General features: G+C 34.5%; 3 protein-coding genes, 1 long non-coding RNA gene, 1 other non-coding gene and 1 pseudogene across 10 annotated transcripts; 1 reads left to right on the top strand and 5 right to left on the bottom strand.

Moving 5' to 3' along the window:
• Positions 1–8340: 8340 nt before the first annotated feature.
• On the bottom strand, positions 8341–15076 carry LOC142873413 (uncharacterized). Its single transcript, XR_012921480.1, has 3 exons — positions 14960–15076; positions 12968–13236; positions 8341–10503 (listed from the first exon to the last, which is right to left on the bottom strand). It is a non-coding gene; the product is annotated as an uncharacterized LOC142873413 (long non-coding RNA).
• Positions 15077–36178: 21102 nt separating this feature from the next.
• On the bottom strand, positions 36179–43317 carry LOC105866289 (NKG2-A/NKG2-B type II integral membrane protein-like). Of its 3 annotated transcripts, none has more exons than XM_012755520.2 (7): positions 43111–43314; positions 41154–41384; positions 40677–40775; positions 40095–40148; positions 39422–39573; positions 37653–37753; positions 36179–36805 (listed from the first exon to the last, which is right to left on the bottom strand). In XM_012755520.2, exons 2-7 carry the CDS (start codon positions 41338–41340, stop codon positions 36694–36696), a joined length of 705 nt encoding a protein of 234 aa, XP_012610974.2. In that variant the 5' UTR covers positions 41341–41384; positions 43111–43314; the 3' UTR covers positions 36179–36693.
• Positions 43318–50367: 7050 nt separating this feature from the next.
• LOC142873497 (U5 spliceosomal RNA) lies at positions 50368–50484 on the bottom strand. Its single transcript, XR_012921519.1, has one exon. It is a non-coding gene; the product is annotated as a U5 spliceosomal RNA (small nuclear RNA).
• A 16337-nt stretch (positions 50485–66821) lies between these two features.
• On the bottom strand, positions 66822–76720 carry LOC105866288 (C-type lectin domain family 1 member B-like). 4 transcript variants are annotated; one of them, XM_076006840.1, is made up of 9 exons: positions 76252–76720; positions 76041–76109; positions 75536–75658; positions 73579–73677; positions 72276–72395; positions 71332–71403; positions 71015–71166; positions 69245–69351; positions 66822–67225 (listed from the first exon to the last, which is right to left on the bottom strand). In XM_076006840.1, exons 2-9 carry the CDS (start codon positions 76072–76074, stop codon positions 67081–67083), a joined length of 852 nt encoding a protein of 283 aa, XP_075862955.1. In that variant the 5' UTR covers positions 76075–76109; positions 76252–76720; the 3' UTR covers positions 66822–67080. The 4 variants fall into 4 exon arrangements, with proteins under 4 accessions (XP_075862955.1, XP_075862957.1, XP_075862954.1 ...); XM_076006842.1 differs by lacking the exon at positions 76252–76720 and having other exon boundaries at positions 75536–75577; positions 76041–76242; XM_076006839.1 differs by lacking the exon at positions 76252–76720 and having other exon boundaries at positions 76041–76241.
• An 11861-nt stretch (positions 76721–88581) lies between these two features.
• Positions 88582–100612, top strand: LOC105858382 (killer cell lectin-like receptor 2). Its single transcript, XM_076007852.1, has 7 exons — positions 88582–88815; positions 89895–89989; positions 90293–90379; positions 91257–91352; positions 98847–98960; positions 99586–99737; positions 100589–100612. The coding sequence occupies exons 2-7, from the start codon at positions 89920–89922 to the stop codon at positions 100610–100612; spliced, it is 543 nt and encodes a 180-aa protein (XP_075863967.1). The 5' UTR covers positions 88582–88815; positions 89895–89919.
• Positions 100613–102632: 2020 nt separating this feature from the next.
• Positions 102633–104138, bottom strand: LOC105867836 (calmodulin-1 pseudogene; annotated as a pseudogene).
• Between the last annotated feature and the right edge of the window lie 40041 nt (positions 104139–144179).

Raw genomic sequence — 144179 nt, 5'->3', positions numbered from 1 at the left:
ACACACAGAAAAGGGTCAGTCTCTCATCTCCTAATCATGCTGATACAGAACAATTCTTTCTGGAATATGAGTACTCAGAAAGGTACATTTTAAAATTTTAAAATTTTATCTCTATGTTAGTCTGTGTCAAATTATAATAGATTTTTGGGGGTACATAAATTAGAACATTGGGCAATAAATGTTCATAAATAAGGGTGTAGGAGGGTATACCCATTACTTCAACAATAAGTAGAAATACTCATTAAAATAACTATATACTCCTTTTGCCATTTTACTCAAATTACTACTACTATCATATAAGAGTTAAATAATTTTGTTATTCTAAAAAATATTTTGTTCAGTAATTTCTCAGATATGTATAGGGTGGATTTTTGCTTGATGTTTTGCTTTATGGGGGAATATGGAAAGAGACAGAAGAAATGGTTTCGAACTCCAGGAGCAGGGATCAACAGAGTAATAGGACAACTTAAATCCTCCACACAAGAGGAAAAAGAGACCTAGATCCCATCACCCAACCTGGCAATGAGAGGTACCTCAGATGAGCTCATTCCCCCTCTGTATCAAGAGGGAGTCCTGCTAGCAACTCCAGTAAGGCTGGCACCACTGGCAAGGGGGATCTATCAGGAGACCTGCTAACAGTAAGTAGCCAGAGAAAGTCCTTCTGTCCCCCACCAAGACACACCAGGGTAGTTGTAGGTGAGGGGACTAGCAAAGGAGTCCCATGGCTACAAGTGCTCCATCCAGGAAGCCTCTGTGTCCCTGAAGGCATGAGATTCACATCACCTATCCAGAGTCACCAGATAGAATGAGTTGTTGGACAAAAATTACATATTTCAACAATGTATGAATAAAATTATCTGTATATTTTGTATTAAAATAGCATATCTCAACTTAGAACTCTGATCTTCATGAATAAAAATATGTGAGCACACCATGTGTTCTTTCCTCACACCCCAACTGCACATCCTAGAACAGTTGTATTGAGGAGCTATTAAGTACTTTACCTTTGCACTGGCAAGATCTGTCATCCCCTTGGAGATCTTGAGCAGCATTTTGAAGGTTTAATTCCATATAGGTTATTTCCTATTTAGTTTCTGAAATGGATCTTTTAGTACCCTTAGGTTTCCTTTGCTCCTTCTTTGGGTTTTTGGCCAGATTCAGTTCAGAGTAGATTATTCTTCAGTTATCCATCTCTGCTGCTGTGTGATGTCAGGGACTGTGCTCTATGATAACTGTATTTAAGAAATTAATAAATAGTCAATATAATGACAGGATCATGAGTGCAGTCAAAATAGGTGAGGTAGAGAGTCAATTTTGATTCTCATTTTACACTGAACAATCTGAAGTTCATTTATTTATTAAAAAGCATTCAGGGTTATTAAATGATATTTTTTTAACAGCCGAAGGGTTCTGAGAAACCAATAAAAGTTAAAGAATATTTATGTTGGAAAATGTTACATGATACAATATACTTATGCATAAACTAAACAGTATTAGGAGACTACAAAAAAATTAAATTCTCATTTTACAGAAATATTAGAAATTAATTTCATTGCTAAAATGTAAAACCATAAAATAATAAATAAAATTGTAGACCATTTATGGAAGAACATTGTTGTTTCAAACTTCCAGAAATATACTATGTTTATTAAAGTAAATAAATTTCACTTTTGTGAGTTTTTGTAATAATTCAGATAATGTAATTTAATACTTCAGTCAATGGGCTCTGGAGTCAATGAGATGTAGAATTAATTCTGGCTTTGCAAATTCCAGTGAGTGACTTTTAAAAAGTTACTTAGATACATCGTTTGGGGAAAATATCTCTTTATGATATACACTTGTGCCGGGAGTTAGCTAATCTCCCAGCAAAAGAGGTTGCAGACAGGATCATTGCAAGAGATTTGGAAATAATAGAGACAGAGACAAAGTATAGTTTAAAGTGATGGGGGAGTCAGGGGTCCTCCAGCATTCCCATGAGTCAGGAGACACTAAGTGAAATTCCCATATCAGTATTTATTGTTACAGCAAACAGTTGTCCTTGGTCATAGAATTATGTGTACAGCTCATTCATTAAGGTTTCAAGGCTCCTCAAACATTTCAAAGGACCCATACCTAATTCTGTCTACAAGAGTAAACGGTTACAAAATTTTTCTAAGATAAAAATTTTAAGCCATAAAGTAAGACTAGACCTAGCTGAGCATACAAGTTAAAGATATAAATGTATAAAGCAGGAACACTGACTTTGTATACTAATCTAATCTATTTCTCTATATGCTGAGCCATGTGGACAGGAGTAAAGTAGGAATAGCCTTGAAGTTTAAGATAGTTCCAGCTGCAAGTTGTCTGCTGGGCTGACATTTTTGATCAGTTTCTTAGCCTTGGGCCCCATGCCGAGCCCTGTCTGCACAAGCTCCAGGCACTGGCTTGCAGGCCTCTAGACAGCGCTGCCTTGAAGACACCTCTGATTGGTGGAATGCCCCCTTGTTGCTAAACAGCTTCTGGTCTGTGAACTAACAAGCCCACGGATTCCTTCAAGGCAAAGCCCTGCAAAACTCCTGAAACCTTTCATGTCTCTTAATTCTATATTCCAACACACTTGAAATAACACCTCTTTTGTAAAATGTAGATAGAAAAAGTCTTTGTCTATCCATACAGTGGGTAATTAAAGTTCCTCAGAAAACAACAAAAAAAGTAGTTATTTTTTACCTAATAACTTAGTTTAGTAATATAGAGCAGGAATAACAACATAGAAAATATAATGCACGTAAAACTTCTAACTGGCACTTAATGTTCTTGATAAATATTAGCTATTTTAATTATTATTTTATTCACAATTGCCATGTTAGTGTTTCTGATTCATGTCAGTAAAACCATAGAAAGTAGGTGAGCATAGTGGCTCATTCCTTTAATCCCAGGCTGAGAGCATTGCTTGAGGCTAAGAGTTCAAGACCTGTCCCTACAAAAAATAGAAAAACTAGCCAGGAGTGATGGCTCATGTCTGTAGTCCCAGCTATTTAGGAGGCTGAGGCAGGAGGATTGCAGGAATTTAAGGTTACAGTGAGCTATGATTTTGCCACTGTACTCTTCAGCCTGTAACAACAGATTGAGACCCTGTCTCAAAAAGTAACAATAAAAAAGAATTTAAAAAAAAAAAAAGAAAGCATTGCAGAAGTCCCTTATATCAGGGTGTACATGATTTTTTGCAATATTTGGTAAATATTTAAAAAGTCTTTTGATTGTTTATAACTATGTTTAGCATTTTATGTATTACATCATTAAATATGAAATGTCCTATTTCAAATCAAAAGTGCAATTAACTCTCAAACAAGAAGCAGTGCAATTAATCAAAGTATGCATCTAAACTATCAACACAGTTTTGCCATCTTAATGGTAGCTTGTTTATGGCAGCAGCACAAAGCCTGGAGGTCCAGTGGCAATGAAAGCATGAAAGGCATTATCCACAGCTTGTGGAAGAATTGAATATTTTTCCTTACAAGAAGTGGTCCAGGCCGGGCGCGGTGGCTCACGCCTGTAATCCTAGCTCTTTGGGAGGCCGAGGCGGGCAGATTGCTAAAGGTCAGGAGTTCAAAACCAGCCTGAGCAAGAGCGAGACCCCGTCTCTACTATAAATAGAAAGAAATTAATTGGCCAACTGATATATATATAAAAAATTAGCCGGGCATGGTGGTGCATGCCTGTAGTCCCAGCTACTTGGGAGGCTGAGGCAGAAGGATCGCTGGAGCCCAGGAGTTTGAGGTTGCTGTGAGCTAGGCTGACGCCACGGCACTCACTCTAGCCTGGACAACAAAGCGAGACTCTGTCTCAAAAAAAAAAAAAAAAAAAAAAAAAAAAAGAAGTGGTCCAAAGCCTGGAAGAAGTGGCAATTTATCTCATCACACACCTCCAAAATATAGGAGAGTTTGTGTTCCTATTGTAAGAACAAAGTAGAATTCTAAAATGTATCCCTTAGTTTGTCCATCTTCAGTATCTCTGAGAAACTGCTTTCATATTCTATAGGATACAGAGGGAGAAGGATTTAATCACCCATGTAGGGAACTTTTATTCATCTCAATCACAAATATGCCACATAAGTCTTAAAAGTGTCTTAGATGTTTAAGACTCACTTTTCAACTAGGTTGCTAAATGGTAATGTTACATCTTTCATATTCTTAACATGTCACTTCTATTATAATGGAAAAAATTCTAAAGCTCATAGGGACATTATCAACAGATATTCACGGATATTTTTCATTAATTATTCTGAGAAATTACTACAGTTTCAATTTACTGTAGATGGCACAATTTATTGTAGATGGCACAAAATTCATCACAGCTAACCTTCTCTTCTTGATTTCTCTGCCTTAGTCCTTAAATTCCTGCATAGTTTTATAAAAACTATTTAATATTCCTATTTCCCATAACATAATAAATGTCTCTGAGAAAGACAAAATGTTAATCAATTTTTAAATAGACCAGCATGCCAGAGATTGAAATATTAATTAACTATTCATTATAGCATTCATTTATTCATTCTCCATCATGACTAATTGTATTTTAATAGAAATACTTGATTAAAAATACTTGATTAGAAATACTTTAAAAAATGATTAAAGCCTAAGTCAAATTAACTGGGGGAGTGAAGTAATTTGAAAATATTTCCCCTAAGCAAAAAATGGTGAGCACAAAAAAATAGATGTTTAACACAAAAGTTAAAGGACACATGAACATCAAAAGAAAAACTTTAAATCTTATTTGTATCAAATGGAAATCTTTTCATCATTTCTCACCTTGTATCATAAAAAGGTGGGGAATATTTGTTTTCTGTAACTGCAAGGATATTCACTTCCATGATACCCCCTGAAAGATTGAGTTCAGAAAAACCAAATCTTTAGCTTTCTAAAATCTAGAAAAATGAAATTTAAAGACTTCCAAGAGAATGGTTAATGGTGGTTAGCTATATATTTATTTGTGTTTATTTTATCATATTTTCATAAACTAAATTAATAATTAGAATGAGAAAACAAACACCACATATACTCTCTAATACATTGGAACTAACCAATGGGCACACAAGTACACAGAGGAAAGTTAAAAGTCATTGGAAATCAAAGAGAGGGGAGTGGTGAGGAAGGGAGGGGTGAGAAGGGGAGGGGCAGAAACCCACCTAATGTGTACAATGAACACTACTCAGTTGATGGGCACAGTAATAGCCCTGACTCAAGCCATGTATCAAAAAGACCTGCAGCCCCTTAATATCTTGAAATAAATAAATCAGCTTTTGGTTTATTGATTTTTTTCAAATTATGTTTCTGGTTTACTTTTTATGTCTTCTCTTATATTTATTATTTTCTTCCAACATTGTTTTATGTTTAATTTTTCATTCTTTATTATATTTTCTTCAGTAGAAACTTGATTAACAATATGAGACCTTTATTTTCTCTCAAAAGCATTTAGTGCTATAAATTTCTAAGTACTAGTTTAGCTGTGTCCCATAAATGTTGATATGTTTAATTTTATTTTCATTCAGTTCAAAATATTTTAATTATTATAAGTTAGGAAGCTTAATATTGTCACAAGATCTTTTAAGCTTTATTTATTTTTCATTAGTTTTTTGGAGGGGGACTTATTCAAATTGGATCATATCTGTGGATCTCTCTTCCAGTTCTTGACATGTCTTTTTGCCATCTTTACTGCTCAATTCGATCAGAAAATATTTCCTTTGTTATACATTGCAGCTATAGAATTGATGTCCTATTTTATAGTCTTTCTCTGCTGATATTCACTGTCTGCACAATCATTAGTGCATATCATTTTGAGCATATTTATTATAGCTGCATTAAATTCCTTGACTGTTAATTGCAAGATCTGGTTCACCTGGGGAACAATTTCTATTGTTTGCTGTGTAAAACTTGTTTCCCATTTTCTTATTTTTTACATATTTACTGATTTTTTTGGTTGAATACTAGATATTGCATATGACATGTTTTAGAAATTCTGTTTCAGTGATGTTCTCTGAAGAATGATTTTTCTTCTGAATTCAGTTCACATGACTGGACTCAAACTCCAGACTGTCCACTATGTTGGGCAGCCACTGAAATTCCACTCAGTTTTTTCAGCTTCTAGGTGTCCCCTGTCCAGTGGGGTTCCTTCTGTGCTTCTCTGCACATGTATAGTTATGTGCTGAGTGAAGGAGTTGAGTAGATTTTATTAATATATTTTGGGGTTCACCCCTTCCATGACTTCTTTCTGTTCCAAAATCCCTTCCTAAATTTCTGGGTTTTTTTCTTTCAAACCAAAATGCACTTACTTCTTAAACTGATAAACCTATAGATTTCTGCCACCCAAACTCTATGCATTAAGGAGAACTCTGAGACAAATTCTGAAAACTTGGAAATCTTCCAGTTTTAGTATGACTAAATATGAGTTTCCAATATGAGTTTTTCTTTGGTGTTTTAATTGATTTATCTCTTTTTATCAAAAGAGTGTGCATCAGTTGTAAGTTACTCCATTTATACTTTAAAGAGTAAGTTCTTTCAAAGAATCTTAATTGTCACAGATTTGGATTATGGTTTTATATTGACTATTTTATATTAAATAACTACTCCAACAGAATAGATAACATAAATTATGTTTTAAAATTACATAATAAACATAACCCTCATGTTGGTGATGAAAAGTGAATTTAATAAAGACGTTTGTTTATACGTAAAATTGATACTGAAAGCAACTAAAATATAGGATATTTCTAGGAAGGAGCTTGTAACTATGAAATCTATTATTTAGGTGAAAATTTTTATAATAGGTGAGTAAAAATGGGAAAATAAAAGAATTATTGCATCTCTTTCTACTTTACACAGTTTGGTTCTTAACCTGTAAATTTTTGGTCCTATAGTTTTTTGTTTGTTTTAGGATATTTAGATAAATCTTAAGTGTTCTCTTACATTTTTCTTGTGTTTCGTGGCTGTTTTTATAGGAGAATTTTTAACAGCTGAAACATTTTGCTTCCATTTTCTGTGTTCTTCCTTTCTGTGTATACATGGAAATGAAAGATGTTTTTTTGTAGACTGGGGTGATGGCTGGAGCACTTTGTTGAATTCCTGTCTCAAGAGCATCCTCTTCTGTCAAGCAAATGCAATGTAGCCTCTTAAACGGATGGATTTAGGAGAAAAGGAAGCTTGTGTGTGTGCATGTGTGTGCGTGTGCGTTTGTGTGTTTTACATGTCATTTTTGTCCAAGATTACCCAGACACCCTTTCTCTTACACGTACATACACTTGTTTTTCCCCCCTTTACTGAACAGGTTTCAAAAGTGCTTTTTCCTTGCTTTTTACCCTCTTCTCCCCAGAAGTGTTGTTTTTCCAAGACAGACTTGTAGAGTCCTGAACAAACTTTTAAGTCATTTTCCCCTACCCAGAAAATTGATCTTTTGGAACTCCTTTTTGGAATTCCCCAATTAATGTGGTGCTCCTTTTTTGGAGTTGCCAGTTTATCTGGCAACCCAAAAGCTCTATGAAAGATTAGTGATGGGATGTAGGAATAACTACACTAGAAATGGGCTATTATCTTTCTATTTACAAGAAGACCAGGAGGCAGGAAGGCTGCAGGCAGCTGCCTGTTAGAGCTGGAGGGGCTGCCTGGCTGGGCATCTGCCATGCGCTTGGGACATGCAGCTGCCAGCGGCTGCCTTCAGTCCCCCACTCGCAGCCTCCGGCCCTGCCCACCCCAGGCCCAGTCTCCCCGCCCCCACACACCCTGGGTTCCTGGCTTCACATTCACATTCCAATTAACAAGTAATTTGAAGTTTTAGTATCCTCCTATCCCTAGTTATGCTAAAGGCATAAATTTGTGTGGTTTTACTTTTTACATTTTATCATTAGAGAATGTAAAGCTATTTTAGGAGATTAGGGTTTAGGCAACTGCCATTATTTCTCCTTGTATCAATCTTGTATCAATGAGTACCTAGGCTTCAGCAGAATTCTCTCCTCTCCACCCATTTCTGAAGTTATGAAGGGAATAATTATCCCTGGTTTGATTTTCCTGATTCTTGACCTAGTTGTAGTGAAAGAACTACAGTAATAAAAAAGGCAGAATGTTATCAATATTTTTCATTTCTGCAACCTGTTTAACTTCAGTAAATTTTTAAAAATTTGTATATCAGAAATTACAGCCCTATAATTCTATCATGAAATTCATTGGTAGTGGGTAATTACATTGTCAAGAAGGCATTTTATAATAGCAAAGATAGAGAATTGCAGTTTTCCAAGAGAATGTGAAATTTTGACTTAATTGATTGCCAAAGCAAAAATAGAATGAAACATGAATCAACCAAAGACTTTCCCAAATCATTTATTTAAACATGCAGTCTTTTCTTTGATACTGCAATATACCCTTCACTGCTTTACTTTTTTCATTAACACTTATGATCATTGAGTACATATATAATTTACTCATTCGTTATCCATCTTCTTTCTACTCTAATGTCATTCATGTGGACAGTGATTAGTCTTTGTTTTTTCCTCTGCTGTATCCTCAGACCATAGACATATGCTTAGCATAAAAGAGATACTCAATAAATATTTGTTGAATTAATTCATGAAGAAGAGGTTTTTAAAACAATGTACATATATTTTTAATTGACTCAAAGAATATTTATTACATATATCTCAGATAAGAAGATTGTGAGAAAGAAAGAGATAAAGTACAATTAATACAGTTAGGACATTCCCAGTTTTAAATTGCATCTCTGTAATATTTCTTTTCCCCTATGTCTTTTTTAAGGAGTTTAACAGTTTCAGGTGTTTTGTTGAAATCTTTCCTCCATTTTGAGTTGATTTTGTGCATAGTTTATGATAAGGGTTCAATTTCTTCTTCTGTTTGTGGATTTTCAGTTTCTCAACACCATTTGTTGAAGAGACTGTCCTTTGCCCATTGTGCATTCTTGGCCCCTTTTGATCATCAGTTGATTATTTAGGTTTATTTTTGAGTTTTCTATTCTGTTCCATTGATTTATATGTCTGTTTTGATGCCAGTATTATACTATTTTAATGACTATAACTGTGTAATAATATTTTAAAATCAGGAAGTGGGATGCCTCCAGCTTTGTTCTTCTTTCTCAAGATTGTTTTGGCTATTAAGGGTTTTTGTGGTTCCATAGGAGTTTTAGGGTTTTTTTCAATTTGTATAAAAAATGTCATTGTGATTTTGATAGGAATTGCTTTGAATTTATAAATGAATTTGGGCATTGTACTAATTTGCAGTCCCACCAGCAGTGTAAGAGTATTCCAATCTCTCCACATCCACCATATCCACGCCAGCATTTGTTGTTTTAGGATTTTTGATAGAGGTCATTCTCACGGGAGTAAGGTGATATCTCATTGTGGTTTTCATTTGCATTTCCCTGATGATTAGAGATGTTGAGCATTTTTTCATATGTTTGTTAACCATTAGTTTATCTTCTTTTGAAAAGTTTTTGTTCATGTCCTTTGCCCACTTTTTGATAGGTTTGTGTAGTTTTTTCTTCCTGATTTTCCTAAGTTCTATATAGATTCTGCTTATTAGCCCTTTATCTGATGTGTAACATGCAAATATTTTCTCCCATTCTGTAAGTTGTCTGTTTGCTCTAATGATAGTTTCCTTGGCTGTACAGAAGCTTTTTAATTTCATCAGGTCCTATTTGTTTATTTTTGTTGCTGCTGTGATTGTTTTGAGGGTCTTCTTCATAAATTTTTTACCTAGGCCAATGTCTAAAAGAGTCTTCCCCACATTTTCTTCCAGAATTCTTAAAGTTTCACGCCTTAGGTTTAAATCTGTTATCCTACGTGAGTTGATTTTTGTGAGAGGTAAGAGGTGGGGATCCAGTTTCAATTTTCTGCATGTGGATATCCAGTTTTCCCTGCACCACTTATTGAATAGAGATTCTTTTCCCAAATGTATACTTTTGTCTGCTTTGTCAAAGATTAGATGAGAATACGAGGATGGTTTTATATCTGAGATCTCTGTCCTATTCCAAAGGTCTATATCTCTGTTCTTGCGCCAGTGCCATGCTATTTTGGTTACTATAACCTTATAGCAAAGCTTGAAGTCTGGAAGACTGATGCCTACCAATTTTTTCTTTTTGCTTGAGATTGCTTTGGCTACACGAGGTCTTCTCTGGTTCCAGACGAAGCGTAGAATTATTTTTTCTGTATCAGTAAAGAATGATGGTGGAATTTTGATAGAGATTGCATTAATTCTGGAGATCACTTGAGGTAGAATGGACATTTTAACAATATTGATTCTACCAATTCATGAGCATGGTAGAAATTTCCATCTGTATACATCATCTACAATTTCTTTTCTCAGTGATTCGTAGTTATCCCCATAAATATCTCTCACCTCCTTCATTAAGTATATTCCTAAATATTTAAAAATTTTTTGATGCTATTGTGAAAGGTGTTGCATCTTTGATTTGATTTTCAGCTTGACTGTTATTGGCGTATGTGAATGCCACCGATACTAGTCATACCTAAAAATTAAACAAGGTACATACAATATATAATTCAATTATTAAGCATGTGAAGTTAAGAGTATGTATCATTTTATGAATGAAGGAATTGAATCTCAGAGATGGCCAAAATCATATTGCTTATTTAATATGTTACCAACTTTGAGCAATTTATAGCACTTTTAGGATAAGAAGCACTTTCAAATACATATAAGTTGATTTGAATAATGCATAAATCAACTAAGGTACATATGGCATGTTTTATATCACTATTTGATTAAAAAAAAAGAAACTACAGTGCATACAGGTTGTGAATTACACTGTCTGTAAGTTAAAGAGTGGTAAAATTCACTTCTAACTCCACGTCCTAATGCTATTTCAGTACTCTAAGCTGGCTCAAATTGTGAGCATCTTTACTACAAGTAGTTAGTGAAATAAAGGGAAAATTTTTTTTATGTTTTTGAAGACTTCTTTTAAAATATAAGATTAACATAACTTGAAATAAACATAAAATGAACATAAGGTGAATCAGAGTAAATTGCTTTCCTATGCCTTATATGTTTGTATAAAATTCTAAGTATCTTAAAATTATAGGAACAAAATTGTGCATTTGTGTGGAAAGTACAAGTTGTGATGAGCCCTCTAATCACGAATGAACCCCATTATATAATTATGACTACACATCCACCACAGTGATGAATCTCCAGTCTTTAATTCACAAAGGATTCCTGAATAAAATAAAATTGGGCATTTGTGGTTTTTTTCTATTTTCTTTCCTTTTCCTTCAAAATAAAATATTTTGAATGGAAAAAAAAGTGAAATACAGAAAACTTTCTCCCAATGAATGTCTTTAAAAAAAGAAAGAATGGAAATAAAACCACATAAATCCAGGTATAATTCATTTTATAAATTTATCTTGGTTGTAAAATAATAACTAATTATTTTAACTGCCATAATAATATAATGAGTATTTTAATTCATGTGTATTAAGGCATTTAATAAAAACATTTTACATTACTGATACTGAATAACAACACACATAATTTTTATTTAATCTTTTATCATTTCTCAGCCTTTAGCTAAGATCAAGTATTTATAGTTGTTTAATTTGGTCATAATTGATTTCTTTGAGTGCTAAACTCAGATAAGACATCTGAATTTTCGCTGAATGTTTTTTCCTAATACATTCTCATTTAGCTTCTGACCATAACATCATTAGCATCAGCAGCAACAGCCACAAATTATCACCATCACCATCATCATTAACAAAAATCATCTTGCACGTGTTTATATAGTAACATCTTACAGTGTCTAGCAGAGCTCCCGGAAAAAGTAACTATTTAATAAGTATGCATAGTGCTTAGGTTTTAAAAATAAAATTTATTTCAGATTTTATTATGATAGTTGGAAGGCATGGATATAATTTGTTTCATCTTGCATGTAAAGCTGTGTATCAACCAAAGGTAAGTGCCCTCTACAAAATTAGAAAGCCCTTAACTTTGAAAATTCAAATCGAAACACAAGACTTCTATTCCCATATGTAAAGTTCATTTGGCTTGCTTAGAGACAGGCTTCTTCTTAACTTCTGAAAGTGTATTCTAATTACCTATCATCAGATACAATGATAAACAATATGTGCCCCTCAGAAGTGCTAAGCTTTCCCTGCCCTTAGTAATTCTATTCAAATGCTTAAGAAACAGTTAAAATTACTTTATGGTATAAATATTTTTAGAAACTTTCTTGAGGGTGGAATATAGTTCCTCATTTCTTGAATAACAGTTAAAAGCACACATGTACACACACCCACACCCACACACACACAGACACACACCTGTTCAGAGAAGGAAGATCATGATTCTTGTGAATAAAAGCCTTCAGTAAAACTAGAAAATGCAGACATGTCCTGAGTTCTTAATTTAGAACTGAAAGTACAGCTTCTCAGTTAATTTCAGTCTTTGAGAAATACCTGACAAATGTTATTCTAATCTCATCTTCCTGTGGAAATCATAACACAAACCACAGTACTTCTACCTTATCACTACACAAAAAATTTCACCATTTTGGTATAAGAGGAGGGATCACCCACTGCTGGATAAATGTCAGGTCCTAATAACATTTAAGACTTGAAAGCAATGAACTCAGTGATAAGAAGTAGCACAGAGTTTTGAAAAATAAATGATGGGCTGATATAATCTTTTACTCAATCAAAAGTGAAAAATTATTATAAAAAATGGTGGTAAGATCTGTGGGAGAATAAACAGAAGATAAAATTAAATAAACTTTTAATCACCTTGTGCAAATGCTGTTATAAGTTTGAGTGAAATCACATATGCTGCATCATGCAGGTTGGAATTGTAGAGATACATCTATCATACAAATGCATATGAGCATACACCTACATATAGCCTTTTAATTATAAAAATATGCAATGTATACAAAATAAATAACTCCATGATGAGCCATCATACACCTAGCTTATACTTACCAGCTTTTGGTAATCATTCATGTGTGATGTGTGTGGGTATCTCAGATCCCTCTGTGCTTTTCTCCTTTTTCCTTGTGGACATCACTCAGTATATTCCTCTCCTTTGTTCCTCCAAACAATTGCGCCAAATCTCATGCCAGAATAGCAACATGATCAACTAATGTCTTAACGTTTCAGCTACTTATGATTTCTATTGCATTGAAAAATAAGGAAACTGTCACTGTCAAAGGAGACTAAGGAGACATGACAACTAAATGTAATGTGGTGTCCTGGATGGGATAATGGGACATAAAAAGGACATTAGATAAAAATTCAGGACATCTAAATAAAGTATGTACTTTAATAATAATGTACCAATATCAATTCATTATTTGTGACAAAAATACCATGCTAATGTAAAATAGTAATAATAAGAAAAACTTGGTATAAGGTATATGTAATTCTTTGTACTATTTGTAATTTTCTGTAAATTTAAGACTATTTTAAAATAAAACACATATAAAAATATTATAGCTTCTTTAGCACATAAATAATAATAACAATAATAATAATACTCCTGGGGTCCATAGAAGTAAAACACAATATAGAGAGAAACAGCTAAAAAAGCAGTCACTCATATTAACTCTCATTGAATATGTTCTTCTAAAAACAAAACTTCCATCAATAAATTCACAATCATTCAATGTATTCAATAAAGGATATTTATTGGACAATAATTTTCAGCTAATAGAACAATTAGATGTTATAACTATGTATAATATATATGAGAGAAAATTAGCACAAACATGTTTAATGGAATTGATAACCCATTAGCAAGACTAAATCCCCCATCCCCAGCCACCAAAAAAGACGAATAGGAAAGGAGGAAAAAACATGAATTAGCATTAGAAGGAATAAAAAATGAGACACCAAGACAGATCCATGCACATCATGAAAATAATAATGAAGAAGATTTTATGATTGAGTTGGTAACAAATAATTTTGATAATGTGGATGAAATTAGCAAATTATCTGAAAAGTATAATTACTTTTGATATGTGCTAGTAGGAGATTAGATATTTCCTATTTGTGTTTTAGAAATACTGTATTCTCCAGGCATCAATGTTAAAAAGATTGGAGGCCAAAAAGTTAAAAGTCTTTTTGAATAAAGCAGTGGATAGCTGATTGTTATCTGAATTAGGGTGGTAACAAAGGGCTGCAGAGAAAACAAAGATGAAATAGAATTAATCCTCAAGCCAAAAAATTGTTATTTTAAAATGACTTATGAAAAAGAGAAAAGTTTGGTAAAACTGATTAAGAAAAACATAAAGTTACTAGAACTAAAAAATAAGACATAAATAGAGTGATTCAAATAATAAGAGATATTTTGATAATTTTGACAATAAATTAGAAAATATGTATTAAAAAAAGAAATTCATAGAAAAACCTAATTTACCAAATTTGATGTAAATATGTATAAAGCTAGAATAATTTTACTGAACAGTAGGTTATTAAAAACCTTCCCACGAGAATGACACAAAAGCCATATATATAATATATTATATATATAACTATATACAGGTTTACAGGAGAATAATAAAGTTTCAAGAAAGAGATCATTACGTTACATAAACTCTTCTAGATAGTAGAAGATGAAACAGAAACAGTTGTTACTTCTTTCATTGAAACTGGAATTACATTATGCCCAAATATTAAGATGAGAATGTGTTATGAAAACAAAAGTCAATTTCATTTATGAACATTGTTGCACAATCCTAAAATAGTACCAAATCAAATCAAGCAGCGTATAAAACTAATACACACGATCAAATTGTGTTTGCTGTAGGATTGCAGTAGCAATTTTCCTTTGGCAGAAAAATCTTTCAATGCAATGTGCTACAAACAAGAGTTAAGATAGAAAAATAGAAATAACATGATCAAATCAAGATGGCAAACACATTTGCTATAATTCAATACATTTTCATGATAAAAAATAATCCTTAGCATACATACTAGGACATATGCAAACATCATGCTGAACTTCATCATATTAGAAGTCTTTTTTAGAAAGTCATGAGGTGAAGTGGTCACTAGTCTGACTTCTTTTCAAGATCCTTCAGCACATTTAAGAACACCACAGGAAATTGCAGAGAACAGAACTAAAAAAAAAGTGCCAGTGATATGTTTATCTACATTAAACGTTAAAAAATACCAAATGAACACTTAGGGATAACTGTTAGTATAACTAAACGTAGCCTTAATTTGCAAAAACCATAATATTTCTAAAGGTCAAAAGTAAACACAAACAATTAACTTTTTAGCATACTATTAACAATCACAACATAAACATTATGTCACTTATGAGTAAATCTAGCAAAAATAGATAATGTCTATAGAGATCCTATTGTATAATTGTATAGAAAGAATTTTAAAAATCAGTAAATAAATTTTGACAGGACTATTGAATATCATAAAGGTGTCAATAAATCCTAAATATTTCAGAGTTTCAATTCAGTGCCAATTAATATTCCAGGTTTTGTTGTGGGGCTTACAAAGCAGAATTGTAAATGTTCATTAAATATCAAAAGCCGGGAGTAGGCAAATCACTACAGAGGTGAAGAAAATGGGAGGGCCTTGTTCTACCAGATATTAAGACCTATGTTAAAACTATGTTAATTAAGACAAAATGATGAAAGAACATAGATAAATTAAGAAGGGAAAAAACACAGACAAGAAAAAGCCGTAAGCATAGATGAGTATGAGGTGACATTGCAGATAAAGTAGGATCCTATTCAATAATTAATGCTGGGAATTTTTTTATTTCAATCTAAAATGTGAGATTGGATCTTTACCATTTATACATCACCTGCAGAAGAATTAGAAATTTAAATGTACACCTTGGTATACATAAAAATCAGTGAATAATTTGAAAGTTGATACCAATGAATGAGATTAGTTAAATATACATTTTATTTAGTCATTTATATAAATTATTGAGATAAGACATAAGTTAAAATAAGATAATGACTGCATTATAAAATTTTAAGGAAAAGTAAAGTATCAATTTCAAATCTGAACAATATATTAAGGAAGGAAAACAACTTTTGTATGGTGATATGGTAAAGTTGGACAAAAAAAATTATCGACACTTTTTTTAGTGAATACTATTTGCTAGGCACTTCAATAGGCCTTGCAAATATCAAAGTAAACAATCCAGATGAAATTTCTTGCCCTCATGGAGTGGACATTTTAGTTTAGGTGACAGAAAATGAATAAGTATAAAACAAGTTAAAAAATAAACAAGATAAATGAATCTAAAACGAGTTGAAGAAAAAAAATGTTATTTTCTGACATTCCTATCCTAGTATTCAACATTTTCCATTGACTATTGTATGTAGTCAATTTAGATCTATATAAAGGAAATATAAGCTGATATTTTCTTACAACCACATTTTTACAAATGTTCGGTTTAAGAAAGGAAATGAATAGATGTTTAAAAGTGGGCTTTTTATGGGGAAGCCTGAATCACACTTACTCTAAGAGTTATTTTTATATTTATAGCTTTAGATCTGAAATTATTTGTCTCTTAAACACAAAATTTAGAAAATGAGATAGGAATAGGGTAGAAACAGAATATTGAAATATCTTATCCATTTCATTTAGTTCAAACAGTAACTTGCAGCCTATGGAGGAGTCAGAAAGCATACCTACAAGAAAAGTTCTTTGAAATAAATACTATGACAGAGCTAAGCACCGGGAGATAAAGTGTCAAATATAAAGGTCCCTAAACAAAGTTGAGAGTGTGGAAGGGATTCTTAAAGAAGAAAACTCTAAGACGAGTCCTATCTAGTAAGTTAAAAAAAAAAATCACTTAAATAATATGTTCAAAGAAAGTCCAATTTCTTTCTCAATGCTGAGCATACTAGCTCTGCAAATGTCATGAAGGAACACTTATTGGGGATTTGCTGAGCAATCAGTAATAGTTTATGTCATGTGGAATTGCAAAACGACAGCATAGCTTTCAGGAAAAAATACTTTCTAATAATTGGAATAAAACCATCAAAATGAATTTATGCATAAATAACAATTTGACTACAAACGTGCATGTAAGGGCTTCATATGTACATATTTATCCTACCTCTTAAACCTATTGTTAGAAGAAAAGTTACAATATTTGGCAAACAGCCCATGTTCAAGTCATTTGAGAACCACCACCGCCACCACAAACTATTTTAGAAATTACTTTTGTTAGGTGAGAATAACCAGATAGACCTAATCAGCTGGCCTTCTTGGCCAGTAAGCTACAGGTCTGGGCGTGTATCCCTTCCTGAGCACCACAGGAAGAGGGTGTTCTGAGGCCACGGTGCAACTTTGCGGTGAGAAACTGTGCTCTTGGCAGGATGCTCATTTCAACCTGTGATGCTAAAACTGAATGTGGTCAGAGCTGTTTACTGGACAGTTGCTCTGAAATGAAAGCATAAATGTGTGGTTACAGCCAAGTGAAAATTCTGTGATCTTGACTTCTGTAAATGTGTTTGAATTGATAAAAGACATGTCCGAAAAGAATAAATACTAAAATTCCCATGGACAGTGAAATAAATAAAAGGGACTGGGAGAAACAGAGCTGAGTCTTTGGTGCATGGGCACATTGAAGCAGAAGTGAAATGATGACTTATATAAAAGTTCTACAAATATATTTGAAGAAATAGTTTTTCAGAACACATTATTCATTCAGCTAGGTATTATGTACTGGGCTAGGCACATCAAATATCAGCTAGTATATTGTAACTCTGTGAACACAAGGCAGAGATTTCATAAATCTTGAATGTATAATATACTGTCGGGGGGAAAGCCGGTCACCATATTGGCAACTAATTAATATTCTCTGACATAGTTTTCTCAGGTCAAGTCATTTTTTGGCTTCATCTCAGTTGAAACTTTCTATAATTCTAAAAATCAGCAATTCTATTGCAATGTCTTTTGTTCAGAAAGAAATATTTTCATCATATTAATTTAGTCCATGCTAGGACACTTCATTTCTTTGTTGTGTAATTGCAATCCCTATGGAATAGTAGAACAGAAGAGCTTTCCTCCACCCCATGGTATTATCTTTATAATTGTGAATAAACAGTCACAAATAAATACTAACTTTAAAAAATTGCTCTCAAGTAAATTACATGCATGACTTACAGATCAGATGACTTCATATTTTTATTAGCATCCTGGTTATTTTTCTCTGATTGCCTATTTGTTTGTCATTTAACCTTATATTTCCTGCTACAGTGGTAATGTCCATATTTGTGAATGAATAGATGCCTTTAACAACTTCTGCATCTTGCATTCAAATAGATTTTGTGTTTATTTCAGTGTTTCAAATATCAAAGAAGTCTAGAATTTTGAAGATGTCATAAATTTGTTTGTTACTTACCTCAAGTGTCTAAGGAAACAGATATAGGGATAAGATAATATTTTTCCAAATAAAAATAGCTCAGTTATAAATCTGTGTGGAACAAGGTTTTCTCAAATCACAGTATTTTTTTCTGTTATGCACCTAATAGCAGGTACTCAAATTTTAATTGGCTTATTTCTTTTTTCTTTATCATCAATAGAATAATTTGTGTACAGAGGAACAAAAATGCATGTAATTCAATCTCTACAACTCGTACATTATCCTCTTGAAGAATATGAGACTCACTATTAAAATCCTACAATGTTTCTTTTGTGGCTTTAGCCAAGAGGCCCTGGAGTCTTTTTATGATGCATTATCTTCTTTCTCCTTTATTTAACATAGAAGTAAAAGCTCCAAATCTCAACATAAATAAATAAATAGGAAATTACTGATATTTTCACAAAGACCATTCTCTATTTATTTATTGAGCTTGTATCTAGTAATGATCTCTATGTGACAAGCATATTGATTAGGCATGGATATACAAAGTTACATAAAGTATAAAGCACAATCTCTGTCATCTAGTTGTTTACTATCTATTTAATGCATAGACATAAGCACATAATTTTAAATCAATATGTAATTTTTAGTAGTAGACACAAACTGTGGATATTTTAGAAGATAGTACCATAGATGACAATTTCCCAATGGGTTGTTGATAGTTACTGTAAGAAAATGCTGTTAGGGAAGGTGTCCTGGACTGGAGAATTGTTTTTAATATGTTACATATCAATTTAAAATGGTGTTAAAACATACAAAGCATCAAAGACAGAAATATCAAAAACATAGAAGAGAGAGATAATAAGGAAAATAAATAGAGCTATATGCAGCCCAGTATTGTTGGTTCATTAAGTGGGATTATGAAGAGCTGGAGATGAGGATGAAGCCTGGAACAACCTGGAATCAGAAGACGGGGTGTGAGTGAGCTGAAAGACTTATAATCTAACTGATGCTTTTTGAGTAGTATCATGTAGTCAATGAAAAGTCTTTGAGGAATTTAAATGAGAGATTAACAAGGTCAGATTTCCATGTTTTGCATAGACAATTTAACCTACTCAGAGGACAATGGAATTGATATTAATGGAGATGAAATAAAAAACACAAATGGTCATGGACTATGTGTAGTAGAAGTAAATGATATTTATACCCAGAATTATGGTATTAGAAATGGTGAAGATGACATGGATTAGGGAGGTAAGCTGTTTTAGTTGATGACAGCAAAACTGAAAATAGTGGAAGATAAGAGTATGGGGAAGGAAAAGACAAGATGATGTATACATTTTTAGATTTTGCTGAATGAATTGATGATAGGACCCCTAACACAAAGGACACTAGAGTAACCACCTTAGGGAAGGGGGTGATGACCTAATAGGTAGACATAATGAGATAGGAGTCCTGTGAGTATTTTTAATCCATTTCTATTTTGAAAGACAAATGGGCCTATTGGCTATTTTTTTATTTCAAAGTATTATAGGGGTGCCAATATTTTTGCTTACATGGATCTCTTTTGTAATGTTTGAGTCAAGGTTAAAAGTTTTATAATTCAAAACACAAATTTATTTTCTAACTGTCTTTAATTATGGATAGATTGTTTAGAAGAATGCTCCATAGCTTATAGAATGTTCTCTTAGTAACAAATATCAAGAAGACAATGCACTAAAAAGAAATGAGCTATTAATAAAAAAATGTTTTTAAATGAAGTATTCTCAAAGTTAACATGAATAATCATTTTTACACCTAAATAGTTTTAAAGTGTTGGCTGCCTATTAATTAAAAATCAGAACACAAAATATTCCTCCATAATTGACATAGTTTTAGATTATTATAGTCATACATTTATAACTTTTAGAGAGATGACTCATTTTTCATCTCCAAAAAAGTGATATAGTCAAAAGAATGCAATCTTAAAGAATGATTTCAAAATGTGCACATTATTTCTGTATTTTATGTTTTGTAGACAAAACTACTTTCTTTTTACTTCATATATTGACTTATCTCATAGTCCCTATAATATTTCTTTTTTTTTTTTATTTCAGCATATTATGGGGATAAAAATGTTTAGGTTACATATATTGCCCTTGCCCCACCTGAGTCAGAACTTCAAGAGTGTCTATCCCCAGATGGTGTGCATTGCACTCATTATATATGGGTATGCCCATCCCCTCCCTCTCCCCTCCCATCTGTCCGACACTCAATGAATGTTATTACTATATGTGCAATTAAGTGTTGACCAGTTAAAACCAATTTGATAGTGATTACATGTGGTGCCTTTTTTTCCACTCTTGGGATACTTCACTTTCTAGAATGGATTCCAGCTCTATGCAGGAAAATACAAGAGGTGCTAGATCACCATTGTTTTCTGTGGCTGAGTGGAACTCCATGGTATACATAGACCACATTTTATTAATCCACTCATGTATTGATGGGCAATTGGGTTCTTTCCACATCTTTGCCATTGTGAATTGTGTTGCTATAAACATTCTAGTGTAGATGTCTTTTTTATAGTATTTTGTTCTTTGGGGTAGATGTCCAGTAAGAGGGTTGCTGGATCAAATGGTAGATCTACTTGTTATCGCTTTAAGGTATCTCCAATATGCTTTCCACAGAGGTTGTACTAGTTTGCAGTCCCACCAGCAGTGTATGAGTGCTCCTATCTCTCTGCATCCATGTCAGCATTTATTGTTTTGGGAATTTTTGATAAAGGCCATTCTCACAAGGGATAAGTGATATCTCATTGTGGTTTTCATTTGCATTTCCTTGATGATTAGAGATATTGAGCATTTTTTCATATGTTTGTTAACCATTAGTTTATCTTCTTTTGAAAAGTTTCTGTTCATGCCCTTTGCCCACTTTTTGATAGGTTTATGTGATTTTTTCTTGCTGATTTTCCTAAGTTCTATATAGATTCTGCTTATCAGCCCTTTATCTGATGTGTAACATGCAAATATTTTTTACCATTCTGTCAATTGTCTTTTTGCTCTCATGATAGTTTCCTTGGCTGTACAGAAGCCTTTTAATTTGATCAGGTCCCATTTATTTATTTTTATCTTTGCTATGATTGCCATTGGGGTCTTCTTCATAAATTCTTGGCCCGGGCCAATGTCTACAAGAATTTTTCAAACATTTTCTTCTAGAATTCTCATAGTTTCACACCTTAGGTTTAAGTCTGTTATTCACCATGAGTTGATTTTTGTGAGAAGTGAAAGGTGCATATTCTGTTTCAGTCTTCTACATGTGGCTACCCAGTTTTCCCAGCACAATTTATTGAATAAGGATTTTACCCCCTGTGTGTGTTTTTGTCTGCTTTGTCAAAGATTAGATGACTGTATGAGGTAGATTTTATATATGGGTTCTCAGTTCTGTTCCATTGGTCTATGTCTCTGTTCTTATGCCAATACCATGCTATCTTAATTACTATAGCCTTGTAGTATAGCTTAAAGTCTGGTAAATTGATGCCTCCCAATTTCTTCTTTTTACTTACGATTGCATTTGCTATATGGAATCTTCTCTGTTTCCATATGAAATGTAGAATTATTTTTTCTTATTCTGTGAAAAATGATGCTGGTATTTTAATAGGGATTGCATTGAATATGTAGATCACTTTGGGTAGCATAAACTTTTTAACAATGTGGATTTTGCCGATCCATGAGTATTGTATGGTTTTCAACCTGTTTATGTCCTTCCTCTGCTATTTCCTTCCTTAGTGTTTCATAGATCTTCCTGTAGAGGTCTTTTACAACCTTAGTTAAATATATTCGTAGGTACTTAATTTTCTTAGCTGCTCTTGTGAACAATATTGAGTCTTTGATTTGGTTCTCTGACTGTTGTTGGCTTGTAGGAATGCTACTGATTTCTGTACATTGATTTTGTAACTTGAGACTTTGCTGAATTTGTTTATCAATTTCAGTGGTCTCCTGGCAAAATCTTTGGGGTTTTCTAGATAAAACATCATATCGTCAGCACAGAGTGATATTTTGAAATCTTCTGCCCTCATTTGGATGCCCTTGATTTGCTTCTCTTGTCTGATTGCTCTGGCTAGGACTTCCAACACTATGTTGAATAGACGTGGTGATAGAGGACAACCTTGCTGGTTCCAGTTCTAAGTGGGAATACTTTCAATTTTTCCCCATTTGGTATCATGTTCACTATGGGTTTGTCATATATGGTTTTTATCATTTTCTGGTAAATTCCATCTATTCCTATTTTGTTAAGCATTCTTATCATAAAAGGATGTTGAATTTTGTCGAATACTTTTTCTATGTCTTGAAAGGATCACCTGGTCTTTGTTTTTGCTTCTATTTATGTGGTGAATTATATTTACAGATTTGTGTATGTTAAAATATCCCTGTATCTTTGGAATGAAGCCCACTTGGTTATGGATTATTTTTCTGATGAGTACCTGAATTTTGTTTGCTAGGATTTTGTTGAGAATTTTTACACCTATATTCATAAGGATATTGGCCTGTAGTTCTCTTTGTTGTGTGTTGCATACTTCCTGGTTTTGGTATCAGGATTATGTTGGTTTCATAAAATATATTTGGTAGGATTCCTTCCTTCTCAGTATTGTGGAATAATTTCTGCAGGATAGGCACCAGTTCTTCTTTGTACGTCTGGCAAAATTTGGGTGTGCAACCATCTGGTTAGGGACTTTTCTCTTTAAGAAAGCTTTTTATTGCGTTTCAATTTCAGTACTTGATATTGGTCTGCTAAGGAATTCTATTTCTTCCTGATTGAGCCTAGGGAGGCTATGTGTTTCTAAGAATTTGTCTATTTCCTCCATGTTTTCCAGTTTATGTGCATGGACATTTCCATAGTATTCATAGATGATATTTTGTATTTCTGTGGCATCAGTTGTAATTTCTCCTTTTTAATTCCTGATGGAGCATATTAGATTTCTTTACTTTTTGCTTCTCAATCTAGCCAGAGGCATGTCAATTTTGTTTATTTTTTCAAAGATCCAACTTTTTGTTTTATTAATTTTCCATATAGTTTTTTCTTATCAATTTCATTTAGTTCTGCTCTGATCTTTGTTGTTTCTTTTCTTTTGTTGGGTTTAAAGTTGGTTTGCTCATCGTTTTCCAGTTCTTTGAGATTCATTAGATTGTTTATTTGTGATCTTTCTGTCTTTCAGATGTAGGCATTTATGAATATAAATTTGCCTGTCAGGACTGCTTTAGCTGTGTCCCACAGATTTTGATGACTTGTGTCTCCTTTGTCATTTAATTCATAGAATCTTTTGATTTATATCTTGATTTCTTCCTTAATGAAATAATCCTTCAGCAGAAGATTGTTTAGTTTCCATGATTTGTGTAGAAATGAGTTTCTGTTGGAGTCAATTTCTAATTTTATTCCACTGTGGTCAGAAAAGATGCACGGTATAATTTCTACTTTCTTAAAAAAAATTTTTGAGACATGCTTTGTGGCCTAGGATATGGTCAGTTTTAGAGACTGTCCCATGATTTAATGAGAAAAATGTATATTCAGTACTTTTTGTGTAGCATGTTCTGTAAATGTCAGTCAGGCCCATTTGTTCTAGAATTCTAAATCCATTGTTTCTTTGTTTATTTTCTGTTTGGAGGATATGTCTTGTTCTGTCAGAGGGGTGTTGAAGTCTCCAGCTATTATGGTGTTGCTGTTTTTCATTTTGTTTAGATCAAGTAGGATTTGCTTTATCAATGTGGGTGCACCTGAGTTAGGTGCATAAATATTTAGAATTGTTATGTCTTCTTGTTGAATTGTACCCTTCACCATTATATTGTGACCCTCTTTGTCTTTCATTATTTGTGTTGATTTGAAGACTAAGTTATCTAAAATCAGAACTGCCATGCCAACTTTCTTTAGGCTTCCATTTGCTTGAAATATTATCTTCCATCCCTTCACCTTGAGTCTGAATGTGTCTTTGTGGGTTAGATGTGTTTCCTGAAGGCAACAGATACTTGCCTTGTGTATATTTATCCATTCGGGCAGCATATATCTCTTTAGTGGGCAGTTCAAGCCTTTAAAATTTATTGAGAGAATAATAAGTGGGGCAGATTTCTGTTCATCCTGTTGAGTTGAACTTTGTTGCTTTGTTTTGTCTCTTGAACCATTGTGGTATCTGGCCTTTGGCCTTTAACTTTTGGATGATTTTACATTTGTGAGCATTTATTGTGCTGATACGTGTGTAAAACTGTTTTGAGTACATCCTGGAGGGCAGATTTGTCTTGATGAATTCCCTCAGTCTTTGCTTATCTGAAAGGTCTGTATTTCTCCTTCATATATAAAAGTTAGTTTTACAGTGTATTAGATTCTAGGCTGGGCATTATTCTGTTTGACAAGAGTGAGAATGGGGTCCCAGTCTCTTCTTGCTTGTAAGGTCTCAGTTGAGAAGTCTGCCCTTATTCAGTTGGGTTTTCCTCTATAGGTTTCCTGCTTCTTTTGCCTTACAGCTTGTAGGAGGGCCTCTTTGGTGGTTATTTTGGTCAGACTGATGACTGTGTGTCGTAGTGTCTCCTTGTTTGCTATGAATCTCCCAGGAGTCCTTTGAGCTTCTTGCGCCTGGATATGTATATTTTTAGCAATACCTGGGACATTTTTTTATATTATATCTTCAAATACCTCATCCAACCCTTGTGCATTTTATTCTTCATCAGTGATGTGTATGATTCTATATGTATGATTCTCTATGTAGAGACCTATGTGTTAGGTCTCTACACATAATCCCACATTTCTTGTAAGCTTTGCTCTTTTCTCTTATTTCTCTGCTATATCTCTGTGACTGGCTTATTTAATTAAAAGGTATTATCTTCAATCCCTGAGCTTCTTTCTTCTGTTTGATCTACCCTGTCCTTGAGTTTTTCCACTGTTTTATAATTCCTTGAATCAATTCTTCATTTCCAGAAGTTCTTTCTTATTTTTCTTTAAAATTTCAATTTCTTTCATGAATTGTTCTTCCAAGTTCTAGATTTTGTGTGTGTGTGGTTTCTTTGTGTTGGTTATCCATTATTTTCTTGCATATCATTGAGTTTTCTTAAAATCCATGTTCAAAATTCTTCTTCTGTCATTTTACAGTTCTGACTTTGGTTGATGTCCATTGCTAGAGAGCTGATGTTCCCCTTTGGGAGCGTGCTTTCATTTTGATTCTTCATACTTCCAGAGTTCTTACACTGATTCCTTCTCATCTGGATCAGCTGTTACTTCTTACCTTTAGATTTTTGTTTGCATAATGACATACCTGTTTAGTCTCTGAGCCAGCAGGTGGTGTTTGTGGGTCAGATTTGACCACACACTTTATGATGAGTCATTAGATGCAGTAAAAGGGTATGCAGAATGACCTCCCTGTCAGTCAGTGGCACTTGATAGGAAGAGCAGGCTGCAGTCTTGTTCTCCAGAAAGGCACTCTAGTCCCTGTGGTGGTGGGTGAGACTCTGGAACTTCCAGGTGTGTCCTTATTTTCTACCTCAGTGGGAGTAGGTCAGGAAGTGAGTTTGGGCAGAGCTGGGTTGGGTGTGCCTGCCATCAAGCTCTACAAACAAATGCTGTTAGCATGGATCAAAGGTCTGTTCTCTGCTTCTGGACAAAGCTGCCAGAGAGGGACTGAAATGTCCCCACTCAGCCGAAAAGCCTTCATTTGGGTGTGGGACTGTCTGAGACCTGTAGTCTAGAGCAAGGCTTGCTCTTTTCCATCCTCCCCTATTCTGCAGTTTCTCCCATGCCTCTGCCATTAGGCAAAACCTCAATTCAGTGGATCTTCCCTGGCTGTGATGTGGGCCAGGAAGTTCCCTGCACAGGATTGCAGCCTGGTCTGGGAGCATGGCCTTCTCATAGGAGGTGAGTTGCCCCTCAAGCACACTGATCTTCCCCTGAAGGCACATACATCTCAGTAGGCTCTTTCACACATATCCCTTCTGTGGCCCAGAACAATGCTATCAAGACCTGGGTATATGGTATCTGGTCTGCAGGCCTGTCTCCTGGGCCCTGGAGATCAATCCCCAACCCTGCAAAAAAAAAAAAGAGTGCTAGTCTCAAGTCACCCATGGGGTGCCCAATGTGGATTGATGTTTCTCCACCTCAGGATTTGCACTGCTTTCATGGAGTCTAGGCAAGCTGTGCATGGGAGGGCTATTTGGTAGGGAGCTCATAGTCTGAGTACCCCTGAGTCCACTGTAGGGCCCCAAAAGGAAAAGTCCCATTCCCTGCAAAGGCCTCCAGGTGGTGGCTAAATTGTCTCTCTCAGCAACTGTTGTAGGGAAGAGGAAGGGGAGAATGGAGCAATATGGCACCTGCCCATTGGCTCGGGTCTGTGGACTGAGAGGTGCCCCAAGGGAGCTGGGAGATTGGTGCCCTGTCCACAAGAGGCCCACCTCTCACTGGCAACAGATGTCTCTGTGCTGGTGTTGGCAGGTCTCTCCAACTGCTCAGGAGTCCACCAGCAGTTCGAGATGCAAGGGAGGGGAAATTTAACGGCTCCACCTCCCATTCTCGCTGGTCTCCAAACCTTCCAGGGGCCCTTTCTCCTTCCAGTTCTCCTCCCCAACTTCTTCCCGTGGAGTCTCCTGAATTTCAGGCACCTTTCCTTTTGGTCCTCATCTGATCTATGTTTGTCTGGTTTTCTTTTTCTGTTTTTTGTTTTCATTTTCTCCTAAAATCTGTCTTTCTTGCAGAGACACTCTGGCTGGAAGCTTTTGTCATCTACCATCTTGTCCCATATCCCCAGAATCTCTTAAAAAGAAGCTAAACTGATAGCCAATCAACATGAAAAAATGTGCCAGGTCTCTAATTTCAGGGAAATGCAAATGAAAACCACAATGAGATATCACATACTCCAGTGAGAATGGCTTTTATGAAAAGTCCCCAAACAACAGATGCTGGTATGGATGTGGAGAGAAGGCAGTACTTACACGCTGTTGTTGGAATGCAAACTAGTACAACCTCTATGGAAAATAGTATAGAGATACCTCAAAGAACTAAAAGTATCCCACCATTTGATCTAGTAATGCTACTATTGGGTATTTACACAAAAGAAATACAAAACATTTTATCAAAAAGACATGTCAACTTGAATATTTATTTAAGCACAATTCACAATTGCAAAGATGCAGAATGAACCCAAGTGCTGATCAGTACATGAGTTGATTAGTAAAATGTAGTATATGTAGACTATGGACTACTACTCAGCCATAAAATAATGGCGAGCTAATACCTTTCGTAACAACCTAGATGGAACTAGAGACCATTCTTCTAAGTGAAGTATCACAAGAATGAAAAACAAACGGCACTTGTACCCACTATTAAATTGGAAGTAATAGATCAACAACCATGTGCACATTTAGTATAAAACTCAATGGAAACCAAGCAGGTAGGAGAGGGTGAGGGGACATGTAACTTCACATCTATTGGTCCAATGCACATTATCTTTGTTATGGGCACATATATAACTTTGACTCAAACTTCACCAAAGCAAATCATGTAATCAAAACCTTTATACCACCATAATATTCTGAAATTTTAAAGAAAGGTAATTTTCAATTAATATTAAATAATAATTATAGTATAATTATATCAAATTAGGTATTATTCACAAATAAAATGTCTAAGAACAATTATATTTTGAAAATTCTATTGAATAAAAATCCAATAATTTCTATTTAAACACAAGGAGTCATTATACTCAAAATAACAATTTACTGTCCTAACAAGATACTTCTTTAGTGAAAGAATTAAAAAAAGGTTGAGTAACCAGATGAAAACATGCACCATATAATAGGTAGGAAACTGGTAGAAAACTGCTATAGTTAATATGCTGTTGTAATATGAAGAAGAAACATTATTGAAAATGAAGAAGCATGTTCCATAGTAATGGATTTATTTACCAAACCATTAGTAATAAATTTTTAATAATTTGTGTGTGCCTGACAAGTTCAACATAGACTTGAAAGACTTAAACAAGTAAATCATCAAAATTGGGGATTAGAACACTTCTTTCTCACTGCCTATCACACAGTTATAGCAGTAAACCTATACAAAGATATAAATGAGACAATTAACCAATACACATATATATATACACACTTCACACACTCCCATATATGCTCTATACTAATACAGAATGTTGATATTTTAAGTTTACATGGATATTTTCCAAGAGTATACTATAATCTCATATTTATATTAATATTGAACTGTGTGCTCAATGCAGTACAACTAGTCAAGCTGCTAGCCAGTGGACCCTTGAAATGCAGGCATTCAATTTTAAGATTAATTAATGAAAAATAAATAATATTTAAAATCTGTTTCTCAGTCACATTAGCCACATTTAAATGGACATGTAGAACATTTTAGCTTTACAGAAAATACTTGACCTGCAGTTTACCTTAATAGAAGTTAATAACCAAAAACTTGAAAGCCTATATGAGTTTTAATTCTGTAGTATGTTGCTAAAGAATGTAGGAAAATGAAATTACCACAATGGATATTCATGATTTTTATAAGAATTACATATAAAATATAGTAAAAGTCTTTCTTATGAAAAATTGCTTAGATTTATCTATCACAAAAGACAAAAGCAGAAATTGAATGATTTGAGTATCAAAAAAATGAAAAATAAAAAAAACTGAAATTAACTAAAATTGAGCATGAGTGAAGTAGTAGAGAGAAAACAATAGAGAAGATCAACAAGGTCAAAAGTATTTTTATTAAAAAGACAAAAAATTGATGAAACACTATTAAAGAAAGAATCTCAGAAGGCAAAAGTATTTTATTTCTAGGTTAAACATGGGAATACAATTATGATTTTTACAGGTAACAAGCAGATAGAAATCTAGAAATAGCAATGTCCTAGAAAGTACAACATCAATTGATAACAAAACCTATTCAAAAAATTGGAATATTATAAAACTGCTTCACTATGAGAAAGGTATGATAAAAACGTTCATAAACACAAATGAAGTGTTGAAATGTTTTCAACAAACAGGAAATGATACATACCGTAAACATGAATCTTAGTTATCCATCTCTGCAGCTGGGCGGTTTTAGGGATTGTGCTCTATGGTAACTGTATTTGAGAAGTTAATAAATGGTTTATATAATGACAAGATCTCTAGTGCAGTCAAAATGGGTGAGGTAGAGAGTGAATATTGGTTCTATTGGTTCTCACCTTGCATTGAACAATATAAAATTTTTGCTCTGAGTTCTTTAGAGCTTAAACAAGTGTCTTAGTGTAAAATACACTTTTTAAAAGATTTTCTACATTTGCGAAAACATTATTGCTGGGACAATGCAAAGCAATAAATTAACAAGGAATAAAGAAGTCCATGAGTAAAAATATATTTATTAATTAATGTCTGATTCCACAGATATATTTTAATATTAATACAATATCTGTATTAAAAATTAAAAATTTGTATTAAAAATTTTATGCATTGATTGTTAGGATTATTTTAAAATCCAGTAATGTTTAAAGACTGTGTGAATTGAAAATGGAGAATAGGAAAGTTGACATATGTTATTATTCTCATGCCCTAAATTACTTTTATTTGTAGCTTATATTTATTAATTGAAAGGAATTCAGGGTTATTAAATGGTACTTTTTAATAGCTGAAGGGTCTGAGAAATCAATAAAAGTAAAAGGCTATTTTATATGTTGGAAAATGTTACATGATACAATAAACTTATGCATAAACTAAACAGTATTAGAAACATTACAAAAAATTTTAAATTATAGGCAATTAATTTTATTGCTAAAACATAAAACCACAAAATGATAAATAAAAATGTAGACCATTCATGGAAGAATATTTTTGTTTCAAACCTCCAGAAATATACTGTTTGTTAGCATCAATAATGTTCACTTTTTTTGTGTGAGTTTTTGCAATAATTTAGTTAATGTAATTTAATACTTTAGTCAATAGTCTCTGAACACAGTAAGATATAGAATTAATTCTGGCTTTTCAAGTTATGATATATGACCTTTAAAAAGTTACTTAGTATGTAATAAGCTAGTTTAGTAATCTAAAGTGGGAATAAGAAAATGGAAAATATAATGCATGTAAAACTTTTAATACTCAAACTGGCACTTAAAGTTCTCTCTAAATATTAGCTATTTTAATTATTATTTATTAATAATTGCTATGTTATAGTTTCTGATTCATACCATTAAAACCAAACAGGTGAATGCAGTGGCTCATGCCTGTTGTTCTAGGCTGAGAGGATCGCTTGACCCCAGGAGTTCAAGACTGGTCTGAACAACAAAGTGATTTCCAGTCTCTACAAAAAATAGAAAAATTAGCTGGGCATGGTGGCAGGCACCTGTAGTCCCAGCTACTTGGGAAGCTGAGCCAGTAGGGATGGTTGAGCCCAGGAATTTGAGGTTACGGAGAGCTATGATTAGGCTACTGCACTCTAGCCTGGGGCAAAAGAATGAAATCTTGTCTCAAATAATAATTTAAAAAGTTTTTTAAACATGAAAAATACATTATTATATGTCTCTTAGATCAGGGTGTAAGTCTTTTTTGCAATATCTGGTAAATTTTTTTAAAGTATTTTGATTATTTATAGCTATGTTTAATGTTTTATAGAATTTAACTGTTTATAATTTTAATGAAAATAAAAAATAATTTATTTTAATCTAAATGCCTAAGGAAGTTTCTGAGCAATTACATTTGGCTTTCATGATTAAATTAATTCCCTGTAATAATATATTTATAATGGCTAAGCTAAATATAAATTATTATGTAGTTATCGAATCATATACAATGTAATGATTACCAATCCAAATTTAATTGTTCACTGTCAAGATGTTTATGGGTTTCACTTAAATTATATTTGCTAACAAAGCCAGATATATGCTCTAGACTTGGACTCCAGAAGCAACAATTTGAAAACTTAAGAAATCCTCCAAAATATTTCATATTTTAGGATTTTGCCCTGAATTATTAAAATAAAAAAATCGATCTTTATCTTGATTTTATTGCAGATTAATTGCACCTCAGTTGCATCACACCTAGTACTTGGACTCTTCCACTAAATGAGGTAGGCCAGTAGAGAAATGGAAAGTAGCAAGACGCAGCTTCTGTCTCCAGCAAGTCATGCATCCTTTAGTGCAGAGGCCATCTTGCTCTCATAAAAAGACTGAAGCAGCTGGGAAATGAACAGTGAAATTGAAAGGCATAAATCCAGAATAAGAACAAATAATGTCTGTGATCTTCAGAGTGCCCTGTGAAGGCTCAGCGTGAGGCAAGAGTGGAAAAAGTAGATTTCTCATCAGTATATCACTTAAGGTCTGAACAGGAAATTCTGACACATGGGCTACTTTGAAATCAGTTGATCTCATCACACACCTCCAAAATACAGGAGACTTTGGGCTCCTATTGCAAGAACAAAGTAGAATTCTAAAATGTGTCATTTAGTTTGTCCCTTTAACTGCCTCTGAGAAGCTGCTCCATATTTTCTGAGATGTGGGGCAAAGGGACATGACCACCCACCCAATGCAGGTAACTTTTTTCTGTCTCAATCACAAATATTGCCAGCTTAAGTCTGAAGTGTGTCTTTTAGATATTTAAGAATCGTTTTTAGACTAGGTTGCTAAATTTAACATTACATACATCTTTTTTTCATATTCTTATCATGTCACTTCTATTATGATGGAAAATATTCTAAAACTCATAGTAACATCATTAATAAATATTTACTGATATTTGTCATTAATTAGTCTAACAAATTACTACAGTTTCAACTTATTGTAGCTGGCACAAAATTCATCACTGCCAAACTTATTTTCTTGATTTGATTTTCTCTGCCTTAGTTCTTAAATTCTTGCTTTGAATTTTGTTATTTAAACATGTTATTCAGTCTTTAGATTTCTCTTAATAAAAAGAAATGTGTCTGAGAAGGATAAAAACAGTGATCAATTTTTATTTATTTTTTCCATAGTTTTTTATTTCTTTTATTTTTTAATTTTTTTTTATTTCAGCATATTACAAGGGTACAAATGTTTAGGTTGCATATATTGGCTTTGCCCTACCCAAGTAAGGGGTTCAAGTGTGTCTATCCCCAGACGGTGTGCATCACACCCATTAGGTGTGAATATACCCATCTTCTCCTCCCCCTCCCATCTGCCCAATACCCATGAATGTTACTACTATATGTGCACTTAAATGTTGATCAGTTAATATCAGTTTTATGGTAAGTACATGTGGTGCTTGTTTTTCCATTCTTGGGATACTTCACTTAGTAGCATGGGTTCCAGTTCTATACAGGATAATACAAGCAGTGCTAGATCACCATTGTTTTCTATAGCTGATTAGAACTCCATGGTACACATATGCTACATTTTATTAATCCACTCTTGTATTGATGGGCACTTGGGTTGTTTTCACATCTTTGCCATTGTGAATTGTGCAGCTATAAACATTCAAGTGCAGATGTCTTTATTATAGAATATCTTTTATTCTTTTGGGTAGATGCCCAGTAATGGGATTGCTGGATGAAATGGTAGTTCCTCAGGAAAACACAAATTAAAAGTACGAAGAGATACCACCTTTTCCTGCCAGAATGACCATTATCAAAAAGTAAAAAAAACAATAGATTCTGGCTCTCATGCAGAGAGAACAGGATGCTCATACAAAGTTGGTGGAACTACAAATTAGTACAGCCCATATGGAAAACAGTATCAAGATTCCTCAAAGAAGTAATTGTAAAAATAAGTCATTTTATAAAAAGACACCTGCACTGGAATGTTTATCACAGCACAATTCACAATTGCAAAGATGTGTCATCAACCTAAGGACCCATGAACTCATTAATGGAAAAAGAAAATATGGCTTATACAAGTATACACCAAGGAATACTATTCAGTTATAAAAAGGAATGAAATAATGTATTTTGCAGCAACTTTATTATACTAAGTGAAGTATTACAAAAATGAAAATCCAAACACCATATGTTCTCATTAATAAGTGGTAGATAAACAATGGGTACACACAGGCACAAAGATGTCCTTTCAATGTCCTTTATATCAAAGGACATTGAAAACTAACAAGGAGAAAGGAAAGGAAAGGAGGGACTGAGGAATAAATATACCTGTTGGGTACAATGAACATTATTCTGGTCATAGGCACAAGAAAAGGCCTAACTTAAGCATGATATAAGGCACACATGTAACAAAAATATTTGTATCCCTTAATATTTTTAAACTTTAAAAAATTTTTAAAAATTAAAAGAAAAAAATGACAACATACAGCATACAACCCAATGGGTAGAAAACTATTATGATTAATGTAGTGCATTATATAAGGCAAGAATCATTATTGGAAATGTAGTTTAACACATTAACTGCTACGTGAGTTGTATTTACTCAGGCTAGTTTGAGCCTGGGGCCTTCTGAAGCAAAACCCTGCAGTCGGTTAGTAAAAGATATTACTTGGTGTTCTTATTGTTACAATTAATATTGACAATTTAATTCTAAAAACATGGATCTGACTGCATGTAACTCATGCACAGAAAACAATAAAGAACACTAAAATTATAAAGGATCATTTTCTTTTCCTAAAACACAATGGCCCCAAGCAAAAAAAAACAAATTTCTAGTGTAGCAGTCAAGGTGTTAATAATGATTGATTTATTTTTCAAACAATTAGTTATTTTCTTTTAAATATGTATGTACATAATAATACAATTTCAACATTTTGAATTGAAAGAAGTGAATGAATAAAAGATCATAAACATGTATAAACAATGGCATCTCACTGCTTATTACACAGGTACAGCAGTGAGCCTATAGAAAGATTTAAACTAAACTAATAACCATTACAAATATGCGTGTGCACACACACACACACTCTCACACCTATACCACACTAATAAAGAATACTCATATCTTGAAGTTCTCATGGGAATTTTCCAAGCATGTTAATACAAAATATAGAACCATGCTCTCAACACAGTGCCACTAGCCATTCATGTCCAGTGGACCCTTGAAATGTAGCACTTTTAGGAATAAATAAAAATATTAATAAATAGCACTTACCATCAATTTCTCTGTCACATCAGACACATTTGGACAGACATGTAGAAAATTTTCAGCTTCACAGAAAGTAACTACACTTTATCTAAATAGAAGTCGATAACCAAATATTTGAAAATCTACATGATTTTTATTCTGTCATGTATTGCTAGGAAAGTAAAAGCCAAAGAAATTACCACAATGGATAGTCACAATTTTGACGTGAATTACAAGGAAAATAGAGCAAAGTTCTTTCCTGTGAAAAACTGATTGCCTTAAATGCCTATACTACCTAAAATGAAATCAGAAATGGCATTATTTGAGCATGCATCAAAAGAATACATAAAGATAAAAGCTGAAATTAAATTAAATTAAATACAAGTAGAAGAAACAAAACAAGACATAGTATAAATCAAGAGACACAGTAAGTAGAGAGGATCAACAAGGCCAAAGATATTTTCATTGAAAGCACTTAATAAAATTGATAAAGTCTATTTAAGAAAGAATCAGAGAAAGCACAAATATTTTATTTCTAGATTAACTGTAGGAATATCTTATGATTTTTACAGATATCAAACAAGTAGTGAAACCATGTTATAAATACAATTTAACATCTAGTTAAAATTTAAAATTCCTAAAATCTGCATATTACCAAAATGTAGTAAAACAATATCCCTGAGTAAACCCTACATGTATTGAACAAATTGACTTTATTGTATAAACATCCCTACAAACATATTCTATAAACTCAGATTGCATCACTAATGAATACTAACATTTCAAAACAAAACAATACTCGTACACAAAGGCTTCTGGATTATAAATTAAGGAATACTTTCAAGTGTAGCCTTGATAGCAAGAACTAGCAAATATGTATCAATGAATAAAAATGCAATAGAATCTCCTTGTGAACATGGATGATGAAAAATATCTTACTCTAAATATAATACATGTGCTGAATTTTTGTAAAGGAGAAATAAGCAGTGACCAGTATGATTTTGTCTCAGAAATGCAAGACTGGTTTAAGATTTAAAGAAATAAAAGTAATTTAGTTTATAAACATTATACAAAGAAAACATATCATTTCAATAAATGCAAAAATATTAAAAGTGTAACACTGAAAACAAAATCTATTAGAAAAATGGGAATTTTATAAAATTGCTTGAATATGACAAATTTATGATAAGAACCTTTATAAAAATGAATGAAGGTTGAATGAATATTGAATGAATATTGAAGGTTAAATGAATATTGAAATCTTTCTATCAAAACCAGAAAATAATGCATATAATATACATACAACCATTATTGTACCTGCTCTTCAACGTTGAAAATAAAAACCTACACAATGAAAATAAATCAAGAAAAAATGTATGGCAACCGGAAAAAAACAATGTGATTATTATCGGAAAAAAACAGTGTGATTAGTGAATAGTAGTTTATATAGAAAGATCCAGAAAATCCTATACTTGAAGTGGTAGAATTAATACATAAAATCAATGAAGTAACTGTATATAACATCAACATGCAAACCTCAATTATATTTCTATTTATACCAAAAAAAAACCAAAGGAAATTTTTAAATAGGGATGCTATTTACAAAAGCATAAGTATGAAATATCTATATTTCTATATGACTTCAATACCAAAATATACAAAATATAACAGAGAGAAATTTAAAAAAAATCTAGTACATTTCCAGACATAGATTGATATTCATCAGAAAAGTCAATGTTATAAAGAGGCATAATCTTTAAAAACGACTTTAGAGATTAATACCATTCCAAATATAATTAGAGGAAAGTTGTTTTCAGATATTTTTTATTGAGATGTCATGTAGATAGGATAAATTTCATTCATTTAAAGTGTATAAATCAGGAAATATTCACATATTTACAGAGTTACAACAAAAACCACTTCCAAAATTCAGCAAATTTTCATGACTCCAAAAACAAAAAATGTAGCAATTTGTGGCAATTTCTCATTCTAAAAACTACTTAGCCTTTGACAACCACTCTTCCACATTGCATCTCTAAGGGTTCGCTTATTCTTGACATTTCATATAAGCAGCTTGACATAGCATGCAACTTTTAGAAAGGTTAAATGCCACAAACGCAATGATGACCAAAAAGAGCCAGACACAAAAGCAATGAAATCCTGTTCTTTCTGGTTTGTGTATTATACTACAAATGTTATTTTTGGAAATCTTTTCATTATTAAAACAAAAACCAGTTATTTTGACTTATGCAATCATAATATTATTTCCATTGCACAAAATATAAAATTACATGGCCAACTCCAAAGTCAGACACTTTACTTCTAAAGCTTGTGCTTACAATGGTATCTTTTCAAAGATCCACATTCATCTGATTGAAGTCCATCTGAGTGTAGAATAGCACAGTTACGTTTACCAGTTGCTGTTTCTACTATTCTGTAATGGAGAAAAATCCATACTTCTGTTATATGTTAAGGGGACAATACATGAAACAATTGCATTTTCCATGTACTTTAAGAATTTTATAAAAACAGTTAATGTCATTTTAATACAACATTAGTAAGAGTTGGTTATTATGAAAACTGAACACAACACTCCCCCATATCTATAGGGGATGTGTTTCAAGCCCACCAGTGATGCCTGAAACCACCTATTTTATTGAACCCTCTTATGTACTATGTTCATTCTACATATACACACCTGTGGTAACGTTTAATTTAGAAAATAAGCACAAGGAGACATTAATAACAATAACTAATAACACAAAAGAGCAAATATAGCAATATGCCACCATCACTATACTTGGGCTTTTGGGTTATTATTAAGTAATATAAGAGGTACTTGAACACAAGCACGGCGATACTGTGACAATTGATCTACTCACCAGAGGGCTAATAAGTAACTAAAGTGTGAGTCACCTCTACAATGTAGATCTGCTGGTCAAAGAGATGATTCACATCCAAGCAAGACAGATGGGACAGTATGAAATTTCATCATGCTACTCAGAACACTGAACAATTTAAAGCTCATAAAATGTTTTTTTTCTGGAATTTTCATTTCAAAATTTTATGACCATGGTTGACTGCAGCTACCTCACACTACAGAATATGAAAACAACATAAGGGGGACTGCTGTGGTTCATTCCTTAATATTATATCAACATTTCTCTAACTTTCAACATACTTTTATGTCTATAATTCAACTTAAACTCACTTATATTATTCTTCTAAATTTTTCCTTTTTATATTTTTTCTACTATATAGCACCATTCAGAGGAACTTACTGAAGTTTGAAAGTTGAGCCATTTATTGACACCCATGGGTGATGACTGCTGTTACGAAAAACTCCAATCCATGACTGACGTAGCAGGGAGCCCAGAAATATCTACAGGAATATAAATGTTTTACATTTAAATAATTATTAAAGATTTCACAAAATTTTAATATGCAAGTAGCATGTTCTTACACTGGATCTATAATTATAAACAAAATGAATATTTAACCAATATATTAAGATTGAAAACCACTTTATGGCCAAAACATTTGGCCAAAACATTTCACAAGTATTTGTAATTTTTCCTTAAAATGAACCTTAAAACATTTATACTCAGTAGTTTCATTCCTATTCTTACATAATGAGTATAATGATGAGCCATGTATTAATAATTTAATAGTAACTCATGTAGGCAAAGCAAATATAGCATGAACATAAATAAATTTCCAGACACTGTACATAGATTTCTCTCAATGCTAATATTAAATCAATGTATATTTCTACTACATTTCTCAGCATTTGGGGTTTAGGAGGAAATTAAAAGTTTTTCTATTGAGGAAATAAATGATATGTACTCTAAAAATATGGTTTTCTGGGCACCGTACCGTTCTTTCGCTAGCTAAGCCCCCAATTTTGCCTACTTTGGTACTGGTAGAACAGCAGTGGTCCAAAACATCTGCTTCTCCTTACTAAATACAACCATAAATTCTGGAACTTATGAAAGACACAAGCAAGTAGACTCTGAAAATTGAAAAGAGAAAGGTGGAGTGGGATCCCAGGATCAGGGATCAACACAGTGGGCATCTTAATTTCCCCACCCAACAAAAGAAAGTGACTCAGAGCCTGTTATTTCCCAGCACCCACCCTGGCAATGAGAGGTGCCTCAGGTAAACTCATTTCCCTCTGTATTGAGAGGGAGTCCTGCCAGCAACTCCAGTAAGGCTGGCACCACTGGCAAGGGGGATCTATCAGGAGACCTGCCAACAGTAAGTAGCCAGAGGAAGTGCTTCTGTCCCCACCAAGAGACACCAGGGTAAGTGTGGCTGAGGGGACCAGCAAAGGAGTCCCATGACTATAAGTGCTCCATCCAGAAAGCCTCCGTGTCCCTGAAAACATGAGACTAGCGTCCCCCAGTCAGAAACAGCAGATGGATTTTTAAATGTGATTAATATATGTACATGATATAGCATGAAAATTAACAAACTACAGCTAACTGCACTAATATGAATGAATTGGACCAATACCACATAGCCGTGAAAGAAGACAGACAAAAATGTGCACACTATATGACTCCATTTATGAAAATTCAAAAAGAGGTAGGGTTTATTTATAATATTAAAAGTCAGGACAGTGATTTGAGGAGGAGGGAGAAGTGTTGAGGGCTTGCACACGGGCAGAGCTGCTGGGGCTGGAGACTCCTATTTTGTAATCTAAATTGTATTATAGGAGTCCATTCACTTTGTGAATCTGCACCATTATGATTTGCTTATATGTAGTACAATTAAGTAGCAAAATTTGTTACTTAATTTGTTACATTTATAGAAGCATGATTTTCCATGAACAGCAAGAATTGGTAATAATTACATGTTTCTTTAGCAGTGTACGAATGGAAACAAACTATTATGAAGTCAAACAAGAGAATATTGTACATATCTGAAAATAATTAAACTCAAATGTGTACAAGAATATGATGAATTCTACAAATATAATGTCAGATAGAAGCTTTTAATAAGGTGTTTGAAGCTTTTAATAAAGTATTTGAAACCTTTAACATCTTACTATTTCTTCTGCATTATCTATGTAAAGCAGATTAGAGTTGTTAGAAGCACAGGCCGTCACACTCTCATCCCAAGTTTTGAATTCCTTACTGATGGAATAACAGTTGCTGGAATATGTGAACCACTCCTCTGGACAACGGCCACAATGATATGCTGAGGAAAAATTATGAATTACTATCTAAACACAATATGAATGTTTAAATGAAAATTAATTTACATATTTTAAAAGTTATAAAAATATATGTACATGTCTATGTATCCTCAAAGCTGGTAAATACAAAGAAAAACCACTCACACACACACATGCACAGAAAAGGGTCAGCCTCTCATCCCCTAATTATATTGCCACATAAAGCAAATTATCAAACACAAATCCACCCTGCAACACGTCTGAAAAATCACTGAATAAAACCACATTTTGGAATAGCAAAATTATTTAACTGTTATCTTATTATAGCAAGAGTAATTTGAGTCAAATATTAAAAAGCAAAAAGAGGTAGAGTGATTTTAAATGAATATTTCTACTTATTGGTGAATAAAAGGCATACTTTCTTATTACCTTTATTTATGAATGTTTATTGCCCAATATTTTAAGTAATTTCCCCTCAAAAAATCTATTATCATTTTTGCACAGCCAAGATCGAGACAAAGTAAAAAATGACCCATATCAGTACCTTTCTGAGTTCTTACAGTCTGGAGAGTATTGTTCTGCTTCTTTGTTTCTGTAGCTAGAAAAATTAAAGTAACCTTTATTAAAAATTAGTATCTAAATAAGTCACAATAATTTTAATTTTTTCTTGAAATTCAGTGTATCCCCTAGCATTATAATTATATGAAGTAAAATTGATTTTAGCAAGAAAAATCAAATAATGTAGTGAAGGTTTTGGGAAATAAATCCTTGCAAAGACTACAAAACCAAACTTCACCATGTCTGTCTACTTTATGTAATACAATGCAGTAAATATTTAATTTATCCACTTTCAAAAATTAATTTCTATTTATTGGTAAGCTTTTTCAGTCTCATACAACATGTATTTGAGTTACAAAATTTGAAAACATATATATAATTAAAAGCAAGGGTTCTGTACAATTATTCTTTCATTTATACTTTTGAAAAATTCAGATTAACCATTCCTCATTAAGTCCAAAACATCCATTATAATGCATATTCTATTCCTTGATATTATGCAATGTTTGGAGGTACTTCCAATCATTAAGTGTAAAAGTTTCCTTTTATTCTTCCAAAACCTACTTACAGGGATAGACCAGACTTGTTACCACAGTGGACATTATTAAGACAAGACAGATGATTCCCAGGATCCCAGCAATGAGCTTCTCTGGAGGTAACAGCAAATCTGCAGGGAGAGAAACAGAAACACTGAGAAAGGAGAGACAGAAAAGGTTGGTTGGAATATTTACATATAAGACACCCCACATAAACAGAGACTCATAAACTTGGACCCCAAACCTGCATCTACCATAGTAATATTTCTCTCAGGATATATTACTGCATTTTCAGTAAACGTAGTATTCCATGAGCTTATGGAAAAAACTACAAATTTCAACGTGAGTAAAATTAGTCTGCATATTTCACATTAAAATAACATGTCTCAACTTAGAACTCTAATCTTCATGAATAAAAATATGTGAGCATACCCTACTCTTTCCCCACACCCCCGTCCCCAACTGCACATCCTAGAACATTTGTATTGAGGAGGTATTAAGTGCTTTACCTTTGCAGTGGTAAGATCTGTCATCTCCTTGAAGATCCTGAGCAGCATTTTGAAGGTTTAATTCTGCATAGGTTATTTCCTGTTTGGTTTCTGAAATGGAGCTCTTAGTGTCCTTAGATTTCCTTTGCTGCCTCTTTGAGTTTTGGGCCAGATTCATTTCAGAGTAGATTACTCTTTGGTTATCCATCTCAGCTGCTGTGTAATGTCAGACTGTGATCTGTGATACTTGAACTTAAGAAATTAATAAATGGTTTGTATAATGTCAAGATCCTGAGTGCAGTCAAAATGGATGAGGGGTAGTGTGCATATTGGTTCTCATTTTGCATTAAAGAGTCTGAAGTTCTCATTCTAATTTCCTTAGAGCGTAAACAAGTGTCTTAGACTAAAATGTTTTTTTGAAAGATTTTCCTGTGTTGACAAAAAAAAAAAAAAAAAAGATTTTCTACAGTTTTGAAAATACTATTGCTGGAACAATGAAAACAAATACATTAGCAAGGAATAAAGAAGTCCATGGATAAAAAAATATTTATTAAAGTCTGATTCAAAAGATATATTTTAAAACCAATACAATTGCTGTATCAAAAATAAAAATGTTGTATTAAACGTATACACTGATTTATGATAATTTTGAAGGCCAACAATGGTTAAAGACTGAGTGATCTTAAAATGGAGAATAGGAAAGTTGGCATTTATCTTATTGTCTTGCCCTAAATTATTTTTATTTTGTAGTTTACACTTATTTATTAAAATGGATTCAGGGTTATTAAATGTTCTTTTGTTTAAATGGCTTAAGGTTCTGAGAAATCATTAAACTATTTAGAATATTTTATATGTTGGAAAATGTACGTGACACAAACTTATTCATAACCTAAACAGTATTAGAAACACTACAAAATTTTTTAATCTTATTTACAGAAGCAAGGGCAATTTATTCTAATGCTAAAATATAAAACCATAAAATTACAAACAAAAATGCAAAATGTTTATGGAAGAACACTTTCGTTTCATACTTCCAGAAAGATATTATGTTTGTTAACATCAATGGAGGTCACTTCAGTTGTGTGAGCATTTGTAATAATTTATATAATTTAATGTAATGTTTTAGTCAATGGGCTCTGGAGTAAGTGATATCTAGAATTAATTTTGGCTTTGCAATTCATAATTTGTGACCTTTAAGAAGTTACTTAGTATCTAATAACCTAGGCTGCTAACCTAAAGTGGGAATAAGAAAATACAAAATACAATGTATGTAAAACTTCTACAACTCAAACTGACACCTAAAGTTCTCTACAAATATTAACTATTTTAATTTTAATTTTATTCACAATTGCTATGTTATTGTATCTGATTCATATCAGTTAAACCATGAAAAATAAATCATTAGACAAGTCTGTATGTCAATGTGGTACATTTTTCTTGCAATATTTGATAAATTTTTAAAAGTCTTTTGATTATAAGCAAGTTCAGCATTCTATAAAATTTACCTTACCCTGATTTTAATTAAAAATTAAAAATGCTTTCTTTTAATAAGCCTGAGGAATTATGTTTGGCTTTCATCTATAAAGTAATTCCTTTTAATAATCTTTTATAATTGCTGAACTACATATAAATTATTATGTCATTATTCAACAGTACAGAATATAATGATTACTAATCCAAAATTAATTGTTCATTTTTATGATGTTTATTTGTGTCAGTTAAATTATGTTTGCTAACTATGCAGATATATGTATATGTCCTTAAATAGGTCTCCAGAGGCAAAAATTTACAAACTTTGGAAATCCTCCATCATATTTCATATTTTAGGTTTTTGCTCTGATTTATACAAATTAAGAAATTAATTTCCACATTGATTTTCTTGCAGATTAATTGTACCTCAGTTGCATTGCACTTAGTACTTGGTATCTTCCAGTAAATGAGGTAGGCTAATAGAGAAGTGGACAGTATCCAGACATACCTTCTATCCCCTGAAGTCATGCATCCTTTAGTGCAGCGGCCAGGTTACTCTCCTAAAAAGGCCTGTGGTAGCTGGGAAATAAAATGTAAAATTTCAAGGCATAAATCCAAGACAAGAACAAACAATGTCTGTGACCTTCGAGAGTGCCCTGTGAAGGCTCACAGTGAGGCAAGAGTGGAAAATGTAGATTTCTCATCACTGTGTCACTGAAGGTCTGAACAGGAAATTCTCACTCATGGGCTACTTTGAAATCAGTTTATCTCATCACACACCTCCAAAATACAGGAGACTTTGGGCTCCTACTGCAAGGACAAAGTAGAATTCTAAAGTGTGTCCTTTAGATTGTGCATTTTAAGTGTCTCTGAGGAGCTGCTTTCATATTCTACGAGATATAGTGGGATAGATACTTGGTCACCCGTGCAATTAACTTTTCTTTATCTGAATCACAAATATGCCAGCTTAAGTCTTAAGTGTGTCTTGGATGTTTAAGGCCCACTTTTAGACTAGGTTGATAAATCTTAACATTACATACTTCTTTTTTTCAAATTCATATCATGTAACTTGTTTATGATGGAAATAATTATAAAACTCATAGCAACATTATCAAGAGATATTTACTGATATTTGTCATTAATTATTCTGAGAAATGAACACAGTGTCAACTTACTGTAGCTGGCACATAATGCATCATGCCAAACTTACCTTCTCAATTGCTCTGCCTTAATTCTTGTATTTCATTTTATTTTTTAAACAAATTATTTAATCTTTGAATTTCCCTTAATAAAAATAAATGTCTCTGAAAATATTAATCAATTTTAAATATATCGGCATTCCAGAGATTGAAATATTAAATCACTATTTATTAGAGTGCTCATTGATTCATTCCCCACCATGACTAACTGTATTTTAATAGAAATATTTGTTGTAAATGATTAAAGTCTTAGTCAAACAAAATAGGGGAAGGGAAATAATAAAAAAAAATAATAATAATTCCCCTAACTACAAAATAGTGAGGACAAAGTAAGTAGACATTTAACACAAAAGTTACAGGACACATGAACATCAAAAGAAAGACTTTAGGCCAGCCCGGTGGCTCACGCCTGCAATCCTAGCACTCTGGGAGGCCGAGGCGGGCGGATTGATCAAGGTCAGGAGTTGGAAACCAGCCTGAGCAAGAGACTCATCTCTACTATAAGTAGAAAGAAATTAATTGGCCAACCAATATATATAGAAAATATTAGCCGGGCATGGTGGCGCATGCCTGTAGTCCCAGCTACTCAGGAGGCTGAGGCAGGAGGATTGCTTGAGCCCAGGAGTTTGAGGTTGCTGTGAGCTAGGCTGACGCCACGGCACTCACTCTAGCCTGGGCAACAAAGCGAGACTCTGTCTCAAAAAAAAAAAAAACCTTTAAGAGGGAGCGGGGCAAGATGAAGGCCTAGAAACAGTGGCACATGCTCTCAAGGAGAGGATTGAAAGTTAAAGGCAGGTTCTTCTTGGAAAGAACGTTGTAAAACTCCGGGGTAATATTCAGAGTGCAGAAGAAGGTGAAGGGGCAATTCACTGGGCGAGATCAAAGGGAATTTGGGGTGGCATCTATACCTGAAGAAGGACAGAAGAGAACTCTGGGGCTCCACGTCCATCGCACAGGCATTGCGACCGGAGTTGTGAGGTGGACCCCTCTAGCCCCACGGACCTCTGGACCGACGAGGAGCTGCACGGAGTCAGTGCAGACATTGTACTGGTCAGTGATCGCAGAACGGATCGGTTGGTTTCCAATCCCAGGTTTCTGCAGCTGAGGCCACTCTGAGCTGTCAGGTGCAGGGTGCCAGGTCTGCATGGGGCTTGCTTTGCTGCAACAGCCTTGGCATCATCCCCACTGGGATGCAGAGCGAGTGGGCAGAGGGGCTGCTGGCCAGAGCCATGCCTTGTGACTGGGAGTGAGCACTCTGCCCGGCCAGTGCGGGATCTGAGCAGAGGAGGCACCTCAAGCACCACAGACACCACCTGGGAAGCCTGGGACAGCAGCCTTCGCGGAACTAGTGTGGGAGTGGAAGCCAGGCCACCTGTTGGCACCAGACCACAGCCCGCCACTCCCTGCAACCTGGACGCTGCTGCCCAGCCCATGCAGATCCAATTCCACCATTCTCATGTTGCTGATGCTGCTACCCACATGCGCAGCTCAGCATCCTCGGTGTCCACGCTTGAGAACAGCCTCCTGCCAGTGAGGCCTCACCTCTGTGGTTCCCGGATGCTAAAACTGCACCCAACCATGAGGCTCCTCATCCTCAGTCCCCATGCCCAGGATCCATGTCCTTGCTGTGGGTCCCAACCCCTGTGGTTCCCTCTCTGTGGTCTGACCTGGCGACCCCACCCACACAGCTTCCTGCCCTGCCATGAGAATACTTCTATCCCCACCTGAAGCTCCAGCATAAAACACAGGACCATGGCTCAGCACTGGTGTCTGCTGAGCACCATGGGGCCCAGGATTCCAGCTCCGAGATTCCAGCATTGTGCCTGGATGGGACCCCACCCTGAGTCTCCACCACTGCTACTGGTCCAGTGGAACCAACTGAAGCCCCCAAGATCTGGCAAGAGACCCCCATACTGGAGCCACTATTACACCTGGACCTGGTTCAAGCAAATGCACACAAGGCAGATACCCACAACCACTACCTAGTTAGCCTCATTCAGGCTGCCAGTGTGACCTCTGCAGAAAAAGCTGGGTAGAGCAATCCCCCACAACACTAGACTCTGAAGAAAGGGTCCAACCCAACCCCCAACTCTAGCTTCCAACAGTAACCTGGGTAACAACCCACCACATTGCACCAGTATCATTTAGCACCTGCTTGAACTGTGACAATCACAGGGGAATCAGTCAAAACCGAAGGGCAGCCCTACAGGCTTTCAGGCAACCGCCTCTCCCCTGCAAAGTCAATATTCAAGAGTAAGACACAAAAGTGCCATAAAGAGACCTCCCCTTCTTCTCACTAAGTAGGAGAGTTAGTGAGACAAAGGGGACACAAGCTATCAAAGTCTATGGGATATAGCAATACCATTCCTAACAGGAAAATTCATAGCCTTAAATGCTTACATCAAAAAGACATAAAGCTCACAAAATAACAACCTAATGTCACATCTCAAAGACCTAGGGAAGGAAAAGCAAACCTAACCCAAAGCCAGTAGATGAGAACAAATAATAAAGCTCAGAGAAGAAAGAAATTAAATAAAAAGCAAACAAACAAAAAACATAAAGCATCAATGAAACAAAAACTTGGTTCTTTGAACACATAAACAAAATCATTAGACCTCTTGATAGATTAGCTAGGAAAACAAAGGACTCAAATAGGCTCAATCAAAATGAAAAAGGAGACATAACAACTGATATTATACCAAACACAGAACATCATCCATGAATACTATGAAAATCTCTACCCACATAAACTAGAAAATGTAGAAGAAATGGACAAATTCCTAGAAGCACACAATCTCCCAAAACTTAATCAGGAAGAAAGAGAACCCCCTGAGCAGATAAACAATGAAAAATGAGATTGTAGCAGTAATAAAAAATCTCTCAACCAACAAAAGGCCCCAGACTAGATGGATTCACAGCCAAATTCTACTAAATCTGTAAAGAAGAACTTGTACCCATCCTACAGAAATTTTTCCATAATATCAAGAAGGAGATAATCTTTCCTAAATCATTCTATGAAGCCAGTATCACCTTGACACCAAAAGCAGGAAATGACACAACAAAAAAAGAAAACTACAGACCAATAACTCTTAAGAACATAGATGCAAAACTTCTTAACAAAATACTAGCAAACCAGCACATCAAAAACATACTTTAGCAAGACCAAGTGGGCTTCATCCCAGGGATATAAGGATGGTTCAACATATGTAATCAATAAATATGAATCACGACATAAACAGAAGTCAAAACGAACACAAAATTATAAAAGCCATCTGTGACAAACTTGCAGCCAACATCCTACTGAATGGGGAAAAGTTGAAAGAATTCATGCTAAGAACTGGAAGAAAAAAATCATATATGCTGTCACCAAGTCTATTCAACATAGAACTAAAGGTTCTAGCCAGAGCAATGAGGCAAGAGAAAGAAATAAAGGATATCCAAATCAGGAAAGAGCTGGTCAAACTATCACTTTTCACTAATGATATGATCTTATATCTAGAGAATCCTAAAGACTCCAACAAAAGTATCCTAGAAATGACTTTCTACAGGAAAGTCTCAGGTTACAAAATCAATGTACACAAATCAGTAGCATTTCTATATACTAATAACAGTGAAGCAGAGAAGCAAATCAAGGACTCAATACCATTCAGAATAGCTACAAATAAAATTAAATACTTAGAAACATATTTGGCCAAGAGAGTGAATAATCTCTATAAGGAGAACTATGAAACACTGATGAAAGAAATCACAGATGGCACAAAGTAATGGAAAAACATACCATACTCATGGATTGGTAGAATCAATGTTGTTAAAATATCCACACTGCCCAAAGTCAGTTACAGATTCAGTGCAATCCCCATCAAAATACCAACATCATATTTCACAAATCTGGTAAAAATATCTATGCTTCATTTTGAACCAAAAAACAGCCTGAATAGCCAAAGCAATCTTAAGTAAAAGGAAGAAATATGGAAGCTTCACATAATCAGATTTCAAATTATACTATGAGGATATAGTAATGCAAATAGCATAATATTGGTATAAAAATATAGACATAGACCAATGGAACAGAATAGAGAACCCAGATAGAAAACTATCTACCTATAACAAACTGATCATTGACAAATAAGACAGCAACAAACACTGGGGATAGGAAGCCCTATTCAATAAATGGTACTGGGAACATGGGACAGGCACTTGTAGAAGAATGAAACAGGACCACTATCTCTTATCATATACAAAAATTAATTCAGGGTGGATAGAAGACCTAAATGTAAGACATGAAACCGTAAAAATTCTCTAAGAAAATGTTTGAAAAACTCTTCTAGATACTGGCCTAGGCAAAGAATTTATGACTAAGATCCCAGAGGCAGTAATAACACTGATAAATAAAAAATAGATAGATAGATAGATAGATAGATAGATAGATAGATAGATAGATAGATAGATAAGGCTTGATTAAATTAAAAGGCTTCAGCCAAGGAAGTAACAGAGTAAAGAGATAAACTACAGAGTGGGAAAAAATATTCACAAATGGTATATCTGATAAAGGACTAATATCCAGATCTACAAAGATCAAACAAATCAGCAAGAAAAAACAAAGAATTCCATTAAAAAGTGGACTGAAAATATGAAGATCAGTTTTGCAAAAGAAGATAGACAAATGGCCAACATACATGTGAAGAAATGTTCAACATCACTGATCATCAGGAAGTGCAAATTAAAACCACCTTAATGAGATACCACCTTACTCCTGTCAGAATGGCTATTATTGAAAAGTCAAAAGACAATAGATGCTGATGTGGATGCAGAGAGAAAGGAACCCTTATACACTGTTGGTGAAACTGCAAATTAGTATAGCCTCTATGGAAAACAGTATGGAGATTCCCCCAAGAGATAAATGTAGATTTACCACTCCACCCAGCAGTACCATCCTGGGCATCTTCCCCAAGGAAAAAGAGTCATTTCGTCTAAAAGACACTGACACTTAAATGTTTATTGCAGCACAATTCACAATTGCAAAGATGTGGAATCGACCTAAGTGACTACCAAGTGATGCATATATTAACATACACACAAAACTCATGAATTTCTATTCAGCTGTAAAAGGAATAAATTAATGTCTTTTGGAGCCACTAGGATGGAGCTAGAGGCCACTATCCTAAGTGTAGTATCTCAGGAATGCAAAAATCAAATACCACATATACTCTTAAATAATTTGGAAGTAATCCATGGGCACACATGGGCACAGAGTGAAGTAAAAGTCATTGGAAATCAAGAAGGGGGAGAGGGAGGAGAGGAGGGGTTAAAAACCTCCTGGACAGGTGCAATGAACATTAGTTGGGTGTTGACAAATAAGACAGCAACAAACACTGGGGATAGGAAGCCCTATTCAATAAATGGTACTGGGAACATGGGACAGGCACTTGTAGAAGAATGAAACAGGACCACTAATAGCCCTGACTTAAGCCTTATAAAATGATCCAGGTAACAAAAACTGTTGTAGTTCCTTAATATTTTGAAATTAAAAGAAGAAAAATAGTTTAAATCATTTTGTTTTTATCCAATGAAAATATTATCATCATTTCTCATCTTGTATCCTAAAAGGGGGAATATTTAGTTATTTGCAACTCTGAAGGATATTCACTTCCATACAACCATTTGAAGATCGAGTTCAGAAAAACCCAAATCCATAACTTTCTAATCTAGGAAAATGGAATTTAAATCTAATTTATGTTCCTGAAATCTCTACTAGCATTTGAGCCTTCCAAGAATGGATAATGTTGGTTAGCTATATGTGTGTTTGTGTTCATTATATTTTAATTTATTTTCATAAGCTAAATTAATAATCTTATATGGGCATATGTTTGTGTGCACGCTATATGCATTTCTAGCTTATGAAATAAACATGTGTACATATTTATTCTCATAAATTTAATGATCTTTTCTATTAGCTACATTATAAAATAAAAACAACAAAATAATTCATTAAGTATGCCAAATAATGTCATGTTAACTAATGTTCCTTTTTTAAATTTGTGATGCCTATGTTTATTATTCCTAAAAATATCCACTTGGTATTTTCAATTACATAACATTATACAGTCATGTCTCACTTAATAAGAGGGACATTCTCTGAGAAATACTATTAGGCTATTTCACAATCATGTTAACATCATAGAGTATAGTTATAAATACCTAGGTGATATAGTGTACCATACACTTAGGCTATTTCATTTAGCCTATTGCTCCTAGACTACAAACCTGCAAAGCTTGTTACTGTACTGAATATTGTAGAAAATTGTAACACCATGATATATATTTGCTTATCTAAACACATATAAACATAAAAAGTCCAATAAAATTACAGACTAAGTGATGAAAAATGATAGACCTGTATAAGGTAATTACCATGAAAAAAGCTGGCAGGACTAGAAGCTTCTGTGGATGAGTCAGTGAATGAATGTGAAGGCCTAGGATATTACAGTACACTTCTAAAGACTTTATAACCATTGTACACTTAGACTACACTAAATTTACTTATTTATTATTATTTTTTTATACTTAGCCTTGCCTAAGCAAGACGTCAAAAAATGTGGTTACCAACTCGTAACTGTCTCTTTCCACAGAAATCTTTAGTAAAAGGCGAAAGATTTATTCATTTTGAAGAGAAACCAGAGTACACTAAATTTACTAATAAATTTTTTCTTCAGTAAAAAATTGACCTTAAACTGGGCGCGGTGGCTCATGCCTGTAATACTAGCACTTTGGAAGGCCGAGGCAGGGGGATCGCTCAAGGTCAGGAGTTCAAAACCAGCCTGAGCAAGAGTGAGACCACGTCTCTATTAAAAAATAGAAAGAAATTAATTGGCCAACTAAAAATATATAGAAAAAATTAGCCTGGCATGGTGGCGCATACCTGTAGTCCCAGCTACTCAGTAGGCTGAGGTAGAAGGATTGCTTGAGCCTAGGAGTTTGGGGTTGCTGTGATCTAGGCTGACGCCACGGCACTCTAGCTTGGGCAACAGTGAGACTCTGTCTCAAAAAAAAAAAAATGACCTTAGCTTAGTAACATTTTGTACTCTATAATGACAGTAAAATGTAAAATATAATAAATACATAAACCAGCAACCAGTAGTATTGTTACTGATCACTATCAAGTATTATGTACTATATTCTTTTATATGAGTAGCAGCACAGTAGGTTTGTTTACACCAGCATCTCCCCAGACACATGAGTAATGCCTTGTGCTATCATGTTATGGCAACATGAATTTTCAGCACTGTCATAATTTTTTGTGTGGTTTAAAAATATTTATTTTGGGGTAGGTAATATATTCACCTGCTCAAAATTAAAAAGGCGCAGAAGAATATACACTGAAATGTGAGTCTCCCTCCAACTCTACTTCCTGGATGCTTAGTTCTTCCCAGGGGCCCCTCCTCCCACTGAGGTTTTTTTTTTTTAATTTTTAATTATCATGGAAACATAATAATCATACATATTTACAGGGTATATGTGATGTTTTGACACAGGCATACAATGCAAACAATCAAAACAGAGTAATTGGGGTATCCATCACCTCAAGCATTTTTTCATTTCATTTTGTTAGGAATATACTAATCCCACACTTTTAGCTATTTAAAAGTATATAATAACTCACTGTTGACTATAGTTATACTTTTGGGATATCCAATATTAGATCTTGTGAATTCTATCTAACTATATTTTCACACCCACTTAACATCCCAGTAATTCTCCCCCTCCCCATTACACTTCCCAGACTTTGGTAATAGTCATCCTACTCTCTGTTTCCATGCGAGCTATTGTTTTAAATTTTAGCTGCTACATATGAGCAAGAACATGTGGCATTTGTCTCTCTGTGCAGGGCTTATTTCACTTAACATAACATTATCCTCTTCCATCCATGTTGTTGGAAATGATAAGATTTTATTCTTTATTGTGGCTGAATATCCCATTGTGTATATATACCACATTTTCTTTATTCATTCATCAGTTGATGGACACTTAGGTTGACTCCAAATGTCGGCCATTGTGAATAGTGCTGTGATAAACATGAGTGCAGTTATCTTTTCAATATACTTAATTCCTCTCCTTTGGACATATATACCCAGCAGTGGGATTACTAGATCATATGGTACTTCTATTTTAAGTTTTTAGGAACTACCACAGTGTACTCCATAGTGGTTGTACTAATTTACATTCCCATCAGCAGTGTATGAATGTTCCCCTTTCTCCACATCCTCGCCAGCATTCGTTATGGCTTGTGTTTCAGATAAAAGCCATTTTATCTGCAGTGAGATGATATCTCATTGTAGTTTTGATCTACATTTATCTGATGGCTAATGATGTCATTATCATTGAGCATTTTTCCATATACCTGTTGGGCAATTGTATTAATATGCCTTCTGAGAAATGTCTATTCATGCCTATTTTTAAACTGGATTATTTGATTTTTTTCTCATTGAGATGTTTGAGTTCCTTATATTCTAGTAATAAATCCCTTGTCAAATGGGTAGTTGCAAGTATTTTCTACCATTCTGTGGCTTGTCTCTTTACTTTGTTCATTATTTCCTTTGCTGTACAGAAGCTTTTTAGTTTGATGTGATCTCATTTGTCCAATTTTGCTTGAGTTGCCTGTGTTTTTGAGGTATTACTCAAGAAATCATTGCCCAGACCATGACCTGGAATATTTCCCTAATGTTTTCTTTCAGCAATTTCATACTTTCAGGTCTTATATTTAAATTTTTAATCCATTTGTATTTGATCTTTGCATATGGTGAAAGAAAGAGGTCTAGTTTCATTCTTCTCAAATGAAAATCCAGTTTTCACTGCACAATTTATAGAAACTTTCCTTTCCTAAATGTACGTTTTGGCATCTTTGTTGAAAATGAGTTCATTGTACATGCGTGGATTGATTTCTGGGTTCTCTACTCTGTTGCATTGGTCTGTGTGTTTGTTTTATGGCAACTGCATGCCATTCTGGTTACTACATATCTATAACAAAATTTGAAGTCAGGTAATGTGATTTCTTCAGTTTTGTTCTTTTTCCTCAGAATGGCTTTGGTTACTTAAGGTCTTTTGTGGATCCAATTTTAGGAATTTTTTCTCTATATCTGTAGCAAATTTCATTGGTATTTAGATAAGGGTTGCATTCTACATTGCTTTGGGGAATATGGACATTTTAACAATATTAATTATTATAATCCATGTGCATGGAATATCTTTCTAATTTTTTGTATCTTTTTCAATGATTAAGATTATTCATAGGTATTTTATTTTATTTGTAGCCATTGTAAATCAGATTACTTTTTTTATTTTTTTTTCAGATTTTTTTCACTGTTGACATATAAAAACATTACAGATTTTTGTATTTTGATTTCACATCCTGCAACTTCACTGACCTTAGTTATCATTTCTAGTAGTTTTCTAGTGGAGTCTTGCCTAAGAATATATATCATCTGCAAAAAGAGATAATTTGACTTCTTTGCTTCCAATTTAGATGTCCCTTATTTCTTTTTCTTGTCTGATTTCTCTAGCTAGAACTTCCAGTACTATGTTGAATAACTGAGATGAAAGTGGGCATCCTTTTTTTTTACCACATAACAGAGAAAAAGCTTTCAGTTTATTTCCATTCAGTATGATATTAACTGTGAGTCTTTCATATATAGCTTTTATTGTAGTATTTTCCTTCTAAACTCAGTTTTGTGATAGCTTTTATCATGAAGGGATGCTGAAATTTATTAAAGGCTTGCTCAGCTTCAATTAAAATATTCATATGATTTTGTCTGTTGTTCTGTTGATATGATGTATCACATTAATTGACTTGCATATGTTGCACCATTCTTTCATTTCTGGATGAATCCCACTTGATCATAATGAATAATCTTTTTAATGTGTTGATGAGTTTGGTTTGCTAATACCTTATTGAGTATTTTTGTATCTATGTTCATCATCAAAATGACCTATAACTTTCTTTTTTTGTTGTTGTTGTGTCTTATTTGGTTTTGGTGTCAGCATGACACTGGCCTTGTAAATGAATTTGGGTGTATTCCCTCCTCAATTTTATGAAATAGATTTGTAGGATTAGTATTAGTTCCTCCTTGAATGCTTGGTAGAATTCATTGGTGAAGCCATTGGGTCCTGGGCTTTTTTTTGATGGAAGAATTTTTATTAATGCTTCTCTCTTATTACTAGTTATTGGTTCATAGAGATTTTTGATTTCTCCCTGGTTCAATATTTATAGGTTATATGTATCTAGGAATTTATCCATTTCCTCTAGGTTTTCCAATTTATTGTCATATAGTTGATAGTAATAGTCTCTAGTGATTGAATTTCTCCCTTGAATTTCTCCAGTATTGGCTGTAATGTCTGCTTTGTAGTCTATGATTCTATTTATTTATGATATCTTTTTTTTTCTTACTTGGTCTGCCTAAAGTTTTGTCAATTTTGGTTTTCTTTTCATAAAATGGACTTTTCATATTTTGTATTGCTTTTGGTTCTATTTATTCATTTCTGCTCTAATCTTTACTATTTATTGTCTTCTATTAATTTTGAGTTTTATTTGTTCTTGTTTTTCTAGTTCATTAAGATACATTGTTAGGTTATTTATTGTAAGTTTTCTATCTTTTTAATGTTAGCACTTATTGCTCCAAACTTTTCTTTTGGTACTGCTTTGCTGTATCCCATATGTTTTGATATGACATTTTCATTTGTTTCAAGAAATTTTTTAATTTCCCTTCTAATTTCTTCTTTTTTGTACTGGTCATTAAGGAGCATATTATTGAATTTTCATATGTTGTATTGTTTCCAAAGATCCTCTTGTTATGCATTTCTAGGTTTATTCCATTGTGTTCAGAGAAAATACTTGATATGATTTCAATTTTTCTTCAAATTTTTTAGATGTTTTTGTGGCCTAATGTATGTTCTATCCTTGAGAAAGATCCGGGACTAGAGGAAAAGAATCCAAATTGAGAAAGAGGAGGTCAAACTATCCCTATTTGCTGAATATATACTCTTGTATCTACCAAACCTTAAAGATTCCTAGAATTGATAAATAAATTCAGTGGAGTCTCAGGTTATAAGATCAATGTGCACAAATAAGTAGCATTTCTATATACTAATAACAGTCAAACTGAGAGTCAAATCAAGGTCTCAATAACATTCACAATAGCTATAAAAAAATAAAATACCTGAGAATAATCTTAACCATGGAGGTGAAAGATCTCTATAAGTAGTACTACAAAATATTGAGGAAAGAAATCATAGATGACACAAACAAATGAGAAAATATCTCTTTCTCATCAATTTGGCAGAATCAACATCATTAAAATGTCCATACTGTCCAAAGTGATTTACAGACTCAATGGAATCCCTATCAGAATACCAACATTATATTTCACAGATCTAGAAAAAATAATCCTAAATTTCATTTGGAATCAACTAAAACCCGAATAGTCAAAGCAATCTTCAGCAAAAAGAACAAATCTGGAGAAATTACATTACCTGACTTCAAATTATACAGCAGGGATATAGTAACCAAAACAACATGATACTGGCACAAAAACAGAGATATAGACCTTTGAAATAGGACCGAAAACCCAGATATAAAGCTATCCTCATATAGCCAGCTAATCTTTGACAAACATACACACAAATCAAACATACACACAAAAACATACACTGGAGAAAATAATCTCTATTCAATAAATGGTGCTGTGGAAACTGGATAACCAGTGCAGCAGATTTAAACTTGATACACATCTCTCACCTCTCACAAAAATCAATTCACAGTGGATAACAGACTTAAACCTAAGGCATGAAACCTTAAGAATTCTAGAAGGAAATATTGGAAAAACTCTAATAGACATTGGCCTAGGCAAAGAATTTATGAAGAATTTATGAAGACAATCACAACAACAACCAAAATAAATAAAGGGGATCTGATCAAATTAAAAAGCTTCTGCACAGCCAGGGAAATTGTGATTAAACAGACAACCTACAGAATGGGAGAAAATATTTGTATGCTACACATCCAACAGAGGGCTGATAACAAGAATCTATATAGAAGTTAAGAAAATTAACAAGAAAAAATCTAATAACCACATTAAAAAGTGGGAAAAGGACATGAACAGAAACTTTTCGAAAGAAGACAGAATAATGGCCAGCAAACATAAAAAAGTGCTCAGCATCTCTAATCATCAGGGTTATGCAAATCAAAACCTCAATGAGATATCACCTAACTCTAGTAAGAATGACCTTTATCAAAAACTCTCAAAACAGAAAATGCTGGTATGGATGTGGAGAGACAGAAACATGCACACTGTTGCTGGGACTGAAAATTAGTACAACTCCATGGAAAGTAATTTGGAGATATCTCAAAGAGCTAAAAATAGAAACATTATTTGCTCCAGCAATCCTACTACTAGGCATCTACCCAAAGAAAAAAAGATGTTCTATAAAAAAGACATTGCACTTGAATGTTTATGGCAGCACAATATCTCTTATGAACATAGATGCAAAAACTTTACAATAAACTTTAACAATAAAACTTTACAATAAAACTTTAACAATAATAATATGGTAAATTATTAATATGGTATTAATATGGTAAATTATTAATAATAATGAATATTCATTATTCATTAATAATAATGAATAATTATTAATGATAATAAATGAATGTCTATAGTAGCTTTAGTTGTTATAATTGTCCCAAACTGGAGTCATCCAAGATACTCCACCCCTTTGTGAATAAATAAACTGGTACATTTTTACAAGAGAATTTTACTCAGGGATAGTAAAAAAGAAAAAACTACTAAGAGTTGACCTCTGACAGATGTTACTTCCTTTAAATGTCTGTGGGGTTTATAGTTATATCTACTTCTTTGTTATGATTTTCCTTTTTGGGGGCGGTCAGTCTGCCTAGGGGTTTATAGATGTCATTTATCTTTTCAAAAATTAGCTTTTGGCAATCTTAAGCAGAAAGAACAAATCTGGAGACATCACATTACGGACTTCAAGCTAACTACAAGGCCATAGTAACCAAAAGAGCATGATATTGGTACAAAAATAGCGACATAGATCAATGGAACAAAATAGAGAATCCAGATATAAAACCATCTAACCTACAGCCAACTGATCTTTGAAAAATCAAACAACACACACTGGAGAAAAGAAGCCCTACAATAAATGGTGCTGTGAAAAATGGATAGCCACTTGCAGAAGAATGAAACAGGACACCTATCTATCTACATTCACAAAAATTAATTCAAGATGGATAAAAGACTTAAATTCAAGGCATGAAACCATAAGAATTCTAGAAAAAATTGTAGGAAAAACTCTTCTAGATATCAGTCTAGGCAAAGAATTTGTGACTAAGGTCCCAGTAGCAATTCCAGTGCCAACAAAAATAGATAAATGGGGCTTGATTAAATTAAAGGGCTTCTACACAGCTAAGGAAATAATCAATAAAGAAAATAGACAACCTACAAATAGGAGAAAATATTCACAATCTACACATCCAATAAAGGGCTAATAACTAGAATCTACAAGGAACTCAAACAAATCAGTAAGAACAAATAAGACAACAACTGGGGATAGGAAGCCCTATTCAATAAATGGTACTGGGAACATGAGTGGATTTTATTAGCATATTTTGGGGGTCACCCCTTCTAGGACTTCTTTCTGTTCCAAAATCCCTCCCCCAATTCCTATTTTCTTCTATCAAACCAAAATGCACTGACTCCTTGAGCTAATAAACCTATAGATTTCTGCAACCCAAACTCTAAGTATTAAGGAGAACTCTGAGCCAAAAATCTGAAACCTTGGAAATCTTCCAGCTTTAGTTTGACTAATGTTTCCAATATGAGTTTTTCTTTGATATTTTAATTTGTCTGTTTTTTTAAGACTTTGATAAATTCTGTGTTTATTCATAACATGAGTCTTTTTTTTCCCCTTTTATTTCATGATATTAAGTACAATGAACATCCATGGAATACAGAATATTCCTGCTAAGGGAAAGTTACTTATAAAAAATGGTGGGCTGTATAGCATTGACACTCATTTTATACATGTTTTTGTTTTATTTTTTATTTACAAAACCAAATCTATTATCTTTGATAATGCTAGTTATACATACTTAAGTGGTTTGTAACTGGAATAATGTTGTTTTTTTATCTCAGTGTATTATGAGGGTACAAATATTTAGGTTACTTATATTGTCCTTGTCTCCCCTTCCCTCCTGAGTCAGAGCTTCAAGTGTGTCCATCCCCCAGATGGTGTGCATCACATTCATTATGTATGTATATACCCATCCCCTCCCCCCTCCATCTGCCCAATACCCGATGAATGTTATTCCTATATGTGCACTTAAGTGTTGGTCAGTTAAAACCAATTTGCTGGTGAGTACATGTGGTGGTTATCTTTCTATTCTTGGGATACTTCACTTAGTAGAATGGGTTCAAGCTCTATCCAGGAAAATACAAGAGGTGCTAGATCACCATTGTTTCTTACAGCTGAATAGTACTCCATGGTAAATGGTGCTGGGAAAACTGGATTTGTCTATTTTTATCACAAGAGTGTGCATCAGTTGTAAGCTACTCCATTTAGACTTTGAACAGAAAGTTCTTCCAAACAATTTTAATTGTCAAAGATTTGGATTATGGTTTTATATAGAATACATTATATTAAATAACTACTCTGACAGAATAGATAATTTAAATTATGTTCTAAAATTATATAATAAACATTATAATCCTTATCTTGATGATGAAAATTGAACAAAATAAAGACTTATATGAGCAAAGTTGATACTGAAAGCAACTAAAATATAGAATGTTTCCAAGAAGGATCCTGTAGCTATAAAATCTATTATTTAGGTGAAAAGTGTTTATAATAATAGATGAGTAAAAATGGGAAAATAAAAGAATTATTGCATTTGTTTCCACTTTATGCAGTCTGGTTCTTATGAAGTTTTGGTCTAATTTTTTGTTGTTTGTTTTAGGATATTTAAATAAGTTTTAAGTGTTATATTCTATTTAAGTGTTATTTTCTTGTGTTTCATAGCTATTTTATAGTAAAATTTTATGAGCTTAAATGTTTTGATTCTCATTTCTGTGCTCTCCCTTTCTGTGTATACGTATAGATGAAAAATGCTTTTTGTGGACTGGGATGATGGCTGGAGCACTTTGTCAGATTCCTATGTCTAGAATATCCTTAATAAAATGCAATGCAGCCTCTTAAATGGATGGATTTTTGGAGAGAGAAGGGGAGAAAAGATTTTATTGGTGTGTATATTTATGTGTTAAATGTCATTTTGTTCAAGATTATCCTGACACCCTGTCTTTTACACAAACATATATTTGCTTTTCCCCCTTTACTGAGCAGGTTTCAAATGTGCTTCTTCCTTGTTTTGTACCCTCTTCTCCCCACAAGTATTCTTTTTCCAAGACTGACTTGTGGAGTCCAGAACAAACTTTTAAATCTTTTCCCCTACTCAGAAATCTTATCTGTTGGGACTCCTTTATGGAATTTTCTCAATTAGTGTGATTTTCCCCTCTCTGGATTGCCAGTTTATCTGATACCCCTAGAGCTCCATGAAAGGTTAGTGATGTGACCTAGGAATAACACCACTAGAAATGGGTTTGTACCTATTTATAAGTAATTTGAAGTTTTAGTATTCTCTGATCCTTCATCATGCTAAAAACATGAATTTGTGTGTTTTTATTTTTTGCATGTTATCATTATAGACTTTAAGTCTAAATTTTAAGATTAGGGTTTAAGCAACTGGCATTATCTCTCTTTATATCAATTTTATTTCAATGAGGACCTAGGTTTCAGCAGAATTCTCTGCTGTATACCCATTTCTGAAGTTATGAAGGAAATAACTATCCCTGGCTTGATTTTCCTTATTCTTGGCCTAGTGGTCATGAAAGAACCACAACAATAAAAAAATGCAGAATGTTATAAATATTTTGCACTTTTACAACTTGGTTAACTTCAGTAAATTTTTCAAATTTCTTATATCAGAAAATATAACCTCATGATACTATCATGAATCCATTGGCAGTGGGTAATTACATTGTCAAGAAGGCATTTTATAACAGCAAAGATAATGAATTGCAGTTATCCAAGAGAATGTAAAATTTTAGATTAATTGATTACTAAAACAAAAATGAATTGAAACATGGATCAACCAAGGGCTTTCCTAACTAGTATATTTAAACATGCCGTCTTTTCTTTGATACTATAAGATATCCTTGACCATTTTACTTTTTTCACTAGCACTTATGATCATTGAGTGCATATATAATTTACTCATTCATTATCCATCTTCTTTCTACTATAATTTCACTTATGTGGACAGTGACTTTTCTTTATTTTTCCTCTTCTGTATCCTCAGACCATAGATACATGCTTGGCATAAAAGAGATAATAAATATTTGTTAAATTAATAAATGAAAAATTTGTTTTAAAAACAATGTAAAATAGGGGAAGGGCATAACTCTAACCCTTCTTAGGGAGAGGCAAAGATATACAATGTAACCAAAATTAAAAAAAACAAACAAAAAAGAAATAAAACTTTTTATCGGGTAGTGGGCAGGGGAGGGGTGAGGAGGAGAAGGTGTATACTTACATGTGTGCAGTGCGCACCACCTGGGAATTGGACACGCTTGAATCTCTAGCACATCGGGGGGAGGGAGGGGGGCAGGGGCAATATATGTAACCCTAACAATATTTGTATCCCCATAATATGATGAAATAAAAGGAAGAAAAATAAAACAATGTAAATATATTTTTAATTGAGTCAAAGAATATTTATTACACATATCTTAGATTAAAAGATGGGGAGAAGAAAGAGATAAAATATATTTAGTACAGTTAGGATATTCCCAGTTCTAAATTGTATATGTATAATATTTCTATGTAAGTTTTTCCTGTCTTTTTCTAGGAGTTTAACAGTTTCAGCTCTTTTGTTTAAATATATACTCCATTTTAAGTTGATTTTGTGCTTAGTGTATGATAAAGGTCCAATTTCTTCTGCTGCTTGTAGATGTCCAGTTTCTCCAACACCATTTGTCAAAGAGATTATCCTTTGCCCATCATGTATTTTTGGCCCCCTTCTTGGGAATCAGTTGAACATGTGGGTTAATTTCTGAGTTTTCTATTCTTTTCCATTGATCTATTTGTCTGTTTTGATGCCAGTACTATACTTTTTCAATGATTATAGCTTTGTAATAATATTTTGAAATCAGGAAGTGGAATGCCTCCAGCTTTGCTCTTCTCAAAATTGTTTTGGCTAGTTGGGGTCTTTTGTGGTTTCATATGACTCTTAGGGTTTTTTTTTTTTCCTATTTCTGTAAAATGCCATTGTGTTTTTGATATGGATTGCTTTGAACCTATAAATGAATTTGGGTAGTATGGACATTTTAACAAGATTAAATCTTCACAGAAGCATATACAATAGAAGCAAAATTAGACAAGTGGGACTTCATCAAACTAAAAAGCTTTTGCATAGCAAAGGAAACAACAGAGTGAAAAGGAACCTGCAGAATGTGGGGAAATATTTGAAAATCTTATATGTTGTAAGGAATTAATATCTAAAAATATATAAGGGATTCCTACAACTCAATAGAAAAAAAAGCAAAAGCAAAAAAAAAAAAAAAAGGTAACCTGATTTTAAAATGAACGAAGGACTTGAATATACATTACTCCTAAGAATTCATACCCATGGCCAACAAGTATATAAAAAATGCTCAACATCATTAATCTTTAGTGAAATGTAAATCAAAAAGCACAATGAGATGGCACCTAACACCTATTAGAATGACTATTATAAAAAGAAAGAGACATAAGTATCTGTAAGGATATGGAAAAATTGAAACCCTTGAACACTGTTGGCAGGAATGTAAAATGAAGTAGCCACTATGGAAAACAATATGGAGGTCCCTCAAAAAATTAAAAATAGAACTCCTATATGACACAGCAATCTCACTATTGGCTATATAGCATACTCAAAAGAATTGAAATCAGTCTCTTAAAGAGATATCTTCACTCCCATTATTCAGAATAGCCAAAATATAGAAACAACCTAAATATTCATTAGTAGATGAATAGAAAAATAGAATGTGGTCTATACATACAATGAAATATTATTCAGCCGTTAAAAAAAGAAAACCTGCCATTCATGACAACATAGATTAATCTTGAGCACATTAAGGCAAATGAAATTATCCAGATGCAGAAGGACAAATACTTCATGATTCCACTTATGTGAGGTATCTAAAATAGTCAAATTCATAAGAATAGAGAATAGAATGGTGATTACCACGGGCTTGGAAGAGAAGAGAAAAACAGGGAATTGTTCAACTGGTACGAAGTTGCAGTTGTACAAGATGAATATACTCTAGAGATCTGCTGTACAACATAGCACCTAGAGTTAATATCACTGTCCTGTGCACTGAAAAATTTCTTCAGAGGGTAGATCTCATGTTGATGTCTTAATACTCACCCTTCAGTAAATAAAGGCATTCAAGGAAAAACTTTTGGAAGTGATGAACATGTCTATGACTTTGATTGTACTGATGGTTTCATGGGTGTATACGTATGTCCAAACTCATCAAATTGTATACATTAAAATGTGCAATGTTTTGATATCAATTATATCCCACTATAGTGATTTTTATTTCAGGATACTGCAGGGGTACAAATGTTTTGGTTACATTGATTGCTTTTGTACTGCTTGACACAAAGCTATGTGTGCCAGTCACCCAGATAGTGTGCATTGTACCCGTTAGGTATGATTTTACCTATACCTTCCACCCCTTCCCACCTGCTTGATTTCCATTAAGTTTTATTTCCATCTGTTCACATGAGTACTGTTCAGTTAGTTCCAATTTAATAGCAAGTATATGTGGTGTTTGTTTTCCCATTCTTGTGATATTTCACTAAGAAGCATAGTCTATAATTCCATACAGATTGTTACAAAAGGAATTAATTCATTTTTTACGGCTGAGTATAATTGCATGGTATACATATACCACATTTTATTAATCCACTCATGAATTGTTGGGCACTTAGGTTGATTCCATATCTTTGTGATTGTGAATTGTGCTGCAATAAATATATGGATGTAGATGTCTTCTTGATAAAATGACTTCTTTTCCTTTGGATATGTACCCAGTAGTGGGATTGCTGGATCAAATGTTGGTAAATAGATTTTTTAAAAATCTTCAATACAGCATCTATTAATGTTCCATTAAAATGACTGTGGGACAATTAGGAAAACTCAAGCTATATACATATACATATACATATATATGGAAGATACTTCAAAATTATAAAAGCGATATATGACAAACCCACAGCTAACATTATAATGAGTGGAAAAAAGTTGAAAGAATTATCCATAAGAACTGGAATGAGACAAGGGTGCCCATTACCATCACTTCTATTCAACATACTAATGGAATTCCTAGCCAGAGTAATCAGGCAAGAGAAAGAAATAAAGGGTATCCAAATCAGGAAAGAGGAAGTAAAACTATTGCTTTTCATTAACGATATGATCTTGCATCTAGAAAATCCCCAAACAAGAAAAAGACAAAATAGCTACAAAGAAAATAAAATACCTAGGAATATACTTAACCAAGAATCTGAAAGATCTCTATAAGGAGAACTATGCAACACTGATGAAAGAAATCACAGATGACACAAACAAATGGAAAAACATCCCTTGCTCATGGATTGGCTGAGTTAACATCATTAAAATGTCCATACTATCCAAAGTCATTTACAATCCCCATAAAAATATCAATGCCATATTTCACATATCTAGATAAAATAATCCTAAGCTTCATTTGTAACCAAAGAAGAACCCAAATAGCCAAAGCATTCTTAAGCAATATGAACAAATCTGGAGGAATCACATAACCTGATCTAAAAAAATAATATAAGGCTATAGTAACCAAAACAACATCTTACTGATATAAAAGTAGAGACATAGACCAATGGAACAAAAATAAAGAACTCTGAAATGAAATCAACTACCTACAATGAACTCATCTTCAACAAAACTAACAACATAACACTGGAGAAAGCACACCCTATTCAACAAACGGTACTGGGAAACTGGATAGTCACAAGCAGAAGAATGAAACAGGAGCCATATCTCTTGCCATATACAAAAATTAATTCAATATAGATAAAAGACTTAAATGTAAGGCAGGAAACGTTAAATATTCTATAAGAAAACATACAGAAACTCTTCTAGAGCTTGGCCTAGGCAAAGAAATTATGGCTATGATCACAAGGCAAATATAGCAACAACAAAAATAATAAATAAGAATTAAATTAAAAATCTTCTGCAAAGCAAAGGAAACAATCAAGAATGGATACACTACAGCAGAATGGGGTAAATGTTTGCAAACTAAGCATCCAATAAAGGATTAATATCCAGAATCTACAAAACATTCAAAAAGAGCAGCAAGTAAAAAAACCAGCAACCCCATCAAAAAGTGGGCAAAAGACAAGGGTTTTCAAAGGAAAGTATACAAATAGCCAACAAACATAGGAAAAAATGCTCAATGTCACTAACCATTAGGGAAATGCAAATTAAAACTACAATGAGATTATCACCTTACTGCTATCAAAATTGACATTAGTAAAAAGTCAAAATACAATAGATGCTGGGTTGAATGCAGAGAGAAAGGAATGCTTGGATTCTGTTAGAAATGACTACAAATTAGTGCAACCTCTATGGAAAGGAGTCTGGAGATTCTTCAAAGAGATAAATGAACACCTACCATTCAATCCAGCAATCCCACTACCAGGATCTACCCAAAGGGAAAAAAAAGGCATTTTATAAAAACAACCCCTGCATTTCTGTGGTGTCTGTTGTGACCTCTCTTTTTTCATTTCTTATTGAGTTTATTAGAGTCTTTTCCCTTTGAGTTCTTGTCAGTCTAGCAAAAGGGCTATCAATTTTGTGTATCTTTTCAAAAGCCAGCTTCTGGTTTTATTGATCTTCCGTATAATTCTCTTGTTCTCCATTTCATTTAGTTCTGCTTTGATCTTAGTTATTTCTTTTCTTCTACTAGGATTGGAATTGGTTTGCTCTTCTATTTCCAATTCCTTGAGTCTATTCATTAGGTTGTCAGTATCTAAGCTTTCTGTTTTTTAGATGTGAGCGTTTATTGCTATTAGTTTTCCTCTCAGGTAAGCTTTTGCTGTATCCCACAGGTTTTGGTAACATGTGGCTCCATTATTTTGTTAGAAGAAACTCTTGATTTCCCTCTGAATTTCCTCCTTGACTCAATAATTCTTCAATAATAGATTGTTTAGTTTCCATGACTTTGTGAAGCATTGAGTGTTTCTATAGGAATTGAACTCTAATTTTATGCCACTATGGTCAGAGAAGACACATGGTATAATTTCTATTTTCTTGAATTTTTTGAGATCTGATTTTTGGCCTAACATGTTATCAATTTTGGAGAAGGAACCATGGGCAGCTGAGAAGAATGTAAATTCAACTGTGCTGGAATGTTGTGTAGAGATCTGTCAGATCTTTTTGATCAAGAGCTTTCTTTAAGCCCTTTATTTCTTTGTTTATTTTATGTTTGGAGGATCTATCCAATTCATTCAGTGGAGTGTTGAGGTCCCCTGCTACTATGGCAGTATTGTTTAACATGCTATTTAAATCATGCAAGGTTTGCTTTGTGTAATTGGGTGCTCCTGCATTGGGTGCATAAATATTAAGAACTGTTAAATCTTCTGGTTAGATCTTCCCTTTCACCATTATAAAGTGGCCATCTTTATCCTTTTTTACTTTTGCTATTTTAAAGCTTATGTTATCTGCAAGTAGTATAGCTAGCCCTGCTTTCTTTTAACTTCCATTTGCCTGGATGATAGTTTTCCATCCCTTGACCTTCAGTGGGAAGTCATCTTTGTGGGTTAGATGTGTTTCCTGTAGACAGCAGATACTAGGCTTGTGGATTTTTATCCCTCTTACACTGCTGGTGGGTCTGCAAACTAGTACAATCCCTGTAGAAAGTAATTTAGAGATACCTCAAAGAGCTAAAAATAGAAATAGTATTTGATCCACAATCCCACTACTAGGCATCTACCCAAAGGAAAAAAAGACATTCTATAATGAAGACATCTGCACTGGAAGGTTTATGGCAGCACAATTCACAATTGCAAAGATGTGGAAACAACTCAAGTGCCCATCAATACATGAGTGGATTAATAAAATGTGGTCTATGTATACCATGGATTTCTACTCAGCCACAAAAAGCAATGGTGATCTAGCACCTCTTGTATTATCCTGGATAGAGCTGGATCCCATTCTACTAAGTGAAGTATCACAAGAATGGAAAAACAAGCACCACATGTACTCACCAACAAATTGGTATTGACTGATCAACACTTAAGTGCACATATAGTGGCAACATTCATCGAGTGCTGGGCAGACGGGAGAGGGAAGAAGGGATGGGTAAATACACACCTTAATGGGTGTGGTGCACACTGTCTAGAGGATGGACATGCCCTAAGCTCTGACTTGGGTGGGGCAAAGGCAATATATGTAACCTAAACATTTATACCCCTGTAATATGCTAAAATTAAAATATATATATATTTTTAAAACCTAAAATTAAATAAAAAAATCTACTGGAAGACTTTTTCAAGCAACTTGGAAAATAGATGACTTCTGAAATTTATTTTAATTAAATTTTATTTTTTCTCTTCTGCTTCTTGTTACTATTAATATTACTTTCTGAGGGGGAGAATGGGCATTTATTGAAACCTTAAAATCTGTACCCCCATAATATGCCAAAATAAAAGATATATATATTACTTTCTATTTTTGCCAAACTTTGTATAAGTTACATCATTTGTCATTTATATTTCTCATTGCATTTGTTCTGCAGGTGTTCTTCCATTGTGCCCCAATTCTAAATTAATAAGTAGATTTTGAAATATAAGAAAGACCCTACAAGACTAAGTATTCATGGCATGTGATATGTTTATTTGCTTAGTTATATAATCCTCCCCAAATCAACAAGGTTCTGAAATTTCTAAGTTTTCCAAACTACTCTGATATTTTTCCTTTAATCCTATACATTATCCCTTTCCACCATAAAATCATTTCTCAGTTTCTGCCATGGAAAAAGAGAGTCACGAATTACATGAAATATTGATAGCAATAGCAACAAAGGCAGGAAGACCGTGAATAGTATTGAGATGTCAACCTCACAGCCTTTTCATTAACCTTCTTTTTCTGAGCTTTTAGCACAGACAGCCTTCTCACACATGCACGAAGAGGATGTTGTGCAGTCATCAATACCAAGGTCGTGCACATCTAGATATACACATTTCCCCTGGAAATCCACTTTCGGTTCTGGTAAACCCCTAAGAAATTTTAGAAAACAAAAGTCACTGGTTATATTCAGTGTGTTCAAATTAAATAGTATTACTTAAGAATGTGCAATTCATTGTGCCAGGTGCTGTGGAGGACATGAGGTGTTAGTTTGCTCTCCCTCTTTTCAAAGAGCTCATACATTTATAAAAGAGATGAGATAGGCAGATAAGTAATAAATAAGCTACATAAAATGTGATAAAAAGAGATTTATAAATGAGAAAAAATATACCTGTATGGAGGGGGAGAGAAAAATCTGACTGTAAAATTATAGCAATGACATGAAAGATGGGACATACAACCTGGGATCTACAGTTAGGATTAAGTAAAGATCAGCATGATAGAAACCATTCAACTATGTATGTGCAGCTGCAGTTTGGAGAGGGACATTTACCTGTAAATGCATTGCATTCTATATACAAGTCAGCCAAAATTAAAAATGAAATTTAGGATATATGTAATACATAAAATTTAGAATATATCAGAGTACACTTTGCTCTGATAGGCACCTCAGTTTACAAAATCACCACTGCCAGAAATGCCACAAGGAAGATGCTGTCAAATACTATGGTTCAATCTAGTCCTTGACTAGAGATCTGAATTACACGAAACATTTTAGGTCAACATGAACAAGACTGTCTTTTATGAACTCTAGAGCAAATCTGGTTGACTAACATCATTTTAAAAAAGTAAAGCTTATCTATTCATCTATTAAATACATAATATACCCCTTTTCAAATGTCAAAGGAATTTTAAAAATGAATTCTGAACTGTGTTAGGAAAAATACATTGCCTGAATATTCTGTTATATATTCTGTATTTTATGTATATTCTGTATTTTTATATATTCTGTATTTTTTAATTCAACATACCTATTGAGTGTTCTGTGTACCAAACATTGTACAGGATTTGAAACATAAAACTATCAAATAACAAAATTCTAATAATTAAAATGATTACCATGAAAGTAAGAATAGACTGACAATATGATGAAATAGTCCAAGAGAAAAATCCAAGTATGTTCCCATGTAAAATATTTACATAAATTGTGAAATATTTAAGTTACACATTAAATGATGCAAAATATTTAAATATTAAATGTTTAGCATGTGATAAATATAACATTAAAATCAGTGAGGAAAGAATAATGTATCTTTTAAACAAAACTCTGGCAATTAGTTATCTAATTGAAATATATAGAGAGAGAATGAACTATATCTATATGTGTACACACACACATCCATGCTTCAGCTTTCCCTCTCATATTCCAAAATAAATTTTAAATGAATAAAGACAATTTCAGTGTACTTAAATGTTAAACATTTGTTCATATAATAAAAGCAAATAAGATTAAAGGCAAATTACTAAAGAAAAACAAAATAGCAAGACATGTCTGAAAGAGAGGTTATAAACTTAATATATAAGGAATTCATACCAAGAAATCAAAAATAAATATGATAAAATGGGCAAAAGATTACATACAAGTTGGAGGAAAGAATAGCCTCAGTAATATCAAAAGAATATAACTAAAAAGAACAAAATAAAAATAACCAGCTATAAAAATTATCAAAATTTTAAAACACTAACATTCACACAGAGCAGTTTGCTGTTATGTTTTTTGTCATAATTATCTAATGCAGTTGCTACAGGAAAATTTAACAATATGTATTTAAAACTGTTAAAAAGGCCTGTACTCTTTGATGAATCAATATTCTATACTTCTTCCCCCCAAAATCCCAAAATTCATATATAATGAATTCCCATATTATATTTATTATCAAAAATTATAATTAATCAAATCACCTAACAATAATGTCATCTTTTTACAAACTATGAAATACATAAATGACTTTGATTTATAAAATTGCTGACAGCATAATATAAAATAACAAAAAATAAAATGGTCTAAATTCTTCCCCAAAGAATCATTCTTTTTCCTCCAGCTCTTTAAGCAAAAGACATTGAGACACTGAGAAGGAAATAAGGAATTGGATCATATACTAGAAACTTACAGGCCAGGAGAAGTAGAGGAGCCATCCTCCCACTTCCATTCATTATGCTTTTCCTTATAAGACAAGCCAATCCAAGTCTGACTTACTAAAAGTAACTTCATGATATTCTGCATGAAAACAAAATACACAAAAGTGATCCCTTAATACCAAAAGTGTATAAGAAAAGAAAAATATGGAATTTATGTAAAGGAGAAGAAAAGAACCATAATAATAATGCAGTTTATTATTTGTTCACTGATAAATGAAATATCAAAAAATATGTTAGTACTGCAACATCTGTGCATTTCTGAAGCATGAATTGAAAACAAAGAAGAATAAAGAGATAACTAATAGCATATTTTATGTTCAAAAGGACACTACCCCACAATATAAATTCCTTCTCTCAACTCACTTTATCATTTATTCCACTTTGTACCTATGCTTCAAGCTCAAGATCTATTAATGAACAAAAATGACAAAAATCCCTACTTTGGGGAGGTTTGGGGCAGATAAGAACAAATAACATACGTGGAAAGTATATGGCATGTAAGAAGGTGACATGTGCTATGAAAAAATTAGAGCAGAGAAAGAGGGACAGAGTGTCCAGAGCAGGGTGCCTGGGGGGGACACTGGTGCACAGGTTGAAATTCTAATTAGGGCTGTCAGGGCAGGCTTATGGAGGAGGTGATAACTGGGTAAGTGCTTGATGGAGGTGAAGTAGTTAGCAATGGTTACATCTGAAGAGAACACTGAATGAAGAAGGAACAGAGAATGCAAAGGTCCTACAGTGAGGGCAGGCCCAGTGTGTTGAGGAAAGGAAAGCCGTGCTCAAGTGCAAAGGTATGGAACCCACCTAAGTGTCCATCAGCTGATGAGTGGATAAAGAAATGTGATATATATACAAATGTGGTATATACCACAGAGTACTACTCAGCCATTAAAAGGAATGAAATAATATTTTCAAATACTTCAATGGAACTGGAAACCTTTTATCCTAATTGAAGTATCTCAGGAATTGAAAAACAGATACCATATGGTCTCACTTAGAAGTTGGAGCTAAATGAAGGATATATTAATATATGGACTAAAGAGTTGTAATGGACACCGGAAACTAAGAATGGGTGAAGCTAAGAGGGAGTTGAGGGATAAAAATCTACCTATCGGCTGGGTGCGTGGCTCACGCCTGTAATCCTAGTACTCTGGAAGGCTGAGGCGGGGCAGATTGCTCAAGGTCAGGAGTTTGAAACCAGCCTGAGCAAAAAGGAGACCCGTCTCTACTATAAATAGAAAGAAATTAATTGGCCAACTAATATATATAGAAAAAATTAGCCGGGCATGGTGGCGCATGCCTGTAGTCCCAGCTACTCGGGAGGCTGAGGCAGGAGGATCGCTTGAGCCCAGGAGTTTGAGGTTGCTGTGAGCTAGGCTGACTCCAGGACACTCACTCTAGCCTGGGCAACAAAGCGAGACTGTCTCAAAAAAAAAAAAAAAAAAAGAAAATCTACCTATCGAGTACAATGTACACTATTCTGGTGCCGGTTACACGAAAGCCCTGACTTCGGCATGATACAAGTCATCCATGTAACAGAAAACACTCGTGTCCCTTAGAGTTTTTGAAATTAAAAAAAAAAAGAGAGAGGGAGAGAGCTGCGCTGAAGTGGAAGACGCTAAGGAAAGATTAGTGCGAGAGTGTCCCCTTCCCCCTTGTTTTAGAGCTGCAGGGGAGCACCTCTGTGACAGGTTCCTACTCCACGTTCATATCCCGAAGTAAAGAATGAAATTCAACCTCACCACCAAGCCGCTTCTTTCTGTCTTTAAAAATGTAGCATTCAAAGAAACACAAAGGTCAGAACAGCTTAACCAAGGAACCATGTCCACGGTTTTGTGGTAGCAATGGTCCATGTACTGTACCCAGTTGTTCAGAGAAGGTCCACACCTGTTTCCTAGGAAAGAACATATTGATAACTCAGTGCCACAGAACCTCACAACGAAGGCCTATTGCTTGATACCTTCCTTCTTAGAAGAATGAGCCTGGTAGTAAGAATTCTACTTCTGTCCTCCCTGAATCCCCAGCTCAGAATTCTACAATAGTCTCATGTCCAAATTACCTTGTGTGGCCTTTAGGTCCTGTAGAGTCTCCATTACATGCACACTCTGGTTTCGGAGCCACTGAAGGGTTTCTATATGGGAAAACTAGACTTAATACTAGAGGAGAATACACAGTCTCATCTGGTTTTTTGTACCATTTCAGAAGTCATAGAATGATGGTGATCAAATGTCAAAATACACCAATAATTTTAGTCCAGTCCTTTTCCCTACTGAATTAGTTTGATGTCTGGCTGAAACAATCAATTACAGGCAATCCCTGACTTAACGATGGTTCTACTTTACAATGGTGAGAAAGTGATATGCAAAGAGTAGAAAACGTACTTTGAATTTTGAATTTTGATCTTTTCCTGGGCTAGTGCTAATCAGTATTAAAGTCTTTCACCATACCGGGCCACAGCTGTGGCAGCAGCTCCCAGTGAGCCATGCAAAAACAAGGGGAAGCAACCTGGACTCCCCAGCACACTGTGCTACCAGATGCTTTCTGCCCACCTGCAGGCTAATGTGAGTGTTCTGAGCCTATTTAAGGTAGGCTAGGCTAAGCTGTGAGGTTCAGCAGTCTAGGTTGTATTAAATCCATTTTCAATTTACAGTACTTTCAATTTACAGGGGGTTTACCAGATGTAACCCCACCCTAAGTCAAGATGCATCTGTACTTAGAAATTGGTTTTTAACATGACCAACTATTAAAGAGCTCTGGAATGGCTGATTTAATGGTTCACTATAGGAGACTATGTGATAAATGAGACTATGTTTGAAAAATGTGAGAGTCACTCAGTTTCAGAAGATGACACAGGGAACTAAAAGATGTAAACAGCCATCAAAACTACCATGCTGCTGTATTACAGGGCTCCCTATTGCATAATGCAACCATACATTTAAGGGCTGCAACAAGAAAAACAATCTAGCATTCAGTGAAGGTCATTTGTTTCAGCTCTAATATTACCTTTATTTTGGTCAAGAACTTTTGGGACCTGAAGAAAGTTTTCTGCTTTGTTTTGGAAAGACTCAATCCATTGGTTAAGACTCTTCATCTTGCTCTCTGATGCCTGAACACTTTGAAAATCTAAGAACAAGAATTCAAAACATGTATAAAACACATGCTCAATTATGAAATAGTAACTTATCAGATTATGAGGTTTAATTTCTATAGTTTTTTTCTTAATGAAGTTTCCCATATACATTTTTTAAAACTATAAAAAGATATTTGTTTAAGTATGTTTTAATTCACAGTAGTCCCCCCTTATCTGAAGAGGATAGATTCCAAGGCGCCCAGTATAGATGCCCGAAGCCACAGATAGTATCAAACTCTAAATATACCATGTTTTTTCTGTATGGTAATGGATGAGTAACATATACAGCATAGATACACTGGAAAGGGGGATGATTCACATCCCAAGTGGAATGAAATGAGATTTTTACATGCTACTCAGAACAGCCCACAATTTAAATCTTATCAATTATTTCTAGAATTTTCTATTTAACATTTTGGAGTGTAGTTGACCCCTGGTAACTGAAACCATAGAAAGAAAGACTGGATAAAGGGGGACTACTATATTCATTATTATTCCTAAAATCTATATCTAAAACCGATATATCATCTCAATTTCTTATAAAACTGAATGTGTTTGTTTATATTAATAGAATGATGGTTCAACTCAATTAAAACAGACAATAGCAATAAAAAACAAGTCCTCAGATAAATCTTATGGCATCATGGTTGGATAATTTAATGTGTATAATTTCAGTTCCTAATCGAATTGTAATATTTGGCGTTTCAAACTAATGTTATCATTAAGAAATTACTATTTTTTAATGAATTTTTAAAAATAATTTTAATAATGATAAAAATAGTCTATTGATTTAATTTAAACTGCTGAAGGCATGGACAATTTGAACAAATTATAAAAGAAGTTGTTTTCTATCTTCAAAGTAAAGAGTTAAAAATTCATCATGCTAGATTTCTTAATAAGTTGTGATGTTAATGATAATAATCACTCATTACTCTCAATATCTTCTGCAGAAATTGCAATAATATAACCTCCTTTGATACATTGTACAGTTATTGAGAGCTCACAAGTTCAAGTACCTCCATAAGTAAAAAGTTATAATATTTTCAGTTATTTTTCCTTTTCTCTGTTCAATAAATAAAACATTTACCCAAAAATATTATTTCCAACATGTTTAAAGAAATACAATAATCTGACAAAGAATCTATTCCCTCCCTTCCTTCAATTTATTACACTTACACTGATAAGCAAAGAGTCCACACAATAGCAAGAGCAGCAAGCTGAATATACTGAGGGCCACAGTAATTATTCCATGTAGAGAACAGGAAGAAGCTGAAGCTGAGAAACAAAGAATGATAATCAAAACCAATGTGAGCGTCTGTTATTTGCAAGATTAATATCATTATCTTCCAGTTCATAGTGTTCTCAAAATATCCTGAATTTTCTGATAGTTAATATCCAATGTGTGAATTACTATGAGCTATTAGACGGAATGAGAAAACAAAAACTGTCTAAGAGGATGTGTACAAAAGAGTTAACATAGCAGTCCTGACGGCTCCTTTTGAAAGGCCTGCTGACAAGGTTGGCCTTGGCTGGCACCGGGAAGCTAAGCTTAGATTTCGTGAAGGTTCCAACCACTATTAACTAGTAAGAATTTCTTGCTATGCCTACACTCTGTAAAACAACAAAGTTCATGCTGAACACCTGCTTTCCTTCTGGAAGTCTGGAATTATCACATGCCAAGCTTCTGGCTGCCCATGTGATCAGTGCCCAGTAAAGATACTACCTACTGAACCTCCAGTGAGTTTCCCCAGCTGGCAACATTGTTCATGCACTGTTGCAACTAGTTGCTGGGGGAATTAGTGTGTGACTTCACTGGGTGAGTTCACCTAGGAAACTTGCACCTAGTCCCTCCAAACTTCACTGCATGTACCTTTTCACTTTTGCTGATTGTGCTTGGTTTCCTTTCACTGTCATAAATTTTAACGATTGAGTACCACTGTATACTGGATCCTGTGAGGCTTCCTAGTGAATCCTTAAACCCGAGAGTGGTCTTGGCAATCCCCAGCACAGGCAAAAATTTTATATACAAGGTATTACTAAATATCCTTAAATACCAGCTATACAATTTCAGCTCCAATTACGTTATCCCCATTAATATTATCAAATGGCAAAAATGGTTAGTTATATTAAGTTTGTGTCATTATTAGAATAGAGCTCCTTATCTGGAATTGACGACTGGTAGCATACTCCCCTCAAAAAGAACTGCTCTAAATCTTAGGGAGTATTTTAATCAGATTTGCTTTTAGGCTGAACAATATCTGTAATTGTTTCCAATTCTATAAAAAATAAAATGTTACATTCCCACATTCTAAAAATTCATCATTTAGATGTCATTGTTTAGATGCTTTTTGTTGGCATGCTTATTTCCCTCAAAAATAAGTATATATGCTCTAGTACAAAAAGCTTATTTCCTTACATTATGGAAAAATTGCACTTGTGACCATGGTAAAAAGCTGACATCAAAAAGAATGATTATATTGATAATCTATGTCCAAAGCATTTCCTTAATTTTCTGAATAATACAACTCAGTGAGTGTCAATAAGAGGTAATTTTGATGAGCAGCAGGCAGTTGTAAATATCTGAACATTTCTGGTGTCATAACTGAGGGGCAGGTGCTACTGGCTTCTAGTGGGAAGGAGCCAGGGATGGGATTAAAATATCACACTGTCACAGGAAAGTTCTTCTACAACAAAGAATTGTCCAGCCTGAAATGTCTGTAGGGCTGAAGAGATCCTGATCTAACTAAATGATGTCATTTATGATCAAAAGGAGACAAACAAGTAGTAGTGTTTTCTTTTTGTTGTTGTTGTTTTTTTACAGATTTGCTAAATTTTAAACTTTGGTTACCTGTTTAAGTCCCTTAGTTTCATATAAAGTAAGTTTGGGCAAATAAATTCTTTATTATCTTTAAATATACTCCTTAGTATACAAAATTTCCAAACATCTCTGGGAGCAAATATGCTTCTGTTTTACTTGTATATACTTTTGAAAACATTTTAATCTCTATATTTTATATAAATATAAAAATTACAAAGAGTAACAACTAAAGGATAGTAGAGCCAGGGAAAATGTACCTTACTACTAACAAAGAGAGAACACAAATGAATAAAATCTGATGTACATATACTTTACCATTCACATTGGTGTTTTTAGGAATTGGTTCCCATTCATCTTCTAGAGGAGGAGGAACAGGAGGAAGGTCAGGAGGTGGTTCTAAGTCCACAATAGGAATTGTCTCTGTCTCTTCTGTGATTTCTTTTAGCACATAAAATACAGAATTAATGTATAATGTAATAAAACAAATAAGATTATAATTTGATTTAAGATATTTATTCTATTTTCAAAGATCACTGAAAATACAAATACAGTATTAGTAGAAAAATCACAAAATACACTCAAATCACATTTCAACCCAGTAGCCTATCCAGCTCTTCTAAAAATATTAATTATTGTTTGATTTATTATACTTTTGATCTAGTAAAAACAGACATTTTTTTCTGTTAATTACATCTGAAAGCACTCTTTCTAGTATGTCTGGGAAAATATAAGACATCAGGCTCCTGTTATAATCAAACAAAATAACTAAAATTTTTGCTTTCATTAAAATAGCATAGGATATTTAGATTAAAAAACATACCTGGAGGTTGTTCAGAGGCTAAAGTAGTTGACATTATGCAGGAGGGGTTTTTTTTGATGGTTTCTTTGTCTGCAAGGTGAAGAAGAGTCCACAAGGATGTTGGCAGGTGAATGAAGCAATATTTCCACCTACTATCCTCCCAGGGTTGATGAGAAGTCCAGAGCTAGCCTAAGGTGGGGCAGCCACTTACAGTTATATGATACTAACTTACTTTGGTAAAAACCACACAGGAAATGTGAATCGGTAACTGGAATATATATCTAATAGGCTTTCAAAATTATTAAATAAAAATTGTTCTTCTTTTACTAGATTATGTACAAGCCTTTTAATGGCACCTGGTTTGTACAAGGTATATTCTATCTCTCTGGAAATAAAAACCTCAATTAGGAAAATCTCTCTGTTAAAAAAAAATTATAAATAAATCATCTAGAGTGAAAATGTCCATAAATTAATATGTAGGAAAGGAAGACATAGGTATAAGGAAAACAAGGGACTGGACAACCAGAGGAACAAGAAAAGGAATAATATTGGAAATAACAGATAATTTGTTAATCAAATGTATGTTTAGGTGATAGCTATGAAATGTCATTTGAAGGTAGAAATCACATGTTAAAGTCTAACTATGTAGATACTTGACAGCTTGGATTAATGTTCGTTGGTGTCCTCTCCTCCTCTTTCTGTTAAGTTAAAAACAGTTTTATTCATAGAACTATAATTGGGTAACCACCAAAAATCTATCTTGCGCTATTAATTTTGCTCACATCAACAAAGCTGATGTTTTAGTGGGTAGAAATAGATATTGTACATAAACAAAAATAGACATAAGATTCTTTCCCATTGGGGTTATAACTTCAAAGAATGTGTATTTGAGCCAGTTTGGTTGAAACCACACAGAATACTTCAGATATAGACAGCTGTGAATTTTCTATTTTTTCCATGTCTAATTCAGGTCAAACGGTCTTACAGTAAATCCTAAAAATATATCACATCTTTTAATGTAAGAAAGACAAGGCTGATTGACTAAGAAGAATATTATAACTTTACTATTCACTCAAACAACTCAGTAAAGTCAAGGATGAGGAGAGCAGAGGCTTAATCAAAAATACCCTACGTCAGCAGTCCCCAGCCTTTTGGGCACCCGGGACCAGTTGCATGGAAGACGATTTTTTAATGAACTGGGGACTCAGGGTACGGGGAGGTGGAGCTCAAGTGATAGTGTGCGGCCCAGTTGCTAACAGGCCACAGACTGGCAGTGGGCCTTGGCCTGTGGATTGGGGGACGTAGCCCTACATCATTGATTTCCTGCTTATATTGTGATTCATTTTTATTTTGTTTACTTTCTGTCTCAAATTTCTAAAAATCTCATTTTACTGTATTAAAATTGTCATGGGTCAGGATTCAGATAACTAAGAGAGAAAGAGGAAAAAGTATTAATCACTAGTGCTTAAGCATCACTTATTTGAAAAAAAGAAAATTTATTATATGGACATATGCATTATCCCTGTCATGGATATACTGACTCTATTAGAATAAAATATTCTTACTGTGATACAATTAACCACCTCTCCACTTGGGTAGATTTAAATTTATGCATTTTAAAGAGAGAACCCTTTTTAAAAATGAATTAAAAGGAAGATTCCATGTGTTTTGTTGTTTAGGAGCAAAAAGCATGTTGTATAGTAATGGACATTACAATACTATATAGAAAATGGAAAAGAGGGAATACGAGAAGGAGGAAGAAAAATAGGAGAAAAAAAACCTGAAGAAGGCCGGGCGCTGTGGCTCACGCCTGTAATCCTAGCTCTTGGGAGGCCGAGGCGGGCGGATTGCTCAAGGTCAGGAGTTCAAAACCAGCCTGAGCAAGAGCGAGACCCCGTCTCTACTATAAATAGAAAGAAATTAATTGGCCAACTGATATATATATAAAAAATTAGCCGGGCATGGTGGCGCATGCCTGTAGTCCCAGCTACTCGGGAGGCTGAGGCAGAAGGATCACTCGAGCCCAGGAGTTTGAGGTTGCTGTGAGCTAGGCTGATGCCATGGCACTCACTCTAGCCTGGACAACAAAGCGAGACTCTGTCTCAAAAAAAAAAAAAAAACAAAAAAACCTGAAGAAACAGTATATGCAAATGTGTTTATTTAATTGATATTAGAATAGAAAATTATTTACATTGATCATCACAGGAATTAGGACTATAGGGGAAAGGAAAAAATTATTAATGTTTCATTGTTAGGTCTCATATTATTGTTAGGTCTCATATTATTATATATGCATATATTACACATCCTGTTTTTAATGACATTCCAATATAGAGAGAGAGAAGTCAAAACAAAGATAATGATTCAACACAAGGAAAAATTCAGGTTGTGGGCAAATGTTTAACTTAAAGAATGCTCACAGCAGTGTTATATCTGAGGATCAGAAATATTAGAAATGCTGTGTATCCATAAATGGGGAACTGGTTAATTCTCTATTAATATTATGAAATACTATATGCCTGATAAACTTATCAAAATTCACTTTATGACATAGAGATATGTTCATGTCAATAAATTGATTGAATAAAAGGACCAGGTAAAATAAAGAAACATGTAACTTGGAATTACAAGAGGATAGAAAGGAGATGGAAGAGTACACTTTAAAATGTTGCCAGTAGTTGCCAGTATATCATAGCTGCTGTTTTTATTCATGGTGTTCTTACATTACAAATATTATTTAAACAAATAATTTAAACAAACAACAAATATTATTTAAAATGATTCAATAAAATAGAAAATCAGCAATATCATTTCTTCATCAAGCTTCATTTCTCAAATTACTATAGGCATTAATCTGCAATTTTTCTTCTCTTAATGCATTTTTCACTTTTCATTAGAATTCAAAGCTGCATAACAAATTTGTTCTTGGTCTTCATTTACCTTCTTATATTTAATGGTATCAGCAAGATTAGTTTCTTTGGAGGCCTCTCTTTTTGGCTCACAAATAGCCATCTTCTCTCCATGTCCTCACTTGGCCCTTTCTCTGTGTATCTGAATTTGTGGTGTCAATAAGAGACAGTTGTAAGGACACAAGTCCTATTGGATTAGACCTCTACCCTTTTGACCTTATTTAACCTTAATTACCTCTTTAAAGGGGCTATCTTCAAATATAGTAACATTGGGGATTAGAATTCTAACAAATAAATTTTAAGGGAACACAGTTCAGTCCATAACATTCTGCCCTCTGGTCCCCCCAAAATTCGTATAAATCTCACATGCAAATACATTCAGCCATCCCAACAGATAGAAACGTCTTAACTCTCTACAGCATCAACTCTAAGCCCAAAGTCTTATGTAAATATCATAAAAAATCAGGTACAAGTAAGACTGTAAAATCTGGCATAAATGAGACTCCTGGTATGAGTCATCCTGAGCTAAAATTTCTCTCTGGTTATGGTCCTGTGAAACCAGACAAGTTATATGCTTCCAAAATACAGTGATGGGGCAGACATAGGACACAATTCCATTCCAAATGGGAGAAATCTGAAGGAAGAAAGAGGTGAAGGGTCACAAGCAAGTCTGAGACTCCGAGAGCCAAATTCCAGTTGATCTTCAAACTTAAGAACAGCACTCTTTGACTCAGTGCTCTAGTTCTCCCTAGCTCCATGCCCATGGCTGCAGCAGCACGGCCCCTTTCCCCTGATCTGCGGTCCTGACTCTAAGTCTCTAGGCAGTGGCCCTGCTCCCAAGGAACAGGGCAGCCAGAGCTGGCCCCACTGAAAGCAAGGAGAAACCAGATTCATTCTTTGAAACCCAGGAGCCTTGGTGGAGCGGAAGCCCTGCTGATCTCTGAATCACCCTCAGGGTCATCCTTATGTTTTCTTGAAGGCTAGCACCTATTTGCAACCAGTTTGCTCTACTGCCCCATCCTGTAGACTCTCAGAACTTCACTGGGTCCCACGTCTGCCACTTCAGTCCCAGCCGTCGGTGTTTCTGCTGTAGGTTCCTGTATGTATTCCCGATCTCCATTGAAATGGCTGATAAAAATCTACGAAATGTATTCATGACCTCTTTATCAAAGTACTTCCAGCCACAGCTTTAGTGTTCTCTCCATAATATGCTCTCTCTGTTTTTTACAATATGAATAGCCTGAGAATTTTTCAAATATTCTAGTGATGGGTTTTTTTGGTTTTTTTGGTCTTTTTTTTTTTTTTTTGCTTAGCAATTCCTACAATTCATCTGTCTTCTCTTGTATTTGCTATAAACAGTAAGGAAAAATGTGGCCATGCCTTCAGCACAGCGTAGAAATCTCCTCAGCTAAATATTGAACTACGACACTTGCAACTTCAACTTTCTACAAAACAGTAGTACCCAATTCAGCCAAGTTTTTGCTGCTTTATAACAAAAGTGACCTTTCCTCCGGTTTCCAAGATCATGTTCATGGTTTCCATGTGAGACCTCACCAAAATTGCCTTTAGCATCCATATTCCTACCAGCTTACAATGTAATCTTTTTCTAACATGTGCCCCAAAACTGTTCCAGCATCTACCACACACACAATTACAAAGCCACTTCCACAATTTTAGATATTTGTTACAGTAGCACCCAACTTGTCAGCACCAAAATCTGTATTAGTTTGCTAGATCTGCCATAACAAAATGCCACAGATTTTTAGGTAGCTTGATCAACAGAAATTTAATCTCTCAAAATTCTGGAAGATAGAGTGCTTATGGCCACTTTCTCATTGTGTCCTCATTTTTCCCTTTTCTCTGTGAGTGTGTGTTTTTGGTGTCTCTCTCTCTTCCTATAAAAACATCAGTCATGTTGCTTTACAGCCCCATCCTTATGACTTCATTTAACTTGAATTATATCCTTAAAGGCCCTATCTTCAAATGCAGTCACATTAGAATTAGAGCTTCAACATATGAATTTGTGGAGAGCATAATTCTGTTTATAACAAATCCCAGTTCAGGGAAAACCTACAATAAACCTAGCCAGTATTCTTCAAAACTGCCAAGGCCGGCCGGGCATGGTGGCTCACGCCTGTAATCCTAGCACTTTGGGAGGCCGAGGCGGGCGGATTGCTCAAGGTCAGGAGTTCGAAACCAGCCTGAGCGAGACCACGTCTCTACCAAAAATAGAAATAAATTAATTGACCAACTAAAAATTTATATACAAAAAATTAGCCGGGCATGGTGGTGCATGCCTGTAGTCCCAGCTACTCGGGAGGCTGAGGCAGTAGGATCGCTGAGCCCCAGAGATTGAGGTTGCTGTGAGCTAGGCTGACGCCACGGCACTCACTCTAGCCTGGGCAACAAAGTGAGACTCTGTCTCAAAAAAAAAAAAAACTGCCAAGGCCATCAACAGCAAGGCAAGTCTGTCACAGCAGAAAGGAGGCTTAGGTGACATGACAACTAGATGTAGTGCAGCAAGTTGATGTGGAATCCTGAAATAGAAAAAGAACATAGGTAAAAAGTAGGGAAACATGAATAAAGTATGGCTTTTCATTAACAATAATACTGTGTTTCTACAAAAATAAGACGTACCGATAAAATAAGCCCTAGCAGGATTTCTAAGCATTTGTGCAATAGAAGCCCTACCCCGAAAATAAGACCTAGTGATGGGCGTGGCTACACAGCGTGTCTGCACAACCCATGCATTTTGTCAACGGAGCGGTAAAGAAGACAAGCAGCCCTTCTCATCTGCCCCACGAGAGCTCTATTGCTCGACATGGGAGATTGGGGCCAATGGTTCTAAAGGACATAGAGTCGCAAGAAAATCAGGATGGAATTCGGGGTTTGGAGAGTTATGATGATGTTCCAGAAGAAGATGACGTAACCATATTTGAATAAATGTAGATTATTGTACCATGCTTAAAAAAAATAACATAGCCCCTGAAAATAAGCCCTAGGGTGACTCCTTGAAGAAAAGTAAATATAAGACCGTGTCTTATTTTCAGGGAAACATAGTAATATCAATAATGTTATTAATTATAGCACATGTAACATACTAATGTAAGACAGAAATAAGAGGAGAAAGTAAGTGCAGAGTAAATGGAAAGTCTACACTCCTTGCACATTTTTTTTTTTTTTGCAAATATGTAAGGAATTGGCTCCAATGATATGGAAACTAGTGAATCCAAAATCTCACTAGTGAGCCAGTGGTGCAGGAGATCCGGGGAACGCAGACTTTCTAGTTTGAAGGCCATCAGGCAAGAAGAACCCATGTGGCATGTGAAGTCCACAGCAGTCTGTGGCAGAGCCAGGAAGGCCCAAGGCTAGAGAAGTAGAAGGCAGTTTGATACACAAATCCACTTGCTGGGGGTAAGGCCAGACTTTTGTTCTTTTCAGGCCTTCAACTGACTGGATGATGTCTACCCACATTAGACAAGACAATCTGCTTTACTCAAATTTAAATGCTAATCTCATTCAAAAATTCTTTCACAGAAACGCCCAACTTATCTTTAACTAAGTATCTGGGAATTCTGTTCTCAAAGTGGTAGCAGCCCAATTTTTAGTTCCCACTCTCAAGCCAGAAGGACCAGAGGTAGACTTTATTTGCAAATTGTTGCACATGTCTCTTCTAAACTGCCTGGTGAATCTCTGAAAGACTGACTCAAGGCTCTCATCTCTGTGTCAACTCACTCAAATCTCAACTTTACCATACAAATGACTCAGAAAAATTTTATTGGTATTTTTATACATGAGGCCAAAAACACGCTCACAGAAACACCCAGGTTTTGTTTGACTAAATATCCAGGAGTCTTAAAGCAGTGGCAGCCCTGCTCCTAGTTCCCTCCCTCGAACCAGAGGACACAGAGCAGACTGTATTTGCAAATTATTCTGTAACTCTGTTCTGACCTCTCTAAGGAACACCTAAGGGACTGACACAAAGCACTTATCTGTTTCATATAACTCCGAATTAAGGCAGAGGAAGCGGTGGGCACCATTTGTAAATGCTGCAGGGAGGAATAGGCCCCACAGACACCTTGGGCAAGATAGTACAAACAGAAACATACAAGAGAATGCCCAAGGTTTGGAAGAGAAGCTGGCGTAAGAGTCCTTGGTATGCCATGACATTCAAAAGCAGCCCCGTATTTAGAAAGCCTTATGCATTCAAGACCTGTTCTCAGAAGAGACCTGAAAAGACCTTAAGCTTTCACCTCAGGCTGATCGCCAGGCTTAGAGCAAGCCTCGCTGAGTACTGAAGAAGTTCCACAAAGCAGAGCCAATTTGCAAAGACCAAGAGAGGTGGTTGGTTTTGTTTGTTTGTTTTTCTGTTCTGTGTGTGAGGGGTGGGGAAGGTGGTTTGTGCTTTGTGGCACCTGGTATTGAAGAAAATCTCTGTCAAAACATTAACTGATTCTCATCCTCAGATGTTCAAGTAAAAAAAAAATTGAGTGAAGTCAGCAAGATGGCATGATAGGAGGTCCCAGGCCTCCTTACTCTCCACAGAAACTTCAACCAGCAACTATCCACAGAGAAGAACATCTTGAGGAAAATCCCAAAACTTGGGAATAAGGCTGAGACACCTGCATGCACCACAGAACTGAATAAAAACTTCATTAGAAGGAAAAGAAAAATGGGCTCACTTTGTGTCACCACCTCCTCTCTCCAAGTTGGCACAGCACCACACAGAGAGGATTGCCCACGCTAGGGTTTGTTTCTACAGTGAAAAAAAAAAAAAAAAAGAACTGGTGGTGGACATTCGGCTTGCCTAGCATTCCTAGATGCCTCCTAGGAAGGCCACTGCACCCTCAGCTTCTTGGAAAGTTAGGAGGTAAAGGCAAACACCACCACGCAAAAGCAGGGAGAAAGGAAGCAAGATTGCAGAGCTACAGAAACCAGCATGCAGATCTTGGTGGCAGCTCTGTGCATTTGTCTGTGGTGGCGCTGGACCGTAAGTTTCAGATAACAACATATATTCCACCTGAAGAGCCAAACTGGTCACTTTCAGAGATCGTGGGAAGCTCTACGTGGCTTGAATCCCCAGCGTCCAAGACCAACCTCAGACCCGACCCCCAGGCCACACCCAGAAAAGAACATCACCACTACAGCGAACTTTGGCAAAGAGCAGGGGCAAATTTCAGCATGCCTGGGAGATTAAAGAACGCTCAGCCTTAAAGCCCACCTAGGCAGGAGGCAAATCTCAACCATGCATTTCTTTTTTTTTTTTTTTTTTTTTGAGACAGAGTCTCACTCTATTGCCTGGGATAGAGTGCCAGGGTGTCAACCTAGCTCACAGCAACCTCAAACTCCTGGGCTCAAGCAATCCTTCTGCTTCAGCCTCCTGAGTAGCTGGGACTACAGGCATGCACCACCATGCCTACCTAATTTTTTCTATATAGTTTTAGTTGGCCAATTAATTTAGTATGGCCAAATAGAAATTTATTTCTATTTTTAGTAGAGACGGGGTCTCACTCTTACTCAGGCTGGTCTCGAACTCCTGAGCTCTAGTTATCCGCCCACCTCAACCTCCTGGAGTGCTAGGACAGCAACGATGCATTTCTAATAAGCATGGCAGTCGGTCCCATTCTTCCTGATCAGCAACTCCACCTAACCTCATGGCCACTCCTGCAACTACTGATCTCAAAGAATGGCACCATCTGTCCAGCGGATACTCTCTGTGGCTCAGCCTGATCAGAGCCGATTGTAGTGTCCATCCAGCAAAAGAAAGAAATTAGGTCCTAACCTCATACTATATACAAAAATCAACTTAAAATGGATTAAAGACTTAAACATAAACCAGAAACTGAATAACTACTAGGGGAGAAAAAAACAAAAATAGGAAAAACTACACAACATTCTAATGATTTTTCAGATTTGACCCCAAAAGCACAGGTAGCAAAAACAAAAGTAGACAAATGGGATTATATTAAACTAAGAAGCTTCTGCACAACAAAGGAAATAATAGAGTAAAGAGGCAACCTATAGATTGGAAGAAAATATTTGCAAGCCATACATTCAATAAAGGGTTTCTGTAGGACAATGACAATACTGCCAGAACAATCAATGCAATCTCTATCAAAATGGACTTGCCTCATTTTCAGAAATATAAAAACCCCTCCTAAAATCTATTTGGAACCTTCAGGGCTCTCACATGGCCAAAACAAAATTTGAGGACTCATGCTTTCTGATTTCAGAACTTATTACAAAGCTATAAACTGAATTAAATAGGCAAAAATCCCAGAAATAAAACAAATTAATTCTCAATAGGGGTGTCAAGACTATTTTGGGGAAAAGGACAGTCTTTTCTACAAATGGTATTAGGAAAACTAAATATCTACATACAAAAGAATAATGTTGGGCTCATTATATCATTTACAAAATTAAGTAAAATAGATTAAAGACATAAATGTAAGAACTCAAATTATTAAATTCATAGAGGAAAACAGGGGAAAATCCTTATGGCATTGTATTTGACGATGATCTCTTGGATGTGCCACAAAAAGGACAGCAGAAGAAAAAATAGGTAAAATGGATATTATCAAAATCAAACTTTTGTACATCCAAGGACACTATCAAGATGGTGAACAGACAACCCACAGAATGAGAGGAAATATTTGCAAATCATATATCTGGTAAAGGTTAGTATCCAGAATATGTAAAGTACTCCAACAAATCGACAACAAAAAGCAAACAACCCAACTCAAACTTAGAGGACCTGAATACACCCTTGTCTAAAGAAGATATATAAACAGCCAATAAGCACATGACAAGATGCTCAGTATCATTAGTCATTAGTGAAATGCACATCAAAACCACAATAGCGTACTACTTCATACCCACTAGCACAGTTATTATTTAAAAAACAAAAACAAATGTTAACAAGAATGTGGAGAAAATTGGAGTCCTCATGCATCACTTGTAGAAATATAAAGTGATGCAGTCACTATGGAAAACAGTTTGGCAGTTCTTAAAAAGGTTAAACAAAATTACCACATGATCCAGCAAGTCTACTCCTAGGATATACCCTGAAAGCAGGGACTCAAATAGATAATTGTGTACAAATGTTCATAGCAACGATATTCACAATAGACAGAGGGTAAAAACAACCTAAGTGTCTATTGACAATATAACATTACTTTTATGAATAGATAAACAAAATTTTATATATGCATACAACAGGAATATTATTCAGCCACAAGAGGAATGAAATTCCAATACATGCTGTGACACTGATGAGCCTTAAAACATTATGCTAAGTGAAATAAGCAAGACACAAAAGGAGCAACATTGTATGATTCCACTTATATGCAGTATTTACAGTAGGCAAATTCACAGGGATAGAAAAGAGAGGTTACCAGGGAATCCATGGAGAGAGGAAATGGAAGATACTGTTTAATGGATACAGACTTCCTATTTGAGATGATGAAAAATTTCCAGAGATGTATTGTGGTGGTAGTTGCACAAGATTGTTAATGCACTTGATGCCCTGAAAAATAGCAATACATCTAAAATGGATAAAATGGTAAATTTTATGTTGTGTAATTTTCTACATAGAAACTTTTACTTATAGAATGAGCTGTTGATTCATGCAAAAAGATGGTAAATCTTAAATGGATTCTACTAAACAATAGAATACATATTATATGATTCCATTGGCATGACATTCTGCAAAAGGCAAAACTATAAGGACAGAAAACAGATCACAGATTGCCAGCAGCTAGGGAAGGGAGAAGTGTTTAACTACAAAGGGAAGGCACAAGAGAACTTTTATAGTGAAGGAATTAGTCAGTATCATTGTGGGGTAAGGGATACTTCTCTACATATTTGTCAAAGTCCATAGAACTGTACATTGCAAATAATGGACCTTGATGCAAAATAAAGAAACAAAAAAACAGCAATCAAGATGTCAGCTGAAGCCAGGATGGAATGCAGACTGTAACAAATGAATCTACCTGTCCTACAGATGTGGGACACAGCTGTGCTGACTGAGGCTTACATTAAATAGGCTCTTCAATATACTGTAAGTTTTGTGTGTTTGTGCTTTTCTACATTTGTGAATTCATGAAATTAAGACAGAAAATCTCACAAAGTTACCAAAGTCCATTGTATTTTAACACCACCCCTTAATTAAAAAAATTTATTTTTTAATTCTAACTTATTTAAGGATCAAATGATATAATACCTATAAGTGCTTTGCACAGTGCTGATATCTTTTAAAGTATTTAATAGTCTCAGTGAATTAATATTTAAAATTAGAAAAGATCATTTGTAATCACATTGAATATGTAAGACTAGATAATTAGTGAAGTATTTAGAAATAATAGAGTATCTGGGCTTCATGCTAAAAATAATTATGATGATATATTCTTTGAAAAAAAAATGATAAATTACCTTTAAAAAGTCTAATAGTGAAAAGCAAATGATAAAGAAATGGATCAGAGCATTGTTTTTCTATTAAGTAGGTAAAAACAATGACTAGGAAGGAATGGAAACACTTGATGTACTTGCAGACTTAAGAAGCTAAGGCTTAAGCAAATGATTTCAGGCTTTGTACTGCAATCACACTGTGGTTGAGACTCCAGCTTGCCAAATGCCTCTTTGGGGAGAATGTCTATTAGAGCTTTAGAGAGCAGGATGAAAATGAAAACTTACTATTACAAGACCAAAAAAATATGTAGCTGGACTATAAATAAGATCATCCTCTTTCACATACCACCTAAAGTTGTCATTTGATTACATTCACTCTGTTGAAAGGTCTCTGAAAATTTGTTTTTACATCAAAATATGTTTTTGTTTAGTAAGAATTTCTCCTACCTACAACTCAGTGGAAAATTTTTGCAAATGTGGCATTCTCAAATATTTTCCTGTAAAAAAATGAAAATTCACAATTGAAATATATTTGTTTACTAACCATGTTTTTTAATTCTTGAATGGTGAAAACAGATAAAACAATTTCAACCCTTTTCTAGAAACCCATAAAATGAATTGCATTGTCATTTTTCCCATGTCATCACACCATGGGAAATGCTAGGCAAACTATTGAAGAAGAAGTTCATGTGCTTTTGCTCTTTATAATTTGAGTACACCCTGGAGGGTGAAGGGAATCAAACATCATCAAAGCCTAAAGTTTAGATTACATATACTCTATTTTCATGCCGGAATGAATTGAAAAACAGATTTCAGAAAGAACATTTTATGGAAAAAAAAAAAACGTGGCAAGGAATAAAGTAATAGAATTTAGATGTATTTTAAATGAACCAGAGATTGCTAATAAACCTTAAAAATTTCTCTCTTCACAATCCCCTTCTGATAAATGTGAGGAATGAATGTCTATCTGTTCTCATGTATTTGTACTCAGCCAATACTATAGTAATTTACAGGATGATTTAAATATCTCATTAATAACATTTTTATTTATAGCCCCGAAAACTAGTGTCTATTATGCAGATTATATTTAGAATCTCAGCATTTGGTGGTGGTAGTGGTCACAGTGGTCTTTATTTTTAATGTACACTGTTTGCGTTGAATCTGTGCAAAATGAGCATGGCCCTTTAAATTGTCATGTACGTTCATCTCCTCTGTTTAAAAACTGCACATTTCTCTGTAATATAGCACGCAAATAGATAAAACCTGAAGCTCAAATGTGAATTGCCTTCTCACATCTTTACATGTAGCTGAAAAATACTGAAGCCTACTGGGTAACAAGAGCAGGCAGATAAGACGTAGAGCAAAGAAGAATCACCTTATATTCCGGCTCAGACACGTCTGTTCCACCTGCCCGCTGGAGCTGACTTCTTCTACTTAGACCAAACGCCCTCGCCAGCAGAAACCCCACTACACTGACTCAGGTATTTATAACTACCACTATTTCTGAGGAATTTTAGACATGGTAAGGATTTTTAAAGGAATTGTATTTCTGTACAATCATGCCTCTTACAGAAAATTTTTCTGGGAAATTATTAAACATTAATATGTATCACACAGAGAACTATATATTTTTAATGTATTAGAAAAGGTAACAGTGGTACATAATTCCCTGAGGAAATACATCTATGTAGAAAGTGTTGCATTTGATGATGCACTGACAAGCCAGTGAGTATAAGAATTATTAAAATGTTATCTAGTTAGAATCCTATTCCATATAAACTTCTTTGATTATAAAAAATTTAAAATGCTTGACACAAATTCATTAACTTTTTGAAAAATTTGCAAGTAAAATTAATATTTCAAAAAGAATTGGCTGCCTTTAGTGTGTGCCTTTGTACATTATGGACATAAAACAACACACTCCATAGAACATTTAAATCAATTTGAATCCTAGGTGGAAGGCACAGATCTCTAATGGTGGCAACAACCCTTTAGAAAGTTACAGGAACCATACTGTCCTTCGGTCTTTAAAAAATACTACTAATAAGGCTGGTGACAAATAGAAAAACATAAAAGCAGAAACCATGAAGGAAAAATTTTAGAATAACCTGTTATATAAATTATCAAGCTATACAATACAAAGGAGTCAAAGAATGTTTTTGATACTTTACTGGATAGGGCAATTTTTCAGTGACATATTTCATAGATCACAACATTTCTACCTTTTAAAGTAAATAACATCTCCCAGAGTACTTGCTATTTCCTAAAAAAAAAAAAAAAATAGATAAAGTAAATAACATCTTTGATGAACTCCAGTACTACTTGAAATGACAATACCCAAGGACCTATAGACAGATGTTGAAAACTGGTAACTTTTAGAATTGGAAAATATTAATAAAGTGAGGCAAAAATCTCACTTAGAAAAAACTTGCAAAAGTAAAATTTCAGGCATCAGTAGTTAAATGACATGAAATATTGATCTCAAAGATATACAGAGAACCCAGAGAGGCTAAAACATGTAAACTTTTTAAAATAAACTCTTAATCTGTGTGTCTTTTAGAAATTTACCTTAAACTTGTTTAGAGATGAGTGAAAATTGTACAACATATGCAGAATTGAAGCACTTTCCTGCAATGAGGCAGATGCCAAACAATGGTTAGTATTTTTTCTCCCCAACTCCTACTGAATGAATCCTGATACATTCTGATTCTCTGTTAAATAATTTCCCTAAAGAATTTCATTCCAATTTAATATATCAGCTCTAACTTATTCCTAAAATTGTGTTATGAAAGAAAATTTACCGGATAAACTTCACATAGTAAGAAGAAAATAATTGCACAGAATACCTTTATTAGGAAAGAATTCTATTACTTCTGTTACATATATTAACAGCTCACACGTTTTCAGAAAAAAAGTGTGAATATGAAGCAGTAACTGAATCTCTATTCTAATCTCCAGAGGCAGAAGAACAGACAATTTACACAAAAGTGAAATCATATCCTTCAGACTCCAATCAAAAAAACTCTGAATCATCCCCCAAAACAGGTAAAGTTTATGAAGAGGATAGACCTTCAGCATCCTCAGTGTCTTAGACTATGTGTATGTGATGAAAGAAATGAGACAGAAACCACTGTTCTGAATCACCGAGTTAGCTTGCCCAGTTTCATGAGGTTGCTTAAACTATATCTGAAAATCTAAATGCAAAAGAAAGGTTGAAAGCCAAATATTCAAGTTTAGCACATTCTAGAGAATGAGTGTAGTTTGGTTGCTACATACATACATTCATTACTAATCAAGTAGGACAATGATTCCTTTTCCACTTATTTAGAAACAGTTGTGAATCTCCATGTGAACATAGATTCATTCTATGAAATTTCAAGAAATTATATTTGATTAGAATTATTTGGTATATATGTCTATGATTAGAATTTATTTTGTGCATAACTGTAGCTCTTCCTAATAATGATGAACAGTATTGAAGCTGCAATGAGAAAACTGTGGGTTTTTACATAAGTATGAGAGCATACAGTATTTATAAGATAATGACTATCTTCTGATGAGGAGTCAATAAAAGTGATCTATTTAGTATTATTTTAGAAAGATCTTCACTTTTTAAAAAGTAACTCCATAAGTCTAATATTCTACTCTTGTTCTCAAAGCACTCAGATGGATCGGAGGATTATTTTGCTAAAGTTAGAATAAGTAACTTCCCTAAGAGATACATGGTCAAAGAAAAGGAGCAGAGCCCAGGCATCAGTTCAGTGTTGTTTCAAATTGGTCAGTATCTCTTTCCATTTACAATTCAAGTTTGAAGACCCTGAAGAGTCGCAGTCTGAATCTCTGGGAACCTCCCTCTCTATAACCCTCTGTGTAATTCATATTTGTCCCTCTGTTTCCCTCAGCCTCTTTCTCTCTCTGGCAGGGACTTCAGTTCCATTTGCCTGGTGTCTCGCTGTAGTGATTCTTAGTGTCTCCTGCTTCTTTCTCCTTTTGACAACTGGAGTCTTGGGATTCCTGGGTAAGTTACTATGTTTGTGGTATAAACCACATTTCTCCTAGTTAAGCAATTACTGTTTTCACTGGTGTTTCTTTCCTACTAGGTTCACATCTCAGACCTCCAGCTCTGCCCAGGGAACCCTTCCGCCTTCACCACTAACAATCACGTGGCCATTTATAAAGATCCTCAAAAGCTTCCATCTCCTTTACTTAATAAAGCACAGATCATATGCAGGCTTTTTCCAGGAAAAGCAATACTTAAGGTTTTATTGAAGGGAGATCATGCTCTATACACATTTATTTTCTCTTTCCTTGACACCTTCTTTCCAAAGTCCTATTGATTGTACCTCCATACCACCATTCTGCAGCTCAAATTTATCTTTAAATTTTTTTATTCTCATAAACAACTGATATAAAACCATAATAAATACTTATCTCCTCTACTATTACAATTGACTTCTAATTCATCCTAATGCTGACAGACTTTCAAAATCCTAATGAAGCTGCCAAATAAAATTTCAAATATATCTCTGATTATGATATCCAAATGCCCAGTAATCATTAATGTTTCTTCATTCACTAATGGATAATGTTCAAACTCTTCTACTTATATTTAACTTCATGAATAATAACCTTATTTCAATCAAATAATTCTAAGATTTACTCAATAGATTCCAATAGGCTTCAAATGATTCTGAATCACTTGTTTTCCCTCCCAAGTTCTCTTTCTCCCTCCTTACACATTTGATAGTGCGGTTCCCTTCATCTGGACAACATTCTTCATGCACGTACCTGTGCCCGTCGAAATCATACCCATCCCTTAAGACCCATCTTAGAGGACATTCAGGACTTTTCTAATTCCTCCATGACATTTTCTAATTCCCTAAGCAGATTTTAGTACTCTTTCTAAAACCCAATTCATGAATTTTCATTATTTTAAACATGAAATATTTTTCTGTATGTCAGGATTTTGCAACCTCAGCACTATCTACAGCAGTGGGGAAATTCTTTGTTGGGGAGGCTGTCTATGCTTTATAGGTGGTTTAGCAGCATCCCTCCCTCTGCTCACTAGATAATACTAAGTATATCTAGAATGTCTACCGACATTGCCAATGTCCCCTAGAGCACATATCCCCAACCTTTTTGGCACCAGGGCCACTTTCATGGAAGACAATTTGTTCACAGGACAGGGGAGGGGAGGCAGTACCCACCTAAGGCAGTGATGAGAGGGATGGGGAGTGGCTATAAATACAATGATCTTCTCTTACTCACTAGTCGCTCACCTCCTGCTGTGCACCAACAACCCCCTTCCTAGATTTCATAAGACAATTTTTCCACGGATGAGGTTTGGTTGGGGGGTGCTGCAGCAGAGCTCTGCTGACTAGTCCCTAACAGCCCATGGACTACTATCCATCCGCAGCCCTGGGATTGGGAACCACAGCCCTAGAGGGTAAAAGAAGCCCAGGTTGAGAACTACTGCTGTAGATAATTTTCTTTTCATGTTAAACACTGCAGGTGATTCAAAAATAGATTAGCAACTACTAAGTCTTTTAAGTCTTGCATCAAAGTAAGTTATAGTCAGCTGCAGTCCATTGAGGGTTTATAGCTCTCTTGCACATTTTTAAATGAATATTATCCTGTTTAATGACATATCTGAGCCTGAACTCAAGGTTCCTTCTTTGTAGACCAAGCCTTTTGATTTGTGTGCTTTTTTGTGTGAAAATATATACATATATATATATATATATGCATGTATATATAGTTGTTTTACTCTTGATATATATATTACATGTATATGTAATACATATGCACAATTGAATAACCATATATATTAGCTTTATTGGGATGTAATTCACTTACCAAGTGATTTATCCATTTAAAATATAATATTTGCCAGCTTCCAGTATATTCACATAGCTACACAACCATAACTACAATCAATATTAGAACATTTTCATTACCCCATAAGAAACCCATACCTATTTATAGCTACTCCCCATTACCCCGAACATTACCAATCCTAAGTAATTAATAATTTATTCACTGTGACTATAGATTTTTCTACTATAGACATTTCATAAAAATAAAACCATATAATACATGGTCATTTGTGGCTTCTTTCATTTAATACAATATTTTCAAGGGTCATTCATGTTGCAGAATGTATGTCAATCCCATTGTATCGTTTTTTACATTTGTATTTATATTTATAATTTATCATCCATGGATAGACATACAGTTTATTTCTACTTTTTTGATTACTATGAATAATGCTGCTGTAAAAATTGGTGTATAAGTTTTTGTGTGAACATACACTGTCTTTTCTCTTGTGCTTATACCTAGGAGTAGAACTGCTGAGTAATATGGTAAATATAGGTTTAATCATTTGAGGAAATGCCAGACTACATTCTAAAATGTCTGCACCAGTTATATTATCACCAGTGCATATGAAAATTCCAATTTCATCACAATTACCAAGCTTATTTTTATGTCTTTTTGATTATTGTCATCCTTGTGTATGTGACATGGTATCATGTTGTGATTTGGATTTGTATTCCTCTAATGACTGGATATGTTGAGCATCTTTCATGTGCTGACCATTTGTGTATCTTCTGTGGTGAAATGTCTCTTCAAGTCCTTTTCCCATTTTTTGATTGGATTGCTTGGTTTTTTTGTTGTTGAGTTGTTAGAGTTCTTTACATACTCTATATATGAATCACTCATCAGATATACAATTAGAAACTATTTTCTCCCATTCTGTAGGTTGCCTTTCCATGCTCCTGATAGTAATTTTTGACATACAAGTATAATTTGAAAAAGTCCAATTTATATAGTTTGCTTATGCTTTGGGTGCCATATCTAACAAAGCATTGCCTATTCCACACTCATAAGAATCTGCACTTCTGTTCTAATAATTTTTTAATTTCAGTTCTTACATTTGTGTGTTTAACCAAAACTTAGGTAATTTTATTTTATTTTTATTTTTTTTTTCAACTGATCTGGGACTTTATGTAATTTTAATATGTAGTATGAGGTAAATATAACATGTCCTTCCATTGATTTAGGTCTTCTTTAATTTTTCAAAAATGTCTTATAGTTTTTATAGTATAGGTTTAATATTGTCATGAAATGTTTTCTAAATATATTATTCTTTTTGATAGAGTGGAATTGTTTTCTTAATTTTATTTTTAGATTGCTCATTACTAGTGTATAGAAATACTATTGGGTTTTGGATATTGACCTTGTACATTGCAACTTTGCAAAAAGTGTTCATTACTTCTAATAAGTTTTCGGTGCATTACTCAGGATTTTCTACATATAAGATGATGACCTCCATAAAATATCTAGTTTTTCTTTTTTATGTTTTCTAGTCTGAATACTTTAATGTCATATTCTTGAATAATTTCCCTAACTAGAACTTCAAGTACAATGCTAAATACAAGTGGTAAAAGTTCACATTCTCATCCTGTTACTGATCTTATGGGGAAAGTATTCAGTCTTTCAGCATAGGATGCAGCCTTTGGCAGGTGCATAGTCACCCAGAGCTGACAATGAGTTTAGCAGATTTTTTTGACCATCTCTTTCACCGATTTCTCAGTCTGCCTTTGTTGAAATCTCATCCAACTATTAGACCCTACTAACTGTAGGCTGATTGCTCTATTGTTCTTGACAATGTCCTGGGGAATAAACCTCTCTACAGTCTGATCCAGTTTAATTAAGGCCATTTTTAAGGAATAGTTTTTGAGGCCAGTCTTTGACCAATATACCAACCTCAGGAAGGCTTTACTTTTCAATTTTTTAAAAAATAAGCCTGTTCTTCTACAGAAAGGGAGGCTTTTCTTAGCTATCTCTTTCCTTGGTTATTGCTGGTCTGTGTTTAGGACTGTTGGTTTCATAGTACATACCACCAACATTCTCTAAACAGCTTATCCTTGAAATCTCCATAGTTTTCAAGAGAATCCTCCTTAGGCTTGAATTTCTTTGATCAAATAAATCAGCCTCTTTGCAAAGAGCTCTCTGTTCTTCTGACATTTATCTTTTTCCTGGACAATATCTCTGGGCCATTTATATGTAGCTATGAGCAGGGACAATGGTTCAATGCTCTCAGAGTAACTCCCCTGCTCCATGAGTAAGCTCCAGGAGAAAAAGAGAGTAGTACCCTCTGGTTTCTTGGCTTGCATACCCTACCAGGAATGTCTACCCTGCTAGCAAGCTGGGATGACAGCAACTGATGGATTCTCCAGTATTCTTGGCCTGCTCCAGCTGGAGTTGTGCCTCTGTTCTATAAGTACAGGCTCAGTAGAGAAAGGGAGCACCAATGTCTTGGCCATATTTTTCTGAAATTTAGCCTCTGCAATATAGAGCCGAGAGGAATGAAAACTGCGGGCAGCCTGCCCTTCTGGAGACAAACCACAGCCTTTTGCTGAGAGCTGGGGCAACAAGAAGCCTGGTGTTCCTGGTCACTCCCACTAACAGCCAGTTTTCCATGATACTGAACTCAGGTGGGGACGTCATGGCTCAATTGCCACACACTCTTACTGGTCTTACCAAGAATCAGCAAATTTTCTGAAATAATTTTTTTCTTGTACTTTTCCAAATGAATTTAAAACAAGATCCATAGACTTTATAATGGGTGTGTTTTTTTTAATAGTTTTTACCAGCTGCGGTTGTTTTCCTGGGGAGCAGTTCTACAGAGCTCATCATGCCACCATGCAGGAAGGCACACATTTTTTATATGCTCTTTAGAAGTTAAAACCTCTACATCCCCTAGCCACACCATTCAGAATATCTTACACGTAACGAATACTTATTTAATATTTTCTGGATTGAAAAATATTTTACATTTCTCATTCCTACATTGAACATCTAATAGCAACATTGATACTAATATGAGCGATTCTGCAATATTTGTGGGAGATTCATTTGGATCTTACCTTAAAGAAAGAGAATGGCGAAGAAGAGTCTTCGTATGATTCATGTCATATAATCAGAGTATCTCAAGACAGTGTTGTAATTCCTCACTATTTTCCCCAATTAATTAATGCATACATAGAAGTATTCCAAGAAAAAATATTTTCCATTTTTTTTCTTCAAACCCTCTAAAAGGATGATCTTCATGTCAAGTTTTATTTTTTTCTAATCTTTTTACCAGTGTAATTTAATAAGTAGATTATGGTTCTAATCTTTTTAAAAATGTTACAGGTTTATCCTTCCTTGAAGAGTTATGGAGCTAGATGGATGTAATTTACTTTGTAATAATGATACATTATTTGTACTAGTTATTACAAAAAATATGGCTCCATTAAGGGTGCTGGTTTAAATTTTTGTTTTAAAATAAATTTATTTAAGTTGAAAACAAGTGGACTTAAAATGTTGCAAGAATAATTATATTAACTGTGTGCAAATATAGCAAAAATTTTGATGTAGAATACAAATGACTGAAGTTTTAGAAATATTGTTTAAGAATTTTAGTTTTACAAGGAGTATTTCATTTTATTTAGAAAAGTATGTATATTACATGTTGAAATATACTAATATTTACTTGTCCTTGAGAAGGTAACTTATTACATACAAACCATTCAACCATTCTTAAAAGACATATTTTGATAACTGTGATAACAACTTGAAAGCCATATGCATTCATCATCCATATTTTAAAAAGATCTAATAGAAAATTACCTTTCCATACTTTGGAACGTAGTGGAAATAGAGCTAAAAATAAGGAAAAAATGTATTTATCAAAATTATTAAGTTAATCAAGATGTTTTCTCATATATCTAGGACCAACATCCAATGTTGTTATAAAAATTACATATTCAGTCAATGCATTAAGAACAACTTATATCACATTGTGAGCACTCAGATATTAATTTTCTCATTTTATGATCAAAACATAATAACCATTAGACCTAAACACTCTAATCATTTAGGGAAATTATCATCATGACTTTCCACAGAAGGATAACAAAGGCATTCCATACCTGTGATTACAAAAGAAATATTCAGAGTATGCCTTTGTCATAAAAAGAAAGGCTATTCTTTTCCTAAAGAAAAATTGTAAATTGTTAAACAGGAAGAAATGTAGATATTTATGGAAAAATAAATAGAGCAATTCATATGCCTGATTACTTGTGGATGGAAAAGGAGACGAATAAATCATGTGTTCTCCACATTTTGAGGCCTTTGCATGTGGATAGTAGTGCCATAAATGAAAAAAAAAAAAAGACAGAAATATTCAATGGCAAGTGTTAAGACATTGAACTGTTTAATATGTTTGAAGTTTGAAGTGACTGCTAACAGCCAAGTTAATATAGCAAGCAAATGTTACAGCCAAAACGTTGAAGATTAGAAAAAACCCAAGAATAGAATTGTGCCTCTGAATTATTCTTTATAATCCTGGTATTTTTGCAATTCTGTCTATCCTTTGCATAGTAACCAAGCAATGTTTTAAAATCTGATCCTTTGGCTTGACTGCTGAGTAACTTTCAAAAACTACACAACCAGAGTATCTATGATTTTGAAAGAGTGGGAGGGTCTGGGGTTGTGTAACAGACTTCCTAAAGATTAAGGGCATTAGTGGCTTTGATAGAATATTGAAATTTACCAGCATTTCTCCAGTGTTCTGGCGTGAAAATTAAAAATGTTCAGAAGACAGGCCTTATGTGTAAATTCAAATATCTTGTAATTCATATATATTTTACAACTTGGTTTTAATATTCCTTTACAGTTTTTCCCCTAAAATGCCTTATACACAACCTATCTTCTGGATGTACTAATTTTGGCCTTTTTTTTTTAAATCAAATGACCAACAAATTTATTAAAAGGATATCTGGTGAAAAAAGACACTCATGATCCAAGAAAAATAATATAGAATGTGACAGAGAATAGTGATAACCTTTGCTTCTGTCTGAGTACCAAACAGGGTGGAACTTATTTCAATATGTTCCAAGATCTGAATGCTCAACAAGACCATGCTCTCCTACTATGTCGTGTCTTATCCATTTCTCTCATCTTGAAAATGGGTTCCAGCAATGTACAATTTTATAGCCTACCCTCTTCTCTTTTCTACCTCTTTCCCATCCGTGAGCCAAAAACAAGTGTAGATCATCACTGATTCTGTGAAGCCTTGCTGAGCTGTCACCTATTCCAGAGGTTACTTTTAGTCAGTCAACTCTTGTTCTACTTACCAACAGCACCGTGTGATTACCTCTTTTATATCACTAGCAATATACTCTAATGCATACTCGCCCCATTGCGATGAGTGGGTTTCGTGCAGACGGAAGCTGTGCATTTCTCAATGTTCTGTCATCAAGGTCTAATAAGATGTCTCGTCGTGGATGTCATTTCAATGAATGAGATGTAGGTGTAGGAATCATATCCAGAGAAAAGATGCCTAAAACCATAGGAATAAAAATGGTCTTAATTCCTAAAGATTAAATGACATATTAAAGTTAAAATTGTGCCTTGTGTTCAGTCCCATGTTATGTTCCTCTCAAGCTAACAATGTTGAGTAAAGTTTTCCAGGTTCATCAGGCTGCCCAATCACAGGAGGCTCCTTTGAAAAATGTAACAGAACAGCACAATTCCACATTGGAAAATGGGGCTTTCACAGACAAACCATTCACCCCAGGTATGTAAGTATGCATTGAAGTCTGAGGCCAACAAGTGTCTTCTCTTTTTCCCTCAATCTCCTAATACCCTTCACCACTTGGGTTTTCTTGTAGAATAAACTGCTTGCCCAGTCCAGTTTTGAATCTCATTTAGTTGGGAAAAAGTCACTAATTCCCAGAGATTAGAGTTTTCTGTGTGCATGATATTATATTCTTTGACTTCACGATTTCCCCAAGTAAAAATTTTGCTACAACAACATGCTGCAATTCTTTTATCATATTCTCAAATCATCATTATACTCTTTAATATGGGTATGTGGATCAGGTACTAAGTGGAGATCTGCTCTGCATTCATAGTTTTTACTCAGTCTAGAGAATACAAAAAAGCTTTTTCCCATGATGAAGTCCTTCAAGTAGAGATTGTAAGGGAAAATTCGAATCTTGTAAGAAATTTTTCCTAGAAAATGTTAATAATATTGTGCACAGACTTAGTGGACTAAAAGCAATGTGACACTCTCCCCAGAGCAGGGCTCTTTCCAAAAGGCAGAAAGGAAGCCCATCAGTCTCACAAAATAAATGTCTTCAAAAGGGCTAGAAGGGATTTCTCCATCTCTCAGTCTCTGGGAAACCCCTTTTGTTTTCAAGGAACTGAGAGCAGTAAATGTAAAACTGAGTGGTCACGTCATGGAAAGAACTGTTATTATTTTTCACGTGAAGAGAAAAACTTTGAAGACAGTAAGAAATTCTGCAAGAAAATGGACTCTACATTTCTTAAGATAGATGATGAAGAAGAGCTGGTAAGGTATTTAAAATTAAAGATCAATTAATTTTATCTCCCTGTAGTAACTGTGAGCTCATACTAGCAGCCTCTGTAAAGTGAACTAAATATTTCATAGTCTTATAATTGTGACTTGTGTGGAATTATAGAATTAAATTACAGAAATGATTTACAATTATTCTTGCAAAAATAGTTATTTTAACATTCCAGGTGAAGGGTAATCTTTAGATATCTTCTCAAAAACAGGTTAATAGACACTAAAAATCATTCAATTCTCTGTGCCAGTCCAAGTGTCCATATACTTGACTTTCAACAACTCACAAATAGCTGTACAAATATATGAACTAGAAATACATCAAGAAAGCTCAGCAAAATTTCAGGCCAGGAAGAAGATATTTCTAGAGTTTTAATTAATCTTCTTTTACTTCATTAGAAGATTGCCATTGTTGTTCATGGCCTGAAGAAACATGTTTTAGTAAACAAAATAAAGAGCTTAGTTAAAAATGGGATATATTGTAAAGTACCCCGGTAGGGGTGTAAATGTGAAATCTGTCTCGCTCAACATAAATAACAATCACATTTTAGTGAGAATGTCCATTGTGATCTTAGATAAGAAGTATAGAATTAATATGGATAGTAAGAGGATTTCAGAAATACTTATATAAGTATATGCATAACTCCCAGAACTCTAATGGAAACATTAGAAAATAAGTAAGTGGTGTTTGCGAATGGAACTTTTGACTTTTCATGGCAGTGTGTGTATCCTAAATTTTGGCTTTTCCTGAGAGTGTCTTCTCTTGGTTTCCCTCATCCTCTTTTTAGAGTTATATAAATTGCTAAATGAATATAAGTTACTTTTATACTCCTCAGGTAATTATTGAGCCAGCTTTGTAAACACTTCACCTAAGGGGGAAAAGATTATTTTCTCAGGATGACCATTTCACAAAAAATGAACACAGACTTGTAGAAAACAAAAATATAAAACAAGATTGTTAGAAATCTGATAGCTATCACACCTGGACCCTAAAATACAAACCAGATTGCTCAAAACTCATCTTTGAGCCACAAAAATGTTTCAAAAGAAAATTGAGATTTCAGCCCTCAGTTTAAATAAACATAATTAAACTAAGTGTCATTCTTATTTATAGTTCTACATTTAATAAAATATCAATAACTACGATTCCATTATTTTGTAACTTTAAAAGATTCAGGGTGAATTTGATCTTTATACTTTTTGATATTCACATTAATCACAATTAATATTAACAAGAGTATATTACTTCATTCAGGGACATACAAAAATTCTCAATCACAAATAATGTTCCATTTATTACAGACCTTCATCCAAAACCGAACATCTCATTTGTCTTATTCCTCTTGGATTGGATTGTCCCGTAAAGGAATGAGTAGACCCTGGACATGGGAAGATAACACAGAACCTCTACCCAAAATGTAAGTCTCTAAAATAGATAATGCCTAATAAGTTTTATAATCACAGATACTGTTTTATAGTCCTGAAGGTATATATGAAAGAAATATACATACACATATTTATCCATACACACACACATATACAGAAATATAAATGTACACACACACATACACACTTCTGTGCGCACACACTCACACTTCCAAAGGACCTAAGCTCAGTAAGGAGTCAAGTACATGAAGAAAGATAGGAGACTTTTCAAATTTACTTCTATGCCTATATTCCTTGTAAGATACTCTAGGAATGCCTAGGGCACCAAGAGATAGTTCATATAAAAAAAAAAAAAGCACACCACCTTAACTTTGGACCAATATATCTCTTACATCTGCATTAATGAATGCATGTTTCACAGCACTTATTTGCTTTTATTTTAGTTTAGGTGATTGGAAAGAATCAGAGCGTGGAAACTGTGGAATTATAAGAGGAAGAAAGATGTCTGCTTCTGACTGCTACAAATTCATGTACTGCATTTGTGAGAAGAAAATTGCTTGACTTGCTACCCAATGATAAAAACAACACCACCAACAAAACACAGTACAATAATTTTTCCCTAAAAACCTGAGACCTGTGAAGTTCTACAGTCTTCCTCTCTTTTTTCACACTTTCTAATTTTATATGGGCTGTACCTATAGTCTGGCCTCTGAGCAAGTTGAGGCAAAAACATTTGGTCCATCAAGGTGAGGTTCAGCAGACCCACCACTCTGCCCCTTTCCCATCCAGACTGCCAGATCACACCATTTAGGAGCACAGGTGGAGTAGGGGAGTAGCAGCACTTCTGCTGGGGGCTGGGAAGCAGAGTTCTGTATACTCTTCCTGCAACTCCCACAGACCTAGTAAGTAATGCTGTAAACGTCACTCACCACAATGCACATTCTTGCTGAGAATTAATGAAATAGTAATTAAAGTCATTAATCTTTAAGAATTTTGTATACATTTCTGTGTGATATCTTTCCTTTTTTTGAGACCTGCACCACACCTTATAGCTATGTGCTTGCTGTCAAGTCCAAATGTCAGAGTCTTAGTTTCCTTTCCAGTAAGTGAACTTTCTGTTTTCCAAAGTCGCTCTACCATTTTGCATTTCCACCCACAGTGTATGAAAGTTCCATTTGCGTGTGTCCTTCCAATACTTACTATTGTCGGTTTACAAAACCATTTTAATAAGTGTGTAGTATAATGTAACTGTGATTTTCATTTGTATTTGCCTAATCAGTAATGATGTTAAGCATCTTTTATATATTTTTGTCAACCATATCTACTATGGTAAAGTAGATACTCAAATGTTTTGCCCATTTGTGTTGGGTTGTCTACTTTTGTGAGTTATAGAGTTCTTTATATATTCTTGATACCAGTACTTTACCATTCAGATTTTATACATATTTTCTTCCAGTCTTTTATCCTTGTCTTTCATTGACTTGATAATGTCTCTTTTTTTTAAGATAATGGTCTTTATTGGAAAATAAAATAAAATAAAACTAGCATTTACAACTTGGAATGGACATAAATTGTAATTTCTTGAACAGCAATGTTGATGGTTGTGCTGAAGTCCACAGCCACAGCCTACTCTGCCGACTCCAAGTCATGGTTCAGAAGGTTTAAAAACAGAGAGTCCAAAGATGCTCCCTAGGTAAAGGTTTCTTATTAAAAATTTGTGTGAACAGTGACAGCCTAACACCCATTGCACTCCATCCAGTACCATGCAGACAACGCTAAACCAACATACTCAGGCCTGCCACCAGGGTGTGTCACCATCACCAGGGTCGGAGCACACGGAAGTACAAGAGGACCATCCTACCAGTGGGGCTACGTCTCGACAGTTTATCCTTCACTCATTTTTCTGCACATCATCCTGAGGTAAACCAATTTTAAATGTGTCTGTTTTCAGTAAACCAGCTAGGACAATTTATACTAAACAAATTGAACTAGAACCCATTTGAATAGGTTTTGAATTTGTTTTTTCATTTTTCATTTTTAATACAAATGCCTGACTGTGCTCAATCGTCAAGCTGCATGCATGAAAAACTGGTCAGCCCAAACAGTGTATTAATCATTAGCAAATGGAACTTTAAGGAGTCCTTATCATTAAGGTAGTACAAGTATTTATATTGTAAAACTGATGTGTAGCTTGATCTTTACGGGACAGGACCACCAACCAATACATGCAGATTTTGTGTGTGTGGACAGAAGGTACTTTTGACATTCAGTTTTGCTATATAGAAACAGATTGAATAAATGAACTTTTTTCTTTTTTTGCAAGAGGTAAGTAAAAGACTCAATTTGATTCTTCTAGAGGGGGGAAAAAGGAGTTGAAAGTAGGTCTTCATTTTGCAGTCATCATCTGTACGAATTCTTCATAGTTGACTTGTCCGTCTCCATCAATATCTGCTTCTCTGATCATTTCATCTACTTCTTCATCTGTTAGTTTTTCTCCTAAGTTTGTCATGACGTGACGTAGTTCTGCTGCGCTGATGTAACCATTGCCGTCCTTGTCAAAGACTCGGAACGCCTCACGGATTTCTTCACCGCTATCTGTATGTTTCATTTTTCTAGCCATCATAGTCAAAAGTTCTGGGAAGTCAATGGTGCCATTACCATCAGCATCCACTTCGTTGATCATATCCTGCAATTCGGCTTCTGTCGGGTTCTGACCCAGTGACCTCATGACAGTTCCAAGTTCCTTTGTTGTGATGGTGCCGTCACCATCTTTGTCGAATAGGGAGAAAGCTTCCTTGAATTCAGCAATCTGTTCTTCAGTCAGCTGATCAGCCATGGTGCGAGCGAAGGGAGGAAGAGCACAGGGAGCAAGGGCGGCCGCACCAGCGCAGGGGCTGTGACGGCGGGGCTGCCTCCGTGGCTGCTGCCGCTAACGCGCACTGTGCGCTGTGCCGCCACCGACTGCGCCGCCCGCCTGCGAGTAAGGCTCCGCGTCCACGAGACTCCCAGCACCACTCGACTTGATGATGTCTTTAGAACACTTTTTGTGTGTCCTCAGAAATGTTTTATGTCATGATTGCATTTTATGTAATTTCGTTAAATAGGTTAAACTAAATAAACTCTGGTTTTATGTGTCATAACAGCATTGTTTTATAATGGCTAAAACCTGGAAATAATCCAAATGTCTGCCAACAGGGAATGGTTGAATAGTTTGTTGTATATTTATGCAGTGGAATACCAGATAACAAAGAAAGTGAACAAACCTCAATGTACAGCAATACGGATGAATTTTATCAACACACTGTTAAGCGATAGGAGCAAGACGAAAAAATATATGGTTTTACTTACATAAATTTCAAACACTAGTCGGGTGAGGTGGCTCACACCTATAATCCTAGCACTCTGGGAGGCTGAGGTGGGAGGATCACTTGGGATCAGGAGTTCAAAACCAGCCTCAGCAAGAGTGAGACCCCATCTTTACCAAAAAAAAAAAAAAAAAAGAAAGAAATAAATTAGCCAGCCTACTAAAAATAGAAAAAAAAAAAAATTAGCCAGGCATGGTAGCGCATGCCTGTATTACCAGGAACTCAGGAGGCTGAGATAGGAGGATCGCTTGAGCCCAGGAGTTTGAGGTTGCTGTGAGCTAGGCTGACATCATGGCACTGTTTCTTTTTTTGAGACTCTGTCTCAAAAAAAAACAATTTCAAACACAGCAAAAACTAAACTATAATGTGCAAGTCAGGATATTAGATACCCTTAGAGTAAAGAGAGTGGAGAGTGACTGGGAGGAACAGGAGGAGATCTAGGTTTTATGTATATTTCTCTTTGTGGTTTTCATCTCACAATTTTAAAAGGTTTAGCAAAGTGAGCAGGAGCCTCCTATGGACTCCTGCTGCTCGGGTACACATCCCACCTTTGCTGCTTTCCAGCTGTGTAACTTTGGGCAATATACTTAACAGCCATGTCCTCAACTTCCTATCTGTAAACTGAAGATAATAATGCAATCTACTTCATGAGATTTGTTGTAAAGATGAGAGTAATATTAGAAACTTCGCTAAAATACTATGCATTTTATAACAATACCGGGCACATACTAAATGCTGACTAATTGCTAATTCCTGCCATTGTTTTTATTATTGATATCACGGCCAGTTTGTTTCTTGAAAGAAATCATAAACTCCCATTGGAATTATGTTGTATTTATAAATCCATCATGGCTCTCCGTGTAGATGAGTTTCAATGTAAGTCTCCTAAGAAATCTTTCATTATCCTAAGGTTGATATATTTTCTCCTATATTTTCTTCCAAAGTTTTAAGTTTACATTGAATTCTACACTCCATATCAAGTTAATTTATATATGGTGCAAGATAAGGGGTGGGCCACTTTTTCCTTTTACACATAGATATCTAACTATTCTAGCACCACTTTTTGAAAGCAATATTCTTCTATTCAAATATAGTGGAACTTTCATGAAAAATAAATTGACAACAGCAAACTGGTATTAACTGAGCAGCACCTAAGTGGACACATAGGTACTACAGTAATAGGGTATTGGGCACGTGGGAGGGGGTAGGGGGTGGGTATATACATACATAATTAGTGAGATGGGCACTATCTGGGGGATGGTCATGCTGGAGACTGGACTTGTGGGGGGAGAGGGGGAATGGGCATTTATTGAAGCCTTAGAATCTGTACCCCCATAACATGCCGAAATAAAAAAATAAATAAATAAATAAAATTTAAAAAAAAGAAAAAATAAATAAATAAATTGACAATTTATATATGGACCAATTTCTGTATTCTCTATTCTATCCCATTCAAGGATCTATCTTTTGTCAACAATATCACAATATTTTTATTTTTGTCACTTTATAATAAGTCTTAAAGGAAAATAATGTCAGTTCTTCACCTTTAGCCTTTGTGATAGTTCTTCTTTCTTTGTGTTTTTTCCAAAAGGAAAATTAAAGCTAGTGATCAAATCTTGCATAATTCCACTCACCAATACATGGAACAAGGGCTCCTTGGAGAATGGCTGATTCTAAGACAGGGACAGAAAATATGCAAGATGGGCTCATATGCTCCTGGGAGCATATCGCAGTGTCAGAAGAGAGGGAAGTGCCTAAAATGGTGGGGATATGGCAAAGGGATATGGAAGTCAAGTAAAGGAGTTCCCAATGGCGAAAGGTGGAACAAATTGAGCAATAAAATAAATGTAATGGTATTGGATTATAACCTAAAGGGTAAACTAAATATCCAAAATCCTATAATATTACAACAATTATTGACTAAATAAATAGGGGAATAAGATAAATCTCCATGTAGAAGAATTCCAAATAAATTACATGTATACTCCTCCCTCAAGGAAATGGGGCATGATTCCCCACTCCTTAAGTGTATACTGCACACAGTGATTTCTGTCCAAAGAGTACAGTATGAGAGGAAAAAAATAACTTGTTTATAACAACTTTACAGTGGAAAAGTCTGACAAACGCTACTGCAATGAGCAAAGTTAACATCAACAGTAATAGTCATATTGATAATATGTACCCTGATAATGATCTGATGACAATGGCACTTAGCCTCTGTGCTTTTCCTCCAAAACATCTGTAAGCCCAGCCTACTCATAAAAAAGATATTAATATCAGACAAATCTCAGTTGAGGAACATTCTACCAAACACCTGGCCTGTGCTCCTCAAACCTATCAAGGTCATCAAAAACAATGGAAATCTGTTACAGCCAAGAGAACCCTAAGGAAACATGACAACTAAATATAATGGGATCCTGGAATAGAAAAAGGACATAAAGAAAAACTAACGGAATGTGAATAAAGAATGGATTTTAGTTAATGAAAAACACATTAGTATTGATTTATTAATTATAACAAATGCACAATACTATTATAGCATGTTAAAATGGGGGAAACTAAGAATTGAATATATGAAAACTCTGGGCTATCATTCCATTTTTCTCTGTAAAATGGCTTTTTTAATTTGCTTAACACAAGAAGGTACTTTTCATTGCTTATTTTTATTTTTTATTGATTTTTATCTTTCATTTCAAAATATTAAAGAAGTACAAGTGTTTTTGTAACATGGATATCTTGTCTAATGCTTGAGTCAGGGTTTTGATGTGCCCATCACTGGAATACTGTTCATTTTACCAAATAGGTAGGTTTTTAGCCCACACCACCCTCACACCCTACCCCCTTCTGGGTTTTTCATGTCCTTTATGTTGCTCTGTGCTCAAGTATACCCATCTATGAGCTCTCACTTATTAGTGAGAACATACCATGTTGGTTTTCCATTCCTGTGATACTTCACTTAGGGTAGTGGTCTCCAGTTTACTCCACATTGCTGCAAATGACATTGTTTTGGTCCTTTTATGGCTGAGTAGTACTCCATGGTGTGTGTGTGTGTGTGTGTGTGTGTGTGTGTATATATATATATATATATATATATATATATATATATATCACATTCTCTTTATCCACTGATGAATTGGGTTGATCCCACATCATTGCAAAGGTGAGTTGTGCTGTGTTTTTTCTGTAAATTTATAACTGTATGAAAATCAGGATGCGCTATGGTCAGAATGCTTGTTTTCTCCCAAAATTCATATGTTGAAACCTAATCTACAATTAAGAGGAGGGGCCTTTGGAAGGTGATTAGATCATGAGGAAAACAATTTGGGGAGAAATGAAACCTTAACCACATTGAGGTTTCCAATCCAGGTACAAATGGTGTATCTATTAAGTTCTCTAAGTCTTCTTTAAATTTTCTCATTAGTATTTTATAGTTCTCAGCATGAAAATTGTGCACATAATTGGTAAATTCATAAACTATCTATAATGTTCTTGATGCTATGTAAATGATTCCTTTTGTTTATTTCAATTTCCAATAGTTCAATTTTAGTATACAGAAATAGAATGGATTTTTACATACTGTCCTTGTATCTCAAGCTATTCTAAGCTCACTTATCCATTTCAGGAGGTTTTTGGAAATTATTTGAAATTTTTTATGTATACAATTACAGCATTTTGCAAAATATACATAGTTTTGTCTCTTCCTTTCCAATCCTGATTTCTTTTCTTTCTTTCCTTATTTCACTGACATGGCCTCCATTATAATGGTAAATAGGAGTGGTGAGAACAGATGCCCTTCCTTGTCCCAAATCAGATCTTGAAGGGAAAGCATAATCTTTCACTATTAAGTATATTGTTAGTTGTAGGCTTTTCTTAGATGTCTTTTATCATGTTGAGGAAGGCACTTATTGCTAGTCTCCTCATAATGCTTATCATGAAATGATGTGGAGTTGTGTGGTTCTTTGGCTGCATCTATCAAGGCTGTCATAAGGTCTTCCTTCTTCACTTGATCAATAAGGCAAATTGCATTGATAGACTCCAGCTTGTATTTGCAAAATAAACCCTCTCCATAATGACACACTGTATAATCTCTTTTATACATTGTTTGATTTGCTGTGCTACTATTCGTTGAGCATCTTTGTGTCTATGTTTTGTACATGTGTTTTATAATTTCTTGTGTTTATCTGGTTTTGATTCCCAAATTATGCTGGCTTCAAAAAATAAGTCAGAACTTGTTTCATTTTGTTCTGTGGCCTGAAAGACATTTTTTTAAAAAACAAATTATTATTTATTCCTTAAATATTTGGTAGAATTCATAAGTAAAGCCCTCTGTGTTTTTCTCTGGAATATTTTAACTATGAATTCAATATTAAATGGTTTTATATATTCAAATATTCTGGTTATCAAATTCTTTTTAGATGTATTAGTACTTCGATAGTTTTTCTCTTTCAAGAAATCTGTCAGTATCATTAAAGTTTTAGAACTTGTTGGCACAAAGGGCTTATAATATTCCCTATAATCTCTGTAATGTTAGTACTATCCGTAATAATGCTAATATTGCATCATTAATATTGATAATATGTGTCTATTATCTTTCTTGACCACACTGGCCAGAATCATATCAATGTTACTGATCTTTACAAAACTTGTTACTTTTTAAAATTAGTTCCTTTATTTTTAATTTAACTGATTTCTGCTTATATTTTTATCATATCTTCCTTCTGCTTATTTTGGGTTTTCTTTGTTTTTCTTATTCTTGTTTCTCAAGGTAGAAGTGGAGATTATTGATTTGAAGTTTCTTAATATAATCATTTAATGTTATACATTTTCCCCTAAGTACTGATTTAACTATAACTTATACATTATTAATCTCTTGTTTATTCATTTTGATTCAATTCAAATTATTTTTAAATTTCCCTCATGATTTCTTTGAAATCATGCAGTGTTTCTCTATAGTACTTCTAAGAGTACTATTTCGTTTGCAAATATTTGTATATTTATCAAATATTTTTCTGTTATTGGTTTCTAAATTAAATACATTGAGCTCAAAACAATCCATTGAGATAAAAACATATTTTGTGTGATTTCAATTACTTTAAATTTTGTTTAAAGTTTATGTTATGGACTAACTATGGTAAAAAAATGATGTTCAATGTGCATTTAATATAATGTGTATTCTGCTATTTTTGAGTGAGGAATTCTACAAATATCATTTGGGGCTTCTTGGCAGATAGTATTATTCAGGTCTTCTGCATTCTTACTGATTTTTTGTCAACTTATTCTATTGATCACTAAGAGAGGAGTGTTGAAGTCTCCAAATGTAATTATATGTTTGTCTAATTCCCCCATCAAGGTTCTTGCAAGGTTTTATTTGACTATATTTTAGAAATATTTCTAACATAAATTATAAAGAGCAATACAACAAGCACAGGTACCAACTTCAAAGATGTCATTATTACTGATATTTTGTTTATTTTCTTTAGATCCAAATATAGTTAGGAAGGAATCTGTACTCCTTCCTAAGCTCATTCCCCTCCCCCTAGATGGACAAACCCTATCTTGAAGTTTATATGTATCCTTGTCCATAATTTCATATTTTACATCACACTGATTACTTTTACAACTTATATATTATTACCTATATGCAACTATATATTGATTTTATATATAATACATGTATGCATAAACAATATACAAAATGAGAGGATACCTAAATGGCAATATTACCATGCACACATAGTACGTGATTTTTTCAGCATTATGTTTTACAGATTCTACGCAGATTGATACAAGTGGACTTCGAACTTCATTTAACCTCAGTCTAGAATTCCATTGTATAAAATATATTACAGCTCATTCATATATTCCTTATTTTCAAACATGTCCAGTATTTTTCATTTTTCTCTTCCAAAAATGATACAATAAACATTTTTGGGTGAAGAAGTGAAATTGCCTATTCATACAATTTGCTGTTTTGTTTTATGATAATCATAGATTAACAGGACCTTTCAAAAATAGTACAGAGAGGCCGAGTGCGGTGGCACACGCCTGTCATCCTAGCGCTCTGGGAGGCCAAGACGGGCAGATTGCTCAAGGTCAGGAGTTCAAAACCAGCCTGAGCAAGAGCAAGTACCAGTCTCTACTATAAATAGAAAGTAATTAATTGGCCAACTAATATATATAGAAAAAAATTAGCCGGGCATGGTGGCGCATGCCTGTAGTCCCAGCTACTCGGGAGGCTGAGGCAGCAGGATTGCTTGAGCCCAGGAGTTTGAGGTTGCTGTGAGCTAGGCTGACGCCACGGCACTCACTCTAGCCTGGGCAACAAAGCGAGACTCTGTCTCAAAAAAAAAAAAACAAAAATTAAAAAAAAAAAAATAGTACAGAGAGTTCTCATGTGCCCCACACTCAGATTTCCACAAAAGTAATATCTTATATATCTTTTTACATATTTGCATGACAACTTACATAAAAAAATTAGTACAGAAAGAAAACCAGGAAATTGATATTAGTTCAATTAGTTGATCTTATTTAGATTTCACCAATTTTGTTGATTTTTATTTTACTTGAATTGTAGTAAGGTACACATAATAAAAAATTTACTATCTCAATCATTTTAAGTATACAGTTCAGTACTGGTAAGTACATTCCTATTGTTATGCAACAGATCTCTACAACTTTTTCATATTGTAAAACTGAACTTCTATACCTATTAAACAATTCCCCATTCACCCTTCCTCTGAGTCCCTGGGAACCACCATTCTACTTCCACTTTCTATGTATTATTTGTCTTTTTGTCAATGGGTTTTTTCATTTATAACACACTTGAGTTTCATCAGTGCTGCAGCATGTTTCAGAATTTTCTTCCCTTTTAAGCAGAGTAGTATTCCTTTATATGTATATACCACATTTTGCCCATCCATTCATCTGTCAACAGACACCGGGGTTGTCTCCAGCCCTTGACGATTCCAAACAATGTTGCTATAAACATGGATGTACAGATATCTCTTTGACACCCTTCTTTCAATTCTTTTGAATATGAACCCAGAAGGGAATTGAAGAAACCCATGATAAATCTATTTTTAATATTTGTAGAAAGTATCATACTGTTATCCCCTGAGGCCTCTCTCACTGGGTCCTCACCTTCCCTTTTCTCTGTGAGTGTGCATTTTTGGCGTCTGTCTCTCTTCCCATGAAAACATCAGTCATGTTGCTTTATGGCCCCATCCTTAGGATTTCATTAAACTTTAATCATATCCTTAAAGGCCCTATCTTCAAATGCAGTCACACTAGAATTGGAGCTTCAGCATATGAATTTGTAGGAGACCAGTATTCTGTTTATAACAAATCCCAGTTCAGGGACAACCTACAGTAAACCTAGCCAGTATTCTTCAAAACTGCCAAGGTCATCAACAGCAAGGCCAGTCTGTCATAGCAGAAAGGAGGCTAGGTGACATGACAAGTATCTGTAGTGCAGCAAGTGGATGCGGAATCCTGAAATAGAAAAAGAACATAGGTAAAAACTAGGGAAAACTGAATAAAGTATGGCTTTTCATTAACAATAATAATATATCAATAATTTTACTAATTATAACACATGTAACGTACCAATGTAAGACAGAAATAATAGGGGAAACTGAGTGCAGAGTAAATGGGAACTCTTCACTCTTGGCACATTTTTTATTCCTTGCAAACTTACAAGGAATTGGGTCCAGTGATATGGAAACTACTGAGTCCAAAATCTCACTAGTGAGCCAGTGGTGCAGGGGATCCGGGGAACGCAGACATTCCAGTCTGAAGGCCATCAGGCAAGAAGAACCCATGTGGCATGTGGAGTCCACAGCAGTCTGTGGCAGAGCCAGGAAGGCTCAAGGCTAGAGAAGTAGGAGGCAGTTTGATACACAAATCCACTTGCTGGGGGTAAGGCCAGACTTTTGTTCTCTACAGGCCTTCAACTGACTGGATGATGTCTACCCACATTAGACAAGACAATCTGCTTTACTCACATGTAAATGCTAACCTCATTCAAAAATTCCTTCATAGAAACGCCCCACTTATCTTTAACCAAGTATCTGGGAATTGTGTTCTCAAAGTGATAGCAGCCCAATTTTTAGTTCCCACCCTCAAGCCAGAAGGACCAGAGGCAGGCTTTATTTGCAAATTCTTGCACATGTCTGTTCTAACCTGCCTAAGGAAACTCTCAAATACTGGCGCAAGGCTCTCATCTCTGTGTCAACACACTCAAATCTCATCTTTATCATACAAATGACTCGGAAAAATTTTATTGGTATTTTTATAGATGAGGCCAAAAACATGCTCACAGAAATGGCCAGATTTTGTTTGACTAAATATCTAGGAGTCTTAAAGCAGTGGCAGCCCTGCTCCCAGTTCCCTCCCTCAAACCAGAGGACACACAGCAAATTTTTTTGCAAAAAATATTTGCAAATTATTGTGTACCTCTGTTCTGACTTCTCTGGGGAACACCTAAGGAACTGACACAAGGCACTTATCTGTGTCATATAACTCAGACTCAGGCAGAAGAAGCAGTGGGCACCTTTTATAAACGCTGCAGAGAGGAATAGGCCCCACAGACACCTCGTGCAAGATAGTACAGACGGAAACATACAAGAGAATGCCCAAGGTATGGAGGAGAAGCTGGCATCAGAGTCCTTGGTATGCTATGAGATTCAAAAGCAGCTATGCATATAGAGTTATTTAGAAAGCCATATACATGCTCAGTGCAAGACCTGTTCTAAAAAGAGACCTAAAAATACATTAAGCTTTCACCTCAGGCTGTTCAACAGGCTTAGAGCAAGCTGAGTACTAAAGAAATGCCCCAGAGCAATGATAAATAAAAGGATCAGAGCATTGTTTTTCGATTAAGTAGATAAAAGCAGTGACTAGGAAGGAATGGAAACACTTGATGTACTTGCAGACTTGCTAAGGCTTAAGCAAATGATTTTAGGGTTTGTGCTGCAATCACAATGTGGTGGAGACTCGAGCTTGCCAAATACCTATTTTGGGAGAATGTCTACTATAGCTTTAGAGAGCAGGATGAAAAGTTACTATTACAAGACCAAAAAAATATGTAGCTGGACTATAAATAAGATTATCCTCTTTCACATACCACCTAAAGTTGTCATTTGATTACATTCACTCTGTTGAAAGGTCTCTGAAAATTTGTTTTTACATCAAAATATGTTTACGTTTAGTGAGAATTTCTCCCACCTACAACTCAGTGGAAAATCTTTTCAAATGTGGCATTCTCAAATATTTTCCTGTAAAAAATAAAAACTCACAATTGAAATATATTTGTTTACTAACCGTGTTTTTTTCATTATTGAATGGTGAAAACAGATAAAAACTATTTCAACCTTTTTCTAGTGAGTTGAAAACCATAAAATGAACTGCATTGTCATTGTTCCCATGTCATCACACCATGGGAAATGGTAGGCAGACTACTGAAGAGGAACTTAATGTGCTTCTGATCATTATGCTTTGAGTACACCCTGGAGGGTGAAGGGAATCAAACATCATCAGAACCTAAAGTTTAGATTACATATATTCTATTTTCATGCTGGAATGAATTGAAAAACAGATTTCAGAAAGAACATCTTATGGAAAAAAATGTATCAAGGAATAAAGCAATTGAATTTAGATGTATTTTTAATGAACCAGGGATTGCTAATAAATCTTAAAAATCTCTCTTTTCACAATCCCCTTCTGATAAATGTGGGGAATGAATGCCTATCTGTTCTCATGTATTTGTACTCAGCCAATACTATAGTAATTTAGAAGATGATTTAAATACCTCATTAAGTACACTTTTTATTTAGGGCCCCAAACACTGGTGTCTATTATACAGATTATATTTAGAATCTCAGCATTTGGTGGTCATAGTGGTTACAGTGGTCTTTATTTATTTTTAATGTACACTGTTTCCATGGATTCTGTGCAAAATGTGCATGGCCCTTTACATTATCTTGTCCGTTCATCTTGTCTGTTAAAAAACTGCACATTTCTTAGCAATATAGCACGCAAATAGATAAAACCTGAAGCTCAAATGTGAATTGCCTTCTCACATCTTTACAGGTAACTGAAAAATACTGAAGCCTACTGGGTAACAAGAGCAGGCAGATAAGACGTAGAGCAAAGAAGAATTACCTTATATTCCGGCTCAGACACGTCTGTTCCACCTGCCCGCTGGAGCTGACATCTTCTACCTAGACCAAACGCCCTCGCCAGCAGAAACCCCACTACACTGACTCAGGTATCTATATCTACAGCTATTATTCTCGGTGCATCTTCTGATTGTGATAAACACAGCACAAAGAGTAAGATTTTTAAAAACATAATCCAGTAAATGTAATCTTGCAGGCTAATAAACAGATCAATTCAGATCTAAAAATTACAGGTGAATTATCACTTCTAAAGGTTTCATGGCTTAGGAATGAATATAACAGTTCTGTGAGCAAATATTGCAATGTGTCTCTTGGGTTGAAAAAGTGTGTTAATAGAACAAATGGTCACTTTAATGATGGCAAGCTTTCAGTATTCAACTAATGATTTACTCAATTTTATATTTTTTCTTATCGATATAAGAATGTTTATCTATAGCAAATCTATATCTAGACTTTGCTTATGTGATATGGCATCCAAATTTCTGAGGTACTTTAGACATGGTAAGGATTTTTAAAGGAATTGTATTTCTGTACAATCATGCTTCTTACAGAAAATTTTTCTGGGAAATTATTAAACGTTAATATGTATTCACACAGAGAACTATATATTTTTAATGTATTATAAAAGATAACAGTGGTACATAATTCCCTGAGGAAATACATCTATGTAGAAAGTGTTGCATTTGATGATGCACTGGCAAGCCAGTGAGTATAAGAATCATTAAAATTTATTCTAGTTAGAATCCTATTCCATATAAACTTCTTTGATTATAAAAAATTTAAAATGCTTGACACAAATTCATTAACTTTTTGAAAAATTTGCAAGTAAAATTAATATTTCAAAAAGAATTGGCTGCCTTTAGTGTGTGCCTTTGTATTTTATGGACATAAAACAGCACACCCCATAGAACATTTAAATCAACTCCAGTCCTAGGTGGAGGGCACAGATCTCTAATGGTGGCAACAACCCTTTAGAAAGTTACAGGAACCACACTGTCTTTGAGTCTTAAAAAAAATACTACTAATAAGGCTGGTGACAAATAGAAAAACATAAAAGCAGAAACCATGAAGGAAAAATTTTAGAATAACCTGTTATAACATTATCAAGCTTTACAATACACAGGAGTCATAAAATACTTTTGATATTTTTCGGAATGGGGCAATTTTTCAGTGACATATTTCATAGATCACAACATTTCTACCTTTTAAAGTAAATAACATCTTTGATGAACTCCAGTACTACTTGAAATGACAATATCCAAGGACCTATAGACAGATGTTGAGAACTGATAACTTTTAAAATCATAAAATATTAATAAAGTGAGGCAAAAATCTCATTTAGAATAAACTTTCAAAAGTAAAATTTCAGACATCAGTATTTAAATGGCATGAAATATTGATCTCAAAGATATACAGAGAACCCAGAGAGGCTAAAACATTTAAACTTTTTTAAATAAACACTTAATCTGTGTGTCTTTTAGAAATTTACCTTAAAATTGTTTAGAGATGAGTGAAAATCGTACAACATATGCAGAATTGAAGCACCTTCCTGCAACGAGGCAGATGCCAAACAATGGTAGGTATTTTCTCTCCCCAACTCCTACTGAATGAATGCTGATATAGTCTACTCTCTTTTAAATAATTTCCCTAAAGAATTTCATTTAATTTAACATATAAGCTCTGTCTAACTTATTCCTAAAATTTTGTCAGGAAAGAAAATTTACTCGATAAACTTCACATGGTAAGAAGAAAACAATTGCATAGATTTCCTTTATTAAGAAAGAATTCTATTACCTCTTTTACATATACTAACAGCTTACACGTTTTCAGAGAAAAAGTGTGAATATGAAGCAGTAACTGAATCTCTACACTAATCTCCAGAGATAGAAGAACGGATGATTTATGCAAAAGTGAAATCAAATCCTTCAGACACCAATCAGAAAAACTCTGAATCATCCCACAAAACAGGTAAAGTTTATGAAGAGGATAGACCTTCACCATCCTCAGTGTCTTAGCCTATGTGTATGTGATGAAAGAAAGGAGACAGAAACCACTGTTCTGAATCACTGAGTTCGCTTGCCCAGTTTCATGAGGTTGCTTAAACTATATCTGAAAAACTAAATGAAAAAGAAAGGTTGAAAGCCAAATATCCAAGTTTAGCACATTCCGGAGAATGAGTGTAGTTTGGTTGCTACATACATACATTCATTACTAATCAAGTAAGACAATTATTCCTTTTCCACTTATTTAGAAACAGTTGAGAATCTCCATGTGAACATAGATTCATTCTGTAAAATTTCAAGAAATTATATTTTATTAGAATTATTTGGTATATATGTCTGTGATTAGAATTTATTTTGTGCATAACTGTAGCTCTTCCTAATAATGATGAACAGTATTGAAGCTGCAATGAGAAAACTGTGGGTTTTTGCATAAATATGAGAGCATGCAGTATTTATAAGATAATGACTATCTTCTGGTGTGGATTCAATAAAAGTGATCTATTTGGTATTATTTTAGAAGGATCTTTGCTTTTTAAAAAGCAATTTCATAAGTCTAATATTGTGCTCTGTATTCTTAGAGCAGTGACTTGGATCAGGGGATTATTTTGCTAAAGTTAGAATAAGTAACTTCCCTAAGAGATACATGGTCACAGAAAAGAAGCAGAGCCCAGGCATCAGTTCAGTGTTGTTTGACATTGGTCAGTATCTCTTTCCGGTTACAATTCAGGCTTGAAGACACTGAAGAGTCACAGTCTGAATCTATGGGAATGTCCCCCTCTATACCCCGCTGTGTGATTCATTTTTGTCCCTCTGTTTCCCTCAGCCTCTTTCTCTCTCTCGCAGGGGCTTCAGTTCCATTTGCCTGGTGTTTCGCTGTAGTGATCCTTGGTGTCTCCTGCTTCATTTTCCTTTTGACAACTAGAGTCTTGGGATACATGGGTAAGTTACTATGTTTGTGGTATAAACCACATTTCTCCTCCTTAAGGAATTACTGGTTTCACTGGACTTTCTTTCTTACTAGGTTCACATCTCAGACCTCCAGCTCTACCCAGTGAACCCTTCCGCCTTCACCACTAACAATCACGGGGCCATTTATAAAGTTCCTCAAAAGCTTCCATCTCCTTTCCTTAATAAAGCACAGATCATATGCAGGCTTTTTCCAGGAAAAGCAATACTTAAGGTTTTATTGAAGGGAGATCATGTTCTATACACATTTATTTTCTCTTTCCTTGACACCTTCTTTCCAAAGTCCTATTGGTTGTACCTCCATATCACCATTCTGCAGCTCAAATTTATCTTTAAATTTTTTATTCTCAAAAACAACTGATATAAAACCATAATAAATACTTATCTCCTCTGCTATTACAATTCACTTCTAATTTATCCTTTTTATAATTTTTTATTTTAATTATTATATTTTGATATCTATTCTTTTTTTTTCTTTTTTCTCCCTCATGGGCTTCAGTCACTACCAAACTTCTAATTTATCCTTAATGTTGACAGACTTTCAAAGTCGTAATGAAGCTGACAATTAAAATTTCAAATATATCTCTGATCATGTCATTCAAATGCTCAGAAACCATTAATGCTTTTTCATTCTCTACTGAATAATGTTCAAACTCTTCTACTTATGTTTAACTTCACAAATAATAACCTTATTTCAATCAAATAATTCTAAGATTTACTCAATATATTCTAATAGGCTTCAAGTGATTCTGAATCACTTGCTTTCCCTGGCATGTTCTCTAACTCTCCCTCCTTACATATTTGACAGTGCAGTTCCCTTCATCTGGACAGCCTTCCTCATGCACGTACCCGTGCCCGTCGAAATCATACCCATCCCTTAAGACCCATCTTAGAGGACATTCAGGACTTTTCTAATTCCTCCATGACGTTTTCTAATTCCCTAAGCAGATTTTAGTACTCTCTCTAAAACCTAAATCATGCATTTTCATTATTTTAAACATGAAATATTTTTCTATATGTTAGGATTTTGCAACCTCAGCACCATCTACAGCAGTGGGGAAATTCTTTGTTGGGGAGGCTGTCTATGCTTTATAGGTGGTTTAGCAGCATCCCTCCCTCTGCTCACTAGATAATAGTAACTATATCCAGAACGTCTACAGACATTGCAATGTCCCCTAGAGCAGTTATCCCCAACCGTTTTGGCACCAGGGCCACTTTCATGGAAGACAATTTGTTCACAGGACAGGGGAGGGGAGGCAGTACCCACCTAAGGCAGAGATGAGAGGGATGGGGAGTGGCTGCTAATACTATGATATTCTCTTACTCACTAGTCGCTCACTTCCTGCTGTGCACCAACAACCCCCTTCCTAAGTTTCATAAGACAATTTTTCCACGGATGGGGCTTGGTTGGGGGGTGATGCAGCGGAGCTCTGCAGCCTAGTCCATAACAGCCCACGGACTACTATCCGTCCGCAGCCCTGGGATTGGTAACCGCAGCACTAGAGGGTAAAAGAAGCCTTGGTTGAGAACTACTGCTGTAGATAATTTTCTTTTCATATTAAACACTGCAGGTGATTCAAAAACAGATTAGCAACTACTAAGTCTTTTAAGTCTTGCATCAAAATAAGTTATAGTCAGCTGCAGTCCATTGAGAGTTTATAGCTCTCTTGCACATTTTTAAATGAATATTATCCTGTTCAATGACATATCTGAGCCTGAACTCAAGGTTCCTTCTTTGTAGACCAAGCCTTTTGATTTGTGTGCTTTTTTGTGTGAAAATATATACATATAAATATATGTGCATGTATATATAGTTGTTTTACTCTTGATATAAATATTACATGTATATGTAATACATATGCACAATTGCATAACCATATATATTAGCTTTATTGGGATATAATTTACCTACCAAGTGATTTATCCATTTAAAATATAATATTTACCAGCTTCCAGTATATTCACAGAGCTACACAACCATAACTACAATCAATATTAGAACATTTTCATTACCCCAAAAGAACCCATACCTATTAAGAGCTGCTCCCCATTCTCCCGAACATTACCAATCCTAAGTAATTAATAATTTATTCACTGTGACCATAGATTTTTCTACTATGGACATTTCATAAAAATAATATCATATAATATATGGTCATTTGTGGCTTCTTTCATTTAATACAATATTTTCAAGGGGCATTCATGTTGCAGAATGTAGTCAATCCCATTGTATGGTTTTTGACATTTGTATTTATAATTTATCATCGATGGATAGACATACAGTTTATTTCTACATTTGATTACAATGAATAATGCTGCTGTAAAAATTGGTGCATAAGTTTTTCTGTGAACATACACTGTCATTTCTCTTGTACTTATACCTACGAGTGGAACTGCTGAGTAATATGGTAAATATAGGTTTAATCATTTGAGGAAATGCCAGACTACATTCCAAAATGTCTGCACCATTTACAATCTCACCAGTGGCATTTGAAAATTCCAATTTCATCACAATTACCAAGCTCATTTTTATATCTTTTTTATTATTGTCATCCTTGTGTATGTGACATGGTATCATGTTGTGATTTGGACTTGTATTCCTCTAATGACTGGATATGTTGAGCATCTTTCATGTGCTGACCATTTGTGTATCTTCTGTGATGAAATGTCTCTTCAAGTCCTTTTCCCATTATTGATTGGATTGCTTGGGTTTTTTGTTGTTGTTGTTGAGTAGTTAGAGTTCTTTACATATTCTATATATGAATCACTGATCAGATATACAATTAGAAACTACTTTCTCCCATTCTGTAGGTTGCCTTTCCATGCTCATGATAGTAATTTTGGATATAGAAGTATAATTTGAAAAAGTCCAATTTATATAGTTTGCTTATGCTTTGGGCTCCATATCTAACAAAGCATTGCCTATTCCACACTCATAAGAATTTGCACTTCTGTTCTAATAATTTTTTAATTTCAGTTCCTACAGTTGTGTGCTTAATCAATAGTTAGGTAATTTTAATATGTGGTGTGAGGTAAATATAACATGTCCTTCCATTGATTTAGGTCTTCTTTAATTTTTCAATAATGTTTTATAGTTTCTGTAATATAGGTTTAATATTCTAACATTAAATGTTTTCCAAATATTTTATTCCTTTTGATGCAGTGGAATTGTTTTCTTAATTTTATTTTTAGATTGCTCATTACTAGTGTATAGAAATACTATTGGTTTTGGGATAATTGATCATGTACATTGCAACTTTGCAAAAAGTGTTCATTACTTCTAATAAGTTTTCAGTGGATTACTCAGGATTTTCTACATACAAGATCATGACATCCATAAGATATCTAGTTTTTCCTTTTTATGTTTTCTAGTCTGAATACTTTTATGACATATTCTTGAATAATTTTCCTAACTAGAACCTCAAGTACAATGTGAAATAGAAGTGGTGAAATTTGACATTCTCATCCTGTTACTGATCTTATGGGGAAATTATTCAGTCTTTCAGCAGAAGATACAGCCTTTGGCATGTGCATAGTCACCCAGAACTGACAATGATTTTAGCAGATTTTTTTTTTGCTATCTCTTTAACTGATCTTTTAGTCTGCCTTTATTGAAATCTCATCCAACTGTTAGACCCTACTAACTGTAGGCTGATTGCTCTCTTGTTATTGACAATATCCTGGGGCTAAACCTCTCTAGCATCTGATCCAGTTTAATTAAGGCCATTTTTAAGGAATAGTTCTTCAGGCCAGTCTTTGACCAATATACCAACATCAGGAAGGTTTTCTTTTAAATGTTTTTGTAAATAAGGCTATTCTTATGCAAAAAAGGAGGCTTTTCTTAGCTATCTCTTTCCTTGGTTAGTGCTGGTCTGTGTTTAGGACTGTTGGTTTCATAGTACATACCACCAACATTCTCTTAACAGCTTATCCTTGAAATCTCCATAGTTTTCAAGAGAATCCTCCTTAGGCTTGAATTTCTTTGATCAAATAAATCAGCCTCTTTGCAAAGAGCTCTCTGTTCTTCTGACATTTCTTTTTTTCATGTACAACATCTCTGGGCCATTCATATGTAGCTGTGAGCAGGGACAATGGTTCAATGCTCTCAGAGTAACTCCCCTGCTCCATGAGTAAGCTCCAGGAGAAAGAGAGTAGTAACCTCAGGTCTTCTTGGCTTGCATACCCTACCAGGAATGTCTACCCTGCTAGCAAGCTGGGATGACAGCAACTGATGGATTCTCCAGTATTCTTGGCCTGCTCCAGCTGGGGTAGTGCCTTTGTTCTATAAGTACAAGCTGAGTGGAGAAAGGGAGAACCAATGTCTTGGGCACATTTTCCTGAAATTTAGCCTCTGCAGTATAGAGCTGAGAGGAATGAAAAATGCTGGCAGCCTGCCCTTCTGGAGACAAACCACAGCCTTTTGCTGAGAGCTGGGAGAGCAAGGAGCCTGGTCTTCCTGGTCACTCCCACTAACAGCCAGTTTTCCATGATACTGAGCTCAGATGGGGAGGTCATGGCTCAATTGCCACACACTCTTACTGGTCTTACCAAGATTTAGAAGATTTTGTTAAATAATTGTTTTTCACTTTTCCAAAACCATTTAAAGCAAGATCCATACACTTTAAATTGCTCTTTTTTTAAAATGGTTTTTACCAGCCGTCGTTGTTTTGCTAGGGAGCAGTTCCTCAGAGCTCATCATGCCACCATGCAGGAAGGCACACATTTTTTATATGCTCTTTAGAAGTTAAACCTCTATATTCCCTAGCCACAACTTTCATGATATCTTACACATAACGAATACTTATTTAATATTTTCTGGATTGAAAAATATTTTACATTTCTCATTCCTGCATCGAACATCTTATAGCCACATTGATATTAATATAAGCAATTCTGCAATATTTGTGGGAGATTCATTTGGATCATACCTTAAAGAGAAAGCACAGTGAAGAAGAGCCTTCGTATGATTCATGTCATATAATCAGAGTATTTCAAGACAGTGTTCTAATTCCAAACTATTTTCCCCAATTAATTAATGCATACATAGGAGTATATCCAAGGAAATATGTTTTCCATTTTTTTCTCTTGAAGCTCTAAGAGGATGAGCTTCACTTCAAGTTTTATTTTTGTCCAATCTTTTTACCAGTGCAATTTTATAAGTAGATTATGCTTCTGATCTTTTTAAAATGTTACACATTTATCCTTCCTTGAAGAGTTATGGAGCTTGATGGATGTAATTTACTTTGTAATAATTATAGATTATTTGCACTAGTTATTACAAAAAATATGGCTCCATTTATGGTGATGGTTTAAATTTTTGTTTTAAAATAAATTTGTTTAAGTTGAAAACAGGTGGATTTAAAATATTGCAGGAATAATTACATGAACTGTGTGCAAATATAGCAAAAATTATGACACGGAATACAAATGACTGAAGTTTTAGAAATATTATTTAAGAATTTTAGTTTTATAAAGAGTATTTCATTTTATTTAGAAAATTATTTATATTACATGTTAAAATATATTAATATTTACTTGTCCTTGAAAACGTAACTTATTACATATAAGCCATTCAACCATTCTTAAAAGACATATTTTGATAGCTGTGATATTAACTTGAAAACCATAAGCATTTATAACCCATATTTAAAAAGGATCTAATAGAAAATTACCTTTCTGTATTTCGGAAAGTTGAGGATATAGGGCTAACAATAAGGAAAAAATGTATTTATCAAAATTAATAAGTTAATTAAGATATGTTCTCATTTATCTAGGACCAACATCCTATGTTGTTATGAAAATTACATCATTGGTTAATGCATTAAGAACAACTTATATCACATTGTGAGCACTCAGATATTAATTTTCTCATTTATGATCAAAACATAATAACCATTAGACCTAAACACTCTAATCATTTAGGGAAATTGTCATCATGACTTTCCACACAAGGATAACAAAGGCATTCCATATATGTGATTACAAAAGAAATATTCAGAGTATGTTATGTCATAAAGAGAAAGGCTCTTATTATCCTAAAGAAAAATTGTAAATTGTTAAATAGGAAGAAATGTAGATATTTATGGAGATATAGAGTGATTCCTATGCCTGATTAGTTGTGGATGGAAAAGGAGATGAATAAATCAAGTGTTCTCCAAATTTTGAGGCCTTTGCATGTGGATAGTGGTAACATAAATGAAAAAAAAAGAAAGAAATATTCAATAGCAAGTGTTAAGACATTGAACTGTTTAATATGTTTGGAGTTTGAAGTGACTGCTAACAGCCAAGTTGATATAGCAAGCAAAATGTTATAGCCAGAAGGTTGCAGATTAGAAAAAACCCAAGAATAGAATTGTGCCTCTGAATTATTCTTTATGATCCCAGTATTTATGCAGTTCTGTTTATCCTTTGCATAGTAACCAAGTAATGTTTTAAAATCTGATCCTTTGGCTTCACTGCTGAGTAACTTTCAAAAACTACACAACCAGAGTATGTATGATTTTGAAGGAGTGGGAGAGTCTGGGGTTGTGTAACAGACTTCCTAAAGATTAAGGGCATTAGTGGCTTTGATAGAATATTGAAATTTACCAGCATTTCTCCAGTGTTTTGGTGTGAAAATTAAAAATGTTCAGATGACAGGCCTTATGTGGAAATTCAAATATCTTGTAATTCATATAAAGATATTTTACAACTGGGTTTTCATATTCCTTTACAGTTTTTCCCCTAAAATGCCTTATATACAACCTATCTTCTGGATGTACTAATTTTGGCTTTTTTTTTTAAATCAAATGACCAACAAATTTATTAAAAGGATATCTGGTGAAAAAAGACACTCATGATCCAAGAAAAATAATATAGAATGTGACAGAGAATAGTGATAACCTTTGCTTCTGTCTGAGTACCAAACAGGGTGGAACTTATTTCAATATGTTCCAAGATCTGAATGCTCAACAAGACCATGCTATCCTACTATGTCATGTCTTATCCATTTCTCTCATCTTGAAAATGGGTTCCAGCAATGTACAATTTTATAGCCTACCCTCTTCTCTTTTCTACCTCTTTCCCATCCGTGAGCCAAAAACAAGTGTAGATCATCACTGATTCTGTGAAGCCTTGCTGAGCTGTCACCTATTCCAGAGGTTACTTTTAGTCAGTCAACTCTTGTTCTACTTACCAACAGCACCGTGTGATTATCTCTTTTATATCACTAGCAATATACTCTAATGCATACTCACCCCATTGCGATGAGTGGGTTTCGTGCAGACGGAAGCTGTGCATTTCTCATTGTTCTGTCATCAAGGTCTACTAAGATGTCTCGTCGTTAATGTCATTTCAATGAATGAGATGTAGGTGTAGGAATCAAATTCAGAGAAAAGATGCCTAAAACCATAGGAATAAAAATGGTCTTAATTCCTAAAGATTAAATGACATATTAAAATTGTGCCTTGTGTTCAGTCCCATGTTATGTTCCTCTCAAGCTAACAATGTTGAGTAAAGTTTTCCAGGTTCATCAGGCTGCCCGATCACAGGAGGCTCCTTTGAAAAATGTAACAGAACAGCACAATTCCACACTGGAAAACGGGGCTTTCACAGACAAACCATTCATTCCAGGTATGTAAGTATGCATTCAAGTCTGAGGCCAACAAGTGTCTTCTCTTTTTCCCTCCATCTCCTAATACCCTGCACCACTTGGGTTTTCTTGTAGAGTAAACTGCTTGTCCAGTCCAGTTTTGAATCTCATTTAGTTGGGAAAAAGTCACTAATTTCCAGAGATTAGAGTTTTCTGTGTGCATGATATTATATTCTTTGACTTCACTATTTCCCCAAGTAATAATTTTGCTACAACAACATGCTGCAATTCTTTTATCATATTCTCAAATCATCATTATACTCTTTAATATGGGTATGTGGATCAGGTCCTGAGTGGAGATCTGCTCTGTATTCATAGTTTTTACTCAGTCTAGAGAATACAAAGAAGCCGTTTCCCTTGATGAAGTCCTTCAAGTAGAGATTGTAAGGGAATTTTCGAATCTTGTAAGAAATTTTTCCTAGAAAATGTTAATAATATTGTGCATAGACTTAGTGGACTAAAAGCAATGTGACACTCTCCCCAGAGCAGGGCTCTTTCCAAAAGGCAGAAAGGAAGCCCATCAGTCTCACAAAATAAATGTCTTCAAAAGGGCTAGAAGGGATTTCTCCATCTCTCAGTCCCCTTTTGTTTTCAAGGAACTGAGAGCAGTAAATGTGAAACTGAGTGGTCACGTCATGGAAAGAACTGTTATTATTTTTCACGTGAAGGGAAAAACTTTGAAGACAGCAAGAAATTCTGCAAGAAAACAGACTCTACACTTCTTAAGATAGATGATGAAGAAGAGCTGGTAAGGTATTTAAAATTAAAGATCAATTAATTTTATCTGCTTTGTATTAGCTTTGAGCTCATACTAGCAGCCTATGTAAAGTGAACTAAATATTTCATAATCTTATAAATGTGACTTGTGTGGAATTATAGAATTAAATTACAGAAATGATTTACAATTATTCTTGCAAAAATAGTTATTTTAACATTCCAGGTGAAGGGAAATCTTTAAATATCCTCTCAAAAACAGGTTAATAGACACTAAGAATCACTCAATTCTCTGTGCCAGTCCAATTATCCATATACTTGGCTTTCAACAACTCACAAATAGCTGTACAAGTAAATGAACTAGAAATACATCAAGAAAGCTCAGCAAAATTTCAGGCCAGAAAGAAGATATTTCTAGAGTTTTAATTAATCTTCTTTTACTTCATTAGAAGATTGCCATTGTTGTTCATGGCCTGAAGAAACATGTTTTAGTAAACAAAATAAAGAGCTTAGATAAAAATGTGATATATTGTAAAGTACCCCAGTACGGGTGTAAATGTGAAATCTATCTCGCTCAACATAAATAACAATCACATTTTAGTGAGAATGTCCATTGTGGTCTTAGATAAGAAGTACAGAATTAATATGGATAGTTAGAGGATTTCAGAAATACTTATGTAAGTATATGCATAACTCCTAGAACTCTAATGGAAACATTAGAAAATAAGTAAGCAGTGTTTGCGAATGGAACTTTTGACTTTTCATGGCAGTGTGTGTATCCTAAATTTGGGCTTTTCCTGAGAGTGTCTTCTCTTGGTTTCCCTCATCCTCTTTATAGAGTTATATAAATTGCTAAATGAATATCAGTTACTTTTATACTCCTCAAGTAATTATTAAGCCAGCTTTGTAAACACTTCATCTAATGGAAAATAGATTATTTTCTCAGGATGACCATTTTATAAAAAGTGAACACAGAACTTGTAGAAAACAAAAATATAAAACAGCATTGTTAGAAATCTCATAGCTATCATGCCTGGACCCTAAAATACAAACCAGATTGCAAAAACCTCATCTTTGAGCCACAAAAATGTTTCAAAAGAAAATTGAGATATCAGCCCTTGCTATAAATAAACATAATTAAATTAAGTGTCATTCTTATTTATAGCTCTACATTTAATAAAATATCAATAACTAAGATTCTATTATTTTGTAACTTAAAAAGATTCAGGGTAAATTTGATCTTTATACTTTTTGATATTCACATTAATCAAAATTGATATACAAGAGTATATTACTTCATTCAAGGACATACAAAAATTCTCAATCATAAATAATGTTCCATTTATTACAGAACTTCATCCAAAACCAAACATCTCATTTGTCTTATTCCTCGTGGATTGGATTGTCTCGTAAAGGAATAAGTAGACCCTGGACATGGGAAGATAACTCAGAACCTCAACCCAAAATGTAAGTCTCTAAAATAGATAATGGCTAATAAGTTTTATAATCACAGATACTGTTTATAGTCCTGAAGGCATATAGGAAAGAAATATACATATACATATTTATCCATACACACACACATATACAGAAATATAAATGTACACACACACATACACACTTTTATGTGCACACACTCACACTTCCAAGGGACCTAAGCTCAGTAAGGAGTCAAGTACATGAAGAAAGAAAGGAGACTTTTCAAATTTAATTCTGTCTATATTCCTTGTAAGATACTCTAGGAATGCCTAGGGCACCAAGACATAGTTCATATAAAAAAAAAAAAGCACACCACCTTAAGTTTGGACCAATATATTTCTTATATCTGCATTAATGAATGCATGTTTCACAGCACTTATTTGCTTTTATTTTAGTTTAGGTGATTGGAAAGAATCAGAGCGTGGAAACTGTGGAATTATAAGAGGAAGAAAGATGTCTGCTTCTGACTGCTCCAAATTCATGTACTACATTTGTGAGAAGAAAATTGCTTGTCTTGCTACCCAATGATAAAAACAACACCACCAACAAAACACAGATACAATAATTTTTCCCTAAAAACCTGAGACCTGGAAAGTTCTAGAGTCTTCCTCTCTTTTTTCACACTTTCTAATTTTATTTGGGCTGTACCTATAGTCTGGCCTCTGAGCAAGTTGAGGCGAAAACATTTGGTCCATCAAGGTGAGGTTCAGCAGACCAACCATTCTGCCCCTTTCCCATCCATTTAGGAGCACAGGTGGAGTAGGGGAGTAGCAGCACTTCTGCTGAGGGCTGGGAAGCAGAGTTCTGTATACTCTTTCTGCAACTCCCACAGACCTAGTAAGTAATGCTGTAAACGTCACTCACCACAATGCACATTCTTGCTGAGAATTAATGAAATAGTAATTAAAGTCATTAATCTTTAAGAATTTTATATACATTTCTGTTTGATAGCTTTCCTTTTTTTTTTTGAGACCTGCGCCACACCTAATAGCTATGTGCTTGCTGTCAAGTCCAAATGTCAGAGTCTTAGTTTCCTTTCCAGTAAGTGAACTTTCTGTTTTCCAAAGTTGCTATACCATTTTGCATTTCCACGCACAGTGTATGAAAGTTCCATGTGCTTGTGTCCTTCCAATACTTAATATTGTCAGTTTATAAAACCATTTTAATAAGGGTGTAGTATAATGTAACTGTGATTTTCATTTGTATTTGCCTAATCAGTAATGATGTTAAGCATGTTTTTTATATTTTTGTCAACCATATCTACTATGGTAAAGTAGATACTCAAATGTTTTGCCCATTTGTATTGGGTTGTCTACTTTCTTACTATTGAGTTATAGAGTTCTTTATATATTCTTGATACCAGTACTTTACCATTCAGACTTTATACATATTTTCTTCCAGTCTTTTATTCTTGTCTTTCATTGTCTCAATAGTGTCTTTAAAAAACTCATGTGTGTGTCCTAACAAATCATTTTATGTCATGATAGCATTTTATATAATTTTCTTCAATAGGCAAAATTAAACTCCGGTTTTATAAGTGATAACAGCATTGTTTTATAGTAGCTAAAACCTGCAAATAATCCAAATGTCTGCCAACAGGGAATAGTTGAATAATTTGTTGTATATTTATGCAGTGGAATACTAGATAACAAAGAAAGTGAACAAACCTCAACTAAAATGAATTTTTAAGTCCTCTCATTTGTTGATTCTTGATATTTCAAAAAATTTACTTATTCAGCAATTTATTTCATTTTACTATAAAAAACTTATTGTTTTATCCTTGCTTAGGAAAATTTTGAGAGATAATAGTCCTTCATAAATCATGTATAGTTGATTAATTCAAGTGAATACTCTTAATATTGTTGCTACTGTTCATTTTATTAATAGTCAACAAAAAATGAAAACATTAAGACTTTGATTTTAGTAATTCTTTGAGTTAGCAAGACATAGAAACATTTGTCTCCTCACAAATTTAGTGAAAAAAATCTAGTACAAATAGCATTATTAATATTTAATGGCTTGAGGTATCTACATTTGCATCAGCTTTAGTCATTGGTTGAGAATCCCTGTATCAGAAAATATATTTATTTTAGAAGTTATTCCTTAGGCAGAATTCCATTATCACAATTTTAAAGCATATGTGTGTGATTATTTCAGTGACAAAAAAATCTTGTGACAAATATATAGCAGTTAAATTATAGAATGTAATTGCTTTTAAAACTAGTGGATAGAGATTCAAGATTACAGAATAATTTATTTAAAAAATGATCATGTTTTCATTCTTAAGTACCACCAAGTAAACTCCTAAAACTTCACTGAGAGTGAAGGCTGGGTTTAGACACAACATTCTTTATCATTATATTTTCTGCTTTTCGCCAATTACACCTAGTATCACAACTAATATCAGAATATACAAAAGAAAGATAGAAAAGGAAAATGTTATTTTACTGTGTTTGGAAAAACACTTCATTAAACAACATGGAGAGAAATAAAGGCCTTTATGTCTAATTATTTCAGGCCCTGAGATTTGCAGTTGGTTGCCTGTTTGAGAAATGAAATCAAATGTAATTAAAGGCATACCCTATGTCCCCAAGAATCTTTTTCTACTATCTACTTATAATCTATGAATCAGTTACTGAGGAAAAATACTGAGGGCAAAGAATATGAAATACAAACTTAACAAGTTGTGCAAAAAGTGTTGAGTCATCCTGCCATGTCCACTGATGTTTAGCTCGTTTCTTATATAATCCAACCCAAAAGTTATAGTTGATTTGTGATTGAATGAAGTTCTTTTGGAAAATTAGAATTATTAGCATTATTTATGATATCAGCGATAACATTTACAGAGGACTCTCATATAGTACTGGTCACCATTTTCTTCAAACGCTCTATGATAAATAGAGCAGGCACCAACTTTTCCACCGCCCTGAGAAGAGATAAGGAAAAGGTCTTAATGACTGAATCACGATGTCTTTGTGACAGCATGAAAGACATCAAGAAAGGGGTATTGTAGACATTTGTAAAAAGACACAACAATCTAGAAAAATGAGATAAATATAGTTGCACTAAATTTAGTTAGAACGTCTCTTCATCAAAACACACCTTAAAGAACACAAAAAGACAAGTTTAAAATCTGAAGATGAAATCCATGGCAATTTAGTCTAAAGAACAAATAAAATATTCTTATGAATCAATAAGAAAACAAAATTATCCAATAGGAAAAATATGGGCAAAAAATCAAGAACAGATATTTCACATAAATAGAAACACATATGATCAATAAACATGGAAGAATGCCAAACTCACTAGAGAGCAGATAAATTCAAATCAAGGTTACAGGAGATGCTTTACATCTAGTCATTTGGCCAAAATAAAGAAGAATGACAGCACCAAGTCTGTGGGATGGTAGGGATCAAAGGGGTATCTTTAAAACTGTTGCTAAAATCATACTGAAAAATAATTTGGGAGAGAGTGACATTACCTAAATGGCAGAGTAGAAGCAATCTGGCTTCACACTCCCCCACAGAAAACCAAAACCAAGTAGTCCAGCACCAAGATTAGCAGCAGCAAATCCCAGAACTCAATTCTGAGAGTGAGACAGTCCTGGAGCTACAGAAAAGTGAAAAAACAAAACAACAACAACAAAAAAAACCTCCAAGCAGATGGGAAGAAAATCTTATTTTGTATTGTTACACACCTCCTCCAATCTGCTGGGCACTGAGAGTGGAAAATTTCCCCAAAACTTACAGTTTCCACACTACAAAAAGTGAGATTGAGGTGGACAACCAGCTTCCCCATCATTCCATTTCTCTTGCAAGACGATTATTCCTGCTTCAACCCAGGGGAAACATTGTGACAGCCTATAGGGAGAAAACCCCTGAGGGAAGCAGGAGACAAAGGGGGGAGGCAGGAGTAGCAATCCCAGCCCATGAAACTCTGCTCTGTATCTCAGCCAAAGGAAATGCCAAATCAGCTTGGCTATTCAGCAGCACCATGGCTGTAGGGTGTATGCCCCATGGCTCCCATGGGCACAAACCCCTAGCTAGCCCTCCCACACAGCCAGAGTATCTTTTGGGGACTTCCCATGTCTAGACAGGCAGCATTTCAAATAGTTACAAGAGCCAAGGGAAACCTGGGTAACAGGCACCACCTAATGGCAAAAAGGAGGCAGTGACCTGGTGTATATAACAGTAGTAAATACATATGCACCCAATATTTGAACACCCAAATATAAAGCAAATATTAATAGATCTAAAGGGAGAGATAAACTACAATACAGTAGCAGTGGGGGACTTCAAAACCCCACATTCAGGAATGGACAGACCGACCAGGCAGAAAATAAACAAGAAAACGTAGGAGTTAAACTACATTCTAGACCAAATAGACCTAACTGACATATACAGAACATTTTATATAACTGCTGCAGATAAACATTCTTCTCTTCAGCACATGAAAGTCTCCAGAATCATCCATGTGTTAGGATGTGTTAGGCCACAAAACAAGTTTCAACAAATTTGTAAAAGTTGAAATCATAAAGAATCTTTTCTGACCACAATAGAATAAAGCTAAAAATCAATAATAAGAGAATGAAAACTAAACAAACACTTGAAAATTAAACATGTTCCTGGACAATCATTGGAGCAATGAAAAAAACTAAGAAGAAAATTTTTAAATTTCTTTAAAAAAATGAAAATGGAAACACAACATACCAAAATCTATGAGACATAGAAAAGGCTGTACCAAGAAAGAAGTTTATAGCAATAAACACCTATACGAAAAAAGTAGAAAGACTTCAAATACACAACCTAACAATGTACCTCAAGGAACGAGAAAAGCAAGAGCAAAGAAAACACAAAATTAGTAGAAAGGAATAAATAATAGAGACCAGAGTAGAAATAAATGAAATTAAGACTAAAAAAGCAATACAAAACAATCAACAGAAAAAGTGGCTTTTTGAAAAGATAAAATCAACAAACCTTTAGCTAGACTAAAAAGAGAGATAGGCCAAATAAATAAAATCATAAACAAAATGGAGACACAACTAATACCACAGAAATACAAAGAATCATTAGAGAATACTATGAACAGTTACATACAAACAAATTGGAAAACCTAGAAGAAATGGATAAATTCCTGGACATGTACAACCTACCAAGATTGAATCATGAAGAAATAGAAAACCTAAACAGTCCTAACAAGTAACAAAATTGAAGCAATAATAAAAAGTATCCCATTGTCAAAGAAAAGCCCAGGACCTGATGTCCTCACTGCTAAATTTCACCAAAATGTTGACAGAACTAATACCAATTCTACTTTAACTATTCAAAAGAATTAAAGAAAAGGGAATACTCCCAAGCTCATAATATAGGGCCAGCATTACCCTGATAGCAAAACCAGACAAGGACACAGCATAAAGAAAAACTATGGGCCAAAATCCCTGAGGAACACTGATGTGCTGATGAAAGAAATGGAAGAGGACACACACACACACAAAAAAACAAACAAACAAAAAAAAAAAAAATCAGAAAAATATTCCATGCTCATAGATAGGAAGAATTAATATTGTTAAAATGTCAATACTATCCAAAGTGATTTACAGGTCCAATGCAATCTCTATCAAAATAGCAATAACATTCTTCATAGAGAAAAAACCACCCTTAAATATTTACAGAACCACAAAAGACCCCAAATAGCCAGAGCAATCCTGAGCAAAAGGAACAAAGCTGAAAGCATCACACTATTTGAATTCAAAGTATACTACGAAGCCATAGTAACCAAACAGCATGGTACTTACATAAAAACAGATACATAGGCCAATGGGATAAAATAAATAATCCATAAATAAATCCACACTTTTATAACCAACTCACTTTCAACAAAGGCACCAAGAGCATACATTGAGGAAAAATAGTTTTTTTGCAATGAATGGTCCTTAGAAAACAGGATAATCATATGCAGAAGAATAAAACTAGACCCCTATCTCTCACAAAATTCAAAAATCAAATCAAAATGGATTAAATACTTGAATCTAAAACCTGAAACTATGACACTACTAGAAGAGAATATCAGAGACATGCTTAAGGCCATTGGACTGGGCAAAGATTTTTTGGATAAGACCTTAAAAGCACAGGCAACAAAAGCAAAATTAGACAAATGGAATTACATTAAGCTGAAAAGCTTCTACACCACAAAAGTAATAATCAACAAAGTGAAAAAACAGCCTACAGAATGGTAAAAAATATTTGTAAACTATTCATCAGATATGGGATTAATAACCAGAATATGTAAAGAACTCAAACAACTTAATAGTAAAAAACAGTAACAATCTGACTCAAGGGAGGGGGCATGGGTAATATACATAACCTTAACATTTGTACCCCCATAATATGCTGAAATAAAAATAAATAAAACAATAACAATAATAATAATAATCTGATTAAAAAGTGGTCAAAAGATCTGAATAGACATTTCTCTAAAGAAGATGTACAAATGGTCAATCAGTATGTGAAAAAATTCTCAACAGCACTAATCACCCAGGAAATACAAACCAAAAACCACAATGAGATATCATCTCACCCCAGTTAAAATGTTTTTTATCAACAAGACAAAAATATAAAGAATGCTGGTAAGGATGTGGAGAAAGGGGAATGCTTGTACACTGTTGGTGGGAATGCAACCACAGTGGAGAACAATGTGGGGGTTCCTCAGAAAACTAAAACTAGAACCACTATATGATTCAGTAATTTCACCACTGGGTATATATCCAAAAGAAAGGAAATCAAAGAGATATCTATTTTTATTGCAGAACTATTCACAATAACCAAAATATGGAATCAATCTACATGTCCATCAACAGATGAATAAATAGAGAAAATATGATGTAAGTACACAATGGAATATTATGTAGCCATAAAAATAATTAAATCCCATCATTTTTCAACAAGATGAATGTAAATGGAAGTCATTATGTTAAGTAAAATAGGCCAGGCACAGAAAGACAGATATTGCATGTTCTCACTCATATGTGACAGCTTAAAAGGTGGATTTTTAAAATTATATATTTGAAATAGGACAAAAAGGGGTAATTCCTTGGGGGAAAAAATCTGTCAGCTATCAGCTTAAATATTCAGTACATACCTGTATTAAGTGGTAAAAGTGAGTGATCTTTAACTTCTAGGGAGGAGATATTTTTTTGTTTTGTGCCTTCCATATCTTGTGGTTTGCTTTTAAAGGACCTCTGTAAAACCTCCTATTAATATTATAGAGCCAAGATCATGAATGGCTTTAATAGAAGATCGTTTTACTATCATTATTGACTGAAATTCTAAAGTAAATGATGTTGATGAAATGAAAGTAAAGTTAGGTAAAATCTTGTGATAAAATGGAAAGAAGATAAAATAGTTTGAAATGTCAGAACATAAAATGGATTTGTATTTTTCTTTTTCTTTCTTTTTTTTTAAGAGTCAGGGCTCACTCTGTCACCCAGGTTGAAGTGCAGTGGCATGATCATAATTCACTGCAGCCTCAAACTCCTGGGCTCCAGCAATCTTCCTGCCTCAGCCTCCCTAGAAGCTGGAACTACAGGCATGCACTACCATGACTGGCTAATTTTTCTTATTTTTTTTTAAGAGATTGGGTCTTGCTATGCTGCCCAGCTTAGTCTTGAACACCTGGCCTCAAGCAATCCTTCTACCTCCCCCTCTGGAAGTGTTTTGATTGCAGGTATGAGCCATGGTGCAGGGTTTCAAAACTGATTTTTAAATAAAACTATTTATAACTTATAATACATTATTAATATTTTTAAAGATACATAAAACAGTAACAAATATTTATAAAATAGAAAATATAATCTGGAAATAAAAATGTAGCTGACTTTTATATCAACTATGTTTAAATAAATGCTTCAAAGTTGTGATTCCATTCAGTATTTATATTTAGAGTTAAAGGGATTTGTCTCTGTGTTTTCTGTAGGTTTATAGTGGATTCATTGAATACATGTGGGGAAAGAGCTTACACATCTACTCCTAATGTGTAAAAGGAAAGCTAAAATTCTCTGAGAGAAACACCAATCTCTTCCAAAAAAGTCAAAAACAAAAAAAATGTAAAACACAAAGTGTACGGCTCTGTTAAAAAAATCATCAAGGATTTGTTACACAACTGAGTCTCTCCATTTTCAATTCTGCTCTTACCCTCCACTGTTCAGTCAAATTCAATGTCTACTTGTCAAAATCCACCAACATCAACTGCACAGTCTCTTAATGTCCTAAATTTTAATAAATGTAACTATTACTCCAATTCAGCAATCCACTCCAATGTCTGTACCGGCCCGCGGGACCTTCTGTTACTCGCGGGGGCGAGGGGGACCGTGCCTGAAAGAGATGGGCGAGAGAAAGGAACGAGACCAAGCAAATGGTTGTCAAGGTCTGCTTTACTTAGATTTTTAGTAGGTTTTATAAGCATACAGAAACAAGGAAGTAGAAACAAAAAAATAGAGTGGCGACGATGAGGCTTGGGTCTGGGTTAATCAGCCCCAATCATCGTCTTATTGGTATCCTGTTTGTGACTGATTACTCAACCCCAACCTGGCAGGTGGTCGGGAACAATTGCAGTCAGCACTCCCTGGAGCATCTCGTGGTCAGCACGTCATAAAATGCATTCTTCTCGGAGCTATAGCTGGAATTTTCCAGGGTGAAGTCCGTGTATAGGACGAGTCATAGGGGAGTTGAGTCTTTGAGGGTCCTTGCCTCTAACAAATGTCCATATTCTGGACATGAAATAAAGACACAACAGAGACATCCGGTTTCTAAATATTACCATTTCCTTGTGATTGATCAATTCCCTTCTCCTTTCCTTATTGCCTACCTAAGGCCACATGGCACAGCACCTTAACCATAATTTTGTCAGGATAGCCAATGTTTTTGCACCATAGTCTTCATGCATATCTATCATCTAAAACAACCAGCTCTGGAACATTCTATCACTCACCATTTCATCTTCACAAATGTATCTGAAAGCCAGATGACAAAAAGTCACAAAACTGTACAGATGCAGATTAATGCTGCCCGAAATGTATGGTTTTCATCATCATTTAGTCCCTCAAGAATACACAGCATACTTATTGAATCACACCCTTTTCTCAATTCAGTAGCTATTTCAATTGTTTAGTCTCTTCCTAAATGATCCATCGCACCCTCTCGACTCTCCCTCTCAGATAGCCTCATCTGCCTCATAGAAATAGTGACCATCAGGCATAAATCCCCTCACCTTGCTTGTCCTCCTGCAAACACACAAGGTCCATCCATCTCAGAAAAAAGTTTCTCTTCCCACTGAACAAGTCTGAAACTCACAGGTCTAGTGTGCATTTCACCCTGGTTATATTTTAAGTAATTATGATTTCTAGCTATTCCATTTCTCTTCTTTAATCTCATCGTTTTCTGTCTAACGTTTCTGTTCTCTTGCAAGTGATAATCTCGAGTCATCCTTTTCCCCAAATTCCTATTATGTTTTTCCACCCTTTATAACAGAAGTTGTCTCCTTTCAACTTTTAGAACTCAGGTGTCCAGGATAGGATTATTTACAATCTTTCATTCATAGGGCACTCTCAACATTGCTCTAAGAACCTTTGTTTAGTTACTCAATTTGTTAGTTATTACCCAAAATTGTAGCTAAGACCTTAACCATTACATTGATCCATTTATACATTTCACTGCATCCCATCCTCCTACCCCTCCCCCAAATTTAACAGTAATACTAAATCCTATAGTTATAATTCTCTTGATTCATTTTATATATAATTTTATTGCCTCTTTATTCCTAAAATTATTATTTTTAATTTTTGTTTTTAATATTTTAACCTTATAAAATTGTATCATGGTGTACAGAAAATGTTGGTCTTTATTTTCATCTCATATTATTAATAGCATACCAAGATTCATCCACATTGCTACATATCACTGTAAACCATTTTTTTTTTTTTTTTTTTTTTTTGAGACAGAGTCTCACTTTGTTGTCCAGGCTAGAGTGAGTGCCGTGGCGTCAGCCTAGCTCACAGCAACCTCAATCTCCTGGGCTTGAGTGATCCTTCTGCCTCAGCCTCCCGAGTAGCTGGGACTACAGGCATGCGCCACCATGCCCGGCTAATTTTTATATATATATATCAGTTGGCCAATTAATTTCTTTCTATTTATAGTAGAGACGGGGTCTCGCTCTTGCTCAGGCTGGTTTTGAACTCCTGACCTTGAGCAATCCGCCCGCCTCGGCCTCCCAAGAGCTAGGATTACAGGCGTGAGCCACAGCGCCCGGCCAGTAAACCATTTTTGACTAATGCAAAAATTCCATTTTGTGAATACATCACAGAGATTTCATTCACTCTCCCATAATGGTTATTTGGGTAATTTTGAGATGTTTGATATTGCGAACAGCACTGCTGTGAACATTCCTGTAGATGTGCATTGTGGTACTCATGCAAGTATTTCTCTTGGACATATACTGAGGACTAGAATTGCTGAGTCATGGTCAGCTTTAGAAAACAATACCAAACTGTTTTCCAAAGTGGTTGTACCAATTTATATTCCCTTTAATGATGTATAAGAGACTGTATGTATGTGTATATATATATGTATATATATATATATATATATTTCCAAAACTTGGTAAAATTTTAAAAACAATTTTCTTTCTTTTTTTATTAAAAAGAATAAAAGACGGGCTCTCGGTCTTGCTCAGGCTGGTCTTGAACTCCTGAGCTCAAATGATCCTCCTGCCTCGGCCTCCCAGAGTGCTAGAATTACAGGCATGAGCCACCATGCCTGGCCATAAAAACAATTTTCTATATTCATTGTCTCTGCTTCCTAATCTGCCGATAAGTTTTAGTCATTGCAATCTGGCCTTGATCATATCCACCATTATTACACTGTATCTACTCTAGCAAATATTGTTAGTGGCCTCTCCCTTGCCAAATTTAATAAGCATATTTTTGGCCATATTTTATTGACTGTCTTTAACCTACTCTCCATGATGTTGTATTGTTTTGGACTCTTTCCTATTTGTCTAATCAAAACATTATTTTTTTCCCTCTTTACTCATATTCCATCTATTTCTAAATGTTGATTCATCCCACAGATAATCATTCTTATCCCTTCTCTTCTAACATAATATACTTCTCCCTGATTTTATAAGGTTTTTTCATGATCTGGTTTCTTCTTTCCTCTAACATGTTTTCAAATACTTGTTATGTTAATAGATAAATCCACAATTCATATCTCCAATCTAGGATCCCTCTTGATGCCCAGACATTTAATACTACCATATGTTAATAAATGCTGATGGTCTGTATCTACTACCAAAAGCTCATTCTGGAAACACAGACCAATGCAATCCTTTTTGGTCATCTCCACTGATATACCACGAGCACCTCAGTCTTCACTATTATTAACAGAAAAAGCAAACCATAGAATAATATTCTTCTTGTGTTTTCTATAACATTTATTAGAATTATATCCACCAAAGTGTGTAAGTTTGATACAAAATGGAATCACCAATTCCTGCCTCTCCCTCATCCAAATGCACACAGCAAGTCTACATCTTAAATAGTTCTCATTTATGTTCCCTACCCTTCATTACTTTTCCCATGACATTTATTTGGACAGTCATTGTCACTAACCCTGATTCCTAAAACAATCTCCTCTTACACTCCCCACTTAACTTTCTAGGCAACTCAGATTGACCTTTCTAAAATCCTCATCTGCTCATATTTTTCCCTCATTCAAAATTGTCCAATAGTTTCCTTTGCTTTTAGAGGAAATCCAAAAATTCTTAACATGGTAAAAAAAAAGACCTTCATGAAGCTACATATCTGTCCAAATCGATTTCTAGCCACCTTTTTATTACCCAAGAACTGTCTGCAATTCTCATAGCACCTAAATCTGTCCTTTATTCACATTGTTCAGTCTCCCTAAATGAGTCTTCTCTACCCTCAGCCTCCTAATTCCTACCTCTCCACTACTTCACATCAATTACTATCCCTTACAGAGACGCTTCCTTGACCTTGGGATGTTATGTACTATTTTTCTGAGCACTTCATGCCATTATCACAGCATTAACAATATTTTAAGGCCAGGCGTGGTAGCTCACACCTGTAATCCTAGCACTCTGGGAGGCCGAGGCAGGAAGATCGCTCAAGGTCAGGAGTTTGAGACCAGCCTGAGCAAGAGCAAGACCCCATCTCTACTAAAAAAAGAAATAAATTAATTGACCAACTAAAAATATATATAGAAAAAATTAGCTGGGCATGGTGGCACATGCCTGTAGTCCCAGCTACTCTGGAGGCTGAGGCAGGAGGATCGCTTGAGCCCAGGAGATTGAGGTTGCTGTGAGCTAGGTTGATACCACGGCACTCACTCTAGCCTGGGCAACAAAGTGAGACTCTGTCTCAAAAAAAAAAAAACAAAAAAAAAAACAATAATTTAAATCTGCTTCACTTTTTTAAAAAAGTTCCCCTTTCAACTGAATTCGTTGAAAGCTGATTTTTTTTTAATTTCTGTAATCTTTGATGCCATATGTAGTTCCTGACCCATAGAAGATACCCAAACTTGGTACTTGGTTATTGACTGAATAAGCCAAATAATTAATAATAATCAGGAAAAAGCTAGGCACCGTGGCACATGCCTGTAGTCCCAGATACTGAGGAGCCTGAGGTAGGAGGATCGCTTGAGCCCAGGAGTTCTGGGCTGTAGCGTGTCATGCCTATAGGGTGTCGGCACGAGTTCAGCATCAATATGATGACCTCCCCAAGCAGAGGACCACCCAGTTACCTAAAGAGGGGTGAACCGGCCCAGGTCAAAAGGAGCAGGTCAAAACTCCCATGCTGATCAGTAATGGAATCGCACATAGTGAGACCCCATCACTTAAAAAAATTAAAATTAAATTAAAAATAATAAACAGGAAAAAGATGTAGAAAGCAAGTATCCAGATGGGAAATATATCAAAACTGATGGATAACTTTTTGATTTGTATAGAAAACAGATCAAGTTTATTCTCTTTTGTGACTTATGCAGTATTTCAATGTTTTCAAATGAAGCTTCTAAGTTAGAATACATATGTCATACTATACTTATCAGTGAAAGTTTTGTATAATCACAGCTATATACTATTTTGTCTGTCATAAAAACCTAAGTGATAGGAAAATAATAAAATCATTATCATATCAATATTATCATCATCACCATCACGATTGCTAAAGTGTCTACAGAACTTTACAGTTTACAAAGGTTCAGCAGAGGTTCACTAGTTACACAGTATCTCATTTTTCATCCTGGCTCATTGTTCTCGAAATATGTGTAGCTGATACTCACACATATATCATAAGCCTCCAATTGCCAGCAGGAGAAAAAAACATATTATTCCCAGGATTAATGCAACGATATGCCATGGAAATCCTGTACAAAATCAAAAGGCAGAATATACAGTGAGCATGAAAAAGTTCTCAGAATTAGAGCAAAATGAAGACTTATTCTGGAGTTTAAGATTAAAATCACTATTTACTCCACATGTACTCGCCGTCACATTGGTAAAAAAATAAAATAAAATAAAATCACTATTTACTTTGATAACAAATTTTGTTGAATATTACACAAATACACCTCTTGAAAATAAACAGAAAACACTTTACCTCCCCTTTTACGAGCTGGACATCTTTCGTTCTATTTCTTTTAAAAGGGGAATTTTAGCTATGTATATGTCAGTCTCTCCTCATTCATTTCTGAGGGCTGCAGTCAAAGAACACACCGAGAATCCTTAGCAATGTTTTCAAAGGCATCATTACTTCAGTTAAAAATGGGAACATTCATCATGAAGTGATGGAGAGAATGAAATGAATGATAAGCATGATCTAGGAAAGTGAATTAAAATAACCATTTCTCTGGGAATATCAGGAAACATTATTTTTTTTATTTCTTTTTGTGATATTTTAGAACAGAGATCCAACATGGCTAAAAATGATCTGTAACAGCTTATGAACATATGATATTAAGATTTTTAGGCTGTTTTTAAAGAAATTTAATTGGCTGCCAAAATTTAGAAATTGATATATTTTGCACATAAACACCCAGGTTTGTATCTTCTCCTGAATAATTATATCTGATCACTTAGTGCCTGTATTATATCTGATCACTTAGTGCCTGTATTAGACCCAATGACACCAATAATGATATTGAATAGAGTTATCTTGTTTAGCAAGGGACACACACTCTAATTCACCAAACACCCCAGTTTCCCATATTATCTTATACCAGACCCTATCACTCATTTATATTATCCTTTTAATTTTATGGTCACTGGAGTTTATGACTCCTATCTTAAAGTATGAGGAAAATGAAGAAATCATGTGATTCAAGAAAAGGAGGTTTAAGGAAATAATATTAGCTGAGCTAGGCATCACTTGTAATTCTAACAACCCTAGCACTCTGGAAGGCTAAGATGGCAGGATCCCTTCAGGCGAGCAATTTGAGACCAGCCTGAGCAAAAGCGAGACCCTGCCTGTACAGAACATAGAAAAAATAGCCAGGCATGGTGTTGTGTGCCTGTAGTTCCAGCTACTTTGGAGGCTGAGGCAGGAGGATCACTTGAGCCCAGGAGTTTGAGGTTGTTGCACAGCGACAATCTTTTCTTCAATTTATAGATGAGGAAAACTGAGCCTCAAAGAATATACTTAATACTCCCAAGTTCAGACAGCTAATAAGTGATAGTCTTTAGTTCAAATCCATGTGTATATATTTATGTGTGTGTATATCTCTAAATGTATAATTCTTCACCTACACTTAGCTCATATAAATAACATTTCTACAAAAAATAGGAAATAACATCTCTTCTCTAGAAAACCATGAATAAATAAATAAATAAAAAGAAGAAAAACATTCTAAATCAATAAAAAGATTTTCTTTTCTGAGTTAGCTAAATATGTTCTCTTTAGCAAGATATGATTGAGTATTTAAAAAGAATGTGACAACAAATCTACTCTGAAACAAGATAAGCAGTGAAAGCTAGCTGTTTTATAGGAAAGTGTGAACAAAATAAAGTCATAATCTTTTTTTTTTTTTTTCTTTTGCAACAAGGTCTCACTCATTATTCAGGATAGAGTGCAGTCACATGAACATAGCTCACTGCAACCTCAAACTCCTGGGCTCAAGTGATCCTCCTGCCTCAGCCTCCAAAGTAGCTGGAACTACAGGCACACAACACCATGCCTGGCTATTTTTTCTATGTTTTGTACAGACAGGGTCTCGCTTTTGCTCAGGCTGGTCTCAAATTGCTCGCCTGAAGGGATCCTGCCACCTCAGCCTTCCAGAGTGCTAGGATTATAGGTGTGAGCCACTGCGCCCAGCCCATAATATTCTGATGTTCAGCATTCCATAAAACAAATTGAGCTCAAAATTTTCTGAAAGAATTTTGAACTTGAATCTAGATAGTGATATGTTTGGAGATGCACACACACATACACACACAAATATATACAGCATGGATTTGAACTAAAGACTATCACTTATTACTGTCTGAACTTGGGAGTATTAAGTATATTCATTGAGGCTCAGTTTTCTTCATCTATAAATTGAAAAAAAAAATATTGTCATGGTGCAGGGTTGTTAGGATAGAGTCCTAATTCTCGTTATGCCAGAAATTAATTATATGGCCTTAAGAAAATGACTTCTCCCACTCCCTCATGTTAATAACGAAAGAGATTAGACTAAACAATCTCAAGTATAATTTTGTGTCTAAAATTTTATGTTAATATAATACTAAAGCAAAACCAAGATGGATATAAATGGTGATAAGTTGACTTTCAGTGTGTAAAACATGTCATATTCTACAAAGGTGTTTGTATTTAAATTTTCTGAATCAAGTTTTTTATCCTTTTAACTATGCTGTGTAATTAGTATGTGTTACATAATACATATGACTATGACTATATTCTGTGATTAATTAGATAATGTATGCAGTTGCTCTAAAAAGGAGTATAAATTTGCCATCAAATCAGGGACTAAAAAGGATCATTTAATTAATGGAGCTGGGAATTTTAACTATCTTGAAAAAAATTATAGTCTTTTCTTATAACTAAATAGATTTAAGTTAGTATAATTCCCATATTTATTGATTTCTGAACATCCATTCTCTTCCATATATTAGCTTAAGGCATTCATGATCATCCATGTCACTGATTTGGTTAAGAAATTAGAATGAGACCCAGACATAGGGGAAGTCTGTGGCAGACTTCTAGGAAACAATCTCTTAATTAAAAAAAAAAAAAAAAAGACAAAAGAAGAGATGGTCCCCTTTGTGCTCTGGCAATTCTGTGTAGGCTTTGGTGCCTGGCTGGAACTGTGATAGCCTTAACCCAGCTATGAGTAGAACCAGCCTGAGGATGAAATAGATGCTGGGTATGGTAAAGCAGAGAGATTAAAGGCAATTTAGGCTCCTGATAATCTTACTGCACATGTTCACAGCCAGCCTACCTCTGGATTTTGTGTTTATTATTTATTTCAGTTCAAGTTTGTTAAATGATGCTAATTTTATCCAAAATACACAAACAAATAAAAATTACATATATGTATATATGTATGTATTTTTGTATAGTGTTAGAATCTTTTTCTTTTTCTAAATATAGTTAAATATGAGCTAAACTTGTCTCTTAATTTTGATATGGACTCCATTCA

This window comes from Microcebus murinus, chromosome 10 (genome assembly GCF_040939455.1).
Source record: "Microcebus murinus isolate Inina chromosome 10, M.murinus_Inina_mat1.0, whole genome shotgun sequence".
In the NCBI taxonomy this organism is placed as follows: Eukaryota; Metazoa; Chordata; class Mammalia; order Primates; family Cheirogaleidae; genus Microcebus; species Microcebus murinus.
This window is presented reverse-complemented; position numbering and strand designations above follow the sequence as displayed.

Coding starts and splice junctions, on each gene's coding strand:
- LOC105866288 (XM_076006840.1), bottom strand. CDS start 76,074: ATGTCAACTACTTTAGCCTCTGAACAACCTCCAG. Junction 75,659..76,040: donor AGCCTCTGAACAACCTCCAG/GTATGTTTTTTA, acceptor ATGTGCTAAAAG/AAATCACAGAAGAGACAGAG. Junction 71,404..72,275: donor AGTTCTTGACCAAAATAAAG/GTAATATTAGAG, acceptor TTTCCCATATAG/AAACCCTTCAGTGGCTCCGA.
- LOC105866289 (XM_012755520.2), bottom strand. CDS start 41,340: ATGGATAACCAAAGAGTAATCTACTCTGAAATGAATCTGGCCCAAAAC. Junction 40,776..41,153: donor CAGATCTTACCACTGCAAAG/GTAAAGCACTTA, acceptor CTCTCCCTGCAG/ATTTGCTGTTACCTCCAGAG. Junction 37,754..39,421: donor TAGATAATGCAGAAGAAATA/GTAAGATGTTAA, acceptor ATATTCCTGTAG/ATATTTCTGGGCTCCCTGCT.
- LOC105858382 (XM_076007852.1), top strand. CDS start 89,920: ATGAGTGAAAATTGTACAACATATGCAGAATTGAAGCACTTTCCTGCA. Junction 98,961..99,585: donor AGACAAACCATTCACCCCAG/GTATGTAAGTAT, acceptor TTTGTTTTCAAG/GAACTGAGAGCAGTAAATGT. Junction 99,738..100,588: donor TAGATGATGAAGAAGAGCTG/GTAAGGTATTTA, acceptor TATACTCCTCAG/GTAATTATTGAGCCAGCTTT.